This window comes from Cervus elaphus, chromosome 9 (assembly GCF_910594005.1).
Source record: "Cervus elaphus chromosome 9, mCerEla1.1, whole genome shotgun sequence".
In the NCBI taxonomy this organism is placed as follows: domain Eukaryota; kingdom Metazoa; phylum Chordata; class Mammalia; order Artiodactyla; family Cervidae; genus Cervus; species Cervus elaphus.
Genome location: NC_057823.1, coordinates 4,547,163 through 4,691,341, shown reverse-complemented (window position 1 = coordinate 4,691,341; position 144,179 = coordinate 4,547,163). Strand labels below are relative to the sequence as shown.

At 40.6% G+C, this 144,179-nt stretch overlaps 1 protein-coding gene across 2 annotated transcripts; it reads left to right on the top strand.

Moving 5' to 3' along the window:
- Positions 1-41,692: 41,692 nt before the first annotated feature.
- CNOT6 (CCR4-NOT transcription complex subunit 6) lies at positions 41,693-121,487 on the top strand. 2 transcript variants are annotated; one of them, XM_043910666.1, is made up of 12 exons: positions 41,693-42,092; positions 59,676-59,789; positions 94,654-94,840; positions 96,748-96,833; positions 108,484-108,588; positions 108,670-108,738; positions 109,936-110,093; positions 110,890-111,044; positions 111,759-111,913; positions 112,793-113,023; positions 114,823-115,025; positions 116,988-121,487. In XM_043910666.1, the coding sequence occupies exons 2-12, from the start codon at positions 59,678-59,680 to the stop codon at positions 117,198-117,200; spliced, it is 1,674 nt and encodes a 557-aa protein (XP_043766601.1). In that variant the 5' UTR covers positions 41,693-42,092; positions 59,676-59,677; the 3' UTR covers positions 117,201-121,487. The 2 variants fall into 2 exon arrangements, with proteins under 2 accessions (XP_043766601.1, XP_043766600.1); XM_043910665.1 differs by lacking the exon at positions 41,693-42,092 and having other exon boundaries at positions 108,484-108,573.
- Positions 121,488-144,179: the final 22,692 nt, after the last annotated feature.

Here is a 144,179-nt window from a genome sequence, read left to right as displayed (position 1 = left end):
ACATTTTTACCTAAACAAACAAACAAAAAACCCTGAGAAGCCAGCTGGTAAGTACTCTCAACACCTAAATGAAAAACTCTTGTGTAAACCTTTAAAAATTTTCCATTCAGCATTTTCAGGAATTATTAATCATCCATCCTCAGACTGTAACCATCCTTTATCAGAAATCTTTGCTTCTTTTTTCTCAAATCTTTCTAATTCTTCCTCAGTATATTGTGGTTTCTCCTGTTCCTGATCAAAGGCATCTACAGTGAAGGGGTTTCGTAAAATGCTGCCTTTCTGGCTTGACAGTCAGCCAACTGATTACCTTCAGCTACTTTACTCCTGTCCCTGCTATGCCCTTTGCAGTGCACAACAGCTACTTCTTTAGGACAATATACAGCCGTCAAAAATCTCTCGATCTCTCTGAAATGCTTAATAGGTTCTCCTGTTGCCATTTTAAACTGTCTTTCTTTCCATATTGTAGCATGAGCATGTAAAGTCAAACAAGCATACTTAGAATCAGTGTAGATATTTACTCGTTGCCCTTTGCTTAACTCTAGAGCTCCACTAGCTGAGCACTTGTTCCCTGGGGGAGAGAGTTTGCTTATAGAACTTGTTCAGCCATCACCATGGTGTAACCTGCTTTATTCTTCCCATCCTGAACAGAAGAACGGCCATCTGTAAGTATTTCCATGTCAGGGTTGTCTAATGGGGTATCATCAGATCTTCCTAAGCTGCCTAGTTTAAAGTTAGAAACTGGGAACAGTCGTGATCAGGTGTTTCATTTTCCTTCTCAGGAAGGAAAGTGGCAGGATTTAAGTTTCCACGAACTTTAAGCTTAGTAACAACAATGACTGATATTTAAGAAGCCAACAGTCATCCGAATATTAACCTTAGAGTTTAAGATTCCACTCCCATGATAAGTCAGTACAGTAAGATTTTGCCCATTAATAATTTTAAGAGTTTTAGGTGCTAAGCAGTTTCAGCAATTACTCTTAGACACTGTGGCCATCCATGTGACAATACATCTAATTCTCCGCTCAGATATCCTATACACTGCTGGTGAGGCCCTTAGGGATGTGTCAAAACTCCCAAGGCCATACCTTTTCTTTCAGTGACAAACAAATTAAATTCTGATCCTGTGGGCAAGGTCAAAGTAGGAGCTTGCAGGGGAGCAGTCTGAAGAGCCTTAAAAGCCTTTTGAGTATCTGGAGGCCAAACCAGTTTGTCAGTTTGGGCTTGTTGAGTTTCAGTTATAAGTTTGTATAAAGTCTGGGCAAGTTCCCCATAACCCAGAAACCAAATGCAGCAGTAGCTTGTGATTCCCCAAAATCCTCTCAAATGTCTCAAAGTCATGGGTAGGGGATGATTTAGTATAGGTTTAATTCTCTCAGGGTCCTAGTCCTCTCTCTATGGCCCTAGTTCTTTCTGATATGATTAGGCCCAGATATTTAACAGATTGTTGACGAAGCTGAGCCTTTTCCCTTGAAGCCTTATAATCACAGCCAGCCAAAAACTTTAGGAAGTCTTCTGAGGCTTCTGAGCAAGCTTCCTCTGTCTCAGCACAGAGCAGAGTATCATCTACTTATTGTGGCACCACTGCCTTGGAGCTATCAAGGTTTTGAAGGTCCCATGACACACTTTGCCCAAATAGGTGGGGGCTGTTACAGAATTCCAGAGGCAAAACTGTCCAGGTTAACCGAGAAGCTGGCTGAGTAGGGTCTTCAAAGACAAATAGAAATTGACCTTCCTCTGCCAAAGTTACAGAATAGAAGGTATCTTTAAAATCAATTACTGAGAAATATTTGGCTCACTCAGAATTTCAGACAATAGAGTATAAGGATTAGGCACCATGGGGTGTAAAGGAACTACAACCTCATTTACTATTTGTAAATCTTAAACTAGTCTCCACTTATCATTTGACTTCTTTTCACCCAAAATAGGAGTGTTGCATGGACTGTTACAAGGAATTAATAGCCCCTGCTTCTTCAAATTCTTGATGATGGGTTTTAGCCCTTCCTTAACCTCAGGTTTCAGTGGATACTGCTTTTGATGTGGAAATAAGTGCAGGTCTTTGAGCTTGACAACTACAGAAATAGCATTTTGTGCTTGACCCACAGATTATCCCATCAGCCCACACTCTAGGATTTATATTTTGTTCAATTAAAGGGAGAGAAAGTTAGGGCTCCGTATTCATGAAAACAGAGGCATGACCTTGCTCAGTATATCCCTCCCCAAAAGGGGTGAGGGAGACTCTGGCATGATCAGAAACTCGTGTGAAAAATAGCACAGAGCCCCAGTTACAACTTAAAGGACGACTGAAATAATATTTGGCTCATCCAGACAGTCCCATTACTGAAGTGGATTGGGGAGAAAGTGGGCCAGGGGCTTCAGTAAGCACAGAGTAAGTTGCCCCAGTGTCCAAAAGGAAGTCAATGGATTAACCCCCCCCCCAAGTTATTAATACCCGGGGTTCATCAGGTGTTATTAGGATGGGAGCTTGTGTGGGGACTCCCGGGCACCTTCAGTCCTGACTGTCTTGAGAGTTAGGCCCCTGAGACCTATGCCTCTGGGGCAGTCTTTCCTCCAGTGTGGTCCCGTGCAGACCAGACATGGAGCCGGGAGTGGCTTAGATGCCTGAGGGCAATCCCACTCGAGGTGCCCCTCCTTTCCACAGTAATAGCAAGCCCACCCCTTTTCACCTAGGTCCGTCCTGGCATTTTTCTCAGGCTGTTTAAGAACAGTTCTGACAGCCATTACTGGCTGTTCCTTTGTCTTTTTCTGGCTTTCTTTTTCTCATACTCCCTGCTCTAATAGACTGTCTGAGCCAGCTGCAACAGATTATCTAAAGACTGGTTTAGTCCGTACACCTGTTTTAATAGTTTATGGCAAATATCTGGAGATGAGTGAGTGAGAAATCTATCTTTTAAGATCACTCTTCCCCCTTCACTTTTGGGATCAATCTCAGTGAATCTGTGAAGGGCTTCCCTCAGTCTATCTAGGAATTTACCAGGTGTTTCCTTCTCTTTCTATTTTATGTTTGTCAATTTGGCACATTTTAAAGTCTTAACATGTGCTTGTCTGAGTCCTTCAAGAACACATCTGACAGAATAACTCTGATCCCATCTTCCTTTAGCTGTGTTGTAGTCCCAGTCTGGTTCTATAGTTGGGACCACCTGATTCCCAGGGGGAGGTTGGCTATCTCATCCTTCTGCTTCCCTACTGATTCATTACCAAGCCGTTCATCTCCATAGGCAAAAGTTTTCCCCAAAACTCGAGTTTTTAAGTTGGGAGTCAGCGTCTGTCCCAGGTAAATCACAAGTAAGGTCATAAAGCAGTGCAATACCCTTGAAGTCTCTAATATATTTTTCTGGGTCCTCTAAATAGTCTCACAGATCCTCCTTGATTCTTTCTATTTCTTGATAAGAAAAGGGCTTATTAGCTCTAATAGATTGATTATCTTTCCTGGTGGATGCTTCATGAAGAGGCAACAGCTTGTGCAGTTGTTCCCCAGCCTCTCTGGCTGCTCTGCACAAATGATCCCAGGGATAGATTGGAGAAACCTGCTTTTATTTATCTCTTTGTCTCCTGTCCTCCATCTCATCCTGTATTTCACCCTTAGTTTTGGTTGTCTGAGCTTTCTTACCTTGATTGTCTGAGTTTCTATTGGAATCAGAATAGTCTGAGGTCGTACTGAAACAGGGGTTGTTTGGACCTCTACTTGGGCAGTTTGAATCTCAGTTTGGGTTTTTACCGAGACCAAGGCAACTTGAATTTCTGTTTGAGTTTCTACCAGGACCAAGGCAACCTTTCCTGGGGGTGGGGGGTGGGAGGAGGGGGGTGGTTCCCTGACTTTCAGTTTGCTCAGTTTGGAGCCCTGGGTATGGGGGTAAAGCAGGAGGACAGGAGGGAGCTGAAGGTTTCATACCTGAATCTATACCCTTAGGACATAAATCTGGCATGTCTCACAGAGAGAAAAAGGGCAACACACATGCTAGTTTTACCCATTTCCCTTGTTCTCTACAGAACCTATCTAATTGTAAAACAGTATTATAATTAAGAGATCCTCTAACCGGCCACCATTCACCATCCTCCAGTGGATACCATGGACATGCAGTATCACATAGGAAGATCAGGCATGTCTTCTTTAAGCTCTGGGGATCAAATCTATCCCAATTTTTCAAAGGAGTGAGGCTGAAATTTTTAGCTCCCATCTGTAAGAGAGGAAAAAAGCAGCCAGCACCATCTTTCTACCAGAGGTGCCCCTCCCTGCTCTAGATGGGGGTGGAGACAGGTCTTCCACCTAAGCTTCCTTCCCTGGCCAGAGTTAACCTGTTTCTTACCGACACAGCTGTGCCACTGCTGTCCCTCCCGGTTCTTACCCTGGGGTAGCATGGAGATGCATCAGGGGTAGACCTGATGGCATCCCAGACTAATACCCAGTTTCTCACCATTAAACCTTTGCCTGCCTCTGATGCCACCTGAGGCGTAATCAGAGTAACCTCTGGAATTCCTCCAAAGCTAAGACCTCTAGGGGAAACACTTGTCTCCTAAGTGCCTGTGCATAACCCTGAGTATGTTCCTGACCACACTAAGACCATTACGAACATAAAGTCAAGATGTGCCTTCTGAGCATCACCACACCAGTGTAAGTGATAGCAAAAGAGATGGTGAAGAGCTGGCCAGTGAGGAAAAAGTGATTTTTGTCCTCAAGGTATTAGGGTCAGTCCTTCCAGTTCATTCCCACAGAGTCCACAGAAAGACTGTCTAAGGAGTTGGGACAAAAGCCACTGGAGAGCCTCCTCTGGTCCATTAAGAGCTAGCGTTACCGAGGGAAGAAGCCCATTGTACTTCCAATCTGAATAACCTTTAACCCATGAGATGCTCTTGGAGCTAGAGCTCCACCTCCTTCCAAACTTTCGACTCCTAGCAAGGCTAGACTCTTCCTGACTACCAATCCAAGTTTGGACCTAAGTAACAGTGCACAGTAACAGCATAGCTACAAGTCCTTCAAAAGTCTGACAGATTAGGTTAGTAGTTCTAATTTCCAGAAAGTTATGAAATGGTCAAGAGACTGGAAAGTTTGACCGAGAAAGGAGAGTTCGGTCCTCATGCTTCGTCCATCTCTGGCCATTCCCTGAAGGAGACATTGGGTGCCTCTTGACATTAGCAGGTTGGTATAAGCTCCTGACAGGGTTTCTGCCATAAGCCTTATGAGGTTACCATGGAACCGCAGTTTAGGATACAGCTCTTGCTTCCCACATGTTTGTCTCTTTCAACCAATCACACACACAAGCACACCACAGAGTTATTAAAGTACAGCACAAAACGTGTTTGCTAGGAGAACAAAGAACTAGAGCTCCAAGTGTCCTTACCCTGTCCTGAAGAATCCCAGATGAGCCCCCAAGATTAAATGTTGGTGCTGAGCCGTGAAAGACGCTGGGACTCCTGGCCTCCAGAGGAGAGGAATTCAATCCAGGGCCAGTGACAAGTCTTGATAGCTCAGAGCTTTTGTGTGATAAAGTTTCATTGAAGTATAAAAGAGATGGAGAAAGCTTCTGACACAGACATCAGAAGGGGACAGAAAGAGCGCTCCGAGCCCCAGCTATTCTTTAGTAGAAAATTATATAGCTACCATGCAAAAAGGCAAAATGGTTGTCTGAGGAGGCCTTACAAATAGCTGTGAAACAAAGAGAAGCGAAAAGCAAAGGAGAAAAGGAAAGATATTCCCATTTGAATGCAGAGTTCCAAAGAATAGCCAGGAGAGATAAGAAAGCCTTCCTCAGCACTCAGTGCAAAGAAATAGAGGAAAACAACAGAATGGGAAAGACTAGAGATCTCTTCAAGAAAATTAGAGATAGCAAGGGAACATTTCACCCAAAGATGGGTTCGATAAAGCACAGAAATCGTACGGACCTAACAGAAGCAGAAGATATTAAGAAGAGGTGGTAAGAATACACAGAAGAACAGTACAAAAAGGATCTTCACGACCCAGATAATCACAATGATGCGATCACTCACCTAGAGCCAGACATCCTGGAATGTGAAGTCAAGTGGGCCTTGTGAGGCGAGCACAGAAGTAACACAACTTAGATTAGGAGTAGGCCTTCCTACTATCAGGTAGCTTTCACTTAACAATGACCACTGTTTGCCAATTAGGACCAATTAGCTTTCACGGATGTTTGCCAATTAGGAAATTAGGAACGGGGCGGAAACCCCCAGGAAAGTCCCGCGCACGTGAAAGTATTGACCAATGAAATTGCTTTGCAAACGTGTAACCAATCTGCTTCTCACCCTATAAATTTGTGTAACAGCTTGGGCTCGGGGCTCTCTGACCCGCACCACTGCGTTGGTTGCGGGCGGAGAGTCCTGGCTCGAGTCAGTAATAAACTTCCCTTCCTGAGAGTTGCATTGTCTTGGAAGCCTTCTCTCTTCGTGCTTGGGGATTTGGACATCGGGCATAACAGGCCTTAGAAAGCATCACTACGAACAAAGCTAGTGGATGTGATGGAATTCCAGCTGAGCTATTTCAAATCCTGAAAGATGATGCTGTGAAAGTGCTGCACTCAATATGCCAGCAAATTTGGAAAATCAGCAGTGGCCACAGGACTGCAAAAGGTCCACTTTCATTCCAATCCCTAAGAAAGGCAATCCCAAAGAATGCTCAAACTACCGCACAATTGCACTCATCTCATATGCTAGTAAAATAATGCTCAAAATTCTCCAAGCCAGGCTTCAGCAATACATGACCCGAGAACTTCCAGATGTTTAAGCTGGTTTCAGAAAAGGCAGAGGAACCAGAGATCAAATTGCAAATATCCTCTGGATCATTGAAAAGCAAGAGAGTTCCAGGAAAACATCTATTTCTGCTTTACTGACTACGCCAAAGCCTTTGACTGTGTGGATCACAATAAACTGTGGGAAATTCTGAAAGATCTGGGGATACCAGGCCACCTGACCTGCCTCTTGAGAAACCTGTGTGCAGGTCAGGAAGCAACAGTTAGAACTGGACATGGAAAAACAGACTGGTTCCAAATAGGAAAAGGAGTACGTCAAGGCTGTATATTATCACCCTGCTTATTTAACTTATATGCAGAGGAAATCATGAGAAATGCTGGGCTGGAAGAAGCACAAGCTGGAATCAAGATTGCCAGGAGAAATATCAATAACCTCAGATATGCAGATGACACCACCCTTATGGCAGAAAGTGAAGAGGAACTAAAGAGCCTCTTGAAATTGAAAGAGGAGAGTGAAAAAGTTGACTTACAGCTCAACATTCAGAAAACTAAGATCAAAGCATCTGGTCCCATCACCTCATGAGAAATAGATGGGGAGACAGTGGAAACAGTGTCAGACTTCATTTTTTTGGGCTCCGAAACCACTGCAGATGGTGATTGCAGCCATGAAATTAAAAGACACTTACTCCTTGGAAGGAAAGTTATGACCAACCTAGATAGCATATTAAAAAGCAGAGACATTACTTTGCCAACAAAGTTGCATCTAGTCAAGACTATGATTTTTCCAGTGGTCATGTATGGATGTGAGAGTTGGACTGTGAAGAAAGCTGAGTGCTGAACAATTGATGCTATTGGACTGTGGTGTTGGAGAAGACTCTTGAGAGTCCCTTGGATTGCAAGGAGATCCAACCAGTCCATCCTAAAGGAGATCAGTCCTGCGTATTCATTGGAAGGACTGATGCTGAAGCTGAGACTCCAGTACTTTGGCCACCTCATGCGAACAGTTGACTCATTGGAAAAGACCCTGATGCTGGGAGGGATTGGGGGCAGGAGGAGAAGAGGCCAACAGAGGATGAGATGGCTGGATGGCATCACCGACTCGATGGACATGAGTTTGAGTAAACTCCGGGAGTTGGTGATGGACAGGGAGGCCTGGTGTGCTGCGATTCATGGGGTCGCAAAGAGTTGGACACGACTGAGTGACTGAACTGAACTGAACTGACTAGTAGGCTGCTAATTAGAGAAAGGAAATTTCTCAAAACTTGGAGACTGGCACAGACAGGAATTGATTCGTGGGTACATCACACTTGAGTTAAGAGGTGGCACCCTGACCAAAACTAAATGACATCATTTTATGTCTTTATTCTCTATGCTCTGACTTTGTACATTTCAGATGGGCTTGAAAATCTATGTGAGCCTCCTTCTGCTGGATTTTCTCCAAAAATCCTGAGTCTGCCGTTTGAGCCTCAGGACAATGCCTTCCTGTCTTGGGCTCACTCCTATGCTGCTTTCCACAGTCAGTCTAACTGCTGGGTCTGTGGAGTGCTCCCCTCTTCATCAGTGGAAGGCTTCCCGTGCTGGGCATCTCCACTTCAAGAAAGGACTTTCTCTAAGTCTGAGACTACCTTTGACAATAACAATCATATGTGATGCCTCTTCTTAATCTGATGACATCTAACAAACCAAAGATGGACTGGTGCAACACTCTGTACCTTAACTGTGGACATAATTTGACTTTTAACTTTGCTGATTGTTCTGTTTTTGCTGTTTGCTCCCCGCATCTGTAACTGTGTAGCTGGATTTGTTTCAAGTTGCATGAAGGCTTTTAAGTTACAAATGGCTGCTCAAACTCCTGTGATTGTGGTGGCTTCCTCCAACTACCTCCTGGGGCCCATGGATCAGAGACCCTCAATATGAGGGTTAGGAAAAAATGTTGCCTCACAAATTTAGGAATGACACCCCCTTATCAGCTCGGAGGCAGTTATGGAATGAGAATGATGTCCCTTTCCCTAGGCATCATAATTCTCCTAAAAGAAAAGTGGGGAATGAGAGGGTAACAGGCAGGAAGGCTATAGGTCTCCAAATGGAAGAAATAGGCTGCAAGCACCAGACTTTTTAAAATCTCTCTCTTAAGTGGCAGGAGGAAACAAACAAGTGTCATATTTTTTTCCATTCTCTATACAAATTTCAAAGGTTTCCTTTAAAATTCTGTGTTGCCATGACAACATCTGGTTCCACCTGAACTTTACTTTTCTCAAACCTTGAGCAAACCGATGTGTTTTTCTATGGACATATTTTTCTTAAGCTATGTTAATGAACTATGTATTTACCCTAGACTCTGTCTGTCTTCAAGTCGGTTCTGCCTAAGACTCAGAACCAACTTGACAAATCAGTATGTTTTATTCATGCAAATGTTCTCTTAAGCCATGTGAATGGAGACAACGTATTTGCTTGGAAACCTGCCTTTCTTAAAGATTCATGTCAATCATTTTATGGCCTGGGACAACTCACCTTGTTCCAATGTTACCTCAAAATGCATGTTGTGGATGAGGGTCTGTGCCAGTCTCCAAGTTTTGAGACATTTCCTTTCTCTAAATAGCAGCCTGCTAGTAGCTATATAATTTTCTGCTAAAGACTAGCTGGGGGTGGGGGCACTCTTTCTGTCCCCTTCTGATGTCTGTGTCAGAAGCTTTCTCCATGTCTTTTATACTTCAATAAAACTTTATCACACAAAAGCTCTGAGCTATCAAGACTCGTCACTGGCCCCGGATTGAATTCCTCTCCTCCAGTGGCCAAGGATCCTGGTGTCCTTCACAGCTCAGCAACAACCTTTCAACCTCAGCGCACTGAGCAGGGTTCCCTGTGCTGAGTAGGTTCTGAGTAGGTTCTCATTAGTTGTTTATTTTATACATCAGTTCAGTTCAGTTCAGTCACTCAGTCGTGTCTGACTCTTTGCGACCCCATGAATCGCAGCACACCAGGCCTCCCTGTCCATCACCAACTCCCGGAGTTTACTCAAACTCATGTCCATCGAGTCGGTGATGCCACCCAGCCATCTCATCCTCTGTCGGCCCCTTCTCCTCCTGCCCCCAATCCCTCCCAGCATCAGGGTCTTTTCCAATGAGTCAACTCTGCATAAGGTGGCCAAAGTATTGGAGTTTCAGCTTCAGCATCAGTCCTTCCAATGAACATCCAGGACTGATCTCCTTTAGGATGGACTGGTTGTATTCCCTTGCAGTCCAAGGGACTCTCAAGAGTCTTCTCCAACACTACAGTTCAAAAGCATCAATTTTCCAGTGCTCAGCTTTCTTCACTGTCCAACTCTCACATCCATACATGACCACTGCAAAAACCATAGCCTTGACTAGACGGATCTTTGTTAGCAAAGTAATGTCTCTGCTTTTTATTTTATTTTATTTTGGTCTCTGCTTTTTAATATGCTATCTAAGTTGGTCATAACTTTCCTTCCAAGGAGTAAGTGTCTTTCAATTTCATGGCTGCAGTCACCATCTGCAGTGATTTTGGAGCCCCCCCAAAATAAAGTCAGCCACTGTTTCCACTGTCTCTCCATCTATTTCTCATGAGGTGATGGGACCAGATGGCATGATCTTAGTTTTCTGAATGTTAACCTTTAAGTCAACTTTTTCACTCTCCTCTTTCAATTTCATCAAGAGGCTTTTGAGTTCCTCTTCACTTTCTGCCATAAGGGTGGTATCATCTGCATATCTGAGGTTATTGATATTTCTCCTGGCAATCTTGATTCCAGCTTATGCTTCTTCCAGCCCAGCATTTCTCATGATTTCCTCTGCATATAAGTTAAATAAGCAGGGTGACAATATACAGCCTTGACATACTCCTTTTCCTATTTGGAACCAATCCATTGTTCCATGTCCAGTTCTAACTGTTGCTTCCTGACCTGCACACAGGTTTCTCAAGAGGCAGGTCAGGTGGCCTGGTATTCCCAGATCTTTCAGAATTTTCCACAGTTTATTGTGATCCACACAGTCGAAGGCTTTGGTGTAGTCAGTAAAGCAGAAATAGATGTTTTTCTGGAACTCTCTTGCTGTTTCGATGATCCAGCGGATATTTGCAATTTGATCTCTGGTTCCTCTGCCTTTTCTAAAACCAGCTTAAACATCTGGAAGTTCTCGGTTCACGTATTGCTGAAGCCTGGCTTGGAGAATTTTGAGCATTATTTTACTAGCATGTGAGATGAGTGCAATTGTGCGGTAGTTTGAGCATTCTTTGGGATTGCCTTTCTTAGGGATTGGAATGAAAACGGACCTTTTGCAGTCCTGTGGCCACTGCTGATTTTCCAAATTTGCTGGCATATTGAGTGCAGCACTTTCACAGCATCATCTTTCAGGATTTGAAATAGCTCAGCTGGAATTCCATCACATCCACTAGCTTTGTTCGTAGTGATGCTTTCTAAGGCCCACTTGAGTTCACATTCCAGGATGTCTGGCTCTAGGTGAGTGATCACACCATTGTGATTATCTGGGTCGTGAAGATCTTTTTTGTACAGTTCTTCCGTGTATTCTTACCACCTCCTCTTAATATCTGCTGCTTCTGTTAGGTCCATACCATTTCTGTCCTTTATTGAGCTCATCTTTGCGTGAAATGGTCTCTTGGTATATCTAGTTTTTTGAAGAGATGTCTAGTCTTTCCCATTCTGTTGTTTTCGTCTATTCTTTGCATTGATTGCTGAGGAAGGCTTTCTTATCTCTCTTGGCTATTCTTTGGAACTCTGCATTCAAATGGGAATATCTCTCCTTTTCTCCTTTGCTTTTTGCTTCTCTTCTTTTCACAGCTATTTGTAAGGCCTCCTCAGACAACCTTTTTGCATTTCTTTTCCATGGGGATGGTCTTGATCCCTGTCTCCTGTACAATGTCATGAACCTCCGTCCATGGTTCATCAGGCTGTCTGTCTATCGGATCGAGTCCCTTAAATCTATTTCTCACTTCCACTGTATAGTCATTGCCAAATTCAGACTTAAACTGAATAAAGTAGGGATAACAACTAGACCATTCATGTATGACCTAAATCAAATCCCTTATTTTATACATAATAGTATATCTATAGCTATACCTATATCTATCTATCTATCTACATATATCAGTTCCAATCTCCCAATTCATCCACCCCTCTAATCCCCCCTTGGCAACCATAAGTTTGTTTTCTACATCTGTGACTCTATTTCTGTTCTGAAAATAAGTTCATCTCTACCATTTTTCTGGATTCTATATATAAGCAGCATTATATGATATTTGTTTTTTTCTTTCTGACTTCTTTACTTCCCTCTGTATAACAGTCTCTGGGTCCATCTATGTCTCTGCAAATGGCACTATTTCCATCCTTTTTATGGTTCAGTAATATTCCATTGTATATATGTACCACATCTTTTCTATCCACTCCTCTGTTGATGGATATTTTAGTTACTTCCATGTCTTGACTATTGTAAACAGTCCTGCAATGAATATCAGGGTGCATGTACCCTTTGGAGCTATTATTTTCTCTGAATATATGCCTAGGCATGGGATTGCTTGGTTGTCTGGTACTTCTATTTTCATTTTTCTTTTTTTTTTTTATCATTGAATCAGGGTACCACTTATAAGTGCATTGCAGGCAGATTCTTTACCATCTGAACCACCAGTGAAGCCCCACCAACGACAGGAACACTAACACACGGTCTCTCCTCCCTTCCTCTTGAAAGGTTGCTGCTGCAAGCCATGTGTTACACCAGGATTCATGATCGCTGAGGAGAGGATTTCCGTCTGGGATCAGAGATGAAGCTTGACTACTTGGAGCTTTTTGTGTAGCAAAGTTTTATTAAAGTATAATAGAGACATGGAAAGCTTCCGACATAGACATCAGAAGGGGACAGAAAGAGTGCCCCTCCCCCCCCCCCCCCCCACCCCCCGTAGTTTTTAGCAGGGTGTTTCCTGTCGGCTAGAAAGCTATTAATCAGATAAGAGAGACACCTCGAGGCTGAGGGAGTCTCACCAGGCCCCTCCCCCACAATCCACAAGTTTGAGACAGGATGGCACGGGGTGTATCATCCTGAGGGAGTCTCACCAGGCCCCTCTCTCACAATATGCTTGTGGGAGAAAGGATGGCATGGGGTGTGTCATTCCCCCCCCCCTCCCCCGGCCATAAAACAATTGAAAACAATTGACAGGAATACTGATTTGTTGTGCCATTCATTATCAGCCCAAGGTTTGAGAAAAGAAAAAAGTTAGTCTTAAGTGGAACCATTTTGAAGAAAGGCAAATTTCAAAGCAAATACATAGTTTCCTTAACATAGCTTAAGAAAAACATTTCCATAAGAAAAATACATTGGTTAGCTCAAGGCAGAACCAGGTGTTGTCAACAGAGAATTAAAAGAAGCCTCTCTTAATTTTGTGTAGAGAAGATAAAAAAGTCCACACTTTCAGTTTATTTCCTCCTGCCGCTTGGGGACCTCTGGCCTTCCTGCCTGTTACCCTCTCCCTCTCCATCTATATAGGAGCCTGTGTTGGCTTCATTCACTCATACCAGCTTCTCCCCTGGGTGGAGACATGGCAGCTTCAGTTCTGGGGACAAAGGGAAAGTTACTTTCTGAGCTCAGGTGAAAAGAGCTCCCATTCATCTAGCTTAGGTGCAAAGTCCCATCCCCACCACACACACACTCACACTGCAGACCCCTGCAACTGGGAGTGGGTACTGTTGGCTGAAAAAATATGTGCAACCTAAACACTGAGAGTTAGGTTTATTTGGTGAGAATTATGAGGACTCCAAGCCCAGGAGGTATCTTGGGCAACCCCAAAAAAGCTGTTGCAGAGGAGGCTGGGGGAAAGAGCCAGGCTGTATAGAAGTTTGCAACAAGGGACAGGTAACCTGAATATCAAAAGATTACTATTAATTAAGGAAAATCAGATCTATCGCATAAAGAGAGATCTTCATTTTTGGAAGATGCAAGCATCCAGGCTTACTGAAATCATTCTTTCATATGCATCTCAGCAATATGGGACCAAATCCTGCTTTTCAATTGTTCACGTCCTAATTCCTCACTTACCATAAGGGGTGGAAGATGTGGTGGATGGCTGCCTCTCAAGTCCCCTCAGATCCTCAGTGCTTACTGGGGAGGAAGTAGCTGAGGCTGTTGAATAGCGGGTATTGTTCCTCCTGAGCTCAGAAATTTGCATTTGGAAGGCTAGAATCCCTAATAGCTATGACATGGCTTGTTCACTGGTAAAGGAGAATATATTTCATTTCACAGAAATTTTCACTTCACAGTCCCTCCCCATGGTCAGAAATTCGACCATATTGGGAGACATTTCATGACCATTTGTTGTTGCTGTTCCCATGGTCCTAGGAGGCTCATCCCAGATCAGGTGAAAGCTCTCATTGATGTCACCCTGGGTGTTAATTTCTGGATTAGGCCCATTGATAGATAATAAAAGAGTCTCTGGATCCTCTATCATCTAACCTAATAGGATCCAGGACGTATTTCCCTTGTTGCCTCTTCCCATACCTAGAATCACACTATTACAATTATCCTATGTAATGAATGTGGTCTATTTCTTCAAGATATTTAGCTATCATTAATTTAGCCAGGGGTCTGGATATACGTTGTGTAATACAGGAGATAATAACCCTATGAAAGGAGCAAATTACAAGTAATGCAGCTAATAATGTAATTAAAGTTACACATAGGGACTTAAGCCATGACCAAATCATCTTCCCAAAAGATCACCAAGGCTAGAAAGTGGATCATCTAAGGCAGCAATCTGATTTTTCATGTGAGTCATTAGATGTGTTGCATTAGAGGATTCATCTGTTATGTAAACACAATATTCAGTTTGAATTATAGAGACGATTTTGTAAGACAGCTTTTTTCATCACAGAGACCTTCAGAATTTAGTAGGCTAACAGCCTGTTTGCTATCATTTCAGGCCTTTTGAGTGAATTCTGTTAGGGCTTCAATGTGAGAAATAACATCTTCCAATCTTGCTAAAGGCACAAAAATAGCTGCTAAGTGATCATACTGTTACTGAGTCCAAGTTTGCTCCCCTCACCACATGACAGGCCAGTGAATCCAAGAAATGATGTGTTGAGGCAAGGCATATGACTTTATTCAGAAAGCCAGCTGACTGAGAAGATGGCAGACTCATGTCTTAATTGGAAAAGCCCCTGATGCTGGGAAAGAATGAAGGCAGTAGGAGAAGGGGACAATGGAGGATGAGATGATTGGATGACATCACCAACTCGATGGACATGAGTTTGAGCAAGCTCTGGGAGATGGTGAAGGAAAGGGAAGCCTAGCTTGCTGCAGTCTGTGGGGTCGCAAAGAGTCAGACATGACTGAGTGAGTGAACTGAATGTCTCAGAGTAACCATCTTTTGGAGTCTGGATGCCAGGTTCTTTTATAGAGTCAGAGAGAGAGAAACAATGAGGGACTGAAGTCAAAAGGCAGAATAGAGAAGGAGAAACAGTGAAGAAATAAAGTAAAAATGGTCTGCAGTCTTGCAAAATGTCTCCAGAAAGGGTGAGCCTTTGGAAGTGGTGTATTAATTTCTTCTTTTAGTTGTAGCTATTCACTGGTGGACAGGGTCAGATTCTCTATGAGCTGAACAAAGGCTCTTTAGTTTAACAAACAGGCAGAGGGACAGGGTCTTTTGAGGCAGGTCAGTATGTATAATTGTAATAACAAAAGCAATGAAAAGCAAGTCAAAGAAAGAGCTTCCAATATGGAGTCAGAATTGGCTTCTCCCTGCAACAATTTCCCACTCTCAAAATCCATTCCACAAACTTGTGGGGAAAAGGGGATGATAGGCATTCTGCTTCAACAGATGGATCTTTCTGGGGCAACTACCATTAGTTCCAGTGTTCCAAATGTTAGGATGTATACTTAGAAATACTGAACTTCAAACCCAGGAGGCAGCATTTCAAGTTAAGGAATTTAGTTCTTTCCTGTGTATGGGAAGATGCAAGAGTCAGAGCTCATTAAAATTATTTTCCTGGTATATACCTCAGCTATCTGAGGGCCTGTAGTCCTGCACTCTCAGAGTTTTCTCAGGGTTCACCATAGAGAGTGGCTGCAGTCTAGTGGCTGCTAGCTGGCAGTCCTTCCTCAGGGCTTACTGGCTCACACTGGAGAGCTGCAATTGCTAATTCCATTTTTCAGCTCTTCCCATTGTGGTCAGGAGTTTGACCATTATTTGGGAGATATTTCATGATCAACTTTTGTCCCATGGTGCTGACAAGTTCATCCTAGTTCAGGTAAAATTCTTGGTATGCCATTCCAGGTGTTAAGCTTTGGACCAAACCCCATCAACAATGAAAATTCTCTGGATTCTGTCTAACTATAATCCAGGAGATATTTTCCTTGTTCCTTCTTCCTATGCCTAGAATCACACTATTACAATTATTTTATGTCATAAATTTGATTTCCTCAAAATGTTTAGCTATGGAAGTTTTGTTGGAGGCCTGATTACACATTGGTTACTGCAAGAGATAACTAATTAGACAGAATGTAAGTAATGCAGTTAGTAACGCTGACAATGACATAGTGCAGCAGGGAGACACAAAGCAGAATTTGAAAACAAAGAACAAATTTAAATAATGATTAGTGTAACTAATTGCAATCCAGTTGCGGTAATCACGTGACCAAAGGAGCCCCAACTGTTTTAATGAGCTACCTACATTTCCATTGTACTGGCCATGCACATTTATGCATGGTTTAATATATGAGATAAGCATATGTTACTGGCAGGATTAACCAGGTAGAGAGAAAAAGATAAATGCTACATTTCCGCTCATGAAAGATATAATCTACCAAACTACTGCAAGTCATAAATAGTTGAAGAAGGTTCTTCTTACACCTGAAAACACAGATTTAAACCAGTAATTTTTTACATAGAAACCATAAAAGTTATGAACATATTCACTAGTTAATTCAGTCATTTTGTTAGTCTTTGTGAAGCCATCAGATTTCCCACTAGAATCTTTTAATTTCTTACCCAGTTCAGCATTATGGTCTGAAAGTCAGAAACTTGCATTTATTCAAAAGTCCTTTTTATAAATCTTGAAGAGGAGACATTTTTGCAGAGACTTTAGAGAGAGCCATAACTGTCTACAAAAGACTTAAGGAGGCACATTTAAATCTGATTACAGTGCAATCGGTGTCATGTAACACTTTCAGAAAATAACTAGAATTATGACTGATAATATTCTACCAGGACACATCAGATTTTTTGGAACTCCATATGATCTCTAGAATATCTGTATCATTTACCACAGAATGTAACTTAAAACATTACTCATCTGACAACACTTCCCTTATAGTATAGCATACCAAGTGAACCTAATTAGTTTAATATCTCCCTTTGGGGTGTTTCAGGATCCCTATGAAGCACCCTGAAGCTGAAACTCGAAACTTTGGCCACCTGATGCGAAGAACTGACTCATTGGAAAAGACCTTGATGCTGGGAAAGATTGAAGGCAGGAGAAGAAGGGGATGACAGAGGATGGACCGACTCAATGGACATGAGTTTGAGCAAACTCTGAGAGTTGGTGATGGACAGGGAAGCCTGACGTGCTGCAGTCCATGGGGTCGCAAAGAGTCGGACACGACTGAGCGACTGAACTGAATTGAACTGATGAAGCACCCTAAAGTTAGCTAGAGGTCAAAGGAATTTTATTAAAATTGATTTGGGAAGCTTTGTCAAAAGAACACTAAAAAAAAAAAAAAAATTAAAAATACAACAGGACCATAGGTCACATGTGAAACTTCATAGGTCACTGTGAAACTTAGCCAAGGTGATAATTAAAGGTTTCAAAGGCAAATACAGCTTACTTAAAAGGTAAATAAACAAAATCTGTTATCAAAGGCAGTTTAGCATTTTCAGAGAACTTGTCTGTTTTAATAGAAAAGCCAAATGTATATTTTGTACTGGCTTAATTTTAAGGTTCATTTACTCAATTAAATTTGTTTTAAACTTAGCCAGTCCTAACTGGTCATATACAAAACCCTTTTGGGGTCCCATTTTTCATAAACCTTTCATCATTTAACATACTTTAGCACAATTTTAAGTTTTAAGGTGTAGAATATCTAGAGATCATAAAACATATTTCTAAAGGTGCACTCAAAACTTTTGTCTCATTTGTACTTTCTTTCCTCAAAAGTTTCTTCACATTGAGTTTCTTTCCCTGCTGACAAATTTGTGATGGATGTAATACCTTATTTAGCTTATGTTAAACCTAGGCACAATTAAAGTATTATACTTAATATTATATTTAATATGTTGATGACTCACAGCATGTCTATATTATATACAATTAGATCAACAAGCTTAAACATTAATGAAGTGAAAGTGAAAGTCTCTCAGTCGTGTCCGGCTCTTTGCGATCCTGTGAGCTATAGAGTCCATGAAATTCTCCAGGCCAGAATACTGGAGTGGGTAACCTATCCCTTCTCCAGGGGATCCTTCCAACCCAGGGATCAAACCCAGGTCTCCTGCACTGCAGGTGGTTTCTTTCCCAGCTGAGCCACAAGGGAAGCCCTAAATATTAATGCCAGGTACTAATTTGATGTTAAATATTTCCCAGTTCATGTGAGCCTGAAACTCATTTTGTTGGGGCCAGTGTGAGAAAAGCAGGAGAGACTCCATCTTGAAGCCTGTCATCCGTCTTAAAGACAGGATGTGAACTGGGCCTGAACCCTGCCCAAGAGTGAGGAAACCGTTGCTAATGAATACCAGGTCTCCTGGAGACTTCGCTCCCTAGATGGCAAACGAGACTGTAGTTGAGCTCAGGCTGCTCCTGTTAGATTTAACCATGGAGACATCCCCCCTTGATGTATAATCATTGTCCGCCCCCAACCTTAACTGTTGGTTCTCCTAGCACCTACCTGTTGTAAAACTCAATCGTATACAACACATACAAAGAGGTTGCTAGCACGTAACCAGTCACAGAGCAGGGGGTGGGGGTGGGGGCAGGAAGTGGGGGCGGGTATAGAGCTGGGCCCCTCAGAAACACCCGGGTCCTTGCTGGGAACTGGTTCCCCTTGGGCCCGCTGGCATAATGAACTGAACTCCATCGTCTTCAGTGTCCTCTGAGGCGTGTTCTGTGAGTCCAGATTCCACAACATTTCAACTTCTCTTTTATTTAGAATTGTTTGGTTTGTAAGCACTTATTACTTTTATTTAAGCCAATTAAATAGAGCTCTTTTACAAATCAACCGTGACAGTGCTATCCAAAGACAAAGATGCATACAGATACACCAACAGGGAGGCCTCTATTCTTCTTTCAAGATTTCAGTCCTGAATCAGGTATAGCAATGTAAAGCTCATCAGTTTACAAAAGAGGTTGGGTTAAAATTGGGTTCTGACAGTTGGAACAAATCAAGCTCACTTGGCTAGATGGCTAAATATTTACAAAAAAAGCAATTTCTAATTACCTTGGATAAGCCAATTTCTAAATTACTTTACCCTCTCTAAAATTTGCATTTTAAAAAGACAGCAGAGATAAAGGTTCCTGAGAAGATCAGATAGGACATTTGCATCTCAAAGATGCAGACAAGTTCTTCCTGTTGTTGTTTATTTGTTTAGTCTGTTCAACTCTTTGCAACCCCATATATCCAGCCAGGCTCCTCTGGGCATGAGATTTTCCTGTCAAGCATACTAGAGTGAGTTGCCATCTCCTTCTGCAAGGTATCTTCCCAACCCAAGGATCAAACCGGAATCTCTTATAAGTCTCCTGCATTGCAGGCAGATTCTTCAGCACTGGGCCACCAGGGAAGCCCAAGTTCTTCCTAGGATGACTTTGTTTCCCCTTTGTTTAATATTTCCAAGCCTCTTAATATAAACAAGGAAGGTTTGGGGAGTGGTAAAAGGATTTTTGGAGCCACCCCTCTGGTCCTGTAAAGACTACATTTGTAAAAACAAGGACAATTTTGTTTTTCCTTTTTGTTTTGAAAGAATTGGGTGGCTACTTCAAAACTGAAGGACTGGCATACCCATTTACCTATGTTGAAAAACTTTACTTTTCCTTATTTAGCTTAGGGGAGAAGGCCTCTTGGGAAGACTAAGAAGCAACACCTTGGCTCCTGTAAATCAGTCTGGACTTAAAGGGAAAGAGGTGAAGGGAACAGGAAATTCAGACTGAAGAACCCACCTCATAGTCCTGCTGGGAAGGCAGTGACCAGGAACGTGGGCTCCGTGTCTTGCTTGAGCCAGTATGTGCCTGACACAGTGCATGGAGTGTTCTTGTCAGGGGCAGAGGCTCTAAGAGCCTGGTCTGTTCTGTGACCCCCTTATCCTGTCATGGGAGCCTTTAAATGGCAGGCGCCCTAATGGCTGTTAAGTGTCTGACCCCATGACCTCACAATATTGATTGGCCTGGCCCTCAGTTAAAGGGAGGAAGAGGAAAGGAGAGCCCTCACCACTTGGGTGGCAGCTACCAGGGCACAGTGGGCTGTGAGTCTTTAGAACACACAGGACAGCAACCTCAGCCAGAGTTCTTCAACTACTTCCACAGCCACTCACCTGTTCACGGAGGGTCTAAGGAGAAAGAAACAAATTGTAGAGGAAGCCTTAGAGGAAACAATTAGTACCAGATGTCCGTGCATTACCAAAGTAGCCAGAATAAACCAAAACCTAGCCAGCTAGAAAGTCACGTTAATTAACATGACTTCCCAGTCTCATTAGACTTGTGACCTTTCTCCAAAAGGTTGGAGTTTTCCTTCACAGGGGAAGCTCCCTAAACTGGAGCTGAAACTCCCCATTGTCAAATTTACCAGGGGCTCCTGTAGGGGAAATTAGAATCAGATGTTTCAAGTCCAGGGGAGCCTGTCGGGTTATTCATTATCACAGTGTTCCTCTCCTTTGCAAGGTGCTTCTAATTGTGAGACTGTAATATGCACTCCAAGGAGCTTTTCTTTAGGATAGATGAAATATTTCCCATTTTTATAAGTGTCATAATGTTAAAACACAAAAGATATAGGCAAATTTCAACAAAAAACAGCACAAATAAATTGTATCAATGCACAGATGATCCAGTTCCCAACCCTGGTAAACAAATTTACCTTACAAAAATGAACTAGTTTCAACTAGGGTAGGCTTACCCCCATAAGAACTTTCCCAATGAACCGATAGTCCAACAACACCTCCCCCACCCAACAGGGTAGCCCAACCAAATTGGCTTGTCCTGTAAAAGAAAAAGCCCAGATTGAGGGTGAAATATGTTCTTGATGTGCACACCAGAGTGATCTACCCTACAGAATCAAGCCCGTCAACTCATAACACAAAAAGCACACACAAAACCACAAGCAAATGAACTGGCTATTGAATTATGTAGATTTACTAGATAGCATATTAAAAAGCAGAGACATTACTTGCCAACAAAGGTCCGTTTGGTCAAGGCTATGGTTTTCCCAGTGGTCATGTATGGATGTGAGAGTTGGACTGTGAAGAAAGCTGAGCACCGAAAAATTGATGCTTTTGAACTGCGGTGTTGGAGAAGACTCTTGAGAGTCCCTTGGACTGCAAGGAGATCCAACCAGTCCATTCTAAAGGAGATCAGTCCTGCATGTTCATTGGAAGTACTGATGCTGAAGCTGAAACTCCAATACTTTGGCTACCTCATGCAAAGAGTTGACTCATTGGAAAAGATCCTGATGCTGGGAGGGATTGGGGGCAGGAGGAGAAGGGGCCGACAGAGGATGAGATGGCTGGATGGCATCACCAACTCGATGGGCATGAGTCTGAGTAAACTCTGGGAGTTGGTGATGGACAGGGAGGTCTGGCGTGCTGCGATTCATGGGGTTGCAAAGAGTCAGACGCGACTGAGCGACTGAACTGAACTGAACTCTAAAAATAAGTTTTTCAGTTCCTTTTCACAACTGCCAAGCACTGGGACAGTTGGCATTGTTTCAGGGAACTTTGAAAGAAAGATTCTCAGGACAAATGGTCCCAGCAGCTGCTTAGGGCCTTGTCTCAATATTCCCTGATAGGGGCATGCGAGCCATGAGCCGCAAGGTTCCTGTGTTGGCTCACCAAACTTGTTACCGAGCCCAAGCTCACTCTGCTTGTTGCACGATAGGCAAATGAGTCCAAGAGATGAGAAGTTGAGGCAAGGAATACGACCTGAGGATCCTGAGATGAGGAAGATGAGCCCCTGAGTACCTGGGAAGCAGATGCTGGCCAGGGACAAGAAGGCATGTGGAAACAAAAGTCATGAATGACATCACTCCTAGTCCTCTGCCCCACTTGGTCCTGGCAGTGAGGGGGGCTTTAATCCTTGCTGCTCTAATGAGGAGACAGAGGGGCTCAGTCCTAAACAGACCCATCTCCTAGAAGGCTACTCCACGGGGCCAGAGATTTGTCTCTTTTGTTCCCAGAAGTGTCCTGAGTACCCACTGCAGGGCCTGGCACAGGATGGACTGCTCATCAATACTTGTGGAACCAGGGGAATACTTGCTGGTCACTAAGCAACCAGTCTGAATGGACAGGTGAGTCTCCTTTGGAGTGGCCCCAGGGCTGTAATGTGGCTACCGTGTTGTCTTTACAAGGAGACTGTTGTAAGCATCAGGGATACCCAGGAGTGGGAACAGCTATGAGGACCAGGCCTTTCTCCTTTTTCCATTGTGGCCCTAAGGGCAGGATCAGGTCTGATTGGGTTCCTGCACCCGCTAACTCCAAGAGATGGGGTGAGCCTGATCCACTCTGAGAGCAAGAGAGCCTGGAGGGCTTGGAGCACATCAGGTCTAACAGTTTGTGTGCATGGGGCTCATGGCAGCCCTTGAGCACCGGGAACTTAGCCAAGGCACAAAGGGAAGACTTGGCACACAGCACCAAATTGATGAATGAAGTTCTGCATAAGGCCCAACATTGTCCATTCCAAGTACTATCTTAAGTGGCACAGATACCTGAGTTCAGTCCTTGAGGAGGAGACCTCTAGGGGGTGGGGTTCATCCAGGAGGCTCCCCAGAGAAAGAAGCCTGAAGTTGAGAGAAAGGGGAGCAGCAGGCAGTGTGCGTGGGTGAGGCCACAGTGGTGCGAAGATAACAGGCAGGAAGGTCAGGGGTCTACAAACAGAGGAAATAGGCTGCAAGTGTCAGACATTTTTTAGCTCTCCCTTAAGCGGCAGGAGGAAACAAACTACAAGTGTCAGATTTTTTTTTCTTCTCTATACAAAATTAAAAAAGTTTCTCTTAAAATTCTGTGTTGCCATGGTGACACCTGGTTCCACCTGAACTTAACTTTTCTCAACCTTGAACTAACCAATATGTCTTTCTTATGGGAATGTTTTTCCTAAGCTATGTTAATGAAACTATGTATTTGCTTTGGAATTTGCCTTTCTTCAAAATAGTTCCACCTAAGATTAATTTTTTTTCTTTTCTCAAACCTTTGGCTGATAATAGCTCCACAAACCAGTATTCATATCAGTTGTTTTATGGCTGGGGTATGACACACCTCATACCATACTATCTCAAAAATGCATATTGTGGGAGAGGGGCCTGGTGAAACTCCCTCAGCCTTGAGGTGTCTTTCTTATCTGATTAATAGCTTTCTAACAGACATAAAACATCTGGCTAAAGAGTAGCATGGGGGCACTCTTTCTGTCCCCTTCTGATGTCTATGTCAGAAGCTTTGTCTATCTCTTTTACACTTTAATATAACTTTGTCACACAAAAGCCCTGAGTGATCAAGCCTCATCACTGGCCCCGGATTGAATTCCTCTCCTCCAGAGGCCAAGAATCCCAGCGTCTTTCACAGTTCAGCAACAACTTTTCAGTGGTATTGGGAGGCAAGGAATGGTGACTCAGGTTAGCAGCAGTAACAACCTTGGAACTCTCCAGGGTTTTCCAGAAGCCAGGGAGCTGGGGTGGAAAGGGTTATCCCTCCTGTCTTGTTCTTCCTGTACCAGCCCCAGCTAGGAAGCCCTGGGCAGATACCCAGGGGAAGCTGGCACACTCTGCTTTTAGCAGAGATTTGAGGTGGGCTGGGAGGACTAACAGGAGGGAGGAGAGCCTGGGGCCCTGAGCCGAGGCCCTGCCCTGCACTCAAGATAAGAATCCAGAGTGCTAAGGGTACAGGGTGACAAAGAGGACCACCCCATCCAACTATTGTGCAAGAAGAAAGGAATGTTTCTGGTCAAATTTCAAGGCTTGTGGAAACCGTTTACTGGTCCTGGGTCAGCTCCAGTAGGCCCCCTCCCCACTGACCTAGATCTGAAGTGTGGAAGATAAGGGAAACATTTCTCATCGTCAGGGAGAAGACATTCTCATCCCAGTTTACAGACAAGAACATTGGAACGCAAGGAGTTGATAAAGCAGCCGGAGGGTCAGGCAGGTGGGAGCAGGCTGGGAGCAGCCCAGGGTTTCTAACTGCTGAGACTGGGCTGTGGAAGGAGGGGCTGGATGGGCTTATGCTGGGAAAGGCGACCCTCTGGGGCAGCTGTAATGACTGACTTGCAGAACAGGAGGGTAAGTGTTGGGAAGACCGACAGGAGTCACGGGTGCTCTTGGGTGAGCAGGGGCAGAGCCATACTGTGGGCTGACCCAAAGGGCAGGGTCAGGTCAGGAGGCAGGGCATCAGGAGTGGCCCAGCAGTACCACTTGGATCCTACCCAGAGGCCTCCGGGGTTTCCTGGGTCCAGCACAGTCCTACCCAGCGTTTGAGGCCCTCCGTGTTCACATTCCTGAACTCTTCTTGTCAATCCCATGATTATGTCTTTAGGTAGGTCTGTCTTTTACCTCACTGTGAGCACTTGCAGTCTCATCTCACAATTGACTGCCTGAAGTAGTCTGTACTTACAAACTACAGCTTACCAAAATCCTGAGCTTCTGCCCTTCCTTCCAGTTTTATCTCATAAAGTCCTTCCAGGAAGCATTTCCTGACCACTCCTACCACAGGCACCTGGAATTTCTCGGGATCCTGGAACATGTCAGTGAATCACTCAACACTGGCAGAAAAACTAGCTTGTGTCAGGCACTCACAGAGAAAAGAGTGCCCACCATCCTCACTTCTTGGAGCTGACATCGTTGAGAAGACAGCCAGCCAGGGGAAGGAGCAAATACACCATGGCAACTCTGATGTGGTAATGAAGGGGATGATCAGTGTGCTGAGAATGCAGATGAGAGGGCAGGCCTCTCTGAGGTGGGGAGGAAGCCTGTTACAGAAGCCTGCTGGCACTCCTGAGTGGACCTGAGATGTAGCAGGAAGGCAGGAGGCTGGCGCTGCCTGTGGTGAATAGAGGCCCCAGTAGAGTGGACAGATTGTGTGCACTGAGGATCTGACGGCAGGTTTGGGCTCTATTCTTAGGTCCATAGGAAGCCACCGTAAACTCCCGGGAAGTGGGTAATAATAAAAGTAACCAATTTGTATTTGGGAAACTTACTTGGCCTGCTGTTGTGGGATGAATTGGAGAGCTCAAGGTTGGATCCTGGGACATATTTGAGGCCATAGAAGTCATCTGGTTCAAGATGATGTTCTTGGACCAGGGTGGTCGCAGTAGAAATAAGAAATAAATGGATTTGGGAAGCAAATCCTTCACTGCTGCCCACCCTTCCAGACGGCTTTCATTTGTACTCAGGATTTAGCCATTGCAGGTATGTTCCCAGTTCCCAAGCCGTGGACTTCCTACCAGATTTGGACCAACTCCCAAGCTCCTCCCAGACACCACACCTCAGGGTCCTCAGGCACCCCCAAATCCCATAGGGCTAAATGAAACTTACATATCTCCTACCCTTCCCTCAAACCCCTGATCGCCCCTGGCTCCTGTTTCTCTGCCTGCATACTCTATCAGAGCGATGTCACGACAGTCACCACTCTAGACCAGGGCCTTCAGACTTTAAGGGGCACATATGTCTGTGCGTGTTCAGTCACTTTAGTTGTATCTGACTCTTTGTGACTCTATGGACTGTAGTCCACCAGGCTCCTTCTCTAGGCAAGAATACTGGAGTGGGTTGCCATGCCATCCTCCAGGGATTCCTGACCCGGGGATCAAACCTGAGCCTCCTGCAATTCCTGAATTGCACGCAGATTCTTTACCGCTGAGCCAGCAGGGAAGTCCAAGGTACACATAAACCACGCAAATACAGGTGCTGATTCAGCAGGTCTGGAAGGTCCCAAATTTCAAATTTTTGATAAGCCCCCAGGTGCTGCCACTGCTACTGGTCCTTGGAGCCCAGTTGGAAGAATGTGACTTTTGGTCTTCCCTCTCCCTTACCCCCCCCCCCCCCCCCCCGCCGCCCCACATCCCAAATGCTTTTTGAATCTGTCCCTTCTCCTTTCCTCCTATCACACCCACTTTCAGGTCCCATGATCTCTAACCTGGGTTGTTTCAGCACCTCCTGATCAGTCTTCCTTTGGTTCATGTTGCTAAGGGGTGTCCCCAGGAGAAATCAAATGTTCCATGAGAAGTCCTACTTGTTCAGGCATCTTGACCACAATTGCCAACAGGGTTATGCCCAAGAGCAGGCTTCAGAGTTGAAGATGCTCCTCACCACCGACTCTGTGCAAGGCTGGGGGATGTGCACAGTGTGGAGTCCTGCAGGGGCATCAAGATCAAAGCCAGCAAACGGGCTCGAATGGAGTCATCCCATCAACCCTGGGACCCATTGGACAGTGGGCCTGAAGGTCCTGGGCCAAGCAAGGACACTACACAATGATCAAGTGAACAACCCAAGAAGAAGATATAACCATTGTAACTATTTATGTACCCAACATATGAGGTTCTTAATGCAAAGGCAAATACTAATAGCCACAAAAGGGGAAACCAACAGTAACACAATAAGAGTAGGGGACTTTAACATCTCACTTACACCAATGGATAGATCATCCAGATAGAAAATTAATAAGGAAACAAAGTCACATTTTGGGGCAGCAAATTTTGCTCTCCTATGATACAGGCGCACTGCACAGGAAACATCCCTAGGCCCTCCCTAAACTAGTAGTGAAAGTTAATGATACGTTTCTGGCATTATCATCTTTCACTTGATTTATGATAATTTTATAGGACAGATTTAAAGCAAAATTTTTTTATTTTACTTTTTAATCCTAGCAGATTTTTAAATAAGAAATTATATTAGATGACAATACATTTTGGTTTTTTCTCTTTTTTAAACGAATTTTTATTGGAGTATAGCTGCTTTACAATGTTGGGTTAGTTTCCGCTGCACAGCAAAGTGAACCAGTTATACATATACATTTATCTACTCTTTTTTAGATTCCCTTCCCATTTAGGTCACCACAGAGCACTGAGTTCCCTGCACTATACAGTAGCTTCTCACTAGTTATCCGTTTTATATATAGTAGTGTATATACATCAGTCCCAATCTCCCAGTTCATGCCAACCCTTCTTCTCCCCTTGGCGACCATAAATTTGTTTTCTACATCTGTGACTCTGTTTCTGCTTTGTAAATAAGTTCATCTCTACCGGTTCTCTAGATTCCACATATAAGAGATATTATATGCTATTTGTCTTGCTCTTTCTGACTTACTTCATTCTGTATGACAACCTCAGTACGGAATTGGCATTGTTTTGTTCCTTTGAACAAAATAATATTCCATTGTATATATGTACCACATTCTTCTCTATCCATTTCTTTATAAATTATAATATATTTTGAATTGGGGAAAGAAAAGAATTAAAAACCCCAAACATCTATCCGTTTACTCAAAATAAAAATACATGTAAATTTATATAAATATAGGTTAACTCTTCCCACTATGTAAATTGATGCTGCTATTTGAAAGGCTTGAAAATTATTTTTCAAGTTTTTAAAGTCCATCTCAATCCCTCAATAAAGCATAACTATATTTTCTTGAGTGCTAGTTTCTGGGAAGGCTTCCCTGGTAGCTCAGCTGGTAAAGAATCTACCTGCAATGCAGGAGACCTGGGTTCGATCCCTGGGTTGGGAAGATTCCCTGGAGAAGGGAAAGGCTACCCACTCCAGTATTCTTGCCTGGAGAATCCCCAAGGACAGAGGAGCCTGGAGGGCTACAGTCCATGGGGTCTCAAAGAATTGGACACGACTGAGCGACTAAGCACAGGTTCTGGGAGAGAAACTGCTCCATGTGCTCAATCAGTGGGGCTCAGATTTTCATAGTGTGTACTAAAATCACTTGTTAAAATGCAGGTACCCTAGCCCCAATAGAGACTGTGATTCTGTCTCCTCTGGGGAATTAATATTTTATAAGAAAAAAACAACAAGCCAAAAAAACTGTTCAGGAGACAAAAGATGCCCATTCCACTTCGGTTCTGGCTGCTTTTCTTCCCTGATGCTAATGGCCCCACCTGGCGGTCTTAGGGTGAATTACAGGCACTCCTACAGGAAAGTTACCAGTCAAAAGGTTACCCTTTCCAGGGCAGGGTACAGGCTCAGGACATACAGGTCTTCGAATTTTCCTCAAAACTCCATTCATGAGATAGCCTCATCCCATATCACTGATGGGAAAACGGAGACTCAGAAAGTAGAGGTTACTTGCCTTACTGACTGCTTTGCAGTTTCTACAAACATCATTATGCTGCATACCTGAAACTAATACAGTGTTATTTGTTAGTTACACCTCAATGAAAGCAAAGAGGAAAGGAAAGGGAGCGTCGCCAGTTAGAGGTGTCCACAGAGAAATGCAGAGTGGGCGAACTGGGCTGCAGCACAACCTCCTGAGGTCCTCAAGGTCACCCAGCCCAGGCGGAGCTCAGGAACTATTCCCAGCTGCCCAGGGGGCCCAGAAGTGCCAGGCTGGCCAAGGCCAGGGGCACCTCCTCTCTCCCAGGACAGCTCTGTGGTGGCAGCTACTAGCCAGCACGCCCTGCCTGGTTTCTCTTCCCCGTACATGCAAACAGAAGGACAAGAGCCACTTGGCATTTGAGGAAAGACTAATAGAATCCCCATATTGCATATTTTATCCTTACCTAAATGATGTCCACAGGCTTCCCTGATGACTCAGACAGTAAAGAATCTGCCTGCAATGTAGGAGACCTGGGTTCGATCCCTGAATTGGGAAGATCCCCTGGAGAAGGGAATGGCTACCCACTCCAGTATTCTTGCCTGGGAAATCCCATGGACAGAGGAACCTGGCAGGCTACTGGGGGTTGCAAAGAGTCAGACACAACTGACCGACTAACACTTTCACTTTTTTTCAAATATGTCCACAACTTGCTTTTTCTTTCTGTGTGGTTTTTCAGATTTTGTTGTTGTTTAGTCACTGAGTCTTGTCTGACTCTGCGATCCCATGGACTGTAGCCTACCAGGCTTCTTTGTCCATGGGATTTCCTAGACAAGAACACTGGAGTGGGTTGTCATTTCCTCCTCCAGTGATTCTTTCTGATGCAGGGATCAAACAGATGCATGAGAGGTGGATTCTTTACCACTGACCTGCCTCTTGAGAAATGTGTATGCAGGCCAGGAAGCAGCACTTAGAACTGGACATGGAACAACACACTGGTTCCAAATAGGAAAAGGAGTATGTCGAGGCTGTATATTGTCACCCTGCTTATTTAACTTATATGCAGAGTACATCATGAGAAACAGTGGCCTGGAAGAAGCACAAGCTGGAATCAAGATTGCCAAGAGAAATATCAATAACCTCAGATATGCAGATGACACCACCCTTATGGCAGAGAGTGAAGAGGAACTAAAGAGCCTCTTGATGAAAGTGAAAGAGGAGAGTGAAAAAGTTGGCTTAAAGCTCAACATTCAGAAAACTAAGATCATGGCATCCGGTCCCATCACTTCATGGCAAATAGATGGGAAAACAGTGGAAACAGTGGCTGACTTTATTTTGGGGGGGCTCAAAAATCACTGCAGATGGTGATTGCAGCCATGACATTAAAAGATGCTTACTCCTCAGAAGGAAAGTTATGACCAACCTAGATAGCATGTTAAAAAGCAGAGACATTACTTTGTCAACAAAGGTTCATCTAGTCAAGGCTATGGTTTCTCCAGTGGTCATGTATGGATGTGAGAGTTGGACTATAAAGAAGGCTGAGCACTGAAGAATTGATGCTATTCAACTGTGGTGTGGGAGAAGACTCTTGAGAGTCCCTTGGGCTGCAAGGGAATACAACCAGTCCATCCTAAAGGAAATCAATCCTGAATATTCATTGGAAGGAGTGATGTTGAAGCTGAAACTCCAATACTTTGAGCACCTAATGTGAAGAGTTGACTCATTTGAAAAGACCCTGATGCTGGGACAGATTAACGGCAGGAAGAGAAGGGGATGACAAAGGATGATGGTTGGATGACATCACCAACTCAATGGACATGAGTTTGTGTAAACTCTGGGAGTTGGTGATGGACAGGGAGGCCTGGCATGCTGAGGTTCACAGGGTCGCAAAGAGTCGGACACGACTGAGCGACTGAACTGAACTGATCCACCTAGGAAGCCCCTTTTGAGATTTATTCACTGTAAATAAATCAAGTAGTTAAAATTTTCAAAATTCCTATGTATGCATGTTTCACAGTATATTGAATGACATGTAGGTTGATTTGGTATGGCTTTGTTCTGGTTTCTACAATTACAAATAATGCTTAATAGCCCCGTGGCTTTGAAGTTACTTTGAACCTCTCTGAGCTTTTGTTTACAGAAGCTCAGCTTACAGATACTGATCTGTAAAATGAGGGTAACATTAGGTTTATGATTAGGATTAAATAAATTCATAAATGTAAACTGCATGTCTCAATCAGGATACTTTTGTGCCCAGGGAAAATTAAGCATTGTCTGGAGACATTTTTGGTTGTGACAACTTGGGGAAGAGGCTGCAGCTGTTACTGGAAGGTAGGTTAGAGGCTACTGTTACTCTGGTAGGCAGAGGCCAAGGATGCTGCTAAATATCCTACATTGTACAAGACAGCCCCCATACACGAAGAATTATCCAGCCCAATATATCAGCAGTGCTAAAGTTGAGACATCCTGGAATAGTGCACGGCACAAAATAAGCACTCAGTAAACATTAGTTTTGAATTCTTTTAGTTCTGATTCTTTTCCCTATAGGTTATTATATATTATTGAGTTAGTTTCCTGTGCTATACAATAGGTCCCTGTTGGTTCCACACTTCGTTTTGATGTAACAAATGTTATCTTTCTTCTTCTCCTTCTTTTTCTCCTTTTCCTCCTCCTTCTCCACCACTGCTAACACCACATCACCACCACCACCACCACTCAGCCCCATCCTGGGCTAAACAATTTCATGTGTTGCTTCTTAACCATTTTCACAGCAACTTAACTGTTGCTTCTTAACCGTTTCACAGTTTTCAAGAGGGAGAAATATTATCTTATAGATGTAGAAGCTGAGGCGCAGAGAGGCAAAGCCACCCACCAAAGGTCCTAGAGTCCCAGTGCGGTTGGGACTAGGGAGCAGCAAGTGAGGTGAGTCATACATGTGTAGAGTCTGGTCTGGACTTTATTGAATGAAACAAAGAAAATTCAAAATAAATGAGCTAAGCATTCACTTCTAGAAAGATAATATATAGTAAATACCAAGATAGTAAGAGGAAGAAATTAATAACAACAAAAATGAAATAAGAAATGAAAATAGCCCCAATAAATATACATTTTTGTAGCCCGCCGAGTTCCTCTGTCCCGGGGATTTTCCAGGCAAGAATACTGGAACAGGCTACCATTTCCTACTCTAGGGGATCTTCCTGACCCGGGGATCAAACCTGAGTCTCTTGTGTCTCCTGCCTTGGCAGGTGGGTTCTTTACAACCAGTGCCACCTGGTAAGAGAAGTAAAGAAACCCACAAAACAAAAACGCAGAGAAGAGAGGGGAAAACTTTCTGTTTGGAGTACTTCCATGGTGGTCCAGTGGCTAAGGCTCTGCACTCCCAATGCAGGGGGCCCAGGTTCGTTCCCTGGTCAGGGAACTGTGTCCCGCATACCACAACTAAGACACGGCCCAGCCACATAAATAAATATATTAAGAAGTCTGGAAGCTAGAAAGCAGATACTGACACATAACTGACTTAGACTCCAGATAATCCAAACAATAAGCCAATGAGGAAAGCTGAGACGCTCGATTAAAACCTCAACTGGATTACACCCCTGAACCACAACCTGAGCGACGTGATCCACCCACAGCCGCAGAGCAGCAAAGCCCCTGGCTTCCTCAGCTGTCACTCCATGGACAGTGCACTGGTGACGGTGCTATCTGCCTGCAGCAGCAAAGTCTCAGAGTGTCCCAGATTGCACACCATAATCAGGGACTAGCAGGCCCTGCAATGGCACCAGCAGGAAAAACGCTATGCCTCCCTGACCTTCACCAGTGGCCGAAGGAGACCCACCCCTGGTATCTTCTGCTGTAGACATCAAGCAGCAGGCAAACTCAAGAAGTACATCCTGCTCCAACATATGGCACGTCAGCACTGAGCAGAAGCGCCGCAATGCTAGGGGGACAAGGCTGACCACAATGCACGACAAGGACTCAGAAAACTAAACTGTCATTGGAACTGAATCTACAAAAGCAGGTAGAAACCACAGACTAACGTGGTGACTGCCTGATAACACTGAAGATTAAGTGGGACTGAGAGTGCCCTGAGAAAATAACCAAAATGGAAGAGTACTAAAGAAAATCACTTGTCATACAAAGATGCAGGAAGACCACTATTCAAATGAGAAAGGACAGTCAAGTGAGGCCAATGCTGAGATGAATCAGATGTTGGAATTATCTGACAAGGATTTGAAAGCAGCTGGCATAAAAACCCAGATGGTCAATACTGAAATCAGATTGATTATAATTTTTCAGCCAAAGATGGAAAAGCTCTATACAGTCAGCAAACACAAGACTGGAGCTGACTGTGGCTCAGATCACAAACTTCTTATTGCCAAATTCAGACTGAAATTGAAGAAAGTAGGGAAAACCACTAGACCATTCAGGTATGACCTAAATTAAATCCCTTATGATTATACAGTGGAAGTGAGAAATAGATTCAAGAGAGTAGATATAATAGAATGCCTGAAGAACTATGGACAGAGATTTGTAACACTGTACAGGAAGCAGTGAACAAAACCATCCCCAAGAAGAAGAAATACAACAAGGAAAAATGGTTGTCTGAGGAGGCCTTACAAACAGCTGAGAAAAGAAGAGAAGCAAAAAGCAAAGAAGAAAAGGAAAGGTGCTGGGAGCCCCCACACGAGATCCCACCCATGACAAGGTCATGAGGAGAAGGCCTGACAAGCAAGGCAGATCAGGACTTCAGGAATTTCGAAAAGCTGCCCCGGCACTCACCTTAAAGATGATCTCTGTCTTTCTGATGCTTGCTATGTTAGACTACTCCCTAATTTCTGTGACACAGGTAGAAGGCCTTCCCCGATCTCTCTCCAAACAGAATCAACTGAGAACTTTAATCAACATGTCCCCCGGACGGCGGTATCCTATAAGATTATCCAAGATGAAAGGAGTGTTTCAATTTAGACCCCTTTGCTGGCATTCTAGCCTGCTTGGCAAATGCGTATTAATGTAACACAAAAATATTATTTTAAAAGTGGTTAGAATTGTTCATTTTAACCAGGAATGCTAAACAGGGGCTGCCTCACCGGAGCTGCAGAGTCTTTGTGTTGTAAACCTTTTAGACAAATTCAACTAGTAATTTCTGCAAAAGGACTAACCTTTGTGTTCATTAAAGAATAGATTACAGGAAAACAGCTTTGCATTCACCTAGGTCATAAAATGTCAATAGGACCCGAGGCCAGAAGATAATGTACAAGACACTCACAAAGAAGTTACTGTAAACACCCTGGTTTCCTGAGGGGCAAGATGATGTAATGTTAAACTTTCTTCCCCTAAAAATGTACTAACTTAGAATATAAAAGCTACAGTAAAAAATAAAGATTTGCCAGACTCTGCCAGACCCTGCAAACACCCCCGTCTGGTCATTCATTCATTCTCTCTCTCTCTCTCTCCCTCACAGTCTTGGCCCTGTCAAGGCTGGTCTCACGTCTCTCTCTCGCCGACGCCGTTCATCCTGAGGGTACCCTTGGATCCTGCCGAGGCTGGACCCCAGCAGAAAGATATATCCATCTGAATGCAGAGCTCCAAAGAATAGCAAGGAGAGATAAGAAAGCCTTCCTAAGTGATCAGTGCAAAGAAATAGAGGAAAACAATAGAACAGGAAAGACTAGAGATCTCTTCAAGAAAATCAGAGATACCAAGGCAATATTTCATGCAAAGATGGGCACAATAAAGGACAGAAACAGTATGGACCTAACAGAAGCAGAAGATATTAAGAAAAGGTGGAGAGAATACACAGAAAAACTACACAATAAAGATCTTAATGATCCAGTTAACCATGATGGTGTGATCACTCATCTAGAGCCAGACATCCTGGAGTGTGAAGTCAAGTGGGCCTTAGGAAGCATCACAAAGAACAAAGCTAGTGCAGGTGATGCAATTCCAGTTGAGCAATTTCAAATCCTAAAAGATGATGCTGTGAAAGTGCTGTACTCAATATGCCAGCAAACTTGGAAAACTCAGCAGTAGCCACTGGACTGGAAAAGACAGTTTGCATTCCAATCCCAAAGAAAGGCAATGTTAAAGAATGTTCAAAATACTGCACAATGCACTCATCTCACATGCAAAGTAACGCTCAAAATTATCCAAGCCAGGCTTCAAAAGTACATGAACCATGAACTTGCAGATGTTTAAACTGGATTTAGAAAAGACGGAGGAACCAGAGATCAAATTGCCAACATCCATTGGATCACTGGTAAAGCAAGAGAGTTCCAAGAAAACATCTACTTCTGCTTCATTGACTACACCAAAGCCTTTGACTGTGTGGATCACAACAAACTGTGGAAAATTCTTCAAGAATTGGGAATACCAGACCCCCTTACCTGCCTCCTAAGAAATCTGTATGAAGGTCAAAAAACAACAGTTAGAACTGGACATGGAACAATGGACTGGTTCCAAATTGGGAAAGGAGTACGTCAAGGGTGTATATTGTCACCTTGCTTATTTAACTTACACGCAGAATACATTGTATGAAATGCCAGACAGGATAAAGCACAAGCTGGAATTAAGATTATAGGGAGAAATATCAATAACCTTAGATACACAGATGACACCCCTTATGGCAGAAAGCAAAGAAGAAGTAAAGAGCCTCTTGATGAAAGTGAAAGAGGAGAGTGAAAAAACTGGCTTAAAACTCAACATTCAGAAAACTAAGATCATAGCATCTGGTCCTACCACTTCATGGCAAATAGATGTGGAAACAATGGAAACAGTGACAGACTTTATTTTCTTGGACTCCAAAATCACTGCAGATGGTGACTGCAGCCATGAAATTAAAAGATGTTTACTCCTTGGAAGAAAAGCTATGACCAACATAGACAGCATATTAAAAAGCAGAGACATTACCAACAAAGGTCTGTATAGTCAAACTATGATTATTCCAGTAGTCATGCATGGATGTGAGAGTTCGGACCATAAAGAAAAGTTGAGCACCAAAGAATTGATGCTTTTGAATGGTGGTGTTGGATAAGACTCTTGAGAGTCTTTTGGACTGCAAGGAGATCAAACCAGTCAATCCTAAAGGAAATCAGTCCTGAATATTCATTGGACGGACTGATGCTGAAGCAGAAGCTCTAATACTTTGGCCACTGATGCGAACAGTTGACTCACTGGAAAAGACCCTGATGCTGGGAAAGATTGAAGACAGGAGGAGAAGAGGACAATAGAGGATGAGATGGTTGGATGGCATCACCAACTTGATGGACATGAGTTTGAGCAAGCTCCAGGATTTGGTGATGGACAGGGAAGCCTGTCGTCCTGCAGTCCATGGGGTTCACAAAGAGTCAGACACTAATGAGTGACTGAACTGAACTGAACTGGCACAAAAACACTTCAACAATCAATTACAAATTATCTGGAAACACATGAAAAAAGTTTCAGCAAAGAAAAACATTATAAAAAAAGGATCAAATGAAAACTGTAGAACTGAAAAATACAACATCCAAAATTTAAAACCTCACTGAATAGTACAACAGTAGATTGGAGATGACAGAAGATAGAATCATTGAACTTGAAGACAATCTGAACTACAGAGAAGAGACTGAAAAATAATAAACAGAGACTCAGGGACCTGTGGGTCTATAATAAAGGATCCATACAACCAGGGCTAGAGGAGCAGAGGAAGATGTGGGACCAAAAAGATAATCAAAGAAATAATGGTTGAAAATCTCCCAACCTTGGTGAAATACATAAACGTACAGATTCAAGAATCAGAGAGAATCCCAAATATGAGAAACCCAAATACATCCACACCAGGACACATCACAAGTATACTTCTGTAAACTAAAAACAAAGGGAAAAAATTGAAAAAGCTTGAGAGAAATAATGTACTACTTACAAAGCAACAGCAATTCAAATAACAGTGGACTTCTCTTCTGAAACCATGGGGCTAGAAGGAAGTGGCATAACATTTTTCAAGCGATGAATGAAAAACTGTCAACTCTTAAGTGTAAATCTGGTGAAACTATCCTTCATAAAAGAGAAGGCAATAAAGACATTCTCAGATAAAGGACTTCTAAGAGAGTTTATTGCCAGCAGATCTATTCTTAAAGAATGGCTAAAAGGAGTTCACAAGAAAGAAAGGAACTCAAGAAAGAAGAACGATACAATTAGTAAACAGAAGTAAACACAATAGATTGTCCATTACTGAATGAGTTTCCTTAACTATATTTTATGGATGAAGCAAAAAGGTGCTATAACTTTTAATGTATTGACAGTATAACTTCAACGGGGGGCTTTCCTGGTGGCTCAGTTGGTAAAGAACCCACCTGCCAATGCAGGATATGCAAGAGATGTGGGTTTGATCCTTGGGTTGGGAAGATCCCCTGGAGAAGGAAATGGCAATCTTCTCGAGTATTCTTGCCTGGAAAATTCCATGGACAGAGGCATCTGGCAGGCTACAGTCCAGGCAGTCAAAAAGAATGAGACATGACTAAGTGCACATGCGCACACACACATATTGACAATTGCTTTCAATGTAAATAGTCTAAATACACCAATTAAAAGACAGACTTGGGGAAAAAATACAGATTTGGAAGAGTGGATTCAGTTCAGTTCAGTTGAGTTGCTCAGTTGTGTCTGACTATTTATGACCCCATGGACTGCAGCATGCCATGCCTCCCTGTCCATCACCAACTCTTGGAGTTCACTCAACTCATGTCCATTGAGTCAGTGATGCCATCCAACCATCTCATCCTCCGTCATCCCTTTCTCCTTCCACCTTCAATCTTTCCCAGCATCAGGGTCTTTTCAAATGAGTCAGTTCTTTGCATCAGGTGGCCAAAGTATTAAGAGTTTCAGCTTCAGCATCATTCCATGAATATTCAGGACTGATTTCCTTTCAGATGGATTGGTTGGATCTCCTTGCAGTCCAAGGGACTCTCAAGAGTCTTCTCCAACACCACAGTTTGAAAGCATCAATTCTTTGGCACTCAGCCCTCTTTATAGTCCAACTCTCACAACCATATATGACTACTTGAAAAACCATAGCTTTCACTAGACGGACCTTTGTTGGCAAAATAATGTCTCTGATTTTTAATATGCTGTCTATGTTGGTCATAACTTTTCCTCCAAGGAGCAAGCCTCTTTTAATTTCAAGGCTGCAGTCACCATCTGCAGAGATTTTGGAGCCCCTGAAAATAAAGTCTGTTGCTGTTTCCATTGTTTCCCCATCTGTTTGCCATGAAGTGATGGGACCAGATGCCATGATCTTAGTTTTCTGAATGTTGAGCTTTAAGCCAACATTTTCACTCTCCTCTTTCACCTTCTTGATCATGAGGCTCTTTACTTCCTCTTCACTTTCTGCCATAAGGGTGGTGTCATCTGCATATCTGAGGTCATTGATGTTTCTCCCTGCAATCTTGATTCCAGCTGATGCTTCATCCAGCCCAGCGTTTCTCATGATGTACTCTGCATATAAGTTAAATAAGCAGGGTGACAATATACAGTCTTGACGTACTCCTTTCCCTATTTGGAACCAGTCTGTTTTTCCACATTCCATGTCCAGTTCTAACTATTGCTTCCTGACCTGCATACAGATTTCTCAAGAGGCAGATCAGGTGATCTGGTATTCCTATCTCTTTTAAGAATTTTCCACAAACTGTGGAAGAGTGGATTAAAAAATAATAACTCAACTCTATGTTGTTTATAAGAAATTCACTTCAAACATGACAGAGGTAGCTTCAGAGTAAAAAGATGGAAAAAATATCTCTAAGCCCAGATGACTTCACTGGAGTATTTTACCAAACATTCAAAGAATTAATAAATGATTTTAATCTATTTCAGAAAATAAGAGAGGAAGGACACTTTCCAACTAATTTTATGAGCCTATCCTATTCTGATCCCTAAATCAGACAAAAATAGCACAACAAAGAAAACCACAGACCATTACCCCTCATAAATTTAGATGTAAAAATCCTCAGAAAAATTTAGCAAATTAAAGAACAGATAAAAAGATGATATACCACAATCAAGTGGGGTTTATCTTTCCAGTTATAAAGGTTGGCTACATATTTCACAACCAAGGATGAAAGTCATATGAACATTTCAATTTACACAGGAGAAACATTTGACTAAATTCAACAAGTTAATCATTCATGATAAAAATTCTATGGAATAAAAAAGGACTTAATCTCATAAAGAACATTTACAATGCCAATAGAGAACATCATACTTAATGGTATGACTTTCCCTATGAGACTGAGAAAAGAAGGCAACAATATCTGGTTTTACCACTCCTACTCAACATAATACTGGAATTTCTAAACACTGTCACAAGTCAAGGAAATGCAAAAAAAAAAAAAAAAAAAAAGAAGAAGAAGAAATCCAGATTGGAATGAAAGAAATAAAACTTTCTCTACTTGCAGACAACATGCTTGTTTATGTTGTAAATTCCAAGGAATGTATAAAAATCATCTAGAATTAGTAAGTGAGTTCAGAAAGATGGCAGGATACAAAGTTACTATGCAAATGTATTTCTATATGCTGATGACATTCAAGTGAAAACCAAAACTAAAGATACCACTTAGAATTGCTCCAAAGAAATGAAATAGGTATAAATCTAACAAAACATGCACAAGATCAATATGGTAAAATTTATGAAATGCTGATAAAGATACATAACTTGTTCAAGATTTGAAAGATTCAACATAGCAAAGATGGTAATTCTCTCCAAACTCATTTACAGATTTACCACAATCCTTAATGAAATCTCAACAAGATTTATTTTTATAAATATAGAAAGGCTTATTCAAAATTTTAGATGCAAAGGCCCTAAAAGAGCCAAAACAAATTAAAAACAGAAAAGTGGGAGCAATCATTCTTTTAAATGTGAAGTGTTTGCTACCAGCTACAATAATAATAACAGTATCATATTAGCAGAGGGATAGTCATATAGATGAATGGAACAGATAGAAAATGAAGAAATAGATCTACACAAATTTGTCCATCTACTTTTAACAAAGGAAAAAAAATCATTCCTGTGAGAGAGATAGGGTTTTGAGTAAATGGTGCTGAAGTAGGTACCCACAGCAAAAACAAAAAATCTTAAACTAATCCTTCAACTTTATACAAATTTTAAATCAAAATGGTGAGTTTTTACAAGTATGTAAAATGTAAAACTTCTAGAAAAAATATAGGATAAAATATTCAAGACCTATTAGGCAAAGAATTCTTAACCAAAAGTATGACTCATAAAAGGAAAACTTGATTAATTGAACCTTATAAAATATAAAACTTTTGCTCAGCAATTGACCCTATTAATGAATACAAAAAGACAAATTATGGAAAAGGACATATTTGCAAATCACATATTTGACAGAGGACTTGCGTGTGGAACTTACAAAGAACATCTCAAACATTTAAAAAGACAATCTAACTTTTAAAACAGGCAAAAAATATGCACAGACATTTTATGAAATAAGATATGCATATGGAAAATAAGCACATGAAAAGACATTCAACATCATTAGGAAAATGCCAAATAAAATGGCATACCAAATACATACCATTCATAATTACAGAAATAAATATAGTAATAACACAAATGATGGTGAGGATGTGGAGAAACTGGATCCATGATAAATTGCTGCTGGGACTATAAAATAATACAGAGTAATATAATTTTTGTAAACGAAATCTTGACCCTGGCTAGAGGTTGGTCAGTTTTCCTTCCTGAGCACCCAATTAAGCCCAAATTCCCAACTATTGATTTACTGGGCTCACCATTATTTGTTGTTTTTGCTGTCAGTCACTAATTCGTGTCCGACTCTTTGCGACCCCATAGACTGCAGCACACTAGGCTCCCCTGTTCTTCACCATCTCCCAGAGTTTGCTCAAATTCATGTCCATCGAGTCGGTGATGCTCCTTCTCCTTATGCCTTTAATATTCCCCAGTATCAAGGTCTTTTCCATGAGTCGGCTCTTCGCATCAGGTGGCCAAAGTATTGGAGCTTCAGCATCAGTCCTTCCAATGAATATTCAGTCTTGATTTCCCTTAAAATTGACTGGTTTGATCTCCTTGCAGTTCAAGGGACTCTCAGTTGTCTTCTCCAGCACCACAATTCCAAAGCAGCAATTTTTCAGCACTCAGCCCCTTTATGTTCCAACTCTCACATCTGTATACAACAACTGGAAAAACCTTAGCTTTGATTATAGGGGTCTTTGTCAGCAAAATGATGTCTCTGCTTTTCAATATGCTTTCTAGTGTTGTCATAGCTTTTCTTCCAAGGAGCAGGTATCTTTTAATTTCATGGCTGCAGTCACCACCCACAGTGATTTCGGAGTCCAAGAAAATAAAATCTGTCCCTGCTGCCAGTTTTATCTCTTCTATTTGCCATGAAGTGATGGGACCAGATGCCTTGATCTTCGTTTACTGAAGGTTGAGTTTTAAGCCAGCTTTTTCACTCTCTTCTTTCACCCTCATCAAGAGGCTCTTTAGTTCCTCTTCACTTTGTGTCATTAGAGTGGTATAATCTGCCTATCTGAGGCTGTTATAGCTCCAGCAATCTTGATTCGTTTGGGAGTCATCCAGCCCAGCATTTCACATGATATATACTCTGCAAATAAGTTAAATAAGAAGGGTGACAATATACAGCCTTGTCCTACCCTTTCCCAATTTTGACCCAGTCCGTTGCTCCATGCATCTTTATTGGATTTTAACAGTCTGCAGGGCGTGCCTCTCACCCCCATGCTGTGACCTTACCCATGGCAGGCTGGAGCCTGATTCTTCTCTCTGCCCTGCTTGGAGCACAGGGCCTTGACCACTAGTTAACTAATGCACCCTCATGCAAACACCATCTATCAGCTCAGTCCTTTCTCTGCTCATTTTCAACCACCACCTTAATACAACATCTTGATCTTCGAACACAGCTCAGGACAAGTTACATCTCCCTAGGATCCCACCACCAGAATTGTCCTTGAATTTACTGTACTGAACAACCATTTATGGACTGAAACGGGCCATTAACTATTATTTTCTGCATATCTGAGGCCAGAAGAATCATTCACGACTAAATGTCTTGTCTTTAGAGAGATCAAGATACTGGCTAAGCTCAAAAGTCTGAAAGCCTGTCCTGTTTCCAAGTAACTGACAGGCAAATGAAAGGGAGGAAGATCAAGGAAAAAAGAGAAGAGAGGGACAAAACTGAACGGCCTGAGACCAGAAAAAAAGAAGAACAAAGAGTTAGTTGGAAAGAGTAGGAGCGTTAAGAAGATGATTAAGTATAAACGACAAGGCAGTAACAAACGAAGAGAGCGGGAAGACCGGAACTCAGACCCTGAGAGGCGGGCACTGGTCACTTGCTCCCCAGAGCCGGGAGAGGGAAGAGAAAGGGCGGGGCCTGCGAAGCTGCGAGCGGAGAGCGACCGCCCCGGATGCTGAGTGGTCGCGCCCTGCGGCGGTGGCCAATGGGCGCCCGGGATGTTGGAGCGGCAGCGTCAGTGGCGGCGCTCTCTCGCTCGCTCGCTCGCTGCAGAGGGGGTGAGGTGGGGGAGGGGGACGGCGGCCGCCGCCATGATGCTTGTTTGCTTTCAATGAAAACAAGGGGGACGCGGAGGAGGAGGAGGCGGCGGCGTCGGTGGCGGCGGCGTCGGCTGCGCGGGGACGAAGGCAGCGGTGGGTGCAGCGAAAAGGGAGAGACCGGAGGCCGAGAGGCCGGGAGGGCGTAGTGGCGGCCCGTCGAGGAGGCTGAAGCGGGCGGCTGACGCGGTGGATCTCGGAGGGGGAACAAAGAGCGGCGACTAAGGCGGCAGAGGAGCGGCGACGGCGGCGCTGCGGCTGCGGGCGGGACTGGTATGGTGGTTCCACAGGTCAGACCCCGCTGCACTCACAGGGAGGAGGCGGCGGCAGCGGCGGAGGAAGGCGGTGCACCCCAGGAGGTGAGCGAGACCGGTCCGAGGCCCAGCCGGGCGCTGCTCCTCGCACTGGCGGTGCACGGGCCCCTCTCAGTCGTGTCCCGGGGACCGTAGCGCGGGGCACTGGAGCGAGAGCACCTTAAGTTTTGTGGGCGGCGGGCCTGCAGCTTGGAGGAGATGGCGGCTGTTGAGGGGTCCTTAGATGCGCAGCTGTCGCGATCCCGCAGAGTCCGGGACCGCGCCCCCGCGCAGAGTCCGGGGCTGATGGGTGTTGATTGACGGCCGAGGTGGGGGCACGCAGGGGGGGCTCCGGGGTTGGGGGGATGCCCTGGCTCTCGACTCTGGCTCTGGTCACTCGCAGGAGGAGAGTTGGTGTCTGGTACTCTTGGCCAGGATGGGTGGCAACTTTGGAGAAGTGGCGGTGTGGGATTGCGTGAAGTGTAGTTTGGAACTTCGCAGTTACGGGAGAGCGGGAAACTGTTCCCCCCAAGTGTGTTTAAAATTAAGTTTAATGCAATTATTTTTTTGCAGGGGGGGGGGGGGATGGATTGGGAGGATGGGAATGCCATGGTTAAAGAAGCCCTTAGCAGCAGATGGAGAGATTAGGATATTGCTGAGGACTCAGACATACAATTACTTGAAGCTTTTATGTTTAATAACCTAAATCTTGTCTTTCCTCCTTTTTTCTAAGTACCAGTCATTATTTTCTTCAGTAGCTTTTTTTTTTTCTTTTGACTCTTCTCCTTCTATATCTTTCTTGAAGAACTTGCTATGTAATACCTGTAACCTATTCTTGAACTGTTAACTGCAAAAGACCAAGTTGTGAATGGTCGTTTTGCTTGTCCTTTTTGGATGTATTATTGTGTTAAACTGAGGTTTAAATAATTACCTTGAATATGAGTTCCCTTACTTATTTCCAGGTGGATTGCCCCCTTAGTGGTAGTGCAGAATCTTCTTGCCTCTTTGTGTCTGGGGATTTTAATTTTGGGGAGGAAGAGAGTGAATATGAACAGGTGAAAAATAAAATGGCATATAATTACACTTTTCGTTTTTCTGAATGCACTAGAGTTTATCATCCCAAAACAGTTTTGTAGGCTATAGGAGCTATGTCCATTGATCAGAAGGTTTTGAAGACTTGTTTTGTAATTGCTGTCAGAGTAATTATTCCAGTCTTTAGAATGTGATGACTTTTAGAATAAAAATAGCTTAATATTTTTAGACCAGTGATCTAGTACAGTCGACTTGCTTTAAACAAAATTTTTGAATAGCTACTAATGAGGAAACAAACTTAGAAAGGTTAAAGCGACTTGCCCAAGATATTACAGTTAAGAGGGAAAGGACCAGGTTTTGTGTAAGTGTGAGAGCACATGAGAGTGATGTACTTGACAAAGATTAGTTCTTTTGGGAGGGCAGAGTGTGTTTTAATGAATGGAAGTTATTTGAAGTAGTTGAGTCTGATCAGTTTCAGTAGGTGAACAAGACACTTAATGAAATGGTCAAAAAGCGAGGATGTGACAAAAGACAAAGTTTCTTGTGAAGCTAAGAAGGTTTTGCATAGTTTCAGAAGTGTCTTCCTCAGTGGTAATGTGTTAATAGATGAAGAAGCTCTTCTGAATGCTTGTTTGTTTGTAGGGGTTTTCAGTTTTCTTAGACCTTGGTGGCGAAGTAAAACTTTTCAGACTCTTGAATAGACATGAAGTTGGTTATAGAACTTAGTCCTGACTACGGATACTGGCATTTGCTTCTGTACCTGTGGTTTATAAATAATGTATTTTGGTTAGTGCTTAGGCATTCCACTGTGTTCATATTAGCCTTCTTTTAATGTTCTTTAAAGCATAAACCTTTTTCATATTGTAGTGCAGTGGAAAGGGGTAATACATGTAAGGCATACTGAAATAAATGGTCAAGGCTGCTCACAGCTTGTAGTTTTTGGGTCATAAAACATGAGGACTCTTTAGCACCCTTGTAACTTTCTCATACTTAAGGTGCACTGGTTGAAAAACTGCTTTTTAAAGTGTTTATTTGCATATAAGGTGGGGGCTCATTTAGGCTGCCTTAATCTTACCCTTCTCTGGGCTTTACTGCTCTCTCTTCCATTTTTATTTTCTTGATAACTTATGTGCAAGGAATAGTATATGCTGGACATAGTGTTGGACCCTGAGAATTAAAAAGTGAATAATAGTTGCTGTCTTCTTGTTGCTCTAGTCTTAGTGGGTGTACAGAGGCTGTGGGAGAACAGGAGAGAATGATTAAATTTGTAGAAGGTGTGGGCGCAGTTTACAGAAAATAACATGGAATTAGATTTGTCAAACTGGGGAGACGGGTCATTTCAAACATAAGGAACTCTGGGTTCACTGAGGTGCCAAGTGTTGGGGGTAAGGCCAGTGGTGATATGTTACTGAAAAGGAGAGTGACTGGAGATGAGCCTGCAAATGTCCATCCTAGATTTTGAAGAACCATGCTTATTAAGTTAAAAGTGAGGTTTATATCTTTATCCTGTAGCAAAGGAAAGAGCAAAATATTTTTCAGAGCGCAGCAATGTGATTTAGAGATCATTTAGGCATCAGTGTGGGCAAATTAAGTGGAGGCCCTACATATAAGAAAGTCACATTTGAGATAGTGTGAAGTTAGTGAATCTGAATCTATTTTAAACTTGGATATAGGGTATTTTGTTTCTGTGATCTCTTTTGTAGTGAGCTTGAGGACTCGGTTCAATTGCTCTGTAATACAGGGTAATTTAAAATGTTTTGAAAATTAAGAGCAATCAAAACAATGAAACCCATATAGTGGTACTGTAGGTAGGCATTCAGGCTTTCAGAACTTGTCTTCTCAGTTAGGCTGAGGCAGACTGTAGCAGTTAAGCTGGAAAAATCAACCCTTTGCTCACCAGAAGTGAGAGCCACCAAGCTTAAAGGTTATGGCTGTCCTGATGGTCTGTGAGGATATGAACTGTAAACATTTTGTGAAATTGGGTGGAGGACGGAGTTTTCCCTTCTGTATGGTGGCGGTGGTTTAGTTTCTAAGTCATGTCTGATTCTTGAGACCCCATGGACTGGGGTTCCTGCCAGGTTCCTTTGTCCATGAGATTTTCCCAAGCAAGAATACCTGAGTGGGTTGGCATTCCTTTCTTCAGGGAATCTTCCCAACCAGGGATTGAACCGAAGTCTCCTGCATTGGTAGGTGGATTCTGAACCACCAGGGAAGCCCAGAGCAACATATAGGTTCCTAAAAGTCACCATGGTAGGCAGAATTGTGCAGTAAAAACTATAGGCCTTTTGGGAAAAATGGTACTGGGACACAACACTCAAAACATTGTCAGTGACTTTATTTTTTAAAAAAGGAACCTGGTAAAAATAGTAGCATAGTTTTATACATGTTAAATGATTAAGGAATACATAAATACCACAGGTGCTGGAGAAGACTCTTCAGAGTCCTTTGGACAGCAAGGAGATCAAACCAGTCAATCCTAAAGGAAATCAACTCTGAATATAGATTGGAAGGACTGATGCCGAAGCTGAAGCTCCAATGTGAAGCTGATGTGAAGAGCTTACTCATTGTGAAAAGACCCTGATGCTGGGAAAGATTGAGGGCAGGAGGACAAGAGGACGACAGAGGAGATGGTTGGATGGTATCATCGACTCAATGAATTTGAGTTTGACCAAACTCATGGAGATAATGAAGGACAGGGAAGCCTGGGGTGCCGCAGTCCATGGGGTTGCAAAGAGTTGGACACAGCTAAGCAGCTGAACAAATACCATGATAAATGTGACACTTTACCTTGAAAAAGACCTGGTTTGCTTGTGGAAATGGCATCAGAAGGGTTGCTGCTTGTGAGTTATTGTAAAGTGATGGAAAGAGGGTTACCTGAAATCAAATGGAATGTTATAATAACACCAAATGTGGATGGGTGTGGCTCAGCATATGTGTACACACAGACTGAACTGATGGAGCTGATAGGTGTTTTCAGGTGTGTATTTTGTAAATTTCTATGTAGCTCCGTTCAGCCAGGGGCAGGTTCTACCTTTTTCAAGTGTTTTTCTCAGACAAAATCATACATAAGCAAATGGGAATTTTGTGCTATGCTCAAGTTTTCTAATATATCAGTCGCGTTGGAACAGATTATTTTCAGAATAAAAGATACAGCAGAACTGATTACACTTCAACGTAGCATTTTAAAGTAGTGCTAAAACTCAGTTCCAAAAATACCTGAAACACGCTGTTTTAGACTTGCTGCTGTAATCGGGATGGTTGGAAAGGGTCATTGACTCAGTGGACATTAATTTGAGCCAACTCTGGGAGATAGTAGAGAATGGAGGAGCCTGGTGTGCTGCAGTTCATGGGGTCGAAAAGAGTCAAGACTTAGCAACTGAACAACAGCAACAGTGGTAGGGCTTATGCTCTTTTATTTAAGTGGGCTTACAGTGGTGCAGAGAGAAAAACAAATGAACCAATAAAGCGCTCATCAGGTTACATGAGGAATACACAAAGCATTTGGGGGATGCTAAAGAAGGGGCAGAGGCTTCCCTGGTGGCTCAAATGGTAAAGAATCTACCTGCAGTACAGGAGACCCGGGTTCAATCCCTGGATTGGGAAGATTCCGCTGGAGAAGGGAATGGCTACCCACTCCAGTATTCTTAGATGGAGAATTTCATGGACAGAGGAACCTGGCGAGTCGCAAGAGTTGGACGTGAGTTAGCAACTAAATCACCACCGCCAAAGAAGAAGCATCTAATTCTGCTTCGGCAACGGGGGATTCACTGCAGAGGTCTTTGGGCTGAATGTTGAAAGTTGAAGAGAGGTTTGTTAGACTGAGTAGGGCATTTCAGTGGGAAGAAAGAGCATGTGCAAAGACAGGTTACGTACAATTTGGACTGAAAAACAGGTTGCAAAGATGTAAGGGACAGGAGGAGTTGCCAGAAATAGTTTGTGAATGGTCTTAGGCTCTTAAAGTGCTGGGATGTAAGTTTGTATATAATAAGGATTCACTGAGACTTTAGGTGGATGGGGGTGGGGAAATTGTGTGTGTGACATGCTTTTTCAGGAGACATAGTAAAAATGTGAAGGTTTGATGAAGACAGTCAAGAAACTGGGTTCAGAAAGTCCTTAGGACTTCACTTAAGTCCTTGTAAGAGAAGCATTCTAGAATTGTTAAAGGCTTCATGATTTATATGGTCAGCATTTTGTGAATGATTTTCTGTCTTAGTTTTCAGTGGGGGGAAAGGACTAGAGGGTCAAAATTGATTTTTAGCATACTAGAACTTCCCACAATGATTGTATATATGACTTAGCAGCTAGAATAAATGTTGAATGTCTCAAAAGGCCAAAATTGCAATGTAATATGGTGTGGTCACTCACGTAGAGCTGACATCCTGGAGTCTGAAATCACGTGGGCCTTAGGAAGCATTACTACAAACAAAGCTAGTGGAGGTGATGGAATTCCAGCTGAGCTATTTCAAATCCTAAAAGGTGATGCTGTTAAAGTGCTGCACTCAATAAGCCAGCTATTTTGGAAAACTCAGCAGTGCTCACAGGCCTGGAAGACGTCAGTTTTCATTCCAATCCCAGAAAAGGACAGTGCCAAAGAATGTTCAGACTACTGTACAATTGAGCTCATTTCACATGCTAGTAAGATGTTGCTCAATATCCTTCAAGCAGGAACTTCCAGATGGACAAGCTGGATTTAGAAAAGGCAGAGGAACTAGAGATCAAATTGCTGACATTTGTTAGACCATAGGGAAAGGAAGGGAATTCCAGAAAAAACATGTACTACTTCTTCTTTGACTATGCTAAAGCTTCTGACTGTGTGGATCACAGCAACTGTGGAAAATTCTGAAAGAGATGGGAATATTAGACCACCTCACCTGCTTCCTGAGAAACCTATATGCAGGTCAAGAAGCAATAGAACCTTACATGGAACAATTGACTGGTTCCAAATTGGGAAAGGAGTATGACAAGGCTGTATATTGTCACCCTGCTTATTTAACTTATATGCAGAGTACATCATGCAAAATGCTAGGCTGGATGAATCCCAAGCTGGAATGAAGATTACAGGGAGAAATATCAACAACCTCAGATACACAGATGATACCACTGGCAGAAAGTGAAGAGGGCTATAGAGCCTCTTGATGAGGGTAAGAAGAGAGTGAAAAAGCTGGCTTAACAATCAGCATTCAATAAACAAAGATCTTGGCATCTGGTCCCATCACTTCATGGCAAATAGAAGGGAAAAAAGTGCAACCAGTGACAGGTTTTTTTTTTCCTTGGGCTCCAGAATTACTGTGGATGGTGACTGCAGCCATGAAATTAAAAGACACTTGCTCCTTGGAAGGAAAACTATGACAAACGTAGACAGCATTTTAAAAAGCAAAAGCATCACATTGCCAAATAAAGTCCATTTAGTTAAAGCTGTGGTTTTTCCAGTAGCCATGTATGAATGTGAGAGTTGGACCATAAAGAAGGCTGAGTGCTAAAGAATTGATGCCTTCGAATTATGGTGCTGGAGAGCCCTTGGACCGCAAGCAGTTCAAACCAGTCAATCCTAAAGGAAATGAACCCTGAGTATTTACTGGAAGGACTGATGGTGAAGCTGAAGCTCTATCTTCAGCTAGAGCTTTGGCCTCCTGATACAAAGAGCCGACTCATTGGAAAAGAGCCTGATGCTGGGAGAGACTGAAGGCAAAAAGAGAAGAGAGTAGCAGAAGAAGAGATGGATAGAGAGCATCACTGAGTCAGTGGACATGAATATGAGCAAAGTCTGGGAAATAGTGAAGGATAGGGAAGCCTGGCATGCTGCGGTCCATGGGGTCACAAAGAGTTGGTCGCGACTTAGTGAATGAAAGACAAGAAAAGGGGGTAGCTGTAATAGTGTGATCATAAGAGAGGGAAGAGCAATTAGATGATTGAAAAATCATCTAATTGCCAGATGGCAAAAGATAAGAAATGAAAAGATTTCTGTTGGCAGTCATCATTGTTGGATTGGTTGTTGCTTGTCTCATGCTAAGAGAAAAGATTTAGATTTAATACTGGTGGCTGGCGCTCCTTACCTTTTTTATCTCAGTGATATTTCACCACACAAATTGTGAATTTATGCTCTTCATATTAGATGGCATTCAGCTTTGTTGATTAGATCATAAATCATGATTGTCTTAATATGTTCTTTTGCTGTGTACTTAATATTTGACTTAAAATATAGAAATTAAGATTTCTACACTAAGAAGTATTTGTATTTTAAATAGAAATTTGTGGATGACCTGTATTTAGTATACCTTTGTAGTTATATTTTGAGTTGACTTATTGAGTTGAATTTGTTAGTATTTGACCATTTTTGACCTTCAAACTCGGTAGTTTCTGTGGTGTTGCAGGACACTCTTACTTCTCCCTGTATTTTATATTCAGTCATGTTATTAGGCAGAGGCACATGGTTAGAACTGCATTTTATGAGCAGTCTGTCATGGTGGTTGGTGGTTTAGTTGCTACGTTGTGTCCGACTCTTGAGGCCCCATGGACTGTAGCCTGCCAGGCTCCTCTGTCCGTGGGATTCTCCAGGCAAGAATGCTGACGTGGATTGCCATTTCCTTCTCCAGGGCATCTTCCCGACCCTGGGATCAGCCTCCCCGCCAGCACTGCAGATTCTTCACTGCTGAGCCACCAGGGAAGCCCCCCTAACAGCAGTCTGGTCAACTCTTACAGGTTGTTGGTTACTGACTGGGCGCTGCAGATACAGATGGGTATGCCAGTCTTCTCCTTTGAGAAATTAGACTACTGCATCTGCTGTTTGACTCTGTACTTGGAGGACTGTTTTATCATAATTTTAAAATCTTTTTTGCAGAGGTTTTACTGGTTGTAAATTTTAGTTAAACCAATATGAACTTAAAATGAGAAGTGTTAGTTGCTAAGTCGTGTCTAACTCTTTGCAACCCAATGGACATAGCCTGCCAAACTTCTCTTTCCATGGAATTTTCCAGGCAAGAATACTGATGTGGATTTCCATTCCCTCCTTAAGTTTATTTTTATTCTCTGTGAGAAAAGGATTTAAGGAATTGACATTTTGGGAGGCAGGAAAAGGTAGCTACTGAAACCTTCAAGTTTTAGAAATACCACTGCAATGTTACTTGCCTTTTTTATTCTCATCCTCTTATGAGTATACTGTGCAGTTTTTCATAGACTAACAAATGTGTGTGATCTGATCAATTGAATTCAGAGTAGACAGGCTGTCTTCCAGCATGTTAGACCTTAAAGATTTGCAAAAATGTAAGACAGTGTCACTCTTCTTGCAAAATTTTGCTTTGTTTTTGGAAGTAGTTGCTTTTCATTAAAATGTTGTGGTTAACATGTGCTAGGTTTATTATATTTAGTGAGTTAATGCACATTTTTAAATTCCTTAGTTCTTATTTCTAATGCAGTAAATATTGATAGATAGAACTCACATACAAAAGGTCTTTGAGATACTTGAGTATAAGGACTCTGAGATGATAGCATTTGAGATCTGCTGTCTTAAATATTAGGCAGAGTTTGGGAGTAGAGAATATGAGTGAAGAGTAGTTTGTAAAGATCATATATCTGAGAAGGAAACTCAAGGACTCATGGTCTTAGCAACATAATATTTGAAGAATGAACACAGAAGATCTTGGTTTCATCAGTGACAGAATTCTAGAGTTGTATGAGGCATTGGTGTACAGCTTGCAACTAGATTGTCCCAGGTTCAAATCCTCGCTCTGTTAGGTTGGTGTAAACATAATTGCGGTTTCAGACTGAATCATTTTAAGTAGGCTGAAACACAAATCTTTATTAATCAAAATAGGAACCATTACAATCCACACATTTTTGCCAACAAGAAAAAAGTTTTGTTTATTCTTGTAGCATAAAAATCCATGCTTTGGGTTTTGAAAAACTTCTGAAAGGCATTTTCTGCATCCTGCTGGTTGTGGAAGTGTTTTCCCAGCAAAAAGTTGAGTTGCTTGAAGTGGTAGTTGGTTTACGAGGACAGGTGAATATGGCAGATGAGGCAAACCTCTGTAGCCCAATTAATTCTTCAGCTTTTGAAGCTTTGACTGTGTGATGTGCAGTCAGGCCTTGTCGTGGAGAAGAATTGGGCCCTTTCTGTTGACCAGTGCTGGCTTCAGGCATTGCAGTTTTCGGTACATATCATTGATTGTTGAACATACCTCTCAGATGTAATGGTTTTGCCCTGATTCAGAAAGCTGAAGTGGATCAGACTGGCAGCAGACCACCAAGTCTGGCTTTGGGAGAAGCTTTGGAGCTTTTTGGTTCAACCACTGTTGCCAGTTGTTGTATAAAATCCACGTTTCGTTGCATGTCACAATCTGATTGAGAGATGGTTCATTGTTGTGTAGAATAAGAGAAGAAGATGACACTTCAAAACAATGCTTTTTTTTAAATTTTAGGTCAGCTCGTGAGGCACCCACTTACCGCGCTTTTTCACCTTTCGAATTTGCATCACACGCTGAGTGATTGTAGAAAGCCGGACGTTGAAGTCTTCAGCAGCTTCTTGTGTGGTTGTAAGAGGATCAGTCTTTGATGATGCTTTCTGTTGGTCTCTGTCAACTCCTGATGGCAGGCCACCACACTCCTCATCTTCAAGGCTCTCGTCTCCTTTGCAGAACTTCTTGACCCACCACTGCACTGTGTGTTCATTAGCAGTTCCCCAGGCCAGATGTGTTACTGATGTTGAGAGCTGTCTCCCCTGCTTTACAACCCATTTTGAACTTGAATAAGAAAATCGCTCGACTTTGCTTTTTGTCTAACATCTTTTCCATAATCTAAAATAAATATAAAATACATAGAAAGTAATGTCAATAGCAAAAAAAAAAAAAAAGCAAGAACTGGGCATTAAAATGATGTATGACATAATCACAATTATTTTAGAATGTATTCCAGTATCAAACAGCAAATTTCAACTGTGCTAAAACTTCAATTACTTTTGCACCAACCTAATACTAACCAAGTGTGTGTGTGACTTTGGGCAAGTTATTTAAATGTAAGAGTCTCAATTTCCTTATCAAAAGTAAAAAGAGGATAGTGTCTACTTCATGGGCTGCTATGAGATTAAATCGAGATAATACAAGGAAATTATTGCATAATGGTTGAAAGCACAGACTTTTGGATCAGATTTGAGTTAAAATCTCAGTTGTGCCACTAGTATCTGTGATCTAGGCAAGTGATTCTTTCTCTGACCCTTCCTTTCTTTATGTATGAAGAACAGAGTTGTGAGGATTAAATGAGGTAATGTATGTGCAGGGCCTGCCAGTTGGTGAGGGCTCACACATGTTAGCTGTTACACACCTGGTGCAGAGTGTGGCAGATAGGCACCCAGCACAGTTTTGTCACTACTGCCACCTGTTTGCGGTTTGCTCTCATTTTACTCTAGCATGTCACTAAGATTATACAGTTTTTACCTTTAAGTTTGGGTTTCCTGGTGGCTCAGTGGTAAAGAATCTGCCTGCCAATTCAGGAGATGTGGGTTTGATCCCTGGGTTGGAAAGTCTCCTGGAGAAGGAAATGGCGGCACGCTGCAGTCCATGGGGTCCGCAAAGGAGTAGGACGCGACTTAGCAACTGAACGACGACAACATTCACTGAGCACCTACTACTTGCCAGGCTCTGAATGTAAGTGCAAAGATCCTGTAGTAGAGTAGGTGAATGAGACGTAAAAAAAATTAAGGTGGGGTTAAAGAGTGCAACGTTAGAAATACCCTCATGGTTCAAGTAGCTCAAAGCAGGAAATTAGACTCCTGTGTTGGTGAGGGATAGGGAAGGAGTCCTGAATTAATGTTTGTAAAAAGAAAGGTTTGTAGTGTGATTACACTGTTGTAAGATTTTTGTTTGCACACACCACCACCCCCCCCCCCCCACCCTGTAGATTAAGATCCAAGATCACGTACACATTTCCTGTTTATTCTTTTCTCCCGGCACCTGACAGAGTGCTTGAAACAGAAGCAGAAGGTGCTTAGTAAATATTTGTTGAGTGAATGATTCTGTAAATAAAGCTTCCTTAAGGAAGCATGATTCAGTTGTATTGAATTGCCTTTTTTTTTTTTTTTGAGTTTTCTTTGAAAACCTGATTTTGAGTGTTGAGGGAAAGAATGTTTAGACCACTTTATTAGTGTAACATGCTAGGTCTGGCACAGGACACTGGGAGGTAACAATTGAACTGATAAATGCTGAGTAAATGTGTGGTATGCAGAGGAAAGAGAAGGTTGTTTAAAAGTTGTAGCTGAGAATGAGGGTGTGGATTAATTTTAGTAGCTGTAAATATGGAAAAGACAGGTTTAGAAGTCCTGAAGAAGTAAAAACCAGTTGGATTTAGTGAAAAATTTGTAAACACCTAGTGAAAATTTGGATTGGAAAAAGTAAATTGGCACCAAGGCTAGTGGCACTACCTTTCATATATTCCCTAACTTATAGTTCTTCAAGGAGCCTGATCAATAAATAAAAGGGTCTTTCTTTGAGAAAGACCTTTCCTTTCCTTTCCTGCCTTTCCTCTGCCCCACTCACTCTTTTTCTTTGTGTTTTTGAAAGAAGTAAAACACCACGAATGGAGAAAATGTAACACCAAGAAAAGGAAAAGAACTTACTTTTTGTCTTGTCAGTTAAGATTGGCTGTAATTTGAAATTGGTCATTTGTAGTGATGTGGATGAACCTAGAGTATGTCATACAAAGTGAAGTAAGTCAGAAAGAGAAAAACAAATACGTATTAACACATATATATATGAAATCTAGAAAAATGGTACTGATGAACCTATTTGCGGGCCAGGAATAGAAACACAGATGGAGGCAGTGGACTTGTGGACATGGGGAAGGAGATAGTGGGATGCGCTGAGAGAGGAGCACTCATACACACGCGGCCGTGTGTGAAACATGTAGCTGATGGGAAGCGGCCGTGGAGCGCAGGAAGCTGTGCTCCGTACTCTGTGGTGACCTGGGGAGTGGGGTCGGGGTGCTGGGAGGAGGCTCAGGAGGGCAGGGATGTATGTACACTTACCTCTGAGGCACATCGCTGTGCAGCAGAAACCGATGCGTTGTAAAGCAATAATACTCTAATCAAAGATTAAACAAGTTGGCTATGGCTCAGCCTTATTTCCCTTGGGGGAAAAATGTGGCTATTACAATTAAATTATTTAACTTCAGAGTGTCTTTTAACAAGATACATGTTTTTACTCATTGCTACAATAAAATCTCATAACAATTTATTAATATTTCAAAATATGAACTTGGTATTAAGGGTTTCTCCAAGTGTCTGCAGAATGTTTTTTTTTGCGGATTTGTGGATCATTCATTACATCTCCGGAGAAGGCAGTGGCCACCCACTCCAGTGTTCTTGCCTGGAGAATCCCGGGGACGGGGGAGCCTGGTGGGCTGCCGGCTGTGGGGTCGCACAGAGTCGGACACGACTGAAACGACTTAGCAGCAGCAGCATTACATCTCATTATGCACATCTCTTCATTCTCTTCAAATCTATAATAGTTTGAGCCCAGCTTGTTGCAGGTGGCACACCAGTTATTCTGGAGAAAGTCCTTCGTTGCAGTTGCTGCTCTGGTGTCATCTAGCCAGCTGCTCTGGGCTTCCCTGGTAGCTCTGCTGGTAAAGAATCTGCCTGCAATGCAGGAGACCCCAGTTTGATTCCTGGGTCAGAAGGTCCCCTGGACAAGGGATAGGCTGCCCACTCCAGTGTTCTTGGGCTTCCCTGGGGACTGAGACGGTAAAGAACCGCCTGCATTGCAGGAGACCTGGGTTCGATCCTTGGGTTGGGACCCCTTGGAGGAGGAAATGGCAACCCACTCCAGTATTTTTGCCTGGAAATCCCCATGGACAGAGGTGCCTGGCGGGGTACAGTTCATGGGGTTGCAAAGAGTCGGACGTGACTCAGCACAGCACAGAACAGCCAGTTCCTCTGATTCTTAAAAAGGTAAACATTATTGGTGTGTATTTCACATTCTGTCAGATCAAAAGGCCCACAGTATCTGCTTCTACCCCTTGTTAGTGTTGAGAAGATTGATGAAGAGGTAATAGTTTATTCCTCTCTTGAACATTTTCTACCTTATAATCAAAAAACAACCTGGGTGGTGGTGTTACTTAGCATTATGCCAGTGCCAGTGATTCATCTCAAGGTTTTAACCCAGTTTATAAGTCTTTGTTTTAGAAAGGCTCATTGGGAGTTACGAAATGATGTTGTTTTTGTTCTTTCATACTTCATTTATTAGTTGTCTTTCTTTTGTAAAATAGGACTTTTTTTCACCTGGGCCATTTGGTGACTGAAATAGAGTATCCATTGAAAGGATAGACACTTAAATCTTTCTCTTTTGTACATATTTCTTAGTTTAAAAGCTGCCGCAAATGGTGGTTGACTTGCAATTAGGGCCCCCACCCTTCCTCTCTCCTCCTCCCTCCACTTCTCTCTTACCCTTTCTCCTGTGTACTTTTAAGCCATTTCATAAAATCTTTAATAATGTAAGCATATCTTTCTGTCTGGTAAATAATGTCCTGTATTTCTTTAAGGTAAATAATTATTCTCTTCTAAGATAGTGAAAAACCATTTCTCTGAGGTCTCGATCAGGGACAGATTTTATGCTGCCAAGATCAATAATGATGTTTGGCATTGGATTGGGGGAGTTGAAGATTGACTAGTCTGGGGTTACATACATGCTGACTCTGGCCTAGCTATTTTTTAAAAGTCATGTAATTTTCCTTGGCAGTTTTCCAGTCAATTTTGGAAACCTTTTACTCTTTTTAGATAGTTATCTGCAGCAACATACTGTATTTTTTAGAGAGCAAGATCTGCTTGTTGATTTCAAAGCCTGGGGAAAAATCCTGAATTGTTTGTGTTCTTGTGTCCTTTTCGCTACCTGGTTTCCAATACTATGTTCTGTTGGACCCCAAGAAAAATGGGTGGAGTTGCTTAGTGGGCAGATATGCTTCTCAAAAGGGCTTGACTGTCCAGTTTGCTACCATTTCTTTTATTCTGTCATGTTCTTTTCCCCCCACTTCCACTTTCACACTCTTGGGGATTTGGAAAATAAAGATTTTGCCTCTTTCAAGTTTAGGGTAATGTGCTGTCTCTTAAATTTTAAGATAGCTCATCACATGTCTTGAGAACTCAGAAAGGGAGTGGCTGGCTGCCTAGGCAGAAATCACGACTCTTGATGGAATGACCCCAGGTTTAGGATCTGGATTTCAGATTTCAGTTCAGTAATACTTTTATTTATTTTCTGAAGTGTGATTGAACTCTGGACATTTCTTCACACTAACTAAGCTCGCATGAGATTGGTAAATCAGACTTCTGAACTTTCACTAAGAAGTCAAATGATTAATGACTCAAAGGGAACCCTCTTACACTGTTGGTAGGAATGCAAACTTTTACAGCCACTGTGGAGAACAGTGTGGAGATTCCTTAAAAAACTGAGAATAGAACTGTCATATGAACCAACAGTCTCACTGCTGGGCATACACACTGAGGAAACCAGAATTAAAAGAGACACATGTACCCCAGTGTTCATTGCAGTGCTGTTTACAATAGTTAGGACATGGAAGCAACCTTGATGTCCAGATGAATGAATAAGGAAGATGTGGTATGTATACACAATGGAATATTGCTCAGCTATAAAAAGGGACGCATTTCAGTCAGTTCTAATGAGGTGGATGAAATTGGAGCCTATTATACAGAGTGAAGTAAGTCAGGAAGAGAAACACCAATACTGTGTATTAACGCATACATATGGAATTTAGAAAGACGGTAATGATGATCCTGTATGCAAGGCAGCAAAAGAGACAGATGTAAAGAACAGACTTTTAGACTGTGGGAGAAGGGGAGGGTGGGATGAGCTGAGAGAATAGCATTGAAACATATATATTACCTTATGTAAAATAGATGAGCAGTGCAAGTTCAGTGCATGAAGCAGGGCACTCAAAGCCAGTGCTCTGGGACAGCCCAGAGGGCTTGGGTGGGGAGGGAGGTGGGAGGGAGGTTCAGAACGGGGGGACAATGTGTACCCATGGCTGATTCAATTCGATGTATGGCAAAAACCATCACAATATTGTAAAATAATTATCCTCCAATTAAAGTATATTAGTTTAAAAAAATAGCTTATAGGACCAAAATACTAACCATAGCTGAACAGAGCAGCTTATCGTTAAATTCTATTTGGAACAGCCAGTGAAGATCAGATGGTTGCTTTGTGAGTAAAATCTAGTCAGAATAGTGGCATTTGAGTGATCTTAAGGACTCTTAAGGGATGTTGTCATTAAGCTCTGGTTGCTTTACACAGTATTTTGTTATTACTGGTATATTCATACGATTCACAGTGGGCACTTGCCTTGCCAGCTTGTCCCCTAAATGGGACAGGAACAGTTCTTGACAGTATAGCTCTTTGTTAGGTATGTTTTGTGTTAGTCTAAAAACTTCATTCATTGTGTTTCTATTCTGGAGAAATAAACATGTAGGAGGACAGTTTTATTAACAATAGTTAACAAAACAAAAAATAGATATTCTATTTCTTATGCAGGTGATTAGTCTCACTGTTTACTTACCTTCTTCAAAAAGGGATTACTTACCTCTTCCTGTGTTTTGACTACATAGTCAAAACCATTTTTGTGTTTGAAATAGCTCTAGTTCTCATCAGTATAGATGCAGCATAACATAATGAAAGTAGCTTTAGCTCTTTTCCAATTTTTTTATTGTGTAAAATATGCATAACATAAAGTTTACCGTGTCAACCATTTTTAAAGTGTAGCATTCAGTGTTACTAGATACATTGATGATGATGTGCAGCCATCACCATCATCCATCTTTGTAACTCTTTTTGTAAAACTAAAACCTCAAACCCATTCAGCAGTAACTCCATTTGAGGTAAGTGATTGCTGACTGGCTCACTTTAACTTCATATGATAGTGGGTTTTTCTCCAGCTTTGTTCAGCTATGTAGGTATCCAGAGTAGGTGTTCAATTCAGTTGCTCAGTTGTGTCCAACTCTTAGCGACCCCATGGACTGCAGCACGCCAGGCTTTCCCTTCTATCATCATCTCCTGGAGCTTGCTCAAACTCTTGTCCATCGAGTCGACCATCCAACCATCTCATCCTCTGTCATCCCCTTCTCCACCTGCCTTCAATCTTTTCCAGCATCAGAGTCTTTTCCAATGAGTTAGTTCTTTGCATCAGGTGACCAAAGTATGGAGCTTCAGCCTCAGCATCAGTCCTTCCAATGAATATTCAGGACTGATTTCCTTTAGTATTGACTGGTTTGATCTCCAGGGGACTCTCAAGAGTCTTCTCCAACATCACAGTTCAAAAGCATCAATTCTTCTGCGCTCAGCTTTCTTTATGGTCCAACTCTCACATCCATACGTGACTACTGGAAAGACCATAGCTTTAATAGACGGATCCTTGTCGGCAAAGTAATGTCTCTGCTTTTTAATATGAATTTTAAAATAACCACAAGCAAAATGAATAGTAGTCCCAGTATCAGCTTAGATATAATTCTTCCAGTTTGTCTGATTCTCAGAAATGTTTTTTACACTTAATTTGGTCACATTAGACCCAGATGAGGTCTATATATTGCATCTGATTGCTGTGCCTCACAAGTCATTTAATATCAGTTTCCTTTTCATGTCATTCATTTGTTGAGGAAATTGAGCCTTCTGTCATGTAGAACTTTCTATTGTCTGCATCTGGCTGGCTGTATTCTTGTGGCATTATTTTAGAGTTAAGAAAAAATTTTTTTACTCATAGTAAAATATATGTAGCAAAGTATACTATCTTAATAGTCATCTTAAGTGTGCAGTTCAGTGTGTTAAGTATATCCACATTGTTGTGTCTTATGTTACTTTCACCATATTCCTCTGTCTCCCTTACTTGGTGTAAACTGGTTCCAGATCTAGAGAGGCTTATTTGATTCAAGTTCAGTCTTTACTTTTAATTTTTTTTGAATGACGGGGCAAGAGTATACATAGTATTGGGATACAAATCTAGTTGTTTTAATACTGAGATTGATCCTTGGGTTGAGGTCTTACAGCCTGATCTATTTAAATTTTTTCCATTGGATATTTTTTACCTGATTCCTTTATTAGCCATTAATGGTGAAACTTTTTTTTCATTAGAGGTTGTGAAATAGTGGTTTTTCTAATTAGGTAACTTTCTGCATTTATTAGCTAAAATTCTGTTAAGAACACTTCCTCAACCAGTTTCTGCCAGAAGTGCTGGATAAATGCTTGATTCTTTCCCTTTATTTTCCAACTTCAGGTGACAGGTTTTTTTTGTTTTTTTTTTTTTTAAATCCGAGTTTTGGATTCATACAGTTTAAAATTGATTAGTAGTCTTTCTTTTGTTGTTCAGATTGTCCCATCTTGGCCAGTGGGACCTCTTCAAGCTAACTCCTATGCCCTTTACAGCTAGAGTATCTTTCTTAGTGTCCAAGCTTGTTTATATTTTTCCAATCCCATTCTTGAAATCTTCCATTTCTCTAAGGAGTTCCTAGTTCGTTTTAGTGGGAATTTGTGTTTAGAGATCATAATATAGATGTCTGCTTTTTTAAAAGATGTTATTTTCAGCTGTTTGACTCTTTCATATATTGATTGGTTTCTTTTCTTGTTTCAACAGGCATGCCCAAAGAAAAATACGAGCCCCCTGACCCTCGGAGGATATACACAATTATGTCCTCTGAGGAAGCAGCAAATGGAAAGAAATCTCATTGGGTGGAGCTTGAAATAAGTGGTAAGACATACACGGATAAATTTATGGTTTGGAAGTTAAAATCTAGTAATGCCAATACACAAGGGAAGCAATGCTGTATTTTACCAATGCTCATTTGTCTTAGAAGCTGAAGCGTTCAGTAGAAAGAACATGGTTTGAGTCAAAGTTCAGAACCCATTCATTGCTTATTTTCTCACTGTCAGTGTCCTTTTTTAAAATGAAGATGATAATATCAAAGATGAAATGAAAATAGCATATGTAATGACTAGTATACAAAGGTTTGTTCTGTTACTTAATTCTCTGATGAAGTAGGATAGTGATTTTTGTATTATCCAGTTACAGGTTTCCAGTAAGGTGGGGAATGCCTGTTCTGTTGTAGATTCTGGGATAGATTTGTTTCTCCTTATTTTCTTCATTTGTATTTTAGTCTGAGTCTCTGGGGACAGCCTTGTTCAGAAACACAAAATCTTGGAAAGAGTTTGAAGTAGCTCTCAGAATTCCCTTCTACCTTTAATGCAAGTCTTCAAAAATATGGCCAAGGGACGTGATTGCTTCTTAAGGCAACCAGGGCTAAAGAAATTTTGTGTTCATGTTGACCTAACATGCCGCCTCCTACTTTCCGTCTAGTTTTTCTTGACTCTTGCTTTCTGAAATAATATTGACCAAATTTTCTTTTCTTTCACTTGACTGCCCTTGATATTTTTAAAAGTTTAATGCAACAGACATACTGAGTATATGCTATGTGTAAAACATTTTTCTAGGTGCTGTACTAGACATATGTAAGATACATAGATGGGGGAAAAAAAAAGGTCTGTTTCGTTCTGAAGCTTTTGGCATATTACGGAGTGAGAGGAAGGGACTATGCAAGTGTAAGTAACTAATAGACAAAATATAACTGTGAAGTCTAAGTAGAAAAGAACTATACAGAAAGCAAAAGGAAGTAGTAATAGTAGCATCTCTCCCTTGTCAGCTCAAAAGTTCTGATTAATTATTGAGTAAACCTCAACACCCTCTTCTGCAGCCGTGGTAGAGGTTGTTACCTGCACGGGTCTCTCCTGTTTTCCGTCTTCCAGTTTCTGGAGTGCTGGTGTAAGAGTGGTGGGAGAGTGAAATTTTCTCTCTTCTTTTGCCTCTCCTGTCAAATTTGGTTTTCTCTATCAGAGAGCCTGTGAAGCACAGGCAATTACTGCTCCAGCTTCCCCTTTTAATTTCTGAGGATTGGTATTTAACTATATTTTTCTTTTTTCAGTCTGTATTAGCAGTTTTTGAATTACGAGTCATTTGCTTCTAGGAAATTTGGATACTCTAGAAAGTGTTCACTTAGGTCAGTTTGGTTATATCTGAGGTGAAGGGGATTTTTCTCTGTCTGCTCACTGTACCTCATGTTGGGAACTCATTGGCAATTTTGAATCATTGTTCTCTGCTTATTCTGAACTTTGGGAAGAAATCTGTGTAGAAGATAGGAAGGAAAAGGAGAGATTTTTCCTTTAAAATAGCATTCTTAACAGTTTTATCTTTACCAAGTGTTGTGGAGGATAAGCTGTTGATTGAATAGGTCTGGTGGAACAAGACCTTGTAATTAACAAAACCGCTATCAGGAAGGTCACTTTATCATCTTAATACATGAACATAAACTCCAATGTGTAGAAATTTTCAAGACTGAAATCATTTCATGCTAAGATTAGAGTTATTTCAAGGTTAGAGTTATCATGTGTATACTCTAGCATCAATTCCTTAAGATCATGTGATATGAAATTCTGGGGATCTGAGGTCATTGAATTCTGGACCTGAAGTAATCTCATATAGTCTTCTGGTTCTAGGGAGATGGGTGGTTAGATCCTTGTGCCATTTGGTGGTAGCCAGATAATCCAAATGACTTTTAGTCATTTACTTTTTTAAAGAAGGCCATTTTTTTAATGGTAAAATGAGACACAGATAAAGAAAACCACAGAAGCATATTAGTGAATTATTTTAAGGCCAGAAGCCTAGTAATACCCAGGTCAAGTATTAGAAGTCTTCTGATCAGTCCAATAGGCATGAAACGCATGTGGCTATTGAGCATTTGAAATGTACTTAGATTAGTTCAGGGCTTTCCTGGTGGCTCAGTGGTAAAGAATCTTCCTGCCAATGCAGGGGCCATGGTTTCCATCCTTGGTTTGGGAAGATCTCACATGCCTTGGAATACTTAAGCCCATACACCACAACTACTGGGTCTGTGCTCTAGTTTGCATGCTCTGCAACAGGAGAAGCCACCACAGTGAAACACCTCTGCTTGCAGCAACTAGAGAAAGCCCATGTGCAGCACCGAAGATCTAGCACAACCAAAAATAAATAAGTAAGTCTGAAAAAGAAAGGAAATCTCCTTAGTCCAAACCGAGATACACTGTAAATATAAAAAAAGATGTAGAACACTTTGTTAATAATTTGATATTAATGAAATAAATGTTTTCGATATAGAGGATTAAATAAAATACTATATTACAGTTAAAAAAAAAGGAATTAGAAGTTTTTCACTTTTCCCAAAACCCCTTCCACACCACAGCCCAACGCAGTCCCTTCTCCACTCCCCAAAAGTAACTGTTACCTTAACTTTTATAGTAATCACTTCTTTTGTTTCTTTACAGTTTTAACATCAGGTTATATAGGGCTTGCCAGGTGGCTCAGATGGTAAAGAATCTGCCCGCAATGCGGGAGACCTAGGTTTGATCCCTGTGTTGGGAAGATTCCCTGGAGGAGGGCATGGCAGTATGGCAGTACATCTCCAGTATTCTTGCCTGGAGAATCCCCACAGATGAGGAGGCTGGTGGGGTTGCAGAGAGTTGGACACCACTGATGACTAAACACAAGTGTTAAGAGTTGGGTGCTCCCCTTTTTGTTTGATATGTCTTAATTTACATGTTCCCCGTCCATCCTTTAAAGTTCTTTACAGTTTATCTGTTGACCTTCTTGTTAACCCTGCAGTATGTATTCTCCTGCATGCAGTTCAACATGTTTTTCATCCATATTTGCAAGTAGGCTGCAGAGACTTGATCAAGAGTTGGATTTAAGACCTTTGACAGGACTGAAGACTGTGTTATATATATGGTGGTATTTTTTTTCTTTAGGAGCACATAAGATATAAAAGCCTTCTTTTCTACTGATGTTCAGTGCCTAGAACCATTAATTCTTTGAGGGTTGCAAAATAGTGATACTCTTTAATTAGATGAGCTGTATATGTTAAAGAGATACTTTCTGTCATTTTTTAAAATTATATTTAATTTTATCTTGGACTTCCCAGGTGGTGCTAGTGGTAAAGAACCCTCCTGCCAATGCAGGAGACATAAGAGATGATTGATCTTGGGTTGGGAAGATCCCCTGGAGGAGGGCATGGCAACCCACTCCAGTATTCTTGGTTGGAGAATCCCATAGACAGACGAGCTTGGTGAGCTGCAGCCCATAAGCTCGCAAAGAGTTGGACACGACTGAAGTGACCTATGTGCACACAGTTGATTTATTCCCTCATTTACTAATTGATTGCTCAAGGTATAAATTTGTGTAGGAAAGGTAGAAAAGAATGCTTCTTTCTTTTCTTTTATTTATGAGTTTTCAGGATAAACTGTTGTCCTTTGAAGGTGACCAGTCAGATTTTTAAAGTTTCATTTTTAAAGTATCCAGTGGTTTAAGAATCTGACTGCCAATTCCGGGAATTCAGGTTTGATCCTTGGTCCAGGAACTAAGATCTCACATGCTGCAGGGCAGCTGAGGCCCGGCGCCACAACTGCCGAGCCCACGTGCCACAGCTGGAGAAGCCCCCACGCCGCGATGAGCAATCCTGTTCTCTGCAGCTAAGACCCGACAGAGCCAAAACAATGAAAGAAATAAAGTATGTTACTAACTAGTCTATTTGGGTTTCAAACATATGCCGTGAGTTGTCATTATTAGTCTTATTTTATTGCTTAACATTGGCCTGTTTTGCCGTGGGCTTGCTGGCAGTCAAAGTTTTTTTCATTATTCAGTTCAGTTCAGTTGCCAAGTCGTGTCCTACTCTTTGTGACCCCATGGACTGCAGCACGCCAGGCTTCCCTGTCCATCACCAACTCCTGGAGCTTGCTCAGACTCAGGTCCATCAAGTTGGCGATGCCATGCAACCATCTCGTCCTCTGTCGTCCCCTTCTTCTGCCTTCAGTCTTTCCCAGCATCAGGGTCCTTTCTAATGAGTTGGTTCTCCACATCAGGTGGCCTGAGTATTGGAGCTTCAGCCTCAGCATCAGTCCTTCCAATGAATATTCAGGACTGATTTCCTTTAGGATTGACTGGTTTGATCTTGCAGTCCAAGGGACTCTCAAGAGTCTTCTCCAACCCCACAGTTCAAAAGCATCAATTCTTCAGCACTCAGCTTTCTTTATAGTTTGTTATTATTTTCTCTTTTTTGGTTAGATGCCCAAAGAATTTTTTCCCCTTAAAGTCAGTAATTTTTACTTGAATATGTTTTGGTATTGGTTGTTCTACTTTGATATTCTTAAGTATAATATGCTCTTTCAATGTGTAGTTTTGAGTTTTTTCTCTTTTAATTTCAGGGAAGTTTCCTTGGATTATAGCTTTAGTGTTCTGATTCTTTTCTTCACTTTTTCTTTCAGAGAGATTTATTCTCTGAATTTGAATTTTTACATATTTGTCTCAGAATCACTTTTAAAGACAGAGTACAGTAAGTTCACTCCCTTACTCTTGTACCATTCTTTTACATGTACAGTCAGACAGTCGTTTAAGCACCATCACAATTACAATATGGAATGGTTTCATCACTGCAGAAGACTTCACCTTGCTCCATTTTAGGCAGACTCTCCCCCCACTTTCAGCCCCTGGCAACTACTGAGTTTTAATTCTTTTTTTTTTTTTTTTACTAAACTGTTTTAGGGTCATAGCACCTTTGATGTAAAGTACAGTGTATGATCCTTCCACTGTCACCATCCCCCACCAGAGTGGTGCGTTTGTTAGAATTCATGAACCTGCTTTAGCAAAGCTATGAACCAAAGTTCATAGTTTACATTAGAGTTCACTCCTGATATTGTACATTTGAGGGGTTTAGAAAATATATAATGACACGTATCTACCCCTGTCATGTCATATACAGAGTAGTTTAACTGCCCCAAAAGCCCTCTGTGCTCTCCCTGTTCATTCCTACTTCACTCTCCCTGAACCCCTGATCTTTTTACTCTCGCCATTGTTTTGCCTTTTCTGTCCTTGGGATCAAACAGTATGCAGACTTTTTAGATTGGTTTCTTAGTAATGTGAATTTAAGACTTAGTAATATGCATTTAAGTTCCTTCGTGTGTTTTCATGGCTTGATACTTCATATATTTTTAGTGCTAAGTGATATTCCATTGTCTGGATATATCACAGATTATCCATTCACCTACTGAAGGACATTTTGACTATTTCCAAGTTTTGGCAGTTATGAATAAAGCTGCTGCATATGTCCACATACAGGTTTTTGTGTGTACGATGTAGGTTTTCAAGTCCTGGGTAAATGGCAAGGCGCGTGATGGTGAGAATGTTTAACTTTGTAAAAAAAATGCCAGACTCTTCCAAAATGGCTGTATTATTTGGCATTTCCTCTAGCAGTGAATGAGGGCTCACGTTGCTCTACATCCTCTCCAGCATTTGACATTGTTCTGGGTTTTGCCCATTATAATGGGTGTGAATAGTGTATCTCATTGTTATTTTAATTTTCGTTTCCCTGATGATAAATGATTAAGAGCATCTTTTCATATACTTGTTCACTATGGACATATCTTCATTGGCAATGTGTCTGTTCAGGTCTCCCCCCCGCCCCCCGCCCTCTTTGTTTAGATTTTTTTTTAAAATTATTTTTAATTGGAGGATAATTGCTTTACAATATTGTGTTGGTCTCTGCCATACATCAGCATGAATCAGCCATAGGTGTACACACATCCTCTCTCTCTTGAACCTCCCTCCCTCCTCCCACCCCACCCTGCCCCAGCGTCATGCAGCAAGTTCCCACTGGCTCTCTGTTTTACATTGTGGTAATATGTGTGTTTCGTACTACTCTCTCAGTTCGTCCCACCCTCTCCTTCCTCCCTGAGTTCATAAGTCTTTTCTCTGTCTGCAGTCTATTGCTGCCCTGCAAATAGGTTCATCAGTACCATCTTTATTAGATTCCATATATGTACACATTAATGTACATATTATTCTCTTTCTGTCTTCACTCTATATAATAAGTTCTAGATTCATTCATTAGGACTGATTCAAATGTGTTCTTTTCTATGGCTGAGTAAAATGTCATTTAATTTAGATGACCATTACATCTACTACTGTAGGCACGAATCCCTTAGAAGAAATGGAGTAGCCCTCTTTGTCAACAAAAGAGTCTGAAATGCAGTTTTTGGGTGCAGTCTCAAAAATGACAGAATGATCCTGTTCATTTATAAGGCAAACCATTCAATGTCACAGTAATCTAAGTCTATGCCCCAACCATTAATGCCGAAGAAGCTGAAGTTGAACGGTTCTATGAAGAACTACAAGACCTTCTAGAACTAACACCAAAAAAAGATGTCCTTTTCATTATAGGGGACTGGAATGCAAAAGTAGGAAGTCAGATACCTGGAGTACCTGGCAGATTTGGGCTTTGAGTACAAAATGAGGCAGGCAAGGGCTCACAGTTTTGCCAAGAGAACGGACTGTTCATAGCAGACACCCTCTTGCAACAATACAAGAAACGACTCTATGCATGGACATCACTAGATGGTCAATACCAAAATCAGATTGCTTATAGACTCTGCAGCCAAAGATGGAGAAGCTCTATACAGTCAGAAAAAACAAGACCTGGAGCTCAAATCATGAACTCCTTATTGCCAAATTCAGACTTAAGTTGAAGAAAGTAGCCGAAGATGGAGAAGCTCTATACAGTCAGCAGAAACAAGACTGTGGCTCAGATCATGAACTCCTTATTGCCAAATTCAGACTTAAGTTGAAGAAAGTAGGGAAAACCATAAGACCATTCAGGTATGACCTAAATAAAATCACTTGTGATTATACAGTGGAAGTGACAAATAGATTCAAGGGATTAGATCTGATAGAGAGTGCCTGAAGAAATACAGACGGAGGTTCATAACATTGTACAGGAGGTGGTGATCAAGACCATCCTCAAGAAAAAGAATTGCAAACAGGCAAAATGGTTATCTGAGGAGGGCTTACAAATAGCTGAGAAGAGAAGCGAAAGGCAAAGGAGAAAAGGAACGATATATCCATCTGAATGCAGAGTTCCAAAGAATAGCAAGGAGAGAGAAGAAAGGCTTCCTCAGTGATCAATGCAAAGAAATAGAGGAAAACAATAGAATGGGAAAGACTAGAGATCGCTACAAGAAAATTAGGGATACCAAGGGAATATTTCATGCAAAGATGGGGACAGTAAAGGACAGAATCGGTATGGACTTAACAGAAGCAGAAGATATTAAGAAGAGGTGGCAAGGATACACAGAAGAACTGTACAAAAAAGATCTGAATGACGTGGATAACCACGATGGTGTGATCACTCACCTAGAGTCAGACATCTTGGAGTGCAAAGTCAGATGGGCTTTAGGAAGCATCATTATGAACAAAGCTAGTGGAGGTGATGGAATTCCAGCTGAGCTATTTCACATCCTAAAGGATGATGCTGTGAAAGTGCTGCACTCAATATGCCAGCAAATTTGGAAAACACAGCAGTGGCCACAGGACTAGGAAAGGTCAGGTTTCATTCCAGTCCTAAAGAAAGGCAATGCCAGAGAATGTTCAAACTACCTCATAATTGCACTCATCTCACATGCTAGCAAAGTAATGCTGAAGATTCTCCATGCCAGGCTTCAACAGTACGTGAACTAAGAACTTCCAGATGTTTAAGCCGGATTTACAAAAGACAAAGGAACCAGAGATCAAATTGCCAACATCCATTGGATCATAGAAAAAAATCAGAGAGTTCCAGAAAAACATCTATTTCTTCATTGACTACACTAAGGCCTTTGACTGTGTGGATCACAACAGACTGTGGAAAATTCTTCAAAAGATGGGAATACCAGACCACCTTACGTGCCTCCTGAGATATCTGTACTCAGGTCAGGAAGTAACAGTTAGAACTGAACATGAAACAGTGACTGGTTCCAAATTGGGAAAGGAATATGTCAAGGCTGTATATTGTCACCCTGCTTATTTAACTCATATGCTGAGTACATTGTGCAAAATGCTGGGCTGAGTGAAGCGCAAGCTGGAATCAAGATTGCCGGGAGAAATATCAATAATCTCAGATATGTAGATGACACCATCCTTATGGCAGAAAGTGAAGAGGAACTAAAGAGCCTCTTAAAGTGAAAGAGGAGAGTGAAAAAACTGGCTTAAAGTTCAACATTCAAAAACAAAAGATCATGGCATCTGGTTTCATCACTTCGTGGCAGATAGATGGGGAAACAATTGAAACAGTGACAGACTTTATTTTTTGGGTTTCAAAATCAGTGGAGCTGGTGCGTGTAGTCATGAGATTAAAACATGCTTGTTCCTTGGAAGGAACCTAAACCTAAACAGCATATTAGAAAGCAGAGAGATTACCTTGCTGACAAAGGTTCGTATAGTCGAAACTATGGTTTTTCCAGTAGTCATGTACAGATGGGGAACTGGACCATAAAGAAAGCTGAGCACTGAAGAATTGATAATTTTGAACTGTGGTGTTGGAGAAGACTCTTGAGAGTCCCTTGGACCGCAAGCAGATCCAACCAATCCATCCAGAAGGAAATCAGTCCTGAATATTCATTTGAAGTACTGATGCTAAAGCTGAATCTCCAATACTTTGGCCATTTGATGCAAAGAACTGTCTAATTGGAAAAGACCCTGATACTGGGAACGATTGAAGGCAGGAGAAGAGGATGACAGAGGATGAGATGTTTGGATGGCATCACCAACTTGATGGACATGAGTTTGAGTAGGCTGTGGGAGTTGGTTATGGACGGGGAGGCCTGGCGTGCTGCAGTCCATGGGGTCACAAAGAGTTGGACACGATGAACAACTGAACTGAAAATGTCATTGTGTATATGTACCACAACAACTTCTTTATCTGTTCATCTGTTGATGAAAATCTAGGTTGCTTCCATGTTCTTGTTGTTTTTCAGTCACTAAGTTATGTCTGACTCTTTGTTATCCCATGGACTGCAGCATGCCAGGCTTCCCTGTCCTTCACTATCTCCTGGAGTTTGCTCAAACTCATGTCCATTGAGTCAGTGATGCCATCCCACCATCTCATCCTCTGTCTCCCCCTTCTCCTCCTGCCCTCAGTCTTTCCCACGATCAGAGTCTTTTCCAATGAGTCAGCTGTTGGCATCAGGTTGCCAGAGAATGGGAGCTTTAGCTTCAGGTTTGCATGGGTCCTTCCAAAGAGTATTCAGGGTTGATTTCCTTTAGGATTGAGTTGTTTGATCTCCTTGCTGTCCAAGGGACTCTCAAGAGTCTTCTCCAACACCACAGTTAGAAAGCATGAGTTCTTTGGCGCTCAGCCTTCTTTATGGTCCTGTTACTGAGTCCAAGCTCTCTCGGCTTGCAACAAGTCAGTGAAAATCAGTTAAGGTGTGGGACCAGGAAGATGGCTGCCTACTGCCTCAAAAAAACTATCATGTCGGGGCCTCGATGTCAGATTCTTTTATGCATCAGGGATGAGGGGAAGTGAGTGAACAAAGTAAAAAGACCATTTCATTCCTGCAAATATCTCCTAGAATGGCAATACTCAGGTAGGGGGATATATTAGTTTCACTTTTTCACAGTCATTTCATGGGTAGTATGAAATGGAATATTGCCTATCATACCAACAAAGATGCCACATTTATCTGTGATTCCGGCCTCTCGAATTGTGAATTTCTGGGACGAGCCTGTAAGCAGAAAATGAAGGGTGCCTTGTGCCGTGCCTAGGGCTGAGCCATCCGCCACACAAATGGTTTAAGTTGTCACAGCCCTTCACAGATGGGCTGGGTCAGGTTATCTTCCTGAGACAGGCCATTATATATGCTTAATAACAAAAAGGGTTAAAGTCACAGAAGCGGTTCCACTGTAAATTCAGAATTAACCCTTTTTGGTTACAGTCCAACTCTAGTATCATTACGTGACTGCTGGAAAAACCAAGGGCTTTGACAATCCAGACCTTGTCAACAAAGTAATGTCTCTCCTTTTTTAATACGCTGTCTAGGTATGTCACAGTTTTCCTTCCAAGGGCCAAGCGTTTTTAATTTCATGGCTGCAGTGATTTTGGAGCCCAAGAAAATAGTCTGTCATTGTGTCTGTTTTTCTTTCCATCTATTTTCTATGAAGTGATGGGACTGGATGCCGTGATCTTAGTTTTTTGAATGTTGAGTTTTAAGCCAGCTTTTTCACTGTCCTCTTTAGTTTCCTTCCATGTCCTAGCTATATATATAATAGTGCAGCAGCAGACATTGGGATACGTGCATCTCTTTCGTTTACGATTTTCTCAGAGTGTATGCCCAGTAGAGGGATTGTTGGGTCATATGGTGCTTTTACTCCTAGTTTTTTTAAGGAATCTCCATACCGTTCTCCTTAGTGGCTGTATCAGTTTATATTCTCACCAGCAGTGCAAGAAGGTTCCCTTTTCTCCACTCCCTCTCTAGCATTTATTGTTTGTAGATGATGTCCATTCTGACCAGTGTGAGGTGGTCAATGCAGTTTTGAATTGCATTTCTCTAATAATGACTAATATTGAGCATCTTTTCATGTGTCTGTATGTCTTTTTTGCAGAAATGTCTGTTTAGGTCTTCTGCCCATTTTTTGATTGGGTTGTTGGTTTTCCTGATGTTGAGCTGTATGAGCTTTTTACATGTTCTGGAGATTAATGATTTGTCAGTTGTTACTTTTGCAATTATTTTCTCTCATTCTGATCTCTTAATTTTGTTTATTGTTTCCTTTGCTCTGCAGAAACTTTTAAGTTTAATTAATTCCCATTTGTTTATTTTTGTTTTTATTTCCATTACTCTAGGAGGTGGGTCAAAGAGGATCTTGCTGTGATGTATGTCAGAGAATGTATTGCCTGTGTTTTCCTCTAAGAGATTTATAGTTTCTGGCTTTACATTTAGGTCTTTGATCCATTTTGAGTTTATTTTTCTGTATGGTGTTAAGAAGTGTTCTTGTTTCATTCTTTTACATGTGGCTGTCCAGTTTTCCCAGCACCTCTTATTGAAGAGACTTTGCCCATTTTTTACTTGAGTTGTTTTCCTGTTGAGTTTTAAGAGTTCTTTGTATAAATAACAGTTCCTTATCAGCTATATCTTTGCAAGTGTTTTCTCCCAGTCTGGCTTGTCTTTTCATTCTCCTAACAGTCTTCCATTGAGCAGAAGTTATTTTAATGAAGTCCAGTTTGTTATTTCTTTCACAGATTGTGCTTTTGGTATTATATGTAGTCATTGGAGAATGAAACAAGACCAGAAATAGATCCCCATAAACACAAATAGACCCACATAAACATGTAGTCATTGCAAACTCAAATCATGTAGGGTTTTCTCCTGTGTTGTTTTCCAGGAGTTTTATGGTTTTGTGTTTTATGTTTAGTTCTGCGGTCCATTTTGTGTCAGTTTTTATGAAGAGTGTGAGGTTAAATTTTTTTAATCTGTGGATGTTCCAGCACCTTTCACTGAAAGTACTTTTCTCTGTAGTATTCCCCTTGCTCTTTTGTCAGAGATCAGTTGCCTATTTATGTGGGTCTTGTTTCTGGGCTCTTGTTCATCCTTTTGCCAATACCACCGTCTTGATTACTGTAACTTTATAGTAAGTCTTGGAGTCAGGTAGCATCCAAATTTTAATCTTCTTCAGTTTTGTGTTGGCTATTCTGTATCTTTTTCTCCTCTGTATAAACTTTAGGATTAGTTTGTCAGTATCCACAGAGTAACTTATTTGGCATTTAGAAGTCTTATTTATGTTCTTTTATTGTTATATTATTTCTTAATACCTTTCAGCTCATTTTGAAATTGTAGGTGTTAGTTTTTGGGGTGTGTTTGATATGTTTTTGTTGTCTATAGAGAGTTTTTCCTGCTCCTTAAACTGTTTTTTCTTATATAATTTTTAGAACTATATGACAACTTTTATAGGATTTGACCTTATAACTTCCATGAAATTAAAAGACTTTCCTTGGAAGGAAAGTTATGACCAACCTAGATAGCATATTAAAAAGCAGAGACATTGCCAACAAAGGTCAGTTTAGTCAAGGCTATGGTTTTTCCAGTGGTCGTGTATGGATGTGAGAGTTGGACTGTGAAGAAAGCTGAGTGCCAAAGAATTGATGCTTTTGAACTGTGGTGTTGGAGAAGACTCTTGAGAGTCCCTTGGACTGCAAGGAGATCCAACCAGTCCATCCTAAAGGAGACCAGTCCTGGGTGTTCACTGGAAGGACTGATGCTGAAGCTGAAACTCCAGTGCTTTGGCCACCTCATGCGAAGAGTTGACTCATTGGAAAAGACCCTGATGCTGGGAGGGATTGGGGGCAGGAGGAGAAGGGGACGACAGAGGATGAGATGGCTGGATGGCATCACCGACTCGATGGACGTGAGTTTGAGGTAAACTCCGGGAGTTGGTGATGGACAGGGAGGCCTGGTGTGCTGCGATTCATGGGGTCGCAAAGAGTCAGACACGACTGAGCGACTGAACTGAACTTAACTGACTTTTTCCTGAACTTTCAGGTGTGATTCAGGATAGTTTTTCTAACTTTAGAGCTCTGTGGTAACTTATTTTATTTCCTGAAACTTTCTGGTTCTGTTCCCTTTTCTCATTTTTATCTGGACTTTCCCCCCCTTATCTCTTTTATACCTGTCCTACTTTATTTTATTTCCATTTTTTGAGCTTTTTTTCTCTTTTTTCTCAATGTGGGGCCTTGGCTGGTCAGTTTGGAGAAATTCTGGGGCCCAGGCTACTGTGAAATGAAATTATCTCCTGCCATATCAATAAACAAGAAATGTCACAGCTGTTGGCATTTTCGGGCATCCAGATGTGAGTGAGGGCTCTCAAAACAACACAGGGCGATCCTGCAGAAGTTGCCACCGTCAACCTGTCCCCTGTGGTGATTGCTGAGGCACTTCGGGATGGAGGCAGCAGCCATCCCCACTCCTTAGGTAAAGCTGAGCAAGGCATTAAGGATGTAAGCCATCAGGAGACTGGATTTGGCCCCAGATGGCTGAGGCGCATATGACAGGAATGAATTCACTGAGCCCAGAAGCTTGCATCTTCCCTTATAGAGAGGAATAGTTAATTCCTTAACTCAAAATCTGAGTTTCCTTACCTTGCAGTAATCTTTGATGTTCAGACTGCCTGTTCTCTTTGTTGCAAACTTTGTTGCAAACTGACTCCCCCTTCAGCTTCCTTGGGGCAATTTTCTTGGGCTAAGGAGATGCTGCCTCCCAGGATTGGAGTCCTTAACATTCCCGCCAAATAAAATAACTCTCTACTTTCAGGTTGTGATTATACTATTTTTCAGTAAACACTGCTTTCAGATTTACTGCGAACACTGTGGAGTAAGTTTCCATAACTCATTACTGAATTGCAGTAAACTCTTCCCAGTTGGGATAATGTGGGTGGGTGAAAGTGTCCTCTTTAGATCTCCAGAGCTTTCAGTCTGTGTAGTCTCTCCTCTGTGGTGCTCTGCCCTGTCACCGGTAGCCACTTTGGCATCTTTGGACTCCCAGCATCATTTCTTCAACTTACATGATGTTGCCAGACTCCACTTGGCCATGTACTGCTCCTTGTGCTACTTTGGAAACCGTAGCAGTAAAGTGGGACAGACTTAAGGGCTCACCTTGTTTTCCGTCTCATCAGTGATCACTGTCCTGTGTTGCCTGTTGTCTGCCCAGTGCCTTAAACTCAATATTTCATATATTTGCCTGGGTTTTTAGTTGCTTTAGGTGGGAGGGTATAATCCAGTTCATGTTACTCTATCTTGCTGAAGATTAAGTCTGTCAGTTTTTTGTTTTTTGTTTTTTTTCTTTTTAAGATTGTGTTTGGTAACTCCAGTATCTAAATCTCCTGGATGTTCTGTTTTGTTGTTTTTCTTCTGTTTTTCATTCCTTTGGTAATTTTTATTAAATAATAGGAATTATATGTTAAGTGGTAGAATAATTTGATGGTCTGGATGGTATTCTCTTTCTTAGGAGTGAACTTTCTTTTTTGTTTGTCAGACAGTTGTGTAAGGAGTGACATTAATCTAATCAGGGGTTCATTTATCTCATTTAAACTTGGTCTTGGCAGTGGTTTTAAGAGTTGACTTCCTGTGGAGTCACCCCTCTTCCATTTGTAGATGCCAACTGGAATCTTGATGGTTCACAGAACCAAATTCCTTAGTGGTTCTTCAATTCCCGTTTTGCATTCCCAGCTGTGTAAGAGGACTTAACGTTGTGCTCAACACTTCACCCTCCCAGCCCCAACTTTCATTTCATCTGCTTGCTTCTGCTGCTTGTGATTCAATGCATTCTTTTAGAAGTAATGTGGTGGGATGTGTCTCACTCATTACTTCTGTATTTGCTTTCTTTTTCTCCAGGTTCTTTGTCTCTCATGTCTTGCTGCCTCTGTAGTCCTCCATTTCTTTTGAACTCATATTTGTGGTGGTTTTCCTCTTTTTTTACTTAGTTTTTCTTTTGCCCAGTGGGATTATTGGTCAGCAACAGATGACTCTCATTATAGTGTTGGAAATGCTCTCAAAGGTGTTGCAAGAATAAAACAGACAGTTGAAAATGGCTCCGCAAGGTAGTCTTCTGCAGAAGCGTGTGCTACAGACTCATGTCTGGGAGCAAGCACACCAAATGGGAAGTCCGATTGGTCTGTTCCTAAGATGCAGATTCCCTACCCTGGCTCCTCATAGATTGAGGACCACAGAGTTACAGTCTTTCCCAGACATTGCCTAAGTTTTTTATTGGACAATTGATAACTATCTCCCCCACCCTTTTAGTTCTTTGCACATGTCCAGCGTAAAGCCCGCGAACTTAGCCTGCCAAAATGTTCTTATGAGGAAAGAGAATCAGGATGTGAAAAGAGCGAAGAATTGATACCGAGCCACCATTTAGGAATCTTATTCACAAGCTGGCTATATACCTTTCTGTTCAACTATTCTAAGAATGGATCACTTCTTTATTTCTTATACCTTCTCCTTTGGTAGAAAAGACCATAAAGTGAAAAGTGAAGTTGCTCAGTCGTGTCCGACTCTTTGCTTCCCCCATGGACTGTAGCCCCACCAGGCTCCTCCATCCATGGAATTTTCTAGGCAAGAGTACTGGAGTGGGTTGCCATTTCCTTCTCCAGGGCATCTTCCTGACACAGGGATCAAACCCAGGTCTCCCTCATTGCGGGTAAAGGCTTTACCGTCTGAGCCACCAGGGAATCCCAGAAAAGACCATACCTTTCTTAAATGATAGGAAACAAATACGGATGTGTGCTAATTTGAAAATTCTGCTTAAAGAATCTGCAGATACCAAACGTCTTTCCTGTTCCTCATTTGGTGGTGGTTTGCTGTTTTTTCATTGTGTGGGGTAACACCGGTTACCTGTTTTTAGGTACATCTGTAGCCCAGAATAACTGCTTATTCCAGGCTCTTGAGGTCGCAGTGTAGGGCAAGGACAATATACTGACCAGAGCTGCTCCCAGGAATCTTCCAGGAAGTAGAGCCTTAAATCTGGACTCCTTGGTAGTCATTAAATGATCTTAGAACTAGGTGACCTGGCTATAGGTAACATATCAGTCTTAACTACTTTGTGACATTTTCCAGCATTTTGAAAGCTTGAATTTATCATGAAGTTAATCTCTATTCAGACTTAACTGTTTTCTACTGGAAAGTGATAGACCATGTCTCCCAAATTCTGAATCAAATACTTCTGATTTAAAAAAAAAAGTTTTTTAAAATTATTTTTGGCTCTTTGATAATGTGGTAAGTAACTTCAGAATCAGGTAGCTTTCATTGTTATCAGCTTGTGCATGCCCACCCTCTGGATGACCCTGGTGTCTGCTATATGGAAGTTCATCGTGGAAATGGGTAAGCGGGAGAGGAGGGACACCCAGACAGATACAGCAGGTACTGAATGGTGGCTCTGAGGCCATCATTAGAATCACTTATATTAAGTCACTCATTCATTTATTGACACTTTGATGGGACAGAAGATTTCAGTAATCCAGCAGACTGTAGGAAGAGATTCCTTCAAGAAGGTACTTATCAAACCTTGATAAATACAAGGGAGAAAGCTTGAACTATTTGTCATCTTTAAGATTGTCTTAACCAGGAATCACAGAAAGTGTCCTTAAAATAGCTGACTCCTGAGTTAATAACACTAGGAGAGGGTGGAGTTAACAACATCTCAGGAAGAGGGGACATAGAGAATATAAAGTACTATGGAAGTCTCTCATTGCCCTGTTACACTTCCTGGCAGTCACAGGCACGTGACCATTCAAATATAGCTTTATTAATTTCTTTTGCATCCTTTTAGAGTCCCTCTGTGTATATACAAAATAAATTCTTGTTCCATTCCTTATTTTTAACTCAAAAGGTGTAGTGCATTATATACGAATCTGCACTGTGCTCTTTCTTTTAATGTAATGTGTTTTAGAGAGATTTCTTAACATGAAATTTAGAGAGTTATATAGATAACTCTCCTGTATGTTTTAAACTCCATAATATTCTGTCACATGTGTACTGTAATTTCAGTGGTACAGTACTGATGTCTGACAAATAGTGCTGTAGTAAATAATCTCGTAGGTGATTTTGTATTTCTGCTAGTAAATCTATAAGCCAAAGGGTATATGCATTTATAATTTTGGATGTAGCGTAATGATTAGATGGGAAGAAGACTAAAACAGAGATTTCTTCCTCTTTTACTATAGGGAGTCAAGTGTAAAAGTGAAGCATGCAGTTAAAACTGTAAAGAATCTAAACTTTAATGTTTTTTAGAACTTAGCTTAACCATAGAGGGATTTTAGAAATCTTTTGTAGCAAAAGAAAACAAAATTTGAAGGTCTGTATTTCCATTATTTTTTTCATATTTTTTATTTTTTCTTAAATCAGATTTAAAGAAGCTTTCAATCCATTTTCACTGCTTTTTATATTAACATGTTAATGTGATATAATGGTACTCATGCTAGGTGATAGAGTTTTGGTTTTTTAAAAAAATGATGCTGTGTTACCGTGTGGTAGAGCTGCTTAGTGTTAGCTCAGTTCAGTCACTCTGTTGTGTCCGCCTCTTTGCAGCCCCATGGACTAACTTAGTGTTAGAGCACAGACTGAAATGTAAGTCCCCTGACCTGAATGCATCATTCTTCCCTACATCACACTGTGGTGATCATTTTATTTTCAACGAACATTTTCACCTTTCTCTCAATTTCTGTGTTTTTCCTAATACTTGGTTTTAGTCTTCCCTTTCTCAAGGTCTAGGCTTTTTCCTTGAGCTATAATCTTTTGCTTAAATCAGATCTGTTTAATTTGAACAGGCTGCATCTTTCTGTTGCTATTAGGACATGAATTCCTTCCCACAAGAGTTCAGCGATGTGTATATATACCTTTGCGATTGCGTTTTCCTTTATGAATTGAAATTTTTGTTAACTCAAATGCTTGGGGCATTAAGTTCATTTTCTCCCTCGCCAATCCTACTATTTTTAAACAAAGCATTATTACTGTATTTAATCTGCCAAATGTTTTCCTTAGCACCCTTTGTGTATTTTAATCTGGTCTCTTTCCTTCCTTTTAATCCAATTTGCAAATCTTAAAACTAAATCTTCCTTTTGTAAGCTTGCAGTTTCCCTTGCTAGAAGCCTGAAATGCTAGTCTTGAACTTCAACAGTTTTGACTGGATAAAAATTCAAATTACCACTGTTTCCAATTATAGTTGATTCTCATTATTCACTGTAGTCATGTTCTATATAACTACCTGAACTAGCAAATACTGAACTGTTACTCTCAGACGAAATCGTTAGGTTCCTAGCAACCTCTGGTGGTAATATTTCTGTCAGCTGATGGATGCATAAGCTGTTTGGTGTGTGTTTCTATTTAAAGACAACTTTTTATTTTTTTATTTTATTTTATTTATTTATTTATTTATTTTTTTAATTTATTTTTTCAGTGGGTTTTGTTATACATTGACATGAATCAGCAATAGATCTACACACATTCCCCATCCCGATCCCCCCTCCCACCTCCCTCTCCACCCGACTCCTCTGGGTCTTCCCAGTGCACCAGGCCCGAGCACTTGTAAAGACAACTTTTTAAATGTATGTTGTCACTCATTAACATTAAACTCATGGCCAGCAACACTAACTTGTGCCTGAAGGAAGCTTATCTAAGGCATATCACACAGCCTTGCGTAACATCACTCATAAAGCACAAAAATGCAAAAACTGGCAGCAAATAGTGAAAAAGATAACTTGTTCACATTGTGAGAGAGCAACAAGAAAGAGTATTACCTGTTGGACCTCAGCTGCAACCTTGGGCGACTCCAGTTTTTACTATTCTGTGCTTACTTGTGAATGACTGTGAAATTGTAAGAATTGATTTGGCGATTAGAAATAAATTTGAAGTGAAGTGAAGTGAAAGTTGTTCAGTCGTGTCCATCTCTTTGCAGCCCCATGGAGTGGGTAGCCTTTCCCTTCTCCAGGGGATCTGCCCAACCCAGGGTTTGAACCCAGGTCTCCCACATTGCAGGTGGATTCTTTACCAGCTGAGCCACTAGGGAAGCCCAGAAATACTGGAGTGGGTAGCCTATTCCTTCTCCAGTGGGTCTTCCTGACCCAGGAATCCAATCAGGGTCTTCTTCATTGCAGGCAGATTCTTTACCAGCTGAGCTATCAGGGAAGCCCATGGAATAGGCAGATTTGCAAATACAGAATCCAGGAGTAATGAAGATCATCTGTAATTCCTGTTTCTTCTAAAATGTTAGAGTTTCAGAGATTTAGTCAAGATTTCTTCCTTGTTTTATCTCAATCTGCAAATGGGAGGTAGTGATTTCTCTATAGATAATCCTAATTATACCTAATCTCTTTGCTAATCATCCCTTTGATTTCAAGGAGCACCAATGAGATTCTTTCTGTTTCCTAGTATTTAGCAATTAAGAATTCTGGGCACTTTAGAATGAATTTGCCTATCAAAACAAGGCTGCTAACTTAGACCAGGATAATCCCAGCCTTTCTCAAGTCACTATAAACTGCTTAAGATTGAATGCAAATTTTTGAGTGCTCATGAATATGTTCAGTTTTTATAGAAAAGTAAATAGATATCATCAGAACCTCAGAAGGTCTCTTTTCTTCTTTGACCTCTATCAGAAAATTAGGAACCTTAGTTTCTTGAATGGCCTGGTTCTGTCAGTAGAGATTTATCTTTCTCTACAGTATGTTACATTCTTTTGCTTTTATAACTGTTGATCTTTTAAACCAGCATTTTTTCCCAAATGGAGTACTGTAATGTTTTGAAATTTGCTTTTTTCCTCTTTTTTTGGTGACCATCTTTCCATATCATTGTATTATAGCTCTACTACATCCTCTTTAATAGCTGCAGAATATCATTGTGTATATGAGTCATAATTTAAGTATACTCCATTAATGATCATTTGTTATTTTACATTTTTCCCTACTACCGATAGTATATATTTCTTGGTGTTTTTGAATATATTTTTATAAGATAAACCTCTAATTGTAGAATTGTGATAGGGCAAAGAATATTCAAAGTTAAAATTTAGTAGCTATTATTACAAGATTGGTTTATAATATGGTTGTATTTTTCCCATAATGAATGTGTGTTTCCCTCTTAGCCTTGCCAGTACTGGGTGTTAATCTTCTTATTTTGCTATTTGCATTGGTAGAAATGTTTTATTTAGATTTGCATCTCTTTTATTACTGAAATGAGCTTTGTAAAATGACTGACCCTTTGTTTTTTATTGATTAAATTACTTGTTCTTATCTCTTGTTCATTTTCCTATTGCTGATTGCTATTTTTCTTATGGAGCTCCCATAAAAAAATCCCGAGGTTGGGAACTTTGTCTTATTTACCATTCTGTTGCCACACCATACTGGTCACTAAAAGTTGGCTGAATTACTGGATGTTATCTCTTTAGCTGCCAAACATGTTAGCATCTCCACCATATACAGTTGAGCCTTGAACTTGCCTGTTTAAACTGTGTAGGCTCACTTAGGTGTAGATTTTTTTCAGTAAATGTGTACTACAATACTACACCATCTAAGGTTGGTTGAATCTGAAGAGAACTGCACATTAAGAGGACTGGCTGTAAGTTATGTGTGGGGGACTCCACATTGTTCAAAGGTCAACTGTAGAGGTTATCTGTTCACTTACTTAGGACTCCTTTCATTTTTTCAGCATTCTTTTGTAGTTCTTAGTACACTTGGATTCTGCACTTTATTTTTTTTTTGTCAGATTTGTCCCGAAGTGTTAACATAAGTTTGATAGATAATAATATATAACTATGGATAATTCTTCAAGAGATGGGAATATCAGACCACCTTACTTGAGAAACCTGTATGCAGGTCAAGAAGCAACCGTTAGAACCAGACATGGAACAACGGACTGGTTCCAAATTGGGAAAGGAGTATGTCAAGGTTGTATATTGTCACCCTCCTTATTTAACTTATATGTAGAGAACATCATGCGAAATGCCAGACTGAATGAATCACAAGCTGGAATCAAGAGTGCCAGGAGAAATATCAAAAAACTCAGATATGCAGATGATACCACCCTCCCTTACGGCAGAAAGTGAGGAGCAATTAAAGAGCCTGTTGATGAAGGTGAAAGAGGAGAGTGAAAAAGCTGGCTTACAACTCAGCATTCAAAAAGCTAAGATAATGGCATCTTGTCTCATCATTTCATGGCAAATAGATGGGGAAACAATGAAACGATGACAGACTTTCTTTCCTTGGGCTTCAAAATCACTGCAGATGGTGACTGCAGCCATGAAATTAAAAGAGGCTTGTTCCTTGGAAGAAAAGCTATGACCAACTTAGTCAGCATATTAAAAAGCAGAGACATTACTTTGCTGAGAAAGGTCTGTCTAATCAGAGCTGTGGTTTTTCCAGTAGTCACATATGGATGGGAGAGTTGGATTATATAGAAAGCTGAGCGCCAAAGAATTGATGCTGTTGAACTGTGGTGTTGGAGGAGACTCTTGAGAGTCCCGTGGACAGCAAGAAGATCAAACCAGTCATTCCTAAAGGAAATCAATCCTGAATATTCATTGGAAGGGCTGATGGCTGAAATTGAAGCCCTAGTACTTTGGCCACCTGATGTGAAGAGCTGACTCACTAGAAAAGACCCTGATGCTGGGAAAGATTGAAGGTAGGAGGAAAAAGGGGTGACAGAGGATGAGATGGTTGAATGGCATCACTGACTCGATGGACATGAGTTTGAGCAAGCTCCAGGAGTTGGTAATGGACAGGGAAGCCTTGCTGTGCTGCAGTCCGTGGGGTCGCAAAAAGTGGGACACGACCTAGCGACTGAACTGAACTGAATTGTAAATGCTACAATTTTTAAATTTCAATTCCTCATTGTTCATTGCTAGCATACAGATATACAGTAGATATTTTTGTATATTAGTCTTTGCTGTACAACTTTGCTAAACTCACTTACTGGTAGCATTTTTATAGATTCCATAGGATTTTTTTACATAGATGATTTGACATTTGCAAATAAAGATTCTTTATATCTGCCTTTTTAATCTTTCTTGTCTTGGAATAACTAGAACCTGCGACATAATGTTGAATGGTAGTGGTGAGAGTAGATATGTTTGCTTTGTTTTTGACCTTAGGGAAAGAATTTATTTCTTTATCACTAAGCTTTTTGTAGATGTCCTTCATCAGGATTGAGAAAGTTCTTAGCTTACTGAGCATTAAAAAAATTTTTTTAGTGTATAAGAGGATTTATTTTTATTAAAGTTAAAAAAATTCTTATATTTATAGAGGTAGCACACTGTTTACAGTGTTGTGCAGTCCATCCTTGTGGCCTTTTACCCAGAAGTTTGTACCTCTCACCCCAGTATTGCCCTCCCTTCCCACTGGTAGCTACTAGCTTGTTCTCTGAATTTGTGAATGTACCACCTTTTTGTTATTGCACTAGTTATATTTTTTTAGATTCCACATATAAATGATACTGTACAGTATTTGTCTTTCTCTTTCTAACTTAACTCAGTTCAGTTCCCTCAAAGTCCATCCATGTTGTTGCAAATGGCAGAATTTCATTAATGACCAAGTAGTATTTGATTTATATATAAAACATCTTTATCCATTCATCTATTGATGGACACTTAGGTTTCTTCCATATCTTAACAGTTGTAAATAATGCTGCTATAAACATTGGAAAGCATGTATCTTTTGGAATTCATGTTTTTGTTTCTTTTGGATATATATCCTGGAATGGAATTCTGGGTCCTATGGAAGTTCTATATTTAATTTTTTGAGAATCCTCATATGCTTGTCCACAGTGGCTATATCAGTTTATATTCATACAGCAGTGTAGAAGGGTACCTTTTGCTCCTCATCCTCACCAACATTTCTTATTTGTGTTCTTTTCAGGGATAGCCATCCTGACAGGTGTAAAGTGATATTTCATTGTGGTTTTGATTTGTATTTCACTAATGATAAGTGATGTTGAGCTTCTTTTCATGTACCTGTTGGCCATCTGTATTTCCTCTTTTGAAAACTGTCTATTCGGTTGTGCCCATTTTTTAATCAGGTTGGATTTTTTTTTTTGCTGCACTGGGTCTTTGCTGCTACTCACGAGCTTCCTCTAGTTGTAGCGGGAGGGGGCTTGTTCTCCACTTGGTGCGTGGGCTTCTGGTTGTGGTGGCTTCCCATGTTGCAGAGCACAGTCTCTAGGGCACACAGACTTCAGTGGTTGTGATGTGTGGGCTTGGTTGCCCTGAGGCACGTGGACTCTTCCCAGACTAGGGATCAAACCCAAGTCTCCTGCACCAGCAGGTGGATTTTTCAACCACTTGACTATCAGGGAAGTCCAGGTTGGTTGTTTTTTCTTTGATACTGAGTTGTATGAGCTGTATGTTTAATATGTTGATATTAATGTTGATGATAGGTCATAACATTTGCAAATATTTTCTCCCATCGAGTAGGTTGTCTTTTTGTTTGATCAGTGGTTTCCTTTGCTGTGCAAAAGCTACTTAAGTTTAATTAGATCGTATTTGTTTATTTTTGCTTTTATTTGAGACAAATCCAAAATAAAAACTATTGTTGTGATTTATGTCAAAGAGTGTTCTGCCTATATTTTCCTCTGGGAGTTTTTCAGTATCTGGTCTTACATTTAGATCTTAAATCCATTTTGAGTTTATTTTTGTACATAGTGTTAAAGAATGTTCTAATTTCACTTATTTGCATGTAGCTCTCTAGTTTTCCTAGCACCATTTATTGAAGAGATTGTCTTTTCTCATAGATTGACACGAGTGTCATAGATTGACATAGATTGTCATAGATTGATATGAGTGTCATAGATTGACATAGCTTGTCATGAGTGTCATAGATGGACATGAGTGTCATAGATTGACATGGATTGTCATGAGTGTCAGATTGTCATGAGTGTCATAGATTGACAGTGTCATAGATTGACACAGATTGTCACGAGTGTCATAGATTGTCATAGAGTGTCATGAGTGTCATAGATGGACATAAGTGTTGTAGATTGACCTGAGTGTCATAGATTGACATAGATTGTCACGAGTGTCATAGATTGGCAGAGATTGTCATGAGTGTCATAGATTGACATAGATTGTCATGAGTGTCATAGATTGTCCCAGATTGTCATGAGTGTCATAGATGGACATAAGTGTCGTAGATTGTCATGAGTGTCATAGATTGACATAGATTAACGTGAGTGTCATAGATTGACATAGATTGTCACCAGTGTCATAGATGGACATGAGTGTCATAGATTGACATAGATTGTCATGAGTATCATAGATTGACATGAATGTCATAGATTGACATAGATTGTCATGAGTGTCATAGATTGACATGAGTATCATAGATTGACATAGATTGTCATGAGTGTCATAGATGGACGTAGATTGTCATGAGTGTCATAGATGGACATGAGTGTCATAGATGGACATGAGTGTCATAGATTGACATGAGTGTCTTGACATAGATTGTCCTGAGTGTCACAGATTGTCATGAGTGTCATAGATTGACATAGATGGACATAAGTGTCACAGATTGTCATGAGTGTCATAGATTGACATAGATTGTCATGAGTGTCATAGATTTACATGAGTGTCATAGATTGTCATGAGTGTCATAGATTGACATAGATTGTCATGAATGTGTGGCTTTATTTCTGGACTTTCTGTCCTGTCCTGTTTTTGTGCTGCTGCCATACTGTTATGAGTCCTCTAGCTTATAGTACAGTACAGACTAAAGTCAGGGGGTATAATTCCTCCTGCTTTGTTTTTCTTTCTCAAGATTGTTTTGGCTATTTGAGAGTCTTTCTGTTTTGATACAAATGAAAATTTCTTTGTTCCACTTCTGTGAAAATGCCATCGGTAATTTGATAGGGATTACATTCAGTCTGTAGATTGCCTTGGATAGTATGATCATTTTAGCAATATTGATTCTTCTAATCCAAGAATATAATATACCTTTCCGTCTACTTGTATCTTCGATTTCTTTCATCTTTAATTCAAGATTATTTAATTACAAAACTGGATAACTGGAAAAGAATTTTCCATTAAAAATAGTTTCAGAGCTAGAAAGTAATATACTGGTTAACAGGTTATGACTTTAGTACAGTGACATGATTGAATAGAAATGGCTTGAATCTTCTGGATGCATTAATCTGCATTTCCTGTTGGTTCAGAAATTTACAAATAAATTTCAAAATAATTATAATTCATCTTGATTTTTCTTTCCAAATCTATAAAATGAAGGTTTTCCTGATCACCAGTTTACCATGCAAGAGATGAGTAAATCTCATGGCACTACCCATAAATGTGTACACCTTAGGAACTTCACAGCAACTGGCGTCTCAGCAGGAAGACACTGAGGGTCTGATAGTTTCTGGAGTAGTCGTTTGCCTCCTTAGGTAGGTTTACGCCTAGGTATTTTATTCTTTCTGAATAAAAATAAATGGGATTGTTTCTTTAATTTCTTTCTGATAGTTTGCTTATAGTGTATAGAAATGCAACAGATTTCTGTATATTAACTTTATATCCTGCAAGTTTACTGAATTCATGAATGAACTCTAGTAGTTTTCTGGTGGTGTTCTTAGGATTTTCTATGTATAGTTATGTCATCTGCAAAATAGTGACAATTTATTTCTTCTTTTCTAATTTGGTTCCTTTTATTTCTTTTTCTTGTCTGATTGCTGTGGCTAGGACCTCCAACAAGACTATGTTGAATGAAAGTGGAAGAGTGGGCATCCTTGTCTTGTTCCTGATATTAGAGCCATACTCCCCACCTTTTTGGTGCCAGGGTTGGTTTGGTGGAAGATAATTTTTCCCAGACCAGGGGTTGAGGGAGATGGTTTCAGGGGGATTCAGGTACATTGCATTTACTTTGCATTTTATGTCTATTATTATTCCATTATGATGCAGAGTGAAATAATTACACAGCTTGCCATAATGCAGAATCAGTGGGAGTCCTGAGCTTGCTTTCCTGCAACTAGATGGTGCCGTCTGGAGTGATGGGAGACAGTGATGCCCACAGTGTGTTGCTTGTGTCCAGTCCACTCTGTAATCTCGTTTCAGTTGCTGTCACTGCAGAAAAACCCTTTTCATAAAGATAGGATGTTGGAAATGGAAGCAGGCTTTTCGGTGCTTTTGTGGCCATCTCAGGATATTCCATCTTGATTTTAATGCAGAATGTATGGAGATTTGAAGTTGTCTCAAACATACTTTAAAGGCCAAGTCATTTGCTATCTCAAGCAATTGATCCTTTTCTAGCAAGGACAAAGTTGTTTCAGCTGGCTTATTCACAGATGGGTTGTGGATCTATTCCTTCCCAGTTCAGGGTGTTTTGTGGTTGAGAAGTAATTCTCAAACTCATTTGAAAGCTGAGATAGGTGATCATGCACCAGCTGGGAGAAAGAAGGCCCTGGCTCATTCTCTTTCAAAATCTCTGCTAATGTTAGAAACATGTCAGAAATCCCCATGTTCAGTTGTCATCCCCCTCATTGCAGTTTGGCATTGAATGCAGCCACTTTTTGCCTTTTCATCCTGTTCATGGGGTTCCCAAGGCAAGAATACTGAAGTGGTTTGCCATTCCCTTCTCCAGTGGACCATGTTTGTCAGAATTCTCCACCCTGACCCGTCCATCTTGGTTGGCCCTATATGACATGGCTCTCTCATTGGTTAGACAAGGCTGTGATCCATGTGATCAGTTTGGTTAGTTTTCTGTGACTGTGGTTTTCATTCTTTCTGCCCTCTAATGGATAAGGATAAGAGGCTTGTAGAAGCTTCCTGATGGGAGAGACTGATGTGGGATAAACTGGGTCTTGTTCTGGTGGGCAAGGCCATGCCCAGTAAATGTTTAATCCAATTTTCTGTTGATGGGTGAGGCTGTATTCCCTCCGTATTGTTTGGTCTGAGGGCAGACTTCAGTGGGGTTAATGGTGACCTCCTGAAAAAGGACTTATGCCGGCACTGTTGTATTCAGTGCCCCTGACCCCGTAGCAGGCCACTGTCAACCCACGCCTGTGCCGGAGACTCCTGGACACTCACAGGCAAGTCTGGCACAGTCTCTCGTGGGGACACTGCTCCTTTCTCCTGGGTCCTGGTGTACACAAGGTTTTGTTTGTGCCCTCCAAGAGTCTGTTTCTCCAGTCCTGTGGAAGTGCTGTAATCAAATCCTACTGGTCTCCAAAGTCATATTTCCTGGAGGTTCTCAGTCCCTTTGCTGGATCCCTAGGTTGGGAACTCTGTTGTGGGTCCTGGAACTTTCTTAACACTGCAAGGATTTCTTTGGTATAATTGTTCTGCAGTTTCTGGGTCGTCTGCTTGGTGGCCCTATGGTGGTGCTAATGGCGACCTCCTCCAAGAGGACTTATGCCACATGCCATGTGTCCCAGGTCTGCTGCAGCCAGAACCCCTGTCCCTGCGGCAGGCCACTGCTGACCTGTACCTTGGTGGGAGACATTTAAACACTCAAAAGAACGTCTGGCTCAGTCTCACTGGGGTCTCTGGGTTCTAGTGCACACAAGATTTAGTTTGAACCCTCCAAGCGTCTCTGGTGGGTTTGGGGTTTGATTCTAAATGTGATTTCACCCCCCTCCCATTTTGTTGGGGCTTCTCCTTTGCCCTTGGACCTGGAGTATCTTTTTTTGGTGGGATCCAATGTTCTGTTGAAAGGCAGAAGAACCAAAAATCAATTTGCCAATATCCGTTGGATCATAGGAAAAGCAAGAGAGTTCCAGAAAAACATTCGCTTTATTGACTTTGTCAAAGCCTTTGACTGTGTGGATCACGACAAACTGTGGAAAAAGAGATGGGACTACCAAACCACCTTACCTGTCCCCTGAGAATTCTCTATGCAGGTCAAGAAGCAACAATCAGAACCGGACATGAACAATGGACTGGTTGCAAATTGGGAAAAGAGTAGGTCAAGGCTGTACATTGTCACCCTCCTTATTTAACTGATATGCAGAGAACATCATGCGAAATGCCAGGCTGGATGAAGCACAAGCTAGAATCGAAATTGCTGGGAGAAATATCAGTAACCTTAGATATGCAGATGATTTCACCCTTGTGGGAAAAAAGAAAGCATAGAGGTAGTAAAGAGCCTCTTGATGAAGGTGAAAGAGGAGAGTGAAAAAGCTGCCTTAAAATTCAGCATTCAGAAAATGAAGATCATGGCATCCGGTCCCATCACTTCATGACAGATACATGGGGAAACAGTAGAAACAGTGACAGCTTTATTCTTTTTGGGTTCCAAGATCACTGCAGATGGTGACTTCAGTATGAAATTAAAACACACTTGCTCCTTGGAAGAAAAGCTACGACAAACCTAGTCAGCATATTAAAAAGCAGAGACATTACTTTGCTGACAAAAGTCCACCTAGCCAAGGCTATAGTTTTTCCAGTAGTCAGGTACGGATATGAGTGTGTTAGTCGCTCAGTCGTACCCGACTCTTTGTGACCCCATGGACTACAGCCCACCAGGCTCCTCTGTCCATGAGATTTTCCAGGCAAGGATACTGGAGTGGGTCGCCATTTCCTTTTCCAGGGGATCTTCCCAACCCAGGGATCGAACCCGGATCTCCTGTACTGCAGGCAGATTCTTTACCGACTGAGCTATAAGGGAAGCCGGATATGAGAGTTGGACCAAAAAGAAGGCTGAGTGCTGAAGAATTGACGCTTTTGAACTGTAGTGTTGGAGAAGACTCTTGAGAGTCCCTTGGACCGCAGGGAGATAAGAAACCAGTCAATTCTAAAGGAAATCAGTCCTGAATATTCATTGGAAGGACTGATGCTGAAGCTGAAGCTCCAATACTTTGGCCACCTCTTGCGAAGAACTGATTGATGGGAAAAGACCCTGATGCTGGGAAAGATTGAAGGCAGGAAGATAAAGGGATGACAGAGGATGAGATGGTTGGATGGCCTCGTGGACGTGGTGGACATGAGTTTGAGCAAGCTCCAGGAGTGTGATGGACAGGGAAGCCTGCAGTGCTGCAGTCCATGGGGTCACAAAGAGTCGGACATGACTGAGCCTCTGAACTGAACTGAAAGAAACCAGCAAGCCATCTAGTCATGGCAGCCACTCTGTCCATGCATATACAGACACAAAATGACCAATTCTGTTTTTCTCATGTGTAATCATTGTTGAATAGTTCTGCAGCCGTGATGTTGGTTGCCAACAAAAGTGCATATAACATATCCACCTGCACATCCTCCTGAACATGTATCACACAGAGACAAGCACTGTTGTCCTTTTGTCAACATCAGTACTTTGAACCTGGATTGCATACAAGAGTGACTTATTGATCCTTTCTAACAGTTGTGCCTCAGTATCCTCTGCTGTTTCATCCATTCGTCTTCTTACGGTGCTAGCCTGAAGAGGAACTCGTGCCACCTTTTGAACTGCAGCATCTCCTAAAAGTTCATGATAAATGAACTTTAGCAGCAGTCAGGATCAACTCTTTACCAATAGTAAAGGGCTTCTTAGTTTTAGCAATGCAGTTAGCCTCTAAGAATGATGCTCTCAGTGCAGACGCATTTGATGACATGGTGGCCTTCAGTAATTGCTTCTGTTTTTCATATTTACATGTTTATTTTTTAACTCTAAAGCCTTGTTTTTTTAATGCAGTATGCTTGGTCTCCATATGATGAAGCAGTTCTCATGGTTTCATGGCTTCTTGGAGAACTGGTTGCCACATATTACATAAAGTGGCCTTGGAGAATGTGAATCACTTGTTGCAATGAACCCCTAATTTAAATAGGACTCCTAGTATGTAAAATGCAGCTTTCTTTTTGTTAGTAGTTTTGGAGTCTTCTGCTGTCTCACCATTGGGTCTTTCGCTCTGTTCAAATAAGTTCTCCAGCAATGTTTGTGTTTTACTCGTTTTGGCTGGGATTACCTTGTGGACTTACCAAAATTGACTGAGACAGTATGCAGTGCAGGAAAAAGACACAGATAGAATGGGTGGGTCACTCATGGACTAAAATAGTGTCGAATTCTGACTTAAAGCCTGCCACCAGCTGAAGCTGTACAATTGAAGTATGTCAACTCACTTGCAACTATAAACCCTGACACCAGATGCAGCTTAATTGTCACTTGCCACTCACTGATAGGGATTTGATAGGAGTCTGCAAACAGTTGATTTCTTTTGGTCTCTGTGCAGTCAAACCTCTCTGCTGATGACAATCTGTATTTGCAACTGCTCTTCAGTGCCTCTTCACTGCCTCAGCTCCACCTCAGACTCTCACAAGGCGCCCACAACATAGATCCCTTGCATGTGCAATTAACAGTAGGGTTCATGCTGCTTTGAGACTCTTAATGCCACTGCTGATCTGATAGGAGGTAGAACTCAGATGGTGATGTCAGCAACGGGGAGAAGTTGTAAATACAGATGAAGCTTCCCTTGCTACCCCAGCCATTCACCTCCTGCTGTGCAACCCAGTTCCTAACAGGCCATGGACCAGTGTGAGGTTTGGGGATCCCTGTCTTAGAGGGAATGCTTGCAGCTTTTCACAGTTGAGTATGATGCTAGCTCTGGGTTTGTTAATATGACCTTTGTTGTGTTGAGGTAGGTTCTTTATACCCATAATCTCTGGAGAGAGTTTTGTCATAAATGGATTTGAATTTTATCAAAAGTGTTTTTGCATCTGTTGAGATAATCCTATGATTTTTTAAAAGATGTATTCATTCATTTATTTATTTTTGGCTGTGCTGGGTCTTCATTGCTGCTGCATGCGGACTTTCTCCAGTTGACTGTGAGTGGGGTCTGCTATTCATTGTGTTGCTCGGCTTCTCATTGCAGTAGCTTCTTTTGCTGCACAGGCTCTGGGGTGTGTGGGCTTCGTAGGCTGCTGTTCTCAGGCTCTAGAGCACAGGCTCTGTAGTTGTAGCACACGGGCTCTTTTGCTCCGAGGCATGTGGGGTCTTTCAGAACCGGGAATATTCCTGTGCTCTTGAAAAGAGTGTTTATTCTACTGCTTGCAGATGGAATGCTCTATCTATATGCTTATCAATTAAGTCAGTTTGTCTAATGTGTCAACAGCTGATGCCTTGTCAGTTGTTACTGTTGATTTCTCCTTTTATGTCTGTTGACACTTTATTGACCAGGGGAATTTTTACAGAAACTAACGCCTGTGGCTGGTGATTTGTTATGTAAGTGAATGTTGAGATGCTCATGTTTGAGTAAATATCAACAAGATTTTTTTTTTGCACTTAATGTATTTATTTGAAACTTTGTACATGTGTTACTAAAGCCTTCTAATATTTTGTTAGTGTGTGATGGACAGTCCAGCAGGCATCTCTGTGCAGAGGAACAGAACATCTATTACAGATATACCATTTCACTGTGCTTTCCCTGGGAAGAGCAGACTCTCCACTCTGGCAGGATTCTTTTTTAGTCCTGTGGGTATTATTTCCTCTAGAACATGTTCTTTTATTTTACCTGATTTAACAAGGTGGATCTTTGAAGGGGGCTCTTTTTCAAATGAGAAATTTTGTGCTATGTCATTTCTGATAGTTTTACAGTAATAAACTTGTGTTTATAATATTTAGAAGGTTGGGACAAAATTTAATGGGGCAAAATGTGAATGATAATGACAATCACAAGTTGTATAATGAACCCTTGATCAGTTTTTAAGTTCTAACAACTTTGCACAGTAATGTTAATTGTACCACTCTCAAACTGTATTGCTCTTTCTGGTCAATAACGCACAGGTAATAAAAGACATATTAATGTGTCTCTGGTCAGTACTGTGTTAGTATTTGCCTTATGTATTGAGGTGCTCCTGTGTTGGGTACGTATATGTTTACAATTGTTATAAACATTCCTGGATTGATCCTTTAATCATTATGTGGTGTCCTTTTTTCTTTTCTAACAGTCTGTATTTTAAAGGGTTTTTTTTTTTTTTTTTTTTTTGTATGATAAAAGTATCACTACTCCGGTTTTCTTTTGGTTTCCATTTTGCATAGACTTCCTTTTTTTTTTTTTTTTTTTTTTTTTTATTTTTTTTATTTTTTTTAATTTTTTTATTAGTTGGAGGCTAATTACTTCACAACATTTCAGTGGGTTTTGTCATACATTGATATGAATCAGCCATAGATTTACACGTATTCCCCATCCCGATCCCCCCTCCCACCTCCCTCTCCACCCGACTCCTCTGGGTCTTCCCAGTGCACCAGGCCCGAGCACTTGTCTCATGCATCCCACCTGGGCTGGTGATCTGTTTCACCATAGATAGTATACATGCTGTTCTTTTGAAACATCCCACCCTCACATTCTCCCACAGAGTTCAAAAGTCTGTTCTGTATTTCTGTGTCTCTTTTTCTGTTTTGCATATAGGGTTATCATTACCATCTTTCTAAATTCCATATATATGTGTTAGTATGCTGTAATGTTCTTTATCTTTCTGGCTTACTTCACTCTGTATAATGGGCTCCAGTTTCATCCATCTCATTAGGACTGATTCAAATGAATTCTTTTTGACAGCTGAGTAATATTCCATGGTGTATATGTACCACAGCTTCCTTATCCATTCATCTGCTGATGGGCATCTAGGTTGCTTCCATGTCCTGGCTATTATAAACAGTGCTGCAATGAACATTGGGGTGCACGTGTCTCTTTCAGATCTGGTTTCCTCAGTGTGTATGCCCAAAAGTGGGATTGCTGGGTCATATGGCAGTTCTATTTCCAGTTTTTTAAGGAATCTCCACACTGTTTTCCATAGTGGCTGTACTAGTTTGCATTCCCACCAACAGTGTAAGAGGGTTCCCTTTTCTCCACACCCTCTCCAGCATTTATTGCTTGTAGTCTTTTGGATAGCAGCCATCCTGACTGGCGTGTAATGGTACCTCATTGTGGTTTTGATTTGCATTTCTCTAATAATGAGTGATGTTGAGCACCTTTTCATGTGTTTGTTAGCCATCTGTATTAGACTTCCTTTTTTCATTTACTCACTTTGTGTGTGTCGTTAGTTCTGAAATGAGTGTCTTGTAGGTAGTATATATGTGGGTGTTGTTTCTGCATCCATTCACCCACTCTAATCTTTTGGTTGGAACATTTAGTCCATTTACATTTAAGGTAATTATTGATTTATATATAATCAATTTTACCATTTTGCACATTGTTTTATTGCTTTTTAGGTCTTTCTGCCCTTTTATTCTCTTTGAGATTTGATGACTCTCTTTAGTGTTATGTTTCAGTTACTTCTTTTTGTGTGTGTATCTATTTCAGTTACTTCTTTTTGTGTATATCTATTTATACTTGGTTTGCAGGTAACCACGAGGTTTTTGTATAACAGTCTACATCTGGCCCCAGTAGCTCAGCAGTAAAGAATCTGTTGGAGATGCAGGAGACACAGATTTGGTCCCTGGATCGGGCAGATCCCCTGGAAAAGGGAATGGCAAGCCACTCTAATACTCTTGCTGGGAAAATCCCATAGACAGAGGAGCCTGGCAGGCTATCTAGTCTATTGGGTCGCTGTAATTTTTTAAAATAATTTTGAAATTATTTTAAAAATAAAAAATGAAAAATTTCAGTTTCTACTGAAAAATCAACTGATAGGAGAGGTTTTTAAAAGTCAGAAATGGATACTGATTTTGTCAAATGCTTTATTTTCTGAGAAAACATTTTCTAAATTATATTTTTTAAATGTTCAACAAACCTAGCATTTTCTGGCACAGATCTTACTTGGTCATTATCCCTTTTAATGTATTGTTGGATTTGTTTTTGTTAAATTCACATTTATGTTCATGAGGATGTTGTTTGTAGTTTTGTCCGAGTGTTGTCTGGTTTTGGTATCAGGATGATGTTGACCTCATAATGAGCAGTTTTCTGGAGGAATTTGTATAGAATCGTTTTTAATTCTTCCTTGAATGTTTGGTAATATTCACCAGTGAATCCATCTAGTTCCAGAATACTCTCTATGGAAAGTTTTCTAGATACCTTCATAATGTGCATCCATCACTACCGTCCGTCTCCATGGCTCTTTTCACCTTGTAGTTTGCCCTCACTTTTGAAAATCTCTCTCTGGGTTGATAGATTGTTGCATTAATGTGGGGATTTTTCTGCCCATATGTGTGTGTGTGTCTGTCTGTCTGTCTCTCTTTTGGTGGCAGCTATAATTGATAACAGTATAGTTCACACAGTTCACCCACTTAAAGTACAAGTTCCGTAATTTTTATATATTTTGTTGTGCACCCCTTACCATAGTTAACCTGAGAACATTTTCATCGTTCCCAGAGGAAACCTGACTGCATTAGCAGCCGTTCTCCGTTTCCTGTCACCGTGGTGTTGGACTGTGGGAGTTCAGTGTGAGCGCCGGTGCTGTCTTCAGTGTCTGGCTTTCCACAGTATGGAATATAATTAGAGTAGCTTCTAATATCTCTACTAGTTTTGTCGTCATCTCTTCTGGACTGGTCTTAACTGACTGACTTTTCCTTGTGGATATTACTTTACAGTCTCTTTGTGTACCTAGTAATTTTTAATTAGGTGCTAGATATTGTGGATTTTACCTTATTGAGTGCTGTGTGAACCTAGGGATTACTACCTCTGCTCCTTTTGGGTGTTTTTTTTCCTCTGGCTCAGGCAGTTTCTCACATGCATATGCTGATCACTTGATAACTTGAGGGGGAAACTAAAATCTCTAAACCTCTCTCTTCATCTCTCTCCTCGGGTACTCTGCCTTTATAAATTCTAGTCATCCTGGCTTCCCTGGACATTTGCTGTGTGTCCCGTACTTGGGGAAGAACAGTGTTCTTCCCCTGGAATCCCCTGGCTGTGCTGCTGTTCAAGAAGTTAGCTCGGATAATAGTAGACCTGATTGATTGTTTCTCGTCGTTAACGGATCATTCTCCTGCACTGATTGGTGTCTGATCTCTGAAATTTGTTGATTTATGTTTATTAGACTTATTACTTTGAATTACTCATGCTTTTTCTTGTCATACATAGCTGAGGCTAATTAAAGGATAAAGTCTTTTAACTATTGTGCTCTTAAAAATAACAATGCAATCTAAATACTGATATATTGCCTTAAATGAGTTGTGGTTAGTTTGCTAAGTGGAGAGTTTATAACTTAATCCTAGCAGTGAATCATTCTAGAATCAATAAGGTTTTAGTGTTGACCCCTTTTCCACAATTTTTTGTATGGTAAGTTATTTACTCAATAAAACATCTAAATGCTACTTAATCCAGAGACCAAATTGTAGAGTTAATTCTTGTCCCATTTTTCTTCTTTTACAGGAAAAGTAAGAAGCTTAAGCTCATCTTTGTGGTCACTAACTCACTTGACAGCTTTGTATCTAAGTGACAATTCCCTGTCCCGCATTCCTTCAGACATTGCCAAGCTTCACAATCTGGTGTATCTGGACCTGTCCTCTAATAAAATCCGAAGTTTACCGGCAGAACTCGGAAACATGGTATCACTCAGGTATACAGATTCAACTCAGTGCATAGTTATATACCCTTAAAACAAAATATTATCATATTGTTAGGAAACACCACTTTGTTAGGAAACAACATTGTCAGTTTAATGTTGAACAAAATTAAACATGAGGTAAAGTTTTCTGGGAAAATTGAATGTAAGCTAATAAATCATAAGTCACATAGATCTGTTGCCTAACATTTATTTAATTGCTGTTTTGTGTAATATACTTCATATTTGAAACAAAATTTTAAGACAAAGTGGAGCAAACAAGTAGAAAGTGCTTGTGTTATTCCATATATGCACTTACTTGTGACACAGTTGAAGTGCTTTTTCTCCACTAAATTCTGGGGCCCCTTATCCTTAATACAGGATCTAGGAAGTCATTCCCAATTAGTGACCTTTTTGACTGTCCCAGGGCTTCTGTGCATGATAGTAAGAAAGATGGGACTTGAAAGCTAGAATTAGTGAGTGAATGTGGGGGAATATAGTGTGGAGTTTAGAAGGCAGGTAGAATGTGGAGTCACACAGAGTTCAGGTTAGAAACTTGACTCTGTCATTTATAAATTGTGTGATTTGGGGCAAGCTTCTTAGAACCTTGCTGAGTTTTCCTTCATCTGTGAAGTTGCTATAATGACCAAGCTGAGATCAGCAATATTTGAGATATTGACTAAAAAGCTATCAGCAACCCTGTTTGGTAAATACCGTATTAGTAAATGGTAATTCCTGTAACCTCTGTTTTCTAGGATAGATGAGGGTTACTCAAGTTGAATATAAAGCCAATTTCTAGCTATTATGTTAATCCTAATGGAAAATCTTGTGCCATTTCATATTATCTGCCTTTTAAAAAAAAATTCTACCGACTTTTTCTGCTGCTTTCTATCATTTGCTGCATAATAAAAAGGAATGAGGACCTTGTGAGAGGTGGTATTTTTTTATTTTTTGTAAAACCTCTGTTGTTTCCAGACCAGCCCTTTGACAGTTTCAGGCTTAATGAGTATATACCATGACTTTAAATCCTCTGAACTAAATTTACTTAAAGGACCTTCTTTCCTATGTGATATATTTGGTAATAACAGGTATTCGGAACAAGTTTTTCTTGTTCATTTTATGGCCTCACCAACCTCTGGTTTTACTCAGTAGTAACCAAGCTTCTTTTAAATTCTAAGAACCAAGGATTTTAAAAGTAGTTCTCATTCACATGTAAAAATTGACAAAACTTACTATTATAGGATATTACCAGTATCTTTGTATTGGATCTTCTTTTACTACTGAAGATGCCTTTCATAGTTACATTTTCCGTGCAAAACAAATCATTAAAATTATCAGTAGTTATTAATATAGCTGCCATTATTTATAAAATGAAACATTAGTAAATTTGGAAAAATATCAATCATAAACTTATTATGCAGCTACCATAAAGTATTTTGTTTTGGCATGATGCTATCATTTAAATTCTGTTTTCACAATTTACATGTTAGGCTGTATTTTCATTCCCACTTTCTGAAATATGTGTGGGAGACCTCCATCTGTGCCGACCAGTGTAGGCTCTGGACTGCCATTTCAGAGTGCGTCACCAGCTTGCAGTGAGATACGCAACATGTGTCTGTTGAATATCATGCTCCTAAAAAATGGGCTTATATTTTGTTGGTCTTTTTCTTTCTCACTTTTACAAGAATCGATTTTTTTCCCCCTGTGTTTTATAAATGTTTGTCTTTGGCAGTTTGTGATTTTTTTGTTGTGTCTTTTTTTTTTAACCACATATGATTTGAGAAGCACTGTGCTGGACATTAGCATATAATACTAAATTTGTATTAGGTATTTATATCTTTATATTCCTAGAAATCATATTGCTGATTTTAGCTGTTAAAGTTAATATATCTTTTGACTTCCTGGAATTTTTACATCTACAGGGAACTCCATTTAAATAACAACCTGTTACGAGTTCTACCTTTTGAGCTGGGAAAACTGTTTCAGTTGCAGACTTTAGGCCTGAAAGGTATGATTTCCCGTATTTGTGCTGCTTATGGTTTACATGTATGTCTTTGAGTCTAAAGAAGGCATAAGAGGGAATCTTTTTGCCAGGGATTTGAAGGTTCATTCTTCCCAAGAGTTCATCAGTTTGTTAGATGTAGCCCACTAGTTTTTTCTCTTTTTCACTGATAGATCGTCTGCTAGTCTTTTTAATGTTTTTTCGTCCTAGCCCAGCCTTGCTTTTCTTGCCCTTATTTCAGTCACCTCTTTGTTTTGGTGATACATTCTTGACGTCAGACTTTATTTCATCATGCTGTAAAACAGCTTATTTCTTTTTTTTTAATGTTCAAATCTCAAAAAATGGAAATTCTTACAAAGTGCAGAAAACAGACAATTTTGATACGTTTGAATCCTTTAATATAAAGACCAGTATAAGCATTTTTTTAAAGATCAAAAAAATCAAAAATAAAATTGATTTATAAGGACTTCATTAATATGTTAGAACTTGGGGACATAACTGACGCAGTAAGAAGTATTGAGAAATATTTTTTTAAACCAGCAAGATTGAAAGTTACATTTTAAGCATATGTTAATACTTGTAATTTTTTTTTTTTATCACATTATGATCTTCACTAGTCTTGTAGATGTAGCCAGCTTACTCTATAATTGATTCCTAAATAGAGAGCACAGGGAGACGACTTCTCGATCAAGTGGTTGTGACTCTGCCCTTCTACTGCAAGGGGCCTGAATTCAGTCTCTGGTTGGAGAACTCCCACATGCTGTGTGTGGGTCACCCCTTCCACTCCAAAATCACATAATTAGGTCTTCAAGAATTTTATTTCTTAAAAAGAGTTATAGAATGAGGTTTTTATTTATATAAATCCATGTCATATTATAAAATTAGTGTTATTGTTCACAAAAGCAACTGGAAGAATATAAATACTACCTTTACAAATACATGTAAAACCATGTTCAACAGACATCACTTTTATAAATGGTTCTTTGGAAAGGTTTTATCTATATGGTTACACTGGGTGAGGCCTGCCTCTTAAAATGGATATCAGGGAAATGTGAGTTGCAAAAGCCTTTTTCTGTTCTATTTCCCTATGGTAAGTCTGATTTATTCTTACTTTCCTGTTTTTAAATTTGAAGAACAGAAAAATATAAAACGTAGCAAAGTGTAATCCATATAAGGACTGTCAGAATTAGCAACATTTTGTCACTTTTGTGTCTTTTTTTAATGTAAAAGAAATAAAACATTACAGAATGTTAAGGCCCTGTTCTTTGTTCCTCTTCTAGTCTTTTTTTCCTCCCAGTGCCAGCTACTGTTGTATGTCCTTCTGGTTTAAGGTTTTTTGTAATCTTATAGTATATATATTTTACAAACCTTAGCCTGTATTCATTTCTCTAAATATTTTGCTGTTGTTTAGTTGCTAAGTCGTGTCTGACTCTTTGCGACCCCATGGACTGCAGCATCCCCGGCTTCCCTGTCCTTCACTGTCTCCTGGAGTTTGCTCAAACTCATGTCCATTGAGTCTGTAATACTATCCAACTATGTCATCCTCTAAAGGTTACAAACTTTATTTGAGGTTAGCGTCATTGGTCACAAGTTTTACACTGATTTAATGTATGTGAAAGCCTGTGAAAGTAAATGCTGGGGATGGGTAGGAAAGTCTTTATATGGCACCTTCAGTTTTGATTCCTTGGTTTTCTGTTTCAGAAAGAGCCTTTACCATTTGACATTTGTGCTGTTATGTTTCTCTTTTGGAAGTGTAGTTTCACTGAGATGTTTGTATATCTCAGCAATTCTGTTGGACATTGTTACGTATCTGTCTGCAACAGCAGTCTTTTCACTTAATTTCACCGTTTTAAGACAGATCTCTGTTATTTTCCTGAACTTTGCAATTTTGCATCTTAATGTTGTGCTAGCTACTAAAAAACAGTTACATTACCCTTACTCTGTGAAAACTTTCATAGTTTCTGATGTCACTGTTCATTATTTGAAAGAGAAAATGTATCACTTTGTTCAAAAATCAAGTCTATTTGCTATATCATCCATTCATGCAGAACCAGAGTATTTCTGCCTCATAAATCAGTTCATACCATTTTCTTTAAAGTTGTTTGCCTAAGGGTAGCATGTGTCACTTTTTTTTTTTTAAACGTTTTTCCATGTTCTTCAAAATTGTTCTACTGTGAAAGATAGGGCTGTAACCTTAGATGCACATTCATTTTTTTAAACAAATTTTGAGGTACTTAAAAGATTCACATGAACCTGTAAGAAATAACGCAGAGACCAGTTCATCTGCCTTTACCAGTTTGCCTCCAGTGATAACATCTTCAAACCTATAGTATAGCTTCACAAGCAGGGTGTTGGTCGGGAAGATCCCCTGGAGAAGGGAATAGCTACCCACTCCAGTATTCTTGCCTGGAGAATTCCACAGACAGAGGACGCTGGCGGACTATAGTCCATGGGGTTGCAAAGAGTCTGACGCGACTGAGCTACTAACACACACATGCACAGTCAAGGTACAGAATAGTTCCATCACCAAAGGATCCCTCATGTTGCCCTTTAATAGCCACACTTGCTGCCTCTTGCCCCAGTTCACTCCTGAATTTCTTACAACCACTAAAAAAACTTTCTGGAATTTTGTTATTTCAAAAATAAGATGTAGAGCTTCCCTGGTGGGTCAGTGGTACAGAATCTGCCTGCCAGTGCAGGAGACAACAGGTTCGATACGTGGTCTGGGAGCTCCCACATGCTGCAGAGTTAAGCCCGTGTGCCACAACGTTTGAGCCTGTCTTCTAGAGCCCGCGAGCCTCAGCGCCTGAGCGCAAGTGCAGCAGCTGCTGCAGCTCAAGCGCCGAGGGGCTGCTCGGCAGCAAGGGGGGCCGCGCAGTGGGGAGCCCACGCTCCGAGCTGGAGGGCGGCCCCTGCGCTGTGCGCTCACAGCGACGCCGCGCTGCAGTGAAGACCCGGTGCGGCCATTAAATTAGTTAGTTAAAAAGACTGGGTACATAGAATCATGCTGTGTCTAAGCTTTTGAGTTTTTTTTTTTTTTTTTTTTAACTCGGGTTAATTCTTTGGAAAGTCACCCAGGTTGCTCATTTATATTGATGAGTAGTATTCCTTGGTATAGATATATATATTCATGGGTTGTTTAACCATCTTACTGGGTTTTTATGGAGGCTCCATTTTGTTGATTAGATCATTGGCTGTTGGTGTTTTGTCCCTTCTGGGGGTGGGACTGAAAGTTCCAGCCTTCTAGTCACATAATGGTTCTCTTAGCAACGAGCCCTATCTTTGAGAGAAATCCAGATATCACCTCATTAATATGAAGCATCTTTATCAATCTCATCACTTAGGAAATTTCAGAAGTTTTAGGATCTATGTATCAGGAACACCAGACAGAAGGTAAATATATATTCCTTAAGGTAAATCACACTATCACACAGGGTATTTTATATAGCAAACGTTTTAAATTTTGGTAAAGTCTGGTTTATTGGTTTTTTATTTCTGGAGCTTGCTTCTGGTGTCAGGTCTAAGAACCCTTTAAAACAGCGCTCTGTGTCCAGCTGCTCCAGCACCACATGTTGAGAAGTTTATCCTCCGTTGAATTGCTTTTGCACTGTGTTCCTAAATCAGTTGAACATATCTATGTGGATTCTCTTCTTTTCATCAGTCTCTGTGTCTGGCCTTCTGCCAATATCACATAGTTTTTGGAAATTGAAATAGAGTAATAACTCTTAATAGATAGATTGATTCTTCCTCTATAGTCTTCTTAAAAATGGTTTTAGCTATTCTAGTTCTTTGGCCTTTCCATGTACATTTTAGAATAATTTTGTCTGTGGTTATAAAAAAATACTGCTTGGATTTGGTAACTTGTATATCAAATTGGGGAGAACTGACATCTTTACTATGTAGAATCTTCCAATCAAAGAATGTGCTATATCTTTTCTTATATCTAGATCTTCTTTGATCTTTTTCATCAGGGTTGTATAGTTTTCAGTATGTAAGTCCTGTAAGTATTTTGTTAGACCTAATGCTGGTCTTTCTGTGTGTTTGTTTGAGTGAATGTAAATCATGGTGCATTTTAGAGTTTGCTCTCTGCGTGTTCATTCCGGTATGTGTGTGATGTGCTAAGTGGCTTTGGTCATGTCTGCCTCTCTGTGACCCCATGGGCGGTAGCCCACCAGGCTCCTCTGTCCATGGGGTTCTCCAGGCTCGAATGCTGGAGTGGGCTGTTGCAGTGCCCTCCTCATGTTTATTCCCCATATACAGAAATATAATGGATTTTAAAATTTTTATTGTATGTCCTTCTACATTGTAGAACCCAATTTTATTTTTAGGAGTTGGTTTTTCTTTTCCTTTTTTTTTTTTTTCTTATAGGTTATTTGGTAATTACAAAATTACAAAATATGTAGAAAATTACTTACCTGCAAATAGGAACAAGTGTATTTTATTTTTTCCAATATATATGCTTCCCCCCCTTTCTCTTGCCTTATGGCACTTACTATAACTTCCAGCACTATGTTGAGTAAGAGCTATGAAAGCAGATATCCCTCCTTTTACCTGATCTCAGAAAATATTGTTTTCATTTATGAGTATAATGTTAGCAGTAGGTATTTTGTAGATGCTCTTCATCAGTTTGAGGAAATTTCCTTCTGTCCTTTTTCTGAGCATTTTAAATCAAGAATGGGTATTAAATTTTATCAAATATTTGTTTTATATCAGTTGATATGATGTAATATGTAATTTTTCTTCTTTAGCCTGGTAACTAATTTTTGAATATTGAACCACGCTTGCATTCCTGGAATAAAATCTGCTTGATCATGGTGAATAGTTTATTTATTGCCCATGTGTGTACCCTAATATTTTCTTAAGGATTCATGACTCTATTCATGAGAGATGTTTGTATTTTTGTTTTTTGTTTGTTTTATACTCAGTTTGCCTAGTTTCGGTATCAAGGCGATATTCACTTCAGTTCAGTTGTTCAGTCGTTGTGTCCGACACTTCATGACCCCTTGAACCGCAGCACACCAGGCTTCCTGGTCCGTTACCAACTCCCGGAACTTGATCAAACTCATGCCCATCGAATCAGTGATGTCATCCAACCATCTCATCCTCTTGTCGTCCCCTTCTCTTCCTGCCTTCAATCTTTCCCAGCATCAGGGTCTTATCCAGTGAGTCAGTTCTTTGTATCAGGTGGCCAAAGTATTGGAGCTTTAGCTTAGCATCAGTCCTTCTGATGAATATTCAGGACTGATTTCCTTTAGGATTGACTAGTTTGATCTCCTTGCAGTCCAGGGGACTCTCAAGAGTCTTCTCCAACACCACAGTTCAAAAGCATCAATTCTTCGGTGCTCAGCTTTCTTTATGGTCCAACTCTCACATCCATACATGACTACTGGGAAAGACATAGCTTTGACTGGATGGACCTTTGTCAGTAAAGTAATGTCTCTGCTTTTTAATATGCTGTCTAGGTTGGTCATTAACTTTTTTTCCAAGAAGCAGGCGTCTTTTAATTTCATGGCTGCAATCACCATCTGCAGTGATTTTGGAGCCCAAGAAAATAAAGTCTTTAACTGTTTCCGTTGTTACCTCATCTGTTGGCCATGAAATGATGGTACTGGATACCATGATCTTAGTTTTATGAGTGTTGAGTGGTAAGCCGGCATTTTCAATCTCTTCTTTAACTTTCATCAGGAGGCTCTTTATTGAGTTCCTCTTCGCTTTCTGCCATAAGGGTGGTGTCATCTGCATATCTGAGGTTATTGATATTTCTCCCGGCAATCTTGATTCCAGCTTGTGCTTCATCCAGTCCAGCAATTCACCTGATGTGCTCTGCATATTAGTTAAATAAACAGGGTGACAATATTCAGCCTTGATGTACTCCTTTCCTAATTTGGAACCAGTTCATTGTTCTATGTCTGGTTCTAACTGTTGCTTCTTGACCCGCATACAGATTTATTGGGGCCTCAGCTGCCTCTTCATTTTTTGTTTTCTCTTTTTTTCTCCTTGCTTTGTTTTTTGTTTTCCTTTTCTTGTCTTCCTATGCGTTACTTGAACGTCTTTATATATTACTATTTTAATTTGTCTAAGTACATTTGAATGAACTATTTGTACATCTTCTTTACTAGTTGCTCTTTATTTCTTTGGTGTTTAGCTGGAGTAAAACTGCTACTATCTATAAGTTTTGTTCCGTTAGGTTGCCCTTTCCTCGTCCTTTGGCTTTTGTTGGATTTTTTTCCTGTTCCCATTTATATGTTCAGGTTGCTGGCTGCTTCAGTTCTGTATCTGTGTTAGGCAAATAGTTCAAGGAATTCTCTGCTGTGTTGTTCCTCAGGTCCTGATCATTCTGCCTTCTTTTTTTTTTTTTTTTTCATCATAGCATTATTTTTTTTTTTTTTTTAATTTTTTTATTAGTTGGAGGCTAATTACTTCACAACATTTCAGTGGGTTTTGTCATACATTGATATGAATCAGCCATAGATTTACACTTATTCCCCATCCCGATCCCCCCTCCCACCTCCCTCTCCACCCGATTCCTCTGGGTCTTCCCAGTGCACCAGGCCGGAGCTAATCTCAAAAATATACAAGCAACTCCTGCAGCTCAATTCCAGAAAAATAAATGACCCAATCAAAAAGTGGGCCAAAGAACTAAACAGACATTTCTCCAAAGAAGACATACAGATGGCTAACAAACACATGAAAAGGTGCTCAACATCACTCATTATTAGAGAAATGCAAATCAAAACCACAATGAGGTACCATTACACACCAGTCAGGATGGCTGCTATCCAAAAGTCTACAAGCAATAAATGCTGGAGAGGCTGTGGAGAAAAGGGAACCCTCTTACACTGTTGGTGGGAATGCAAACTAGTACAGCCACTATGGAAAACAGTGTGGAGATTCCTTAAAAAACTGGAAATAGAACTGCCATATGATCATTCTGCCTTCTTACCACGTTTCATTCAGCCTTATGTTTCTTTACAGAGGCTTTAGTTGTTTTTGGTAGGAGGAATAGGGAAAAGTATGTTTACTTCATCTTTTCAGAAGCAGCTTCTCTCACTTTTCTTCCTTAGTTTTGAGGACTCAACATCATGTTTTAATTGCAGAATTGTGTTGTACTTTTAAAGTTTACCCTATATATATTATTTTTCCAGGCAGTGGAGAGCCGGATTAATTATAAATTTAAAGGAATTTCAAAAAGCACTCCTACATTGTGGGAAATATACCATTTGACTTCATCCATTTATTGTTGTTATTCAGCCACTCATTCATGTCTGATCTTTTGTGACCCCATGGACTGCAGCACACCAGGCTTCCCTGTCTTTCACCATCTCCCAGAGTTTGCTCAAACTCATGTCCATTGAGTCAGTGATGTTGTCCAACCATCTTGTCCTCTGTTGTCTCCTTCTCTTGCCTTCAGTCTTTCCCATCATCAGGGTCTTTTCCAGTCAATAGGTGCTCTGCATTAGGTGGCCAAAGAAATGGAGCGTCAGCTTTAGCATCAGTCCTTCCGAAGAGTATTCAGGGCTGATTACCTTTAGGATTGACTAGTTTGATCTCCTTGCTGTCCAAGGGACTCTCAAGAGTCCTCTCCAGCACCACAGTTTGAAAGCATCAATTCTTTGGTGCTTCTTTATGGTAGCCTACTTTATGGTCCAACTCTCACATCCATACATGACTACTCAAAAAACTGTAGCTTTGACTAGACGGACCTTTGTTGGCAAAGTAACATCTCCACTTTTTAATATGCTCTCTAGGTTTGTCATAGGTTTCAAACCTTCCAAGAATCAAGCGTCTTTAAATTTCATGGCTGCAGTCACTGTCTGCAGAGATTTTGGAGCCCAAAGAAAGAAAGTCTGTCACCGTTTGCATTGTTTGCCCATCTATTTGCCATAAGGTGATGGGACTGGATGCCATGATCTTAGCTTTTTTGAATGTTGAGTTGTAAGCCAGCTTTTTCACTCTCCCCTTTCACCTTCGTCAAGAGGTTCTTCAATTCCTCTTCGCTTTCTGCCATAAGGGTGGTGTCATCTGCCTATCTGAGGTTATTGATATTTCTCCTGGCAGTGTTGATTCCAGCTTGTGCTACATCCAGCCCAGCATTTTGCATGATGTACTCTGCATATAAGTTAAATAAGCAGAGTGACAATATACAGCCTTGACATACTCTTTCCCAATTTGAAACCAGTTCGTTGTTCCATGTCTGGTTCTGACTGTTGCTTCTTGACCTGCATACAGATTTCACAGGAGACTGGTGAGGTTGTTGGTATTCACATCTCTTTCAGAATTTCCCACAGTTTTTGTGATGCACATAGTTAAAGGCTTTAGTGTAGTCAGTGAAGCGGAAGTAGATGTTTTTCTGAAATTCTCCTGCTTTTTCTGTGATCCAGCGGATCTTGGCAATGTGATCTCTGGTTCCCCTGCGTTTTCTAAATCCAGCTTATACATGTCGAAGTTCTTGTTTCATGTACTGTTGAAACCTAGCTTGGAGGATTTTGAGTGTGACCCTGCTAGCATGTGAAATGAATGCAATTGTGCAGTAGTTTGAACATTCTTTGACATTGCCCTTCTTTGGGATTTGAATGAAAACTTATCGTTTCCAGTTCTGTGGCCACTGCTGAGTCTTCCAACTTTGCTGGCATATTGAGTGAAGCACTTAAATAGCATCATCTTTTAGAATTTGAAATAACTCAGCTGGAATACCATCACCTCCACTAACTTTGTTCATAGTGATGCTTCCTAAGACCCACTTGACTTCGCGCTCCAGGATGTCTGGCTCCAGGTGACTGATCACACCATTGTGGTTATCCAGGTCATTAAGATCTTTTTGTATAGTTCTGTGTATTCTTGCCACCTCATCTTAATATCTTATAAAGTCAAATCCCTGTCCTTCACCTTCTCCTATAGTTTGCTCAGATTTATGTACGTTGTGTCAATAACATCCAACCACGTCATCCTTTGTCACCCCCTTCTCCTCTTGCCCTGGATCTTTCCCAGCATCAGAATGTTTTCCAGTGAGTCAGCTCTTCACTGCAGGTGGCCACAGTATTGGAGCTTCAGCAGCAGTCCTTCCAGTGAATATTCAGGGTTGATTTCCTTTAGGATTGACTAGTTTGATCTCCTTGCTGTCCAGGAGACTCTCAGGAGTCTTCTACAACACCACAGTTTGAAAGCATCAATTCTTAAGCAGTCTGCCTTCTTTATGATCCAGCTCTCTCATCCACACGTAGCTACTAGAAAAACAATAGCTTTGACTGTAGGGACCTTTGTTGGCAAAGTGATGTCTCTGCTTTTTAAAACGCTGTCCAGGTTTGTCATAGCTTTCCTTTCAGTGAGCGAGTGTCTTTAAATTTCATGGCTGCAGTCACTGTCCTCAGTGATTTTAGAGCCCGCGAAAATAAAATCTGTCGCTGTTTCTACTTTTCCCCCTTCTATTTGCCATAAAGTGATTGGACCAAATGCCATGGTCTTAGTTTTTTGAATGTTGAGTTTTAAGCCAGCCTTTTCACTCTCGTCTTTCACCCTCATAAAGCGTCTCTTTAGTTCCTCTTGCTTTCTGCTATTAGAGTGGTATCATCTGCAAATCTGAGGTTGTTGATGTTTCTCCTGGCAATCTTGATTTTAGTTTGTGATTCATCCAGCCTAGCATTTTGCATGATGTATTCTGTATATAAGTTAAATAAGCAGGGTGACCGTATTTAGCCTTGACGAACTCCTTTCTCAATTTTGAACCAGTCCACTGTTCCATGTCTGGTTCTGGTACTTCTTGTTGACCTGCATGTAGGTTTCTCAGGAGACACCTAAGGTGGTCTGGTATTCCCATCTCTTTCAGAATTTTCTACAGTTTGTTGTGATCCACACAGTCAGAGGCTCTAGCATAGTCAATGAAGCAGAAGTAGGTATTTTTTCTGGAATTCTCTTGCTTTCTTTCTGGTCAGGTGGATGTTGGCAATTTGTTCTCTGGTTCCTCTGCCTTTCCTTTTCTGTATCCAGCTTTTCCATCTGGAAGTTCTTATTTCACTTACTGCTGAAACCTAGCTTGAAGGATTTTGAGCATAACCTTGCTATCATGTGGTATGAGTGCAATTGTACAGTAATGAGAACTTTCTTTGGCATTGCCTTTCTTTTGATTTGGAATAATAATTGAACTTTTCCAGTCCTGTGGCCACTACTGAGTTTTCCGTATTTGCTGACATAGTGAGTTCAGTACTTTCTCAGCATCATCTTTTAGGATTTTAATTAGCTCAGCTGGAATTCTGTAACCTCAGTGATTGCCTTTAAATATTTTTTACGCTAGAAAGTAGTAAAAAGACAGCAGTAAGTGTAATCTGGTTAGAATGGGTTGCTTACCTGGTACTGAGAAATTTTTAGTTGACTTCATTTTCTCAACACACTCATAGGGTCCTGGTAACTTTCAAGTTATAGCTACCTGTTTCATAGGATTGTGACTAAATGAAAATTTCAGGACTCTGGTATCTGTAAAGAACTGTACACATAGGTTGTAACTTGTCTTCCTGCAATTAATACTTTGCATTTATAGGAGCACATTTTTACCTTTACAGTTATTAAAATCATAGAGATCTTAAAAGTCAACTAATTTAGCTGTTCTTCCCACCCATTTAGTCTGGGCTTTTTATGAAGGATACTCCAGTATCTCACAGGTGAGGGCGTGTCACCATAAATAGTCCTAATGCTTCCCAACCACTTCTCTTCTGAGCTGGCTTTCTGGCAGATCCTGCCCCTTGTCCTCATTCTGTTTCTTGTGTCTGTTCTTTCATAAGAGAAAAGAATAAATGCAAATTACTTTTTTTCTGTTTGGTGATGATTCTTAAATTCTATGCTTTTTAAAAATTTTTCGAATGGCTAAAATGTCTTATTATTTTAACTATCTTCAGTCTATAGAATTTACTAGTCTTTCTTAAAATGAAGCATGGATGGGAACTTTGGTTTTAAACAGTGTACTGTGTTGTTACTTCTCGTATGTAAGAAACCCTTCTGAGAATTTTGGACTCTTAACAATACATGTAAATCATTGCATTTGCTTTCATTTTTGGCACTTATGAGACAGTGATTGAGTTTGCTGTTGGAATACTGCTCTGGGGTTTTCCCCCTTCATTAGTGAGTTAATCTTAAACCAAATCTGTCTCATCTTGCTATTTCATTCTTTAGAATTTTAAAAAAATCTAAGTGCTAGACTGCATTTCTCAGTAGGATATTTCCTTATTAACTTTGTAGCATTCTTAAGTTATGATTCTCAGATTGATTATATTGGCTCTCATCTTTCCTTCTCCTAGTCCTTCTTCCCACTCTTCCCCAATCCCATTTTACTTGCTTTTGATCATTATGAAAGTTTTGAAGAGGCAGAGTCAAATGCAGAGCACTATTAGATATCTTCTAGATTGACATCAGTCCATTAGTAATCATTTTTGGATACTTCTGTGTAATGTGGTATGAATCATTTTTACTCTTCACATCAAAAACTGAAAAAAATATTTTTTCTAGTTTGATATATTGAGTTAATGTATATGTTTTTATATGTGTGGTTAATATATATAACTACATAGTTAATATACAAATGATCTGATAGTTTTGGTATATTTTTCAGTTTTGAAATATTTTAATATTTGTCTTTGTTTCATTTTACCTATTTTAAAAATATTTCCAGGAAATCCACTTACCCAGGATATATTGAACCTCTATCTGGAGCCAGATGGAACAAGAAGGCTACTGAACTATTTGCTTGATAATTTGGCAGGTACTGCAAAAAGAAGTAAGTGGTCATTTGATTAAACCATTTTTTTAGAAAGACATCTAAGAATATTGTTTAATTTTGTGTTTTATGTTCAACTAGTTTCAACAGAACAGCCACCTCCAAGATCTTGGATTATGTTACAAGAACCAGACAGAACACGGCCAACGGGTTGGTAACCTGATTTTTTTTCAATCTTATTTTTACTTTGTCTTTTTTAAACCTAATAGTATTGTTGGTATGCTTCAGATTATGGGCAGTATTACAGTAGAATGCTTAAGGTTGATTTGGTTTGAAGATAATAATAATAATAAAGGCTTGTGTGAGTGAAGTGGAAGTCGCTCAGTCGTGTCTGTCTCTTTGTGATCCCGTGGACTGTCGCCTGCCAGGCTCCTCTGTCCATAGGGATTCTCCAGGCCAGAAGGCTGGAGGGGGTAGCTGTTCCCTCCTTCAGGGAATCTTCCCAGTCCAGGGGTCAGACCCAAGTCTCCTGCATTGCAGGCAGAATCTTTACCGTCTGAGCCACCAGGGAAGGAAAGTCTGGTATAAGGCAGTGCTTCTCAACCAGAGGTGGCTTCATCTCCCAGAAGACATGCAGCAGCGTCTGAGATACTTTTTCATTGTCAGCAACTGGTAGATGTGCCCTTGGCATCTTGTGGCTGGAGATCAGAGGTGCTGCTGTGCGTAGCACAGCCCCCAACAGCAAAGAATTACCTACCCGTGATGTCAGTGTAGAGACGCTGCTCTAAAGTATTGATCAAATTCAGTTATAATAAATACACCAAAATCTTTCTATATTGTAATTTTCCAAATTCTACTGTATTCCAGATGTATTTGATAATGCAAAATTATAGCAAAAACACCTACTTGAGAGAGAAATCAAGCTAGTGACTCTGATCTTTTAAAAGTGTATGAAAGTAGTTTGGGCACTTCTGTTGTGTGTGCAATGGTGTTTTTCTTCCATGTGAATTAATAGTTGCTTTGTGGAAGAAAAGCAGAGATGGCTGTTAAGAAAAAACATGTTTTCTTAGATAAATGTCAGATTACATTCTACATTAATAATTGATGAAGTGGTGGAGGGAGCATAGCAATGAGGAGCCTTGGACTTAGAAGCTGAAGGACTCAAGATCTTAGCCTGTTTCCTTTTGAACCTTCTGTCTGTACCTCTGTAGTGGGAAACACAGTTATTTATATTTGTTCATATATTTGTTCTTGATTTATTATCTGACTTATGCCATGTCTGGCATATGGTAGCTTTTCTGTGAATATATTATTGAATGAATAAAATCAAACTTAGTTTAAAGTGAAACAAAGTTAATTTTTTTTTTCTGCCACGTGTGTGAATAAGTAAAGTTATCTTTCCTACAGCCTTGTTTTCTGTCATGTGCTATAATGTTCTTTGTGATAAATATGCGACCCGGCAGTTATATGGCTACTGTCCATCATGGGCACTAAATTGGGACTACAGGAAAAAGGCCATTATTCAAGAAATCTTGAGTTGCAATGCTGATATCATAAGTCTTCAGGTAAGTCATCAGAAAATATTGTTTAAATTGCAGAAATGCACCTTGATCAAGCAAGGAATAGCTTGAGAATGCATTACATTAACACATTTGAAGTCCTGGCTTTAGCAGTTCTTAAAATACGGACTTTTCCTGTATTGAGTGAATTTTGGGAACATTCACTGGAGCCTGTGCTTTTAGCACTGTGCTGGCAAGTTAAGCAAGTGGGTTAAGCTGGGTGTTTAGGTGTTTGCTATTACAACTGAATGTTTTACCTGCTCCTCCCTTGTGCCCCTCCACACTGTTTTTAATTGGGTGGCAGTGTTACTGAAGCTGTGGCACTGTCAAGGCATAATTTTGCTTTACTACCAGTGGTAATTTAATAATTAGGGCCAAGTGGAAAGAACATTGAATCTGATACACAGTAACTGGGTTCTCAGTCCAACCCTCATCATAACTTACATGACCTTCAGCAAGTGGCTTTCTCCTTGTGGTCTGAAACTTGATCTGTGGGTTTCCTTCTGCCGCTCTGAGTTTTGTTTACACCAATTCTAAAGCATGAGGAAATACATATGCATGGGGTACATGGCTTTCCAGTCTTTACTCCTAAGCAGCAAAGAGATGCTTTGTCAACTCGGACCTGTAAAATGACAAGTAGGGGTTGTGATTGGTTTCAGATAAATTACATTGAAAAGATGTAATTCTTCTTTCTTCAGGTCACTCCTTTGAATTTATTTTAAGGTCTCAAACTGTACATATAAAGATAATGCATAGGACTAGTTTTTGTCTTATGAAATAACTGCTGTTTACAATTTTTCAGGAAGTTGAAACAGAACAGTATTACAGTTTTTTTCTGGTAGAACTGAAAGAACGTGGCTATAATGGATTCTTTAGTCCTAAGTCTAGAGCTAGGACAATGTCAGAACAAGAAAGAAAACATGTTGATGGCTGTGCAATATTCTTTAAAACAGAAAAGTAAGTCGTCTTCTTTCTTTCTTCTTTTTTTTTTTTCTTTGGTTCATGCCACATGGGGATCTTAGTTCCCTGACCAGTGATCGAACCTGTTCCCCTGCAGTGGAAGTCACAGTCCTAACTAGTGGACCACCAGAGAATTCCCCAGTCATCTTATTTCTTAAAAAAAAAAAAATATTCTCTGTATTTGCAGAATGAGGGTCAAGGGAATGGAAATCAGTTGGCAACTAAGAGAATGAGGCACCATATTATTTCTCAGGAAAACAATACTGTGATTTAGAAGGTTTTGTTTTGATTCATCAGAAAAAATGTTTTTTGGAATACATGTTGAAAGTTCTCCTGTTTTTTCAGGTGTCTTCAGTTGTTAATTGAAACACTTTGTAATTGCATTCCCTCTGGAATGGTAGAGAGATTCTTAAGCCCATACTTTGGAAGAAAATTATTTTAAAATTGTAAGATGGAATATTCCAACATGAAACCTAAACAGAAAATGACTGCATTATCTTAAGTTGTAAAAGTTTCTCAAGATGTTATTTGTATCTGTGGCAGACTGAGAGCAACTGAAATGGACATGGGAAGCTTGGTGCTAAGTGTGGAGGATTTTCTGTAATGTAATTTACATGTCATCATATCTGTTAAGGAAGTTGGGGGGAAATTGCATTTACCACAAAACGAATGTCTTGGTATTCCCAATTTTATATTTGTGTTTTGTTTTAGATTTACTTTGGTTCAGAAACACACTGTTGAATTTAATCAACTAGCAATGGCAAATTCAGAAGGGTCTGAAGCCATGCTGAACAGAGTCATGACAAAAGATAACATAGGAGTTGCTGTACTGCTAGAACTTCGAAAGGAATTGATTGAAATATCATGTGAGTGACCTTTTCACTTCCTATAAAATTTGGCCTCCAAAATGGAATAGAAGTCAGAAAATGTTTCATGTTAATACTCTTTTGTCTAATGCCTGAAGAAACTCAGAATTTAAATCTTTTCTAAAATCTCATATCCATTTTTCTCTACCACAAAGCTCAAGAAGAGGAAGCATTGCCTAGAAAAGTATTTCAAATCTTAAAAGGCATAAAACAAGGTTTTTTCTGCTCGAGAATTTTTCACATAAAATGCTGAAGTAAATATTAGTTAAAATAACTGCTCAGAGAGAAGAACTCCATACACTTAATACAATTTCTTGGCAATAGGGATATTTCTGTGTTGACTTTTCTTCCTGACCTGCTTTTAGTCATTATTTTAAAGGTCTTAAGTCTTGGAGAAATGGACCACTATTTCAAATTAAACGTATATTTAGAGAGTGATCATCATGCTAAGAACTGAGACTTCTGTCACTTGAGGAGCAGTTGGAAATGGGGATATTTAATCCGAGGGATAGAAAAGATGAAAGATGGAACTTAGTGACTGTTTTAAATATTTTTTAAGAAGAAGGATGTCCGTTTAATTTTTTGATGCTCAGTGTAGGACATCTAGAAGATCAGAAGTTTTAAGGAGCTGGAACTGTTTAAAAACCAAGCTGTCCCAGGTAGAATGGGCTCTCTGTTCAGCGTGGACCCTGTGCTGAAGTCCTTGTCCTAGAGGTCAGATGTCTGTTTCTCGGGTTTGTCACAGAGGTCTGTCTTCAGATGGGACATTTTCAACCAGACTTCAGCATTCTTTTTTTATTCCCAGGACTCAGATATTACTTGCTTTCAGACCATGTGAGAATATATGGCCTTTGTTTCTTTTCTTTTTATCTAATATAGCTGGAAAGCCACATCTTGGAACAGAAAAGCAACTTATTCTCGTGGCTAATGCTCATATGCATTGGGACCCTGAATACTCTGATGTGAAGTTGGTTCAAACGATGATGTTCCTCTCAGAAGTGAAGAATATTATTGATAAAGCCTCGAGAAGTCTCCAGTCCAGTGTATTAGGAGAATTTGGAACTATTCCACTAGTGTTGTGTGCAGATCTTAATTCTTTGCCGGACTCTGGTAAACAATGCTATCTTACATAGAACACTTGCTGACTTAAAATGTTTTTGTAATGTGTTGTTTCTGATAATTCCAAATCTAGTCAAAATGAAAATTCAGTTTATAGTTTTATTTATTATAGTTTTATTCAGTGGCCGCTATCATTCAGGTTAAAAAAATTTTTTGTGTGTGGAGTAGGGAGACCATTTTGAAAATGAAATGGTATTATTACCAATTCATTATAAAATGAAATGGTAAATGGTAATGGTATTATCCTCTGGTACCTCCAGAGGAAGGATGTTAATCATCTTCAGGAGACACATGGGGATATTTTATTATCCCCATGTTATATGTATTGCAGACTCTGAAAAGGTTATTAAGACAGACTCTGGGAGTCCAGCATGTGGTAATATAATCCAGTTTAAATTTGACCATATATCACACAATCTCAAATTTTGGCCGACTTGATTAGAAACATTGTGCACCTCAGGTGGAACTTGAGTTTTTTTATTTACACAGGTCAGACAGTGGTTTTAACAAAAAAGGATCAAGAATGTTGATTTTTAGTCACAGAGTGGAAGAATACAGAAAGCCTTATTCTTAAACTTTTCCATAGATAGTACAGTGAGTAACAACCATACTTTCTTGGTTACTCAAGAGAACTTTTCCTTGAACTTACTTGCATGCATGAATGCATGCATTCACACACATATATACTTGGAGTAGTTAAATTCAGTAGCATATTGCTGCTATCACAATAGATGAAAGAATAGATAATGAAATAAAATTTATGTTAAAACCTGTTTTCGGGAAAATAAAGGTGCCTAAGATCCATAATTATTTAGTTCATCTCATCAAAGCCATCTGGGGATTACTGGAAAGTTCTTTATTTGCTTTTCATCCTCTTTAGCTACGAAGTATGTGAGGGGCAAAGAGAGACTCTTGTCACATGATACAGATCTTAAGACTCATTTCTGTGTTGCATTGTAATAACAAAACACATGGGAAAATGTCTGGTTTTGCTAACTGATTAAATGAAAGTTAAATAATTTCAGAGCCCACCTTATGCCTGTGTGTGTGCTAAGTCACTTCTGTCATGTCCAACTCTGCGATCCCATGGACTGTATCCCTCCAGGCTCCTCTGTCCATGGGATTCTCCAGGCAAGAATACTGGAGTGGGTTGCCACACTCTCCAGGGCATCTTCCCAACCCAGGGATTGAACTCAGGTCTCCCGCATTGCAGGTGGATTTTTTTACCATTTGAGCAACCAGGGAAGCCCCACCTTATGCTTATTAGCACACTGGAAAAATAGTGTCCAGAGGTGGTGAGACGGCTTTGTCATTCTTTCATAACTGGTCATTCACGTTTTCATAAGCACAGTGAATCCTAATCTTGGTATTTCATGCTAAATCTGAGCAGATGCCTACATACTAAGATGTTGATTGTGGTGTTAATTTTTTTTTTTTTTTTAAAAAACAGGAATAGCATGAATTTTTTTTTAAGAAATTGGGAGCTGGTTTAACAAATACTATATGTCAGCCCTGTTGTATTACACAGTTATTAAAAAAAAATAATTGAGATGATGTAAGTTGGTATGGTACAGTAAAGTGTAAAATATTGAGTAAAATATTCACTGTGATTAAAATCATGGAAAAATGTGTGTATACAAGTTTTGGCAAAGGTGGAAAATAGTGAAACATTTTAAAAAGTGAGAATATGTGTGATTTAAAAGTTTACTATTGAATTATCTGTTTGGTTATGTATTGCACATTGTATATTATACTTAACAATGCAGAAAGTACATTTATATCCTTTATAGGTGTTGTAGAATATTTGAGCACTGGTGGAGTAGAAACAAATCATAAAGATTTTAAGGAACTGAGATACAATGAAAGTCTTACAAACTTCAGCTGTAATGGGAAAAATGGGACAACCAATGGAAGGATCACTCATGGCTTCAAGTTAAAGAGTGCCTATGAGAGTGGCCTGATGCCTTACACCAATTACACATTTGATTTTAAGGTGAGTTTTGAGATAAATAAACATTTAAAACTCCATTTTTTTTTTAAGAGCATTTTATAATTTTGTGATGGCTTTAAATGTTAACACTTAGAATGAAATTAAGCCATCTCGAATTAGATGACAGCAGTATTCTTAGGTAGAATTCCATGTGATTAGAATTCCACCCCTACTTTATAGATATTATTAGAATCATTTCCAGGGTTAGAAATCAGATGAAATAATGATATTAAATCCTGAGTTACCTGTCATCTCTTTAAGGCATTTTTTTTTTTTTTAATGGGCTCATTACCAACAGCTGGATATGCAGGACCATTGTATTTAATTTGATGTTAGTTTGATGTTCCATTTCTTCTATTTCAGTTTAACTGACACTACTATTTGAGAACCAAAATGTAGTTTACTGTTAGCTGCTGTAAATTTTTTAATACACATATTGTTTATATGCCGCTTTATACAATTAATAGATTACAATATGGAGGTTTTCCCTTAGTAATTCTCCTCATTTTAATTATCTGTGATTGTTTAGGACTTGTGTTCAGCTGTCCTTTTCTGCCATCTTTTGCATTTTTACTCTCTTAAATCCTAGTTTTCCATTTCTAACCTGCTGAAAAAATAATCATTCAGGTTAGATTGTGTATTAGAATAGTGTAAATACTTGTGTTAACTGTTGCTTAATTTTAGAGGCGAGGGTTATTTAGACTCCTTTGAGAAACTGTTGAAAACTAAAAAAATTTTTTATTTGGCTTTCGAGGATCTACAGAACTGTAGATAATGATTTAACACTGGGAAGAGATGAGTATGTATAGTTGAAGAGAGACTAGAATTGACTGGGCAAAACTAACATGTAAATGATGTTAGTAACCAAAGCGGTGGAAAGCCATGACAGGATAGGAACTTAAATACCAAGGAAAGAAAGCCTTTCCAGGGAAAGAGGAGTGAATGTTAAGTTTCAGAGAGATTTGCTCCGAGTTGTCTGTAGAGATGGTCAGAGAAACTAGAATCCAATGAGTTGAAGAGTAACTGAGCAATGAGAGAAAAAACCAGCTACAGATTTTCATTTCAAGGAGGTTGATGGCAGAAGAGGGGAGGATGATAACCAAAAGGCAGGAGAGATTAGAGCTGTTTCCCTTCTGACTACTGTTACTGGTACAAAGTTAGGAAGAATTTAGAACATGCTAAAATACTTTTGGTCAAGAGCATGTAAAGGACAGACTGTTACAGTTACTGGACAGAGAGGAGCAAGCTAAGAGTATCCTAGCTGTGTGCCGGGTGCTGTGCCCGAGTGCTGCTGAAGGTGTGGAGGGCAGAGATGTGTTTGGGCCTTTGTGAAATCATGGTCTGGTGGGAGAGGTAGATCTCAGCCACACGAATGAGTGTATAGTTACACTTTAGGGTGTGCATTAGCAAGCGAAAAAATCAGGTGGTAGGAGCTTTAACTGGATGAGGGTAGGATTCCAGAAGGCCTTGGGAAAGTAATTAAATTTGGCACTTGAAGGTTAAGAAGGATTTAGCCAGGTGACAAGTAGAAGAAAGTGTTCCAGACATGTGCGGAGGCCCTGGAGGAGGATGGAGCTTATCACCTTCAAGAAAGGTACCTCAGTTCACACCCCCTCCCCTCCTTCCCCAAAAAGAGCTAGTACGGCAGTGGGGTAGTGAGCAAGGAAAAGTGTCACAAATTAAGTTAGGAAGCAGCAGCAGAGGCCATGTCGTGAAGGGTTCTTTAGGTCTCGTTACAGATTTTGAAACGATCTAGATAGGAGGAAGAATGATTGCCATCTGTAAGGTTTCTTCATTCTCAATTTGGGGATGCCATTTGGTCTTTGTAATAACTGCCTTTCTCTACAGGCTAGTAAGTTTCTTTGTTTACCAAACATGACTAAGGTGTGTCTTGAAAGTTCTCAGCATTTCAGTGTCATTTTGTGTGTCATTTTCTTATTTTTCTTTTTGCCTTCTGTTTTCCAGGGTATAATTGACTACATCTTCTATTCTAAACCTCAGCTGAACACTCTAGGCATCCTGGGGCCTCTGGACCACCACTGGCTAGTTGAGAACAACATCAGCGGCTGCCCGCACCCCCTCATCCCCTCGGACCACTTCTCACTTTTTGCACAACTGGAGCTCTTACTGCCTTTGCTGCCCCAGGTTAATGGCGTTCACCTTCCTGGCAGGAGGTAGTCAAGTACCTTCAGAGGATGACCTCAGTTTTACTCGTGAACTTGTAAAAATTCTGAATATAGGGGAGTGAGGTATGGCCACTAAGATTTATTTGTTTTTTCTTAATGATGATTTGAGTTTTCAGTCTGATCATTTGATAAGGATATAGTATGAAAGCCAGGTGCTAGCAAACAAATTCTGAGCCCAGTATGCTTTATATACTGTTAGACAGGGATTGGTGTGTTTGCACCTATCTTTAATTTGTTGCAAATAATTTTCCTGTTTCTTCTATCCAATATAATATTTTCATGCCTTGAAATAGGAAACTGAACAGCGTATTCTCTTTGCACAGAAATCTGTAGCACTACTTTTTTGAGGCCAGTAATAACATCCACAGATCATTCTTTCATACTTTACTCCCTCCTTTTTCAGACTTGTTTGTAAAATATAGAATTTGAATTTAGCCTTTATGATTGTATATGATCCACAAAAGACCTGATTTATGAAATTTTGTACTAAAAAAATCAGATTTGGAAATGATTGTATTGTAATCTAAGGCTAAGTTTTTTTTACCTGTTTCATGTGTTATAAAGCTTGTAAAAGAAGTTGCAACAGACTTTCTCTGCTGATGATTTGCACTGTTAGGGTTTTGTTAGCCCTTTTGTACTACTTTGTTTTTAAATTGAGAACATTGCTCTTTAAATTTAACTCTGTTTAAAGTTTAGGACATTTGCTTGGACCAGAGACAACTTACCTATGAATTCCTGGATTTTTACAAAAAACTATTTACCAGGACAGATAATCTGAGTAGTGAATGATCTGAAGGCATTTATGGACTGAATGTGTTAATGGTTGATGTATGTACATTCTGATGTTTTTAAATCCTTAACTTTTTTAAGTTAAAAAATTATGGCTGCTTAGGTACAGCTTCTTAACTCCTTTTGAGACACTTCTTGTCCTATCTCCACTGTGCCTGCCTGAATTTGTTCCCACCAAGCACTGCCTGTGCATGCAGAGAAAATCTGTGCATCCTCTTTTGTATTTTTTAAATACTGTTTAACATTTGTGAGAGTTTTATGAAAATCCTTTTGTACGAGCTGTGGGTTTTTTCCATTGTGAAGCATCGAGTATCACATTTTGGAACGTGTTCCTAGGCTGGGGACCCTGGGTCTTTGTTTACCAGACCCAAGCACTGCTTTCTGGTGTCACTGCAGGTGCTGCTCATCACCCGGAGTGCTACTATCATGTGAATCCTTTTTGTTTTCCATGTATTCCTTAGTTTCCATGTTTTTAAAAAATCATTCCCTTTTTTTAAAAAAGAAAAAAAGTAATTTTCCATTTATGAAGCAGTATAAAATAAATGAGATGTATTTTCAAAACAGGTCCCCAAGACAATACTTCAGATCATTTTTAAAGTGACCAAGTCATTTTAATATGTCAACCAAGATAAAAGACATTATACCTTGTATTTTGCCTGTAGTGCCATTAGTAGAATAGAGATGAAAGCCAGCTTTAACTTCGCAAAGTTAACTCCTGTATGTTCTGTTCGCCTCCATTCATTCTCTCAAAAAGCAAATGAACTCAGAGGGAGCGTGGTCTGAGTGCTTTTGTTTCAGCTGCAGGCAGGGAAGCAAAAGGACACCATGTATCCTGTGAGCATTAAGAAGGAAATTGTTGAATGTTAATAACAGGTTTTATACAGAGAATGAGTCATTTTGGATAATGACTTAAAATTTTATGAAAAATGTTCAGCACTTAAATGTGCTTATTCTAAGAGAAAATAAAATTACATACTGTTTAAGTAAAAGATTCTTTTTTTTTTTTCTCCTTTAAAAAGAAATTCTACAAAAGGTTTTGATCTTGAATCTTTGTCTGGGACCTGGTTTTTCCTTTGAGGTTGCTTTTCTTTTCTTTTTTTAAGATTTTGTTGTGATAGTTTTCATTTTTCACTTTTTGTTCTAAGTTGTGCTGACACCAAACACATCTGGTTTATAATCAGTACGTGGGAAAGCTGGTGTTGCTGATCAGAACCGATGCATAGCTTTCTTTAGGGCTTCTTTCTGGGTTTTTGTTTTTTTGTAAGTGTGAATAAAAGATGTGTTTGCTCATTTTTCCTAAACACTGTGTTGGTAGTGCATCATGACAATTTCCAGCAAAGGCGAGCTGGAGCTGGTTGGACTGATGAGATGAAGGAAACTGCTTGAGCTTTATGGAAGAAGGGGAGAAGCACTTACTCTGTTTTTAATGGAGGATGTATTCTTTTCATAGATGCTGGAACTAGAGTGCACTTGTTAGATGCTAAAGGTTTGAGCTTTACACAAAATATTTTCATGTGTATTTGTTATTGTCTACAAAATACTTTAATTTGGAACCAGCATACTGAGATACAGTGGCTGGTTATGTCTTGAAGATATTTCTTCTTGCCTCTTCTAGGCATACTGCATTCTGTGGGTCAGTTTGAACAGCTTCTCCACCTTATTAGATAGTGATAAATTGAACCAGGAGTGTAGATTTACAACCATAACCTTCAAAAGAGAAAAAATATTTTCAGTCTATAGGGAATAAATGATCACACCAAAATAGACTGAATCTTTGGTTAAGCAAGGTTTGTGTTTTAAATATTTCCTGTGTCCTGGATAATTTCCAGTAATCCGTACTCTCTAAAATGGAGTTAAAAAAAGAAAAGAAAAAAAAAACTAGTATGTTTTCACAGTATAGATTTTCTTCAAAAATTCTGTAACAAATATATTTAATGTGGTGTTGCCATAATGTAATTTCAGTGTTCTTACAGGATAAATCCATCTTATGAATATTTTGCAGAAAATTTGGGGTATATTTTCTTTTTAATGATCAGAACTTCAGAGGTGCTCAATTCCTTGTAAAATCTCTTGAAGTATAGTTTATGGTATTAGTGGCTGTTTATTTATGCTTTAAGAATTTAAATAATGTTCATCAAAATTAACTTATGGCATAATTTTAAGTTGTAGAAATAAATTGTTGATTGCAACTTAACAGTCCTAGAAGATAAGCAGGGAACAACTCCCAAGAAATGTTTTCTATTTTACTTGATTTGGTGACAACCAGGAAAACTTGAGTTAGCACTTTGAAACCTAAGGACATGATTAAATTGGGTGGAATGCACTTCTTAAATGTTGACATTAAAATTTCAAAGCTCTTCTAAGACGTCAAGTTTTCAATAATAAATTTAAATTTTAGTATTCCACTTTTTCCTACTTAAACTTACAGAATTTCCATAGTAACTTTTAAGGTTTTGGGGTTATGCTATACAAGTACAAGAACCATCCTGGGCAAAAGAACAATTTACAGCAGATTTGTTCTTTTAATGAAACAATAAGAATACCTAGTAGAGATGCTGCAGAGAATTCAAAGAACGTTTATAGCAAGTGTTTATCCCGCACTTGTAAACAGTGTTTTAAGATGTTCACTATGCTCTTTTTGGTTACATAAATTTTAGTAACCGTTCTGTTGAAATAGTGTCTAAAATAGAGTATCCAGTCTTTGTTCACAGCACATTATATTATCTAGTGCACTGGACTAACTTTCGTTTACCATTCATGTAACAAAACCCAGCACGTTATCTGCACTAAACTCAAGGAATGTCCCATTTGCCTAGGCAGCTCTTTAATAAGGGTAATGGGAAACTGAATATGACCTATGGACTGGTGGTAACAAGGGCTTTTACTGTTCTTTTCAGTGGAACCTTCATTGTAACTAGCTAGTATTATATTTATATACAGGGTCTCTTTTCTTTACTGATGTATTTTCCTACTCATAGCCAACCAATAAATTCAATTATCTGTTTCAAATATTTTTAAAGTGTAATTTGTATAGCTGTAGTACTGAGGTTTGAGGAGACACATGTTAATCAGCAGACCACCTATGTAAAATTCTCTGAGTTATCTGGAACAGAGTTGTAACTCTTTGAAAGGGAAGAGTGAACAGGGCTGTGATATGGGGAGATGGTGTAAAATTAAGGATCTCCTTATTGCTGTGTTATCCTGTGTAACACATCTTTGCCAAAGATTAATTTTATATTTAGGCAACTGATGGTCCTTTTGCATTTAGGATTTTTGTTGTTGTTACCATATACCTCATAGCATAAGAAATGGGCTCATGTGTCTTTCATCCTTTGGAATGAGCTTGACATATTTTGAATAAATGCTTTTAAATACAGTAGCAAACATTGTATTGGTGGGGTTATACTAATTAAATGTTTTAATTGTTACATGTATATTTTGTTGTATATATAAACTTTTAAAATGTCTGATTTCTCATCTCTTCAGAGCATTACGTCTCTTTACTTTTTAGAAACTACTTCTTTAATAAATAAATGTAAATTTTTATGTAGATGCTGGGGGAAAAAAATCCTGTAAAAATACAGCACAATTTAGATAAAATGTTTGCTGAGATGTCCAGTTTTTAAAGCAGGCATTTTCTACATAATCCTTAATACATAATTTTACCTCTATAACAAGAGTTTTGCTAGATACGAAGAAAGATCTCTGGGATTATAAGGTGACTGAAGACCAGTCTCTACAGTTATTTTAGCAACATTAACATTTTAAATCAAATGAGTAGGGAGATGTCCATTTTCTCATTTTCTTTGAACTGCACTCTTCAAATAACTCGAATCTATTCAAAAGCTATTGAATTATTTTGGGCCTGTCATGAGAAACTTTGTTCGCTATACCAGCATGACTGTAAGTCATCCCAAGAGCTCTTACTGCCAGATACTTTTCAGGCTTACCGGTAAAGTGAATTTAAGCTGTGGGGTCTGAGACTGCTTCATTAATTAATTAATTAATGGCTTTTGACTCTCATCCCTGTAGCCCTGGTGATTTTGGTATGTCCCCTTCGTGGCAATTCCTACTAGTAACTTTTTTTCCCCAAGCTTTGTGTAATTCTTGAAAGTATGGTCCATGAAAGACATTGAAAAGGGACACTGGTGTGATCAAATTCAGGCAGAAGAAATCTGCAAAACCGTAGGACTTCTTTCCTTTTAATATTCATAGTGATGAAGATGTGAGGGGTATGTGCTCACATTCGGAGCTTTATATGGGAAATAACTTTCTCCCCTCTCCATTAACATGATGCTTCCTAGTGGTGACTTTGAAGAGACCTGATGAGTGGGAGGACTGTGTGTACTTGGTCCCTTTTGATGAATCAGAGTTTTCATTAATCTACTTTTCCTACTATACTGATCAACATGACTACTACTATACTGATCAATGGGCTTCCCTGGTGAAGAATCTGCCTGCAGCTCGAGAGACTCGGGTTCGATCCCTGAGTCAGGAAGATCCCCTGGAGAAGGGAATGGCAACCCACCCCAGTATTCTTGCCTGGAGAATTCCATGGACAGAAGAGCCTTGCAGGCTATAGTCCATGGGATCTCAGAGACACGACTGAGTGACATACATACATACTGATCAATACTCATTTAGAATTTCTTCTTTTCAACCCCATGTTTAGATTAGAAATAGAGATTTATCAGACATGTCCTCTGACTTTAAGTTGTTCATGGGTCATTATAACCTAGTGTAATATGTGCTAAAGATATACCAGGTATGAAGGGAGCAAGTCTGTCTACATGGTCTTCCAGAGGTGACTGTAAAGCTGGTTTTAAAGGACTAAGAGCTTGTTTACTGTCTAATAGGAGCTGTATTAATTAACATGGTGTATTAATATAGTAGGAGCTGTATTAATTAGCATGTATTATATTAACATGGTGAGGATCTTTCAGTGGAATGTGCCCTAGTGTATTGTCTGGAACACAGTGGGCACCTTTGAACTTTGAAGCATGTACTAAAGTTTGACTTTCATCCTGTAGGTGGCGGTAAAGAGCCACAAAGGGTTTTCAATGGGAGCAGCATTAAGTCAGTTTGTGTTCTAGAAAGGTCCTTCTAGCAGTACCATGGAGGGTGGATTAAAACTGACTGTTAGCTGGTTCTCTTGTGGTCCATTTGTCAGATGATAAGCTGAGGAGAGACTGCAGGACAGTAAGAGTAGAAGGGAAATTTGACATATTTAGGAAATAGAATCAGTGAGAAACTTGATTTCCTGCCTTACTTGTGGGAGAAAAGACAGGTAAGTGAATTTTGTTCATTATTTGATTATTTCCAGTAGAAAAACCCTGACTCAACATCTCTTCCATCTTTACCACCAAGGCCCTTGTTCTTCAGGCCCTTAACTGGCCTGACAACATTTAGTCAAACTTTTTTTTCCTCAAGTTTCATTTTACTTCATTTCCCATTATAATTCCTTCAGATTTTAGTCTGCAGAAGAGATCCCATGTTCCTCTACTAGACAGTTAAGTAATCCTGGAAAGTAATAGAAGATAGCACTTGATGCTAATTTGATTGTTTTAGCCTGTTTCCTCTAGGCTTTTTATGTCCTTGAAAATGCCATATGTATAAAAAGACTTTTTAAAATCGAGATTACTAGGTAAGATTATTTTTTTTTTTTAATTTTTTTATTAGTTGGAGGCTAATTGCTTCACAACATTTCAGTGGGTTTTGTCATACATTGATATGAATCAGCCATAGATTTACACTTATTCCCCATCCCGATCCCCCCTCCCACCTCCCTCTCCACCCGATTCCTCTGGGTCTTCCCAGTGCACCAGGCCGGAGCACTTGTCTCATGCAAGATTATTCTTTAGAAGATATTTCAATAGAGGAACCCTTAAATGGGAGGAATCGAGCCATTCTAAACCCACTTGTTTCCCCTCATGCAATGAATTAGACTGTTCAGTGTGGCGCCCTCTGACCACATGGTGTTTGAGCACTTGAAATACGGCTAGTGTGAATGGAGCTGTAAAAATGCTTTCTGTTCAATGAAACTTAATTTTGATAGGACCATATTTCCCTTTATCTCTTGCGCTGTGCTTGTTCATACTACACATAAACACATCAGCAGTTGATGTCAAAAAACTAGTTACGTTCTAACAATGATTTACTAGCCAAAGTAATATGTGTTCATCTGAATGCATTATGCAAGCAGCACAAGCCACTGTGCCTATGTGAATCACAATGCATAATTGAGATACCTATATTCATTTTGATATCATTAAATTATTTTTTCTTGTTCAAAAATAAATATGAACAAATTGCTAAATTTAAAATCAGTTCTACTAATATAGAACTGAGCTAGTACCACAACTGGAAAAGACTGGGAGATATAAATTTTACAGTGAAATATTAATAATTGTAACTTGTGCACCAGAGCAAAAGAAAAACTATGCAAAAAAATGTAATAAAATGAACAAGATATATTTTGTTCAAATGCATATTGGATTGTTTTAAATAAAAAAAGACAAAAAAGTATGGATGAAGTTAATCACCTGAAATCAGAAATAAAAGTCCAACAGAGTAAGAGGATGAGAACTTATATCCTTGGCTAGCTAAAAAAGATCTTGTACTTAGGAAAGAAGAAAATTTTTTGATGGATTTATGGTTTATATTATGGAAATCTTGTTGGAAATTGCAGAAGAGACAATGTTTTACAAAGATGAAATATATTCAGTTAAGCAGATTACACCTATAGACTATAAGACCTTTCTGATAGTACTAAAGATTAATTCAAAATTGAAAGTATTGGGTTGCCCCAAATGCTTGGGTTTTTCCTTAAGATGTTACAGAAAAACCTGAATGAACTTCTGGGCCAACCCAATATTTATTTTAGCTTTAGATGAGCTATGATGTAAAAGACACTGCTCGGGTAACACTTTGTATGCTTTGTCTTGAATTTCAAATGTACCCGAAAAAGGTGACTTCTCAGCCTAAAAAAAAATCACTTGTGGCATATTTTTGCATCTTTGACATCTGCTGAGGAATTTTGCTAGATATGAAGAAAGAGGTTCCTATCACCACAGAATGTGTTTCTGCTATGTCAGGTCAATGATCTGGATTTCTTATGATTTTTTAAAATAAGCCTGGATTTCTCTTACTGTTTTGTTTCATCTAGTGATGCTTATTGCAAATAAGTTTTCTGAAACAGACTCTTTGAACAACGTCACAGTTGTCAAAACTTGATCGGAATATAGATTCAAATCCAAGTGCCATAACCAGTTTTTGATAAAGACAATTTAATGATCTTGTCTACCTTAATGCTCATTGGTTGAATTGTTAATTTCTTAACAATGATTTATTGTTCTGTTAATCCCAATTTTGGATTTTCGTGCCAAATATCCAGTAATCAAAAGCAAAACATGTCGGTATAATACACATTTGCTTGCCTATATCACAGACTATATTAGTGAACCAATACTGAAACTCCAAGGAAAGGAAAAACCTGTCACATTCACAACCAGGTACAAAAATTTATGTTGAAGCATCATGATACAGATCAAGAAATGCTGATTGTACATATTTTTTGACATTGTTTAAAATTTTCATTGTAATCAGGCATTTTGTAAATTTGCAACAAAAGCTACCAGAAAAATTTGAAGCACGGTACTGATACTAAGTTTAGAGTTTCTTTGCAAATTATGCAAATACTTTTTTAAATTTGACTTAATCTAGAGTTGACAAGGATTGATACTGGAATAGAAATGTTATTAATTTGGAGAAAAATTGATAACCTTTTGCTAAAAAGTCAAATAGGTTCTTCTAAAAAATATTTGTTGCTATGGATCCAAAAAGAAATGTCTTAATGATTTTCAAGTAGTTGATTCAGTTGTGGGAAAACAAGAATATTTCAAGCAATTTGGATACATGAGTCTACTTTTTCAACTATGAACTTAATTATGAAATTGAGAGCAAAATTTATAAAAATTAAAGTGTTATACTGTAAAATACTTAATGCAAAAAGGAATAAATGAACAACAACAAAAAGCATGAGACACTGAAAAAAAGTAAAATGGTGGACCTAAGTCCAATAATGTTAAATGTGAATGAATTGCTCCTATCAAAACACAAAAGATCAGGCTGGATAAAGATAAACACGATCCAACTATCTACTGTGTATAGGAGACATACTTTAGGTTTAAAGATACAGGTAGTGAAAGTAAAAGGATGGGAAAAAGTGTCCGGCAAACAGACTATCAGAAAGTTGGAGTGGCTATACTAACATATAATAGGCTTAAAAACAAAATATGCTGTTAGAAATAAAAGGGGGCGTTTTATAACCATGAGCAGCACCAATGATAAGCAGCCCCAAACTACATGAAGCAAACTGACAAAATGGAAGGGAATAATGAACAATTCAACAAGGATAGTTGGACACAAATTATTGTTGCTGTTTAGTCACTAAGTTTTATCAGATCCTTTGTGACCCAGTGGACTGTACCCCACCACGTTCCTCTGTCCATGGGGTTTTCCAGGCAAGAATGGAGTGGATTGCCATTTTCTTCTCCAGGGGGTCACAGGCAGATTGTTTACCACAACTACCAGGGAAGCCCAGACACTTAATACCCCCACTCGCTGGTGGCTCAGATGGTAAAGGAATCTGCCTGCAACGCAGGGGACCTTGGTTTGATCCCTGGATTGGGAAGATCCCCTGGAGCAGGGAATGGCTACCCACCCACTCTAGTATTCTGGCCTAGAGAATTCCATGGATCACAAAGAGTCAGACACAACTGAGCAACTAACACAGTTTCAATGGATAGAACCAGGGAGATCAACAAACAGGAGACTTGAACAACACTACAAGGCAACTAGACCTAACAGATACATTCTTCTCAAGTGCACATGGGACTTCAATATTCCATAGGCTACATCAAAAACAAGCTTCAAAATTTTAAAAGAACTAAAATGAAAAGTATATTCTCCAGTCATAATGAGGTTAGATACTTTGGAAATGTATGGAACTTTGGGAATATATAGAAATTAAACAATACACTCCTAAAAACCAAAGGGTCAAATGAAAAAAGAGAAATTAGCAACACTTTGAAATAAAAAGGATAACATACCAAACCTGGTGAGATGCAGTCAAAGCTGCATAAAGGGAAATTTATAGGTATAAAAGTCTAGATTAAAGAAAAAATAAGAACCCTGCAGAAGATATTAAGAAGAGGTGGCAAAAATACACAGAACTGTACAAAAAAGATCTTCACGACCCAGATAATCACAGTGTGATCACTCACCTAGAACCAGACATCCTGGAGTCAAGTGGGCCTTAGGAAGCATCACTACGAACAAAGCTAGTGGAGGTGATGGAATACCAGTTGAGCTGTTTCAAATCCTGAAAGATGACACTGTGAAAGTGCTGCACTCAATGTGCCAGCAAATTTGGAAAACTCAGCAGTGGCCACACAACTAGAAAAGGTCCGTTTTCATTCCAATCCCAAAGGAAGGCAATCCCAAAGAATGCTCAAACTAGTGAACAATTGCACTCATCTCACATGCTAGTAAAGTAATGCTCAAAATTCTCCAAGCCAGGCTTCAGTAATATGTGAACCGGGAACTTCCAGATGTTCAAGCTAGTTTTAGAAAAGGCAGAGGAACCAGAGATCAAATTGCCAACATCCACTGGATCATCGAAAAAGCAAGAGTTCCAGAAAAACATCTATTTCTGCTCTATTGACTATGCCAAAGCCTTTGACTGTGTGAATCACAATAAACTGTGGAAAATTCTGAAAGAGATGGGCGTACCAGACCACCTGAGAAATCTGTATGCAGGTCAGGAAACAACAGTTAGAACTGGACATGGAACAACAGGCTGGTTCCAAATAGGAAAAGGAGTACGTCAAGGCTATATATTGTCACCCTGCTTATTTAACTTATATGCAGAGTACTCTCATGAGAAACTCTGGGCTGGAGGAAGCACAAGCTGGAATCAAGATTGCCAGGAGAAATATCAATAACCTCAGATATGCAGATGACACCACCCTTATGGCAGAAACTGAAGAAGAACTAAAGAGCCTCTTGATGAAAGTGAAAGAGGAGAGTGAAAAAGTTGGCTTAAAGCTCAACATTCAGAAAACTAAGATCATGGCATCCGGTCCCATCACTTCATGGCAAATAGATGGGAAACAGTGGAAACAGTGGCTGACTTTATTTTTTTGGGCTCCAAAATCACTGCAGATGGTGACTGCAGCCATGAAATTAAAAGACGCTTACTCCTTGGAAGGAAAATTATGACCAACCTAGACAGCATATTAAAAAGCAGAGACATTACTTTGCCAACAAAGTTCCATCTAGTCAAGACTATGGTTTTTCCAGTGGTCATGTATGGATAAGAGAGTTGGACTATAAAGAAAGCTGAGCACCGAGGAATTGCTTTTGAACTGTGGTGTTGGAGATGACTTTTGAGAGTCCCTTGGACTGCAAGGAGATCCAACCAGTCCATCCTAAAGGAGATCAGTCCTGGGTGTTCATTGGAAGGACTGATGCTGAAGCTGAAACTCCAATACTTTGGCCAGCTCAGGCGAAGAGTTGACTCATTGGAAAAGACCCTGGTGCTGGGAGGGATTGGGGGCAGGAGGAGAAGGGGACGACAGAGGATGAGATGGCTGGCTGGCATCACCGACTCGATGGACATGGGTTTGAGTAAACTCCAGGAGTTGGTGATGGACAGAGAGGCCTGGCGTGCTGCGATTCATGGGGTCACAAAGAGTCGGACACGACTGAGCGACTGAACTGACTGAACTGATGATACTCCACTCACAACAATGGACAGATCATCCAGACAGAAAATTAAGGAAACAGAAGCTTAAATGATACATTGGACCAGTTGGGCCTAACCAACATCTAAAGGGCATTTCACCCCAAAACGATGGAGTCCACCTTTTGCTCAAGTGTACATGGAACATTCTCCAGGATAGATCACATCCTGGGTCACAAATCAAGCCTTGGTGAATTTTAAAACACTGAAATCAGTTCAAGCATCTTTTCTGATCACACACTGTAAGATTAGGTATCAACTACAGAAAAAAATTATAAAAACACAAACACATGGAGGCTAAACAACGTGCTTCTGAATAACCAACAGATCACTGAAGAAATGAAAAAGGAAATTCAAACTATGCCTAAAAACAAATGACAATGAAAACACAACAACCCAAAGTCTATGGGGTTCAATAAAAGCAGTGCTAAGAGGGAAGTTCATACCAATTCAAGCCTACCTCAAGTAACAAGAGAGACATCAAATAAAAACCCAACCTTACACCTGAAGCACCTAGAAAAAGAAGAAAAAAACCCCTCAAAGTTAGTAGAGGGAAAGAAATCATAAAGATTAGAGCAAAAATAAAGGGAAAAGAAATGAAGGAAGCTATAGCAAAGATCAGCAAAAACTAATAGCTGGTTCTTTGAGAAGATAAATGAAATAGACAAACCATTAGCCAGACTCATCAAAAATAAAATAAAGGCAGGGGGAGAAGACTCAAATCAATAAAATTAAAAATGAAAAAGAAGTTACAACAGACAGCACAGAAATACAAAGGATCATAAGAGACCACTATGAGCAGCCATATGCCAATAAAATGTGTACTTAATTGGCATAACTGAAGGTTCATAATTGTTGTAGGTACCCCATTTTTTCTTAATGATTGTGAAAAGTTGGTCAGCCAGTGTAATAAGGACATGTTTATATAACTCTGACCAACTTAGACTGTCTTTTGACTAGACTAGCCAAATACTCATCTAGGTTCAAATCCTCCATCTAAGAGGTGTAGTTAAGCAAAGGATCATTTTGGTGGTTAGAAAATGATTTAAATGTCAAGTCAGAATATTGCTTTAAAGTTTTTTCAAGCATTTCACAATAGTTCAGAATTAATTCATCTGATCTTTTCTTGCACTGTTGAATCTGTCCAGTATACATTTATTTGAAAAAGCTCTGGGATAAGTTTGAGTAATTTCTGTGCTAATTCCTTGCATTTAGTGCAAGCCTGTGGTTCAAAATCCATAAAGGGATTTTCCCCTCCTGCTTTATTTATTCATTCCCTTGCTTTGTTTTCAGAAACTAACAACTGTATTCAGTTCAGTTCAGTTCAGTCACTCAGTCGTGTCCGACTCTTTGCGACCCCATGAATCACAGCACGCCAAGCCTCCCTGTCCATCACCAACTCCCGGAGTTTACTCAAACTCATGTCCATCGAGTCGGTGATGCCAGCCAGCCATCTCATCCTCTGTCGTCCCCTTCTCCTCCTGCCCCCAGCCCCTCCCAGCATCAGGGTCTTTTCCAGTGAGTCAACTCTTCGCATGAGGTGGCCAAAGTACTGGAGTTTCAGCTTCAGCATCAGTCCTTCCAATGAACACCCAGGACTGATCTCCTTTAGGATGAACTGGTTGGATATCCTTGCAGTCCAACAGCTGTATTAGTTGATATATTAATAGATTTGAATACCCACTGCCATAAGACTGGGTGGTTAACTCAAATTCCTTAGCAAATTCCAATTCATCCTGACTTAGCTAAGGCTAAGCTCTAGGTTCTGTTTGGGTCCAGGGTGTGTACATAAGGACTAAGGACAGGTCACCTCTTCCTATGAAAGGCATCTCCTTAAAGGGAACTATAATCACTTCTGATTTTTAAAATTCTCCTTTGCTGGAGAAAGGGGAGCAGCAGGAGGCTGAAGAGTTGGAGGAGAAAAAAAAGATAGTGTCTGGGCCAGGCAATTCAAATAGAAGAAGATACATGGGAGGAACAGACAGAGAGTACTTCTAGTGACCTTTTTAAATTCTGATATAGTTTCAAGCAATCTTGTTGGTTTCCTGCAAAGAAGTTACTCCATCATTTCCTCTTTTAGAAACTTCTAAATATAAATCAAAATACCAATCCATTCAGTGTGTTGATCTTATGGCCAGCATTATCTAACTTATGTGCAAAAATATCAATGTTGGAATATCAAAAGAACCTCAACTTGGCCATTTTTGGGGTGACATCATCTTTAGTATAATTTTCCCAATTAACTAGGTACTTGTAAGTATGATTTTTATTGTACATAACCCTGGACAAAGTGTTAGTTAGAGGTTGACTTTCTGATGGCCCTTACTTACGTGTTTGAGAGGTGTTATTTCCCATTTTAAAGTTGAATTTGCCAGGGATAAAATTTACTAGTGAAATTGTGTGGTGGACTATTGTGCTGCTTGAGAGTTTATCTCCTCTAGTCATCACTCTCTACAGAGTCATTTCAGCCCTCTTACATGTCTTGGTTTTTCCCTCGGCAGCTTAAGACCAACATGGGTGGTTGGATCATTGAATGCAATTGTTATTTGTGATCCCCGATGAGCAAGTGGTTTAATTAATGAGTGGGTTTCCCTGTGGGACCACTGCACAGTATGAGGACTCTGCCTCCACCACTCCTGTAAAGTTTTCAGTTGCCTGAGAAAGCCAGAACCTGCTAGGAGTCTTGTCACTTTTCTTCAGAGCAAAGTCCTCGTATCTTCCCTTTTATCTTGACAAATTCTACTAAGGCAGCTGAATTGAGGAAGATTGCCAGATCAGCCTCTTACCTAACCACTCAGCCAAGACAACTGTCTCCTACAACGGAGAAAACTCTGAAATCTTTTAATCAAGCCCGTCCCCCCAGTATCTTTCACCTGGGTAGGTATTCCCTGGTAACTTTCAACCAGCACCACCACCACCCCCAGTTTCCCCTGGAAAGACTCACCAGTATCTTTCAACTGGGAGGGGGCAGATATCTGCTATGCAACACCAAATAAAGCTCAGGATCATCACCCAGTATGAGAGATCCAAGAACCAGGACAGACTTACCCAAGTTTCTCTGGACTTTCTGAGGAGGCAGATGGGCACAAGGGCCGCTGCTGCTACAAAGACTCCAGTCCTTCCCAGAGTTCAGGTGAAGGAGAGAGGTCCACTGTGGGTCCTTCAGGGTCACTGAAGAACTTTCAACTTAAAAAATGCACAATGTAAAGGCTGTGAGTTACATTTTATTTGAGGGCAAAATGAGGACTGTAGCCCTCAGACAGCACTGCAGACAGCTCTGAGAAACTGCTCCAAAGAGGCAGGGTGGGGCAGGGAGGATCGTTTTGGTGAAGGGGGAATACATGCAATCAAGCAGAAACTTTTTTCCCAGGTTTCTGCTATTCACGAGGAGCAGGTGTCACCATGAAGGATTTTAATGCTTTTCTAGATATGAGTATATACAAGAATTGGGTTCATAATGTTGCTCCTGAAAGTATCTAACTATCTGAAAGCCTGTTCTGCCAGTTTTCCCAGAGCACAGAGTGCCTCATTTCTGCTATCTTGAGCTCCTTGCAGCGGGGTGTTGAAAATCAGCAGCTGAAGCAGTACATATTTCAATAGTCCTTGAAGATGTCAATAGTGAGTTTCTACTTGTAGTTGACAAATGAAATCATTTTGTATGATTTCTTCCGGGACTTGAATTCTTTGGTCACTACATTTTTGAGATTCATTCATGTTAATGCATGTGGTTGTAATAACTAATTTGTTTTCACTGTATATGATACTATATTTTGTGAATATTCCAAAATATATTTATTCATTCTTCTCTGCAAGTGTCTTTGTGTTGTTATTTCTAGTTTACTTCCTCCTTACCTACCCCTGCTTTTAAAAATCATTCTGCTCTAAACATTCTGGTAGGTGTTGGAGCACAAGAGCTTCTCTGAAGTGTTAACTTGAGGGTTGGAATTGCTAGGTGGTAAAGCAAGCACATGTTTGACTTACTAGGTATGCTTAACTTTGTTCAAAGTGTTTGTTCCCATTTACTCTCCCATTAGCAGTATGTGAGATTTTTTCATCCTTCCATACCTTGCTGTTGTTCATTCGCTAAGTTGTGTCTAACCGTTTGGGACCCCATGTGGTGAAGGCATGCCGGACTTCACCACAACTTAGTCAATGCTTGTTTTCATCTGATTTTTAATTTTTGGCAGTCTGGTAGGTATAATGATATTTCACTGTGGTTTCAATTATATTTCAGGTTCCTCTTATGATTTTATACCTATTGAATGTTTTGCCCTTTTCTGGTTGATGCATAATTCTTTGCATACTCAGGATACTTTTTATCAACTATATATGCTGCATATATTCTCTCACTTTCAATCTTTTAATTTTTTTGACTTTGTATTTTGAAATGTTTCCAACATATGCTATAGTGCAGAGAACAACTGAATGAACTTGATTCACCCATCATCAAGCTTCAATTACCACTACATAACTAATCTTGGGTCAACTAGCCTATCTATTGTGTACACCCTGGGTTATTTCAAAGCAAAGTCCAGACATCATATCATTTAATCTGTAAATATTTCAGTATGAATATCAAAGTGATAAGCATTTTTAAAAAATGTTTATCAGTTTTCAGAACACTGAGTTGATTTCCTTGTATCTCTGTTACTACACAAACTATTTCCCCCATATCAAAATCATATGGATTTGAACAAGCTTAATGAATTTTATCTACTGCATAGTCCACAGAATTCTCTGGGCCAGAATACTGGAGTGGGTAGCTGTTACTTTCTCCAGAGGATCTTCCCAACCCAGGGATTGAACCCAGGTCTCCCGCATTGCAAGCGGATTCTTTACCATCTGAGCCACCAGGGAAGCCCAAGAATACTGGAGTGGGTAGCCTGTCCCTTCTCCAGTGGATCTTCCTGACCCAGGAATCAAACCGAGGTTTCCTGCATTGCAGGCGGATTCCTTACCAGCTGAGATACCAGGGAATCCCCAGGTTTCAATGACACTAACATAATTACTCATTTGGCTTAGAATATGCAAAGAATGGCCTCAGTATAGCAATGCCACCAACCAGAAAATTTCATTGTTTTTACAGTTCTTGTTCTTGGGGTGCAGGATGCCGAGTTCCAAATTACTGCATTTTCATGTTACTTGAAATAGTTTCTCTCTGCTGATTATACCACCACTGGAAACAAGATTTGGTTTATATGTTTCTTTAAATTTTTTTCAATTGATGTGTAGTTGATTTTACAATATTATATTAGTTTCAATTGTGCACAAGAGTGAGGCAAATTTTTATAGATCATAGTTCTTTTAAAATTATTACAGGAGATTCCCTGGCAGTCCAGTGGTTAGGACTTGATGCTTTCACTATAGTGGCCTGGACTCAATTCCTGATTAGGGAAATATGATCCTATAAGCCACGCAGTGTAGCCAAAAAATAAACAAAATAAAGTTATTACAGAATAGTGGCTATATTTCTATGTGCTGCACAATATATCTTTGTTGCTTATTTATTTTGTAAGTAATAGTTTGTACCTCTTAATTGCCTACCCCAATCTTGCTCCTCCTCCCACTCCTCTCCCCCCTGGTAACTGCTAGTTTCCTCTATGTATGAGTCTGTTTCTGTTTTGTTACATTCATTCATTTTATTTTTTAGGTCACACACATAAATGATAGCGTGCGATATTTGTCTTTTCTGTCTGACTTATTTCACTAAGGATAATATCCTCTAGCTGCACCCACATTCTTGCAAATGGCAGAAGTTCATTCTTTTTTCTATGGTTGAGTAATGTCCCATTGTGTGTATATCTATCATATATTTATTTATTTGTCTGTTGATGGACACTTAGGTTGCCAACTTTCATGTCTTGGCTATTGTAAATAATGCTGCTCTGAACATTGGGGTGTATATGTCTTTCGAATTGGTGTTTTCATCTTCCTCAGATATACCAAGGAGCGGAATTACTGGATCATATGGAAGTTCTATTTTTGCTTTTTTGAGAAATCTACATTCTGTTTTCCACTTCCATTGGTTTATATTCTTACCAACTATGTATGAAGGTTCTTTTTTCTCTACATCCTCACCAACGTTTATTATTTGTGATCTTTCTGACAGACGTGAGGTGGTATCTCACTGTGACTTTTAATTTGCCTTTCTTTGATGACTATCAATGCTAAGCATCTTTTCATGTGTGACACCTTGTTTTATTTATTTATATTGAGGTATAGTTGATGTACAGCATTACATAAGTTTTAGGTGTACAACATAGTGATTCACAATTTTTAAAGGTTACATTTTACTTACAGCTATTACAACATATTGGCTATATTCTCTGTCACTAGTTTGTGTGGTGGTATTTCAGATGTGAAGTGGTATTTCATTGTAGTTTTAATTTGTATTTCTCTGATGATTAGCCATTTTGAGCATCTTTTGATATGCCTGTGGATATTCTTGTTTCTTTTTTAAAATTTTTTGATGTTGCTTTAATTATTTTTAGTCTTGTAAAACACTTACATGGTTACAAACTCAAATTGGCAAAATAAGATATTAAAGAAATCTAGCTTTCTCTCCACCACATTCCCTCTTCCCCAGGAATCTACAGAAAGAAAGAATCTAGCTATTGCAGTTAGCCTTGGGACTTCAAGTGATACTCATGGTCTTCCTTTTCTAGGCACTTTGATTTCCCCTCTAGTATTTTTCCTGAGAAGGCTTCTCAGGTGGAAGGTAGCAGGGCCATGTCATGATGGAATCCTTGGTCTAGTTCCCAAGCCAACTGTCAGTTCCAACAAGGTTTTGTGCATACAATGTTCTCTCAGAGATCCCCTTGAATGTTTTAATCCAGTGCCAGACCACCTGCAAAGAGCCTTGATACATATATAATGCTGGAAGAGATTGGCCTGGGATCAGGTCATGTCCCTCTTGCCTTCTTTGCCAGAGATAATAATTCATCTCATTACTGGTTCGTTTTTGTCCAGACCAGAGCTTTACACAAAGATTTAGAACCCTTGAGAACCTTGTGGTCAACATGTGAACAGTGAAATTTAAATTTAATCTGGATCCAGGTGGCCTCCTACCTACTCTAATTTGACTGTGAATGCATCAAAATGATCCCCACACAAATTTTAACTCACTGCATATACTTGTCAAAAATAGGAAAAGAAAAAGGTCAGGTCCATTGAAACCATGGGTAACCATTGGTTAAATTCATTGCATCTGAAACCCAGCTTCACTAATCAAGGTTATTTTAATTGTTGCTAAGAAATACTCTTGTATATCCTCCAAGCATTGCATGGCTTAAACAATGAGATGTTTCCCTGTGTTATTCTCCAGAACTTGGAGTCAGCTGTGTTTAGTTCGAGCCAGTTAAGTCTGGATCAGTTCAGTTCAGCTCAGTTACTCAGTCATGTCGACTCTTTATGACCCCATGGACTGCAGCACGCCAGGCTTCCCTGTCCATCACCAACTCCCAGAGCTTGCTCAAACTCTCGTCCATCGAGTTGGTGATGCCATCCAACCATCTCATCCTCTGTTATCCTCTTCTCCTTCTGCCTTCAATCTTTTCCAACATTAGGGTCTTTTCCAATGAGTTAGTTCTTTGCATCAGGTGGCCAAAATATTGGAGTTTCACATTCAACATCAGTCCTTCCAGTGAATATTCAGGACTGATTTCCTTTAGGATTGACTGGGAAATGAAGTTTCAGTGACGTGAGACCCAGATGTGTCTTGCAGGATTTTGAGGAGTGGAGTATTTCCACTTTGCTGGAGGATGGCTGGAGAGGACTGCCTCCACAGGGAAGGTGCCCAAATTACCAACAGAACCTTCAGGGCCCCTGTGGGCTCAGGGCCCAGCTCAGCCACACACTTCCTGGAGCTCTCCTCTAGATGCTCCACTGGGATTCCCAGGCTGGACGGCATGCACTTCAGAGGGTTGATGTCTTTGAGAAAGGGGTTGGCTATAGCCCCAACCCCAGCCTCCATGGCAGGGGCACAGGCAGCTGCCAATGGAACCACACACTTGGCCACTGAGTTCAGAAAGCAGCAGCTGTGAACACAAGTAGAGAGGAGCCCCTCCCCTGGACCTGGGTGTCCCGAGGAGGCTTGCTGAAGGCTGGTCTCCACCAGGAGGTGCCTAGGGAGACTTTCCAGCTGACCAGCACCCCTGACCACCCACTCCACCCTCACTGATGCCTGCCCTGTGCTGAGTGCAGGCAGGCCTGGCCAGGGGGGAGAGGTGGCTATGTAAGCAGAGAGCTGGGACCCAGCAAGGGTCTGGTTAGACAGAAGGACATGGGAGGCAGCTTGGGAGTGGAGGGAGGGAAATTGAGCTCTGTGGGAGCACGGGTAGGTTTCCCAGAGGTGGCGATGCCTGGGCTGTGCCTTAAAGACTGAAGCAGAGATCAAGTCAACGTTTCCAGACTAGGGCCTGCACTTGCACTAGACTGAGGGTGGGAAAGCCTGGTGTTGGTGAGCAAAGAAGAGAGTCTGGAATGGGCAGGAGGCCTGAGGGCTCAGGGGACCCCAGAGGACTGGAAGACCTTAGAGAGGAGCAAGACTTCCTGCCCTGAGGGGTGGGGAGCCCTAGGAGGTGGTAGGCAGAGGAATGGCCTGGTTCATCCACGGCACTGGCGGGATGGGTGTGAGGAGCCTGGTGCCCAAGGTGCAGAAGCAGCAGGGTCAAGACCAGCTGGCATGGAAGAGGGGGACAAGCAAAGCTACTGTCAGGAGCCCGTGGTGCGGGCCCAGGAGCCAAGGCCGGACAGCACTCACCAGAGGAGCTGAGCAGGGCCCCACAGAGCTTCAGGAAGGCGGTGGCAAGCTTCACGGCAGGCTGGGCTCCGTGGATGCTCCTAGGACCAAAGTTGCTCTTCCTAGAGCCTGGCCCTGGGCTTCATGTACCCCGTCCTCACCCCTCTCCAGAACCAGGGCCTTACTCCCTCCTCCTGAGAAATGCACTGTTTGCTCAGATAACAGGCAGAGCCCTGGCCAACTTCCTGCTCAGGCCAGTGGGTCCTAGGAGACCTGGACCCCCACCCCAGCCCAGGTCTCAGGGGCTTCTTGGCAGGGTCTCCTGGGCCAGAGGGCGGGGCCCTCCTGTGAGTGCAGGAGCAGAGGTGGTGCTTTGTCTGCACGAGGCCCACCCAGGCCTTCACCTGTCTGGAGAGCTCTCTAGCCTGACACCATCTGGCCTTCAGTAGTACTGTGGGTGTGAAAGGGACAGGTATGTGACCCCAGTCCTTTCCCTTGCTCTCAGACCATAGAAATGCTGTGCAGTGGGGGTCCTTGTGGCTCCTTCCAGTCCTGGGGAGGCTAGGGAGGTTGACCAGTGGGAAATCTGGGTAGCCCTTCAGGTGTCCAGGTCTCACTGCTGGCCACCTCGCTGGTTAGGGCCACAGAATGCTACTAAAGCAAACAGAAGGATGCCAGACATTTTTCCATCTTTGAAATCAGTCGACATACTGAGGGGTTCCTCCTGGAGTCCTCACACATCTGTGACTGCAGAGAGAGTGAACAAAACATTTAGCCCCATTGACACTGGTGCATCAGAGGGACAATGACTTTTCAGGGAATGTCTTAGAATACCCCCATCGTGGTTACAAGTGGGTCTTGACCTTTGCAGCCTGGAGGGGTCTCTGGGCCCCTTTCTTGATAGTCACCTCTGCAAGGTGCTTCATATTCTTCCTCCTGCAGGCACTGCATGACTTGGTATTAGCCCAGATGAGCGTGTGCACATTCACATGGTCTCACACTCCTTTCTCCCATTCGTCCTTGACTGTTTTGTTTGGGGATTTTTTTTTTTTTTTTTTTTGCAGCAGGGTGGGAAAGGCAGATGGCCATGGCCATCTCCGGAGCCCGAGCCTCATCTTCTCAAGGGGACGCCTCCTGAAAAGGTGAGGCTACCATTTTCTACTAGCCAGGGTAACTACCTCCCCAGCAAGCAGAGGGTGCCAGAGGTGGGGTAAAACCAGAGGGATTTCTCTATGAAACTCAAGGCCTAAGGGTTTTCCAAATTGGATACTGGTTCCCAGGTGAGTGGAAACAATAGCACAAGTTGTGTAAGGAAAACACAGACACAGTTGAGAGATTTCTCCCAATTTCAAACCAAGGAGATTCTGTCTTTGCCCACCTTCCTCTTCCCCATATCAGCATGTCTCCTGCCATTTTCTCAGGCCTAAGGACAGGGGCATGGTGTCCCCTCCCAGGAGCACCACCTTTTCTTGGGATGGAGAATATGTGCCCTGAGGAGAATCTGCTGGGGCAGAATTGTCAGTAAAGTTTCTTCAATGTGTGTGTGTGTATGTTGGGAGCATGGTGCTGGTTGGTGCTAGAATGCTCTTACATGCCCTCTTGTCCCTTTGAGACCTGGGGTACATGGGTCTTGCAAGAGCATGTATGGTTCATGCCAACTTGGGGTTGGGGAGAAATGTCAGTGGTTCCCAGGGGTCCCAGATGGCTCAGGGCCACCCACAGCCAAAGTGTCCTGACCCGCTGTGGGCCAGCAGTGGTGGGCATAAGGGGTCCCTGGCCTGGGAGAGCCACATGGAAAGACTGAGGAGGGCTGAGGTCAGACTGCCATTTGCTGTGTGGACTTGAGTCATGGCTTCGTCAGTTGATATTTGGTTGTGGGGATTTCAGAAGGGACTACACTCCTACAGATGGCCAACTGCTGACTTCACCCAGACCCCTTTGTCATCTGGTGGTCAAAGAGCAGCCTTACCTGTAGAGCTTGGAGAGTACAACTTAGCATGATTCCCAGTTGGAACTGGAACATGGCAGAACTTGGTGTTAGTGGGTCCTCAGAGTCAACATAACTCCTAAACCATTTCACAGTTCTGGGGCTGCATCTAGGCAGCTTTCTTTGAGATACACAGGCTACAGCCCAGTCCCTGAGGACCAGAGTCAGGAAGTCCTGACTCTCCCTAGGAGGCCACATCTTTAGCTTCAAGAAACAGTGGGTTTCTAGAAGGAAGAAAAAGATGGGCCAAGTTCCCTATCAGGGAAGGAGAACTCAGCTCCTCTGCTTCTCACTCCAGCCTCTCCTAAAAGAGAGCTCCTGCCAACCAGTTCCATGCCTTGGGTAGTTTGATGGCGGGTCCCTCAGTGGTCGGCCCACTGCTCTTCCTCTTCTTCCTGGTGCCTATTTTTCACCCAGTGCTGACCTTCTCTGCCCCTTAGCTCTTCTCTCTCGCAGCTATAGGACCTGGAAGTAACCCCTTAGGCCTGCGATCTAGGCTCTTGGCTCCAGTCCAACATATCAGACCTATGAGTTCAGGACTCAAAGTACTCCGGCATTTTGTTTTTCTTTGCCATTTCTTCTCACTGAAGCAAGGCAGAATTGCTTGGGTTCTTGGCCAAAACCCATTTAATGGCACCAAAGGGGCAGCTAACTTTTTCTAGTACTTTATCTGATCTTCTGGATCAAATTAATCAATGAGGACTAGGACCTAGCCTAGACCATTCAGGTATGACCTAAATCAAATCCCTTATGGTTATACAGTGGAAATGACAAATCGATTCAAGGGATTAGATCTGACAGACAGAATGCCTGAAGATCTATGGACGGACGTTTGTGACCCTGAACAGGAGGCAGTGATCAAGACGATCCCCAAGAAAAAGAAATGCAAAAAGGCAAAATGGTTGTCTGAGGAGGCCTTACAAATAGCTGTGAAAAGAAGAGAAGTGAAAGGCAAAGGAGAAAAGGAAAGATATACCCATTTGAGTGCAGAGTTCCAAAGAATAGCAAGGAGAGATAAGAAAGACTTCCTCAGTGATCAGTGCAAAGAAATAAAGGGAAAGAAATAGAATGGGAAAGACTAGAGATCTCGTCAAGAAAATTAGAGATACCAAGGGAACATTTCATGCAAAGATGGGCACAATAGAGAACAGAAATTGTATCCTAACAGAAACTGAAGATATTAAGAAGAGGTGGCAAAAATACACAGAAGAATTATACAAAAAAATCTTCATGACCCAGATAATCACAGTGATGACCCAGATAATCACAATGATCACTCACCTAGAGCCTGACATCCTGGAATGTGAAGTCAAGTGGGCATTAGGAAGCATCACTATAAACAAAGCTAGTGGAGGTGATGGAATTCCAGTTGAGCTATTTCAAATCCTAAAATATGATGCTGTGAACATGCTGCACTCAATATACCAGCAAATTTGGAAAACTCAGGTGGTCACAGGACTGTAAAAGGTCAGTTTTCATTCCAATCCCAAAAAAAGTCAAACCCAAAGAATGTTCAAACTACCACACAAGTACACTCATCTCACACACTAGCAAAGAAATGCTCAAAATTCTCCAAGCCAGGCTTCAACAGTATGTGAACCGTGAACTTCCAGATGTTCAAGCTGGTTTTAGAAAAGGCAGAGGAACCAGAGATCAAATTGCCAACATCCACTGGGTCATCGAAAAAGCAAGAGAGTTCCAGAAAAATATCTGCTCTACTGACTACGTCAAAGCCTTTGACTGTGTGGATCACAACAAACTGTGGAAAATTCTTCAAGAGATGGGAATACCAGATCACCTGACCTGTCTCTTGAGAAATCTGTATGCAGGTCAAGAAGCAACAGTTAGAACTGGACGTGGAACAACAGACTGGTTCCAAATAGGAAAAGGAGTACGTCAAGGCTGTATATTGTCACCCTGCTTATTTAACTTATATGCAGAATACATCATGAGAAACGCTGGGCTGCATGAAGCACAAGCTGGAATCTAGATTGCCAGGAGAAATATCAATAACCTCAGATATGCAGATGACACCACCCTTATGGCAGAAAGTGAAGAAGAACTAAAGAGCTTCTTGATGAAAGTGAAAGAAGAGAGTGAAAATGTTGGCTAAAAGCTCAATATTCAGAAAACTAAGATCATGGCATCTGGTCCCATTGCTTCATGGCAAATAGATGGGGAAACAGTGGAAACAGCGTCAGACTTTATTTTTGGGGGCTCCAAAATCACTGCAGATGGTGACTGCAGCCATGAAATTAAAAGACACTTACTCCTTGGAAGAAAAGTTATGACCAACCTAGACAGCATATTAAAAAGCAGAGACATTACTTTGTCAACAAAGGTCTGTCTAGTCAAGGCTATGGTTTTTCCAGTAGTCATATATGAATGTGAGAGTTGAACCATAAAAAATGGTGAGCACCGAAGAATTGATGCTTTTGAAGCATCAATGGAGAAGACTCTTGAGTGTCCCTTGGACTGCACAGAGATCCAACAAATCAATCCTAAAGGAATTCAGTCCTGAATATTCATTGGAAGGACTGAAGCTGAAGCTGAAACTCCAATGCTTTGGCTACCTGATGGGAAGAACTGACTCATTGGAAAAGACCCTGATGCTGGGAAAGATTGAAGGTGGGAGGAGAAGGGGAGGTCAGAGAATAAGGTGTTTGGATGGCATCACTGACTCAATGGACATGGATTTGGGTGGACTCCGGGAGTTGGTGATGGACAGGGAGGCCTGGCATGCTGCAGTCAATGGGGTCACAAAGAGTCGGACACGACTGAGAGACTGAACTGAACTGAACTGATGCTTCAATAAAAAAAATATAATCCATGTTGGATGCATTATTTTATGTATATAACTATATATATTCATGACTATGATGTTTTTCTGATTTCAAGAGAAATTGCAATGAAAGCTCTACATGGCCTGAGTGCATCACTGGTCCTCAGCTCCTCTCTGGACGTGACGTGTCTTATGGAGAATGTAAGCCCTGAACAGAAGCAACTGGAGGACACCTAGCATGTTGTCAGAGAAGCTCTATGGGCCTGTCCCAGCTTCTGGTGCATATCTCTGTTCATTCTGCTCGTGATGCCAATTGTCTTGCTGTATCTCACTGTGTGCACTGGGCACTGAACCCAGGGTAGGCAAGGCTAAAGCTCAGAGGCTGGAAAAAACTTGAGGAGCCACAGGAACTGCAGACACCTTTATTCTCTCCTGGCTGACTCGGCAGCCGTAGCACAACTGAACACAACATAGCCTCTCTCCTGGCTGGTGCACCACCCACACCACAGTTCTCTCCTCTCGCGGCTGACCCGACAGACACAGCCATGACGAAGCATTAAAGCCGCCACTTCCTAGGTGGAGCTCACATAGCCCGTGACCAAGCAAGTACCTCGTGAGGTGCCTGCGTAGTGCTACAAATGCTCTCAGCTATTACAGAGTCATTATTTACAAAACGTGGGGTGAGAGACGGCCTGAGCAGGCCATCTCGGCCAATTTGCTCTCTCCACCGCCTCAGCGTCTCTCGCCTCATGTTCTATGCACAGTCCATCTTCTGTAATACTCCCCTGAAGAGTGACGCTGACCCTTGGGCTTACATCCTGCAATAGCAGTAGCTACAACAACAAACAGTTACGTCCCCAATGCATTGCAAAACCCAACGCCAGGTGTCACCTGGAACTCATGTTACAGTCCTTGCCCTCACAGGGCTAGCAGAGCCACCCACTGCCGGTGGAGTGCCTCTATCTTCCACGGCCAAATCCAGTCTACTCTCTGTCCATGTGAAATTGCACGAACATCTCCACAAGGGCAACTCCACTCCCGTGGGATTTTTTTATTAAGGACTGCAAAACCCCTGACAGGCACTGAGCCCACCCCTTTAAGGAGGGAATTTTTTTTTTTTTTGCAGTGTTCACAGTCCATTCACTTGATCACACCTTTCTAAGTCTAAGGACATGGTCTTTCTAATACAGTGTCTACATCCTAGGACAGAGCCTCTACAGTACACTGTTCTATATCTGCATCACAGGACACAGCCTTTATAGTACACCTTCACAGAAATCAGCCCGCATTGCCTCTGCATAACCCAGATGGGACCCCTGCCAGCTCAAGCCCCCTTCTGGGTCTTTATGCTTTCAAAATGGTGTCTTGCATGACACCCCTCTACTTCTCTCAGTGAAGACCCACAAACCCCCCACAGGTGCTCAGCCCACCCCTGTGTTCCAGAGTCGCAAAATGCAACCTGCCAAAGTTTCCCCTTGCTTTTTGCCAAAATTGCTTACCAAGTCGACCAATACCTCCTGAGAACATGGTCAATACGTCATGAACTCAGTCACATTGGGGACCCTTGAGAATGCCCCCTCCCCGGGCCATAAGGTGCCCATGCTTCACTTTCTGCTGCACAATGGGCCTCTCTGCCAAGTGGGGACCCTCAGTCTCATAACGTTCATCGTCACCGTCACTTACTGCCTCACTGTCAGAGATGCTGGGTTCTTCAGGGCCACGGGGTTCTTGCCCTAATGCCAATATACATTGCTCTAGTTCTTCCAAGCGTCTCTGCACATCATGCACTAACATGGCAATACACAGGGCATGATCCATATTTGCCTTCAGGTCAATCAGGAACACCCACCCCACAGTGCCAGGCAGTCC

Coding starts and splice junctions, on each gene's coding strand:
- CNOT6 (XM_043910666.1), top strand. CDS start 59,678: ATGCCCAAAGAAAAATACGAGCCCCCTGACCCTCGGAGGATATACACA. Junction 111,045..111,758: donor ATATTCTTTAAAACAGAAAA/GTAAGTCGTCTT, acceptor GTTTTGTTTTAG/ATTTACTTTGGTTCAGAAAC. Junction 111,914..112,792: donor GGAATTGATTGAAATATCAT/GTGAGTGACCTT, acceptor TATCTAATATAG/CTGGAAAGCCACATCTTGGA.